Genomic DNA, 144,179 nt, shown 5'->3' with positions numbered 1-144,179 from the left:
AAACCTGTGTACCCGCGGAGCATTCTATTTACATATGTTCAAGGCCTTTGTGTCTATGATTTGAATCTCACCAAAACTTTCTGAAGTAGGCAAGGCAAGGATAATTATGACATTTTACTGATGAGAAAAACAGATAAGAGTATGGATTGTGACTTTTCCAATTTCACAAAACATCTTAAACCTTGATCTTATGACTTAAAGGCTTGAGACACACTGGAAATTAGGTAAAAAAGAAACATTCTCAAGTGGCAACTCGCTTCTAAAGAAAAAAAAAACTATTCATACTGTTTTAATGCTTTATAAACTGGATGGGAAGGAGGACACAAGAAACTTGTGCCAAAATACAGAAAGAGGTTTTTAAAAAATCATTATTGCATGCTGTGATGGATTTCATTTAGTTTAAAATTGTATAAAACAGGTTTAGTTAATGTAGTTTCAAGTAAATTTGAATTGGAGAAAATGTTGTAATAAACTAAACTTATCCAATTAAAAGATTATTCTTAAATATGAAAAAATATCTGAGTGCCATTAAAACAGGGAATATAAGGTAAACACATTAAGAAATGAAAAAAAATTGCATTTCAAAGAGGATAATTAGCTTTCATATTAGGCAACAAGATCTATAGTAATAGAATGGATTTCTTTATGAATTAAAATATAAAAATTTAATCTTTAGTTTTAAATATTGTATCTCAAAAATTAAACTCTACTCATAAAAGTATCAATATATGGTCCCATCCTTATTAAAGAGCTAGATTTATAAACGTTGTATTATATTGAACTATTTTATTATTCAATATAAGTGTCACAAAATGAAACACTTGGAATACAGGCTAAATGCATTTACATTCCAAGTACTGCATCACTGATATTAAAATTACAGGATTGAGTTAAAATTTTGTTATCAGTATTGAAATTAGTCATAGTCCATTTAATTATTTAAAAGAATTATAATATCAAGGGTAATTAGATAGGTGGGAAAACCAATTATATAGGACCCATGTAAAGTTTTAAAATAAAAAGAGCAGTTGGTATATATCCAGTACAAATGAACCTGGTTCTTAGCCAAGGCAAAAGCACCCAGGTCATTCCTGCCAAGATTTATGTAAAATAAAATCAAGCAGTACTGTAGTAATGTAAAATAGTAGATTTATGTAAAAAAAAATCATGTGGTATTATACTAATGTTGACATAAAAAAGACAGTTAATCTTTTGGAGCAAAAAAAAAATATTTAAAAGCATGTAGCATTTCACGTGGGTGCAACTTATGAAGTACAATATGAGAATAATCAGAATGAAAAGCTGATGGAAGAGGTTCTTCAAATGAATAGCCTATATTCCCATACTCTACACCCAGCAAAGCAAAAAGTCCTCTCTCTTTTTGTTTTTAGCTTAATTTTTATGTTAAATTCTATTCTTATGCAGTTTTTTAACTAAAGTATCATTGATATACAATCTTATGTTAAGTCCTTATCCCCTCTAGTGTGGTTACTATCGATCAACATAGTAAGATGTTACAGAATCATTGAATGTATTCTCCATGCTGTACTACTGTCCCCATGACCAACTTATGTTGGCAGCCGCGCTCAGAAAATAGCGCCCAATGCAGGGCAGCCGGAAGGCCCCGAACTTCCTAATGACAAATCATCCCACACCACTAAACTACATGCTAATTGCGCCTTGGCATAAGGACCAATGAGACCCACCAAATGGTTATGCTAATAAGGCATATGGAGCCGCACCAACCAGGTCAGAGCATGAGAACTATATAAGCAAGCCTCTCCTTCCCCTCTGGGTCCTGCCCAACTCATTTGTTTCACAAAGAGCTGAAGAATAAAGCTTTCTGCAGAAGAATCCTGCTGTTGTTGCATGCTGTTCTTGCCGGTGAGGACAGGGCACGCGACAAGTGGTGCCGAATCCCGGGAACCAGAACATCACCGGCACAGGGAGGACCCTTCAGACATCTGGAGAGGATTCAGAACTGCAGGCCAGAAGAAAGCCCGGAGGGGTAAGTTCCGAGAGGCCCCTGCTTTTTAGGATGATGGTTGATGGTTCTCTGTAAATAAGGAGGCACCATGGGGAATGCACCGTCATTAGTCACGGCGCTGCAGACAGCTCTCAAAGAGCGAAACTTGAAGGTCTCCAGCAAAGTCTTAGGATCTTTTGTGAAGGAGATAGACTGTGTGGCCCCCTGGTTCATTTGTTCAGGGTCCCTCTCAATCCCGAGCTGGGACAAACTGGGGAAAGATCTTGATAGAGAGGAGGAGGAGGGTAGCCTGAGGGGAGGCACCAGGCCCCTCTGGAAACTGATTAGAGCTTGTCTGCAAGATGAGAGATGTGAAAAGGTAATAAAAGAAGGTCAGAGAGCATTGACAGATATCCAAGAGAGCATGTCAGAAACGGAACGGGAAACAGAGAGCGCGCGCGGCCGAAAAAAGGCCACAAAAACGAAGGTAAAGAAACCTCAGAGTGAGGGAGAAAGCCCGCCTAGGGCAAAAGCGAAAGAGCCCCGAGAAGCGAGTGACGATCGCCTCGGAGAAAATAGTAAATACCCCTGGAAAGAGTTGAGGGACCTCCAACTCTCCAATAGGGAATCTGAGGAGGAATTAACGTCCGCAGAGGAAGGGGAAGAGAATAAAACCGCAGAGTGCAGAAGTAAGGGAACCAGCAAAGTTGAAAAGCGGACCAAGGAAAAAATGAAAGCAGGGTGTCCCCCGACGCCCGTTGCCCCACCACCTTACGTGAGTGGCGCACTCTCCTTTTGCCACCCAGATACTCTTCAGGCAATTAGACAAATGTTTCCTGTATTTGAGGATAACGGTGTACGCTCTCACCAACCCCTGAGTCATAAACAAGTTAAAGACTTAGCGGAATCCGTTCGAGCGTATGGGGTCAGTGCCAACTATACCATAGCACAAGTTGAGAGATTAACAGAGACAGCCATGACACCCGCAGACTGGCAATATGTAACTAAGGCATGCCTTTCTAGTATGGGGCAATACATAGAATGGAAGGCATTGTGGCATGATATCAGCATGACCCAGGCACGCGCAAACGCGGCCGAAGGACAGCCTGCGTGGTCATATGATATGCTGACGGGCCAAGGACAGTGGGTAGCCAACCAGACTGCCTTCCCCTTACAGGTATATGCACAAATAAACACGTGCGCCGCCAAGGCATGGAAAGCCCTCACCAACAAAGGAGAAGTATCAGGCAATTTGACAAAAATTATTCAGGGGCTGAGCGAGCCATTTTCTGACTTTGTCGCTCGTATGATGGAGGCCGCAGGCAGAATATTTGGAGATCAGGAACAAGCAATGCCCCTAGTGGAGCAATTAGTATTTGAACAATGTACCAAGGAATGCAGACAGGCGATAACACCCTGGAAACAAAAAGGGATACATGCCTGGTTGAAAGCCTGTAGAGAAATAGGAGGGCCACTCACCAATGCGGGCCTAGCCGCGGCCATATTACAGAGCCACAAACAAGCCAGGATCACTAACAGAAGTATCAAATGCTTTCAATGCGGGAAATTAGGACATATAAAGAGAGAGTGTAGGAGCCCAGCTTCAGAACAAACAACCCAAAAGACCCCTGGGTTGTGCCCTAAGTGTAAGAAAGGCAGGCATTGGGCTAATGAGTGCCGGTCTATTAAAGATATAGAAGGGAAACCCTTAGAACTGCCAAAAAATGCCCAGAGGGGCCCCCGTCACCAGGGCCCGCAAATATATGGGGCAACCAGCACGCAAGTGTCATTCGGGAACAACCAGGCCCCCCAAGGAGAGCCACTTCAGGTTCCGCGGGATTGGACATCCGTGCCACCACCAGAATAGTGTTGACTCCACAGATGGGAGTTCAGCCTATCCCTTCAGACTTTAAAGGCCCCCTACCACCAAATACCATTGGGTTACTCCTAGGGCGCTCTTCTGCTGCATTGAAAGGCCTGACAGTCCATCCCGGAGTTATAGATCAAGATTATGAAGGACAGGTAAAAATCATGTGTTCGGCTCCCAGAGGAATCTATCCTATATCCCCGGGAGACCGCATAACCCAGCTCTTAGTTTTACCTAGTCTCCACGCCAATTATCCTGCTACCAACACGGAGAGGGGAGAAAGGGGCTTTGGCTCCTCTGACTGGGATTCAGCCTTCATAGTATTAGATTTAGCAGACAGACCAAAATTAATTCTTCAAATAGAGGGAAAGAGCTTTGAGGGAATCCTAGACACTGGAGCAGATAAAAGTATTATCTCTGCAACCTGGTGGCCCTCCAAGTGGCCTGTGACCCAATCCTCACATTCATTACAAGGTTTAGGATATGAGTCAAGCCCTTCAATTAGTGCCAAACCATTGAAATGGCGAGCCCCTGAAGGACAAGAGGGTACAGTCACCCCTTATGTACTCCCTCTACCGGTCAATTTATGGGGGAGGGATGTCATGAGAGACTTAGGCCTCAAACTCATTAATGAATACTCCACCCCCGCCCAAGGCATGATGATGGACATGGGATACATCCCTGGCAAGGGGCTGGGGAAACACCAACAGGGACACATAGAGCCCATCCTGCCCAAAGTAAAGAATGACCGTCACGGCCTGGGTTTTTCATAGGGGCCATTGAAGATGCCATGCCCATACCTTGGCTCACAGAGGAGGCCGTATGGGTTCCTCAGTGGCCCCTATCCTCTGAAAAATTAGAAGCAGCTCATTGCTTAGTGCAAGAGCAGCTCCAAGTGGGACACCTAGAACCCTCTGTGTCCCCATGGAACACACCCATATTTGTAATCAGGAAAAAGTCAGGATCATGGAGGTTGCTTCATGATCTGAGAGCAGTAAATGCTCAAATGAGAATGCTTGGACCCGTACAACGGGGACTGCCACTCCTCTCTGCCTTACCCAAAGAATGGAAAGTGCTCATAATAGATATTAAAGATTGTTTCTTTTCTATACCTCTAAGCTCCAAGGACAGGGAAAGATTTGCTTTTACTTTGCCAGCTATTAACCATGAACAACCCGATGCCAGATTTCAGTGGAAGGTCCTCCCTCAAGGAATGGCAAATAGCCCCACCATATGTCAACTGTACGTTCAGCGAGCGCTAGACCCAATTCGTAAGACCTATCCCACGCTAAAGATCATCCATTACATGGATGACATCCTTCTTTGCTCCCCACAACCAGCGGAAATAGAAGAAGCATATATAGATCTCACTAGATCCCTAGAAAATTGGAGACTGAATATAGCAAGCGAGAAGGTCCAAAAATCTAGTGTTAGCAAATTCCTAGGAGCAACCATTTACACAGATGTAATTTGCCCCCAAAAGCTTGAGATAAGACATAATCAGTTGCGAAATTTGAATGACTTCCAAAAACTCCCAGGGGATATTAATTGGTTGCGCCCATACTTAAAGATACCCACCACTGAGTTGACACCACTGTTTAAAACCCTAGAAGGAGACCCACAACTAACGTCACCGCGCTCCCTTACACCTGAGGCATTACAAGCCATTCGCAAAGTAGAACAGGCTTTGATGACAGCACAATTAAATAGAGTGCAATCGAATGAACCCTTTGAGTTGTGTGTGCTTCCCACCCCGGAGCTGCCAACAGCAGTTTTATGGCAGCACGGCCCACTGATCTGGATCCATCCCCAAGCCTCTCAGGCTAGGACACTAGAGTACTATCTGGCAGCCGTGGCCAAACTTGCTTTGAGAGGAGTAAAAACCTCCATGACACATTTCGGAGAGGCTCCAGCTAAAATTATAACCCCTTACAGCGTAGAACAGATACAAGTATTATGTGCTATGAACGATGATTGGGCCATACTTGCTTACAGTTTCTCAGGAACCTTTGATAATCATTTCCCTAAACATCCCCTCATCAACTTCGCCAAAAATCATCTCCTAGTATTTCCTCGGGTCACTAGCCTAACCCCGCTGCCTCATGGAAAAACAGTTTACACGGACGGGTCTAAGACAGGCACAGGTGCCTATGTCCATGATGGCAAAGTTGTGACAAAAGGCTACACGCCTGACACCCCACAAATAGTGGAATGTCGCATAGTCTTAGAGGTCCTACAAATCTTTCCTGAACCTTTAAATATTGTGTCTGACTCCTGTTATGTAGTTAATGCAGTCAAATCTCTAGAAGTGGCCGGACTAATCAAAGCGTCCAGCCCAGTAGCCACTTTGTTCAAACAGATACAATCAGCACTACTTCATAGGCAATCTCCTTTGTATATAACTCATATCAGAGCACATTCAGGCCTTCCCGGGCCTATGACCCAAGGCAACCACCTGGCAGACCTCGCAACCAGAAATATAGCTTTTCCCCTGCTAGACCCTATCACCACAGCTTCAAAATTCCATACACAATTTCATGTCACTGCCGAAACACTGCACAAGCGGTTTAGCATAACCAGGGCCGAAGCTAGGAACATTGTCCTTAGCTGCCAACATTGCTGCAGCTTCCTTCCCACACCTCATGTTGGGATCAACCCCAGAGGTATTAGGCCTTTACAAGTTTGGCAAATGGATGTGACGCATATTTCGTCTTTTGGGAAACTGAAATATGTACATGTATCCGTGGATACTTGTTCAGGAGTCATCTTTGCCTCCCCATTGTCAGGAGAGAAAGCTTCCCATGTCATCCAGCACTGCCTTGAGGCTTGGAGCGCATGGGGGTTACCACAGGTTCTGAAAACAGACAATGGCCCAGCCTATACCTCTACAAAATTTGCTCAATTTTGTCATCACATGGGGATAAAACATATCACTGGCCTTCCCTACAACCCACAGGGTCAAGGGATTGTGGAACGCGCAAACCGCACGCTCAAATCCTATTTACTTAAACAAAAAGGGGTAATTGAAGATATACCCCCCACACCAAAAACTGCCATAGCCCTAGCACTTTTCACTATAAATTTTTTGAATCTGGATGCTCAAGGTCATACAGCAGCGGATCGCCATAATCAGTGGCCAAAAGACCCACAAGAACTAGTAAAATGGAAGGACGTGTTATCTAACCAATGGAAGGGCCCGGATCCAATCATAATCAGATCCAGGGGAGCTGTGTGTGTTTTCCCCCAGGGTGAAGAAAATCCCTTCTGGATCCCGGAGCGCCTAACGAGGAAAGTCCTAAACAAAGGAGATGACTTCGCTATGCCTCCTGACCCTGCTCCTGACACTGGAGACCCCGACTCAGGGAGTATTGAGATGGGGAATCCTGTCTGCCTTTCCTAAGCCTATGCCTGTCCGTTTCAATGCAGCCGTTTTTCCGCGCTTTTTCACTACCAATGCTAGTATGAACTTGCCCTACTTAGTTAAAGACACCCTAGTAGCTCCCCTGGGAGAAAACCGATCCTTCGTAACTAATGGGTCATTATGCTTCACCACTCAGAATCTAGCTGGCTGTATCTCCCTGAAACGGAGGAAATACGGATGGTTCAGTGACATAATTCTAGAGGCCAGTAGCCTCCCCGTTATGTCAGCTAAATTTGAAGGGCCTAATAAGGAAGGGAGCCCGCCCTATAAGAACATGACTATCCACCAGATGGTTCTCTGGATCAATGGCACATTTGTACACTCTCCCAGGAACAATTCCACCGACAGGCCTCGTCAACCCAAATATGCCTCCCATTGTGTGGGCGACTATGAGGGAGAGCTGTGGCCCTGGACTGACTGTCAGTCAACTGTAGTAACGTGGGCAACTGAGAGGCAGGAGTTTACCATCTCCCCAGATATGGAGGGACGGCCAGCCAATGAGGCTTGGTGGCCAGTAAAGGTGCTCGAAGGCGAGTTTCGTCAGCAGCTGAGCATGAACCCCTTCCATAAATGGATGCTGTGTGGAGTCAATGGCTCGTGTACTGACCTCTCCCCCTTTTCCGCCCTCCAGGGTGGGGGAATCGGTGTAAAAAATATCACCTTTTGGTGCGAGAATAACCACATGCGCGCACACTGGAACATGATCATGACCCATAACAACGAGAACTACACGTGTTCAGCAAAATCAGGTCCAGAGTCACCTAATTCCCTTTTTCCACCTTCTCCAGTATGCATATACCCCCCATTTCTGTTTATCTTATCCAATAGTAGCTTTGACTCCTGCTCCAATGAAACCTGCTTTCTGTCTCAGTGTTGGGATGCGCGTAACTTTACCAATGCTTTGGTAGTCCGCATCCCCCGTTGGGTCCCTGTTCCCGTAGACGCCCCTAACACCATGACTCTGTTTCGAGAAAGGCGCGATTTCGGTGTTACAGCCGCCATAGTGCTCCTGATCTCCGCGACCGCGGTCGCAGCCACCGCCGCTGGTATAGCTTTAGACACCTCCATCAAATCGGCTACAGAGCTCAATAACCTTGCAGCCTCAGTAGCTTCTGCCCTGGACCAACAGTCCACACTTGATGGCAAACTGAAAGGAGGAATAATGATCCTAAATCAACGCATAGATCTCGTGGAGGAACAAATAGAGGTGCTCTGGCAAATGGCCCAATTGGGATGTGAGCGGAAATATCATGCCCTCTGCATCACTAGCATTCAATATAAAAATTTTACACGGGCAGCTAATCTGTCACGAGACCTGTCCCAGTATCTTTCAGGAAACTGGTCCCAAGACTTCGATGAGACACTAGAAGAGCTGCGGCGAGAAATTATCCACATCAACTCCACCCGTCTAGATATCTCCGTAGCGGAAGGACTCTCTTCCTGGTTCCTCAGAGCTCTCTCCCACGTCAAGGAGTGGGCGGGCATGGCTGGGATGGGCGTGTTCCTGCTTGGAGGTCTCATGCTCTTACTCTGGTTGTTATGCAGACTCCGCAACCAACATAAGCAGGACAAGGTGATCCTTGCTCAAGCCCTAATGGCGATAGACGTTGGCGCCTCTCCCCAAGTGTGGCTCAATATGCTTAAGAAGGAAGCTCAGCTTTAGCTTGAGGTAGCTCTTGCACCCTGAGCCCATGTGGCACTGCACCAGGCCCAAGTACCTCAATGCTTAATCACAGCTTTCTTTAAGAAGCTCATGGTGCAAGAGGGTTGAGAAAAAGGGTCCAAACCCTTTGTACCAAGCGGTCCCAACGTCAGCCAGAGGATGCGAGGCAAAGCACTGCAAGAGGTCTTGGACCCCTCTGAGAGGCATGCCTGACTGCATAGGGGTAGATGCCCAGAACCCCTCTCCAAAAAGGGGGCATCAGGAAGTATGATGGAGGTCAGGCCTCTGTCTCCGCCTCTGCTGGCAAGTTCCGCCTTGAGCTTCTGTTAGACAAAAAAGGGGGAGATGTTGGCAGCCGCGCTCAGAAAATAGCGCCCAATGCAGGGCAGCCGGAAGGCCCCGAACTTCCTAATGACAAATCATCCCACACCACTAAACTACATGCTAATTGCGCCTTGGCATAAGGACCAATGAGACCCACCAAATGGTTATGCTAATAAGGCATATGGAGCCGCACCAACCAGGTCAGAGCATGAGAACTATATAAGCAAGCCTCTCCTTCCCCTCCGGGTCCTGCCCAACTCATTTGTTTCACAAAGAGCTGAAGAATAAAGCTTTCTGCAGAAGAATCCTGCTGTTGTTGCATGCTGTTCTTGCCGGCGAGGACAGGGCACGCGACAAACTTATATTGTGAATTATTGTGCCCCTTTATCCCCTTCACCCTCCCCTCCTGACCTGCCCCTTCTCACTGTCTGTAAGTCTACTTCTATTTTGTTGCTTCTGGTTTTTTTTTATACTCCAAAAATAAGTGAAATCATATGGTATTTGTCTTTCTCTGCCTGGCTTATTTCACTGAGCATAATACCCTCTAGATCCATTCATGTTGTTGCAAATGGCAGCATTTCTTTTCTTTTTATGGCTGCATAATATTCTATTGGGTATATGTACCACCTCTTCTTTATCCATACATCTATCGATGGAAACTTAAGTTACTTCCATATCTTGGCTATTGCGAATAGTGCAGTGGTAAACATAGGGGTGTGTATGTCTTTTTGAATCAAGGATCTTGTTTTCTTTGGGTAAATTCCTAGGAGTGGAGTTACTGGATCAAATGATATTTCTATTTTTAGTTTTTTGAGGAATCTCTGTATAGCTTTCCACAACAGTTGCACCAATGTACATTTCCAACAACAGTGTAGGTAGGTTCCCATTCCTCTGCATCCTTGCCAGCATTTGTTGTTTCTTGTCTTTTGGATATTGACCATCCTAACTGGTGTGAGGTGATACCTCATTGCGGTTTTGATTTGCATTTCCCTGATGATTAGCAATGTGGAGCAACTTTTCATGTGCCTGTTGGCCATTTGTAATTCTTTAGAGAAATGTCTATTCAGGTCCTTCACCCATTTTTTAATTGGGTTATTTGTTTTTTGGGTATTGAGGTATGTGAGTTCTTTATATATTTTGGATGTTAACCATTTATCATATAAAACATTTATGAATACATTCACCCATACTTAGGATGCCTTTTTTGTTCTGCTGATGCTGTCCTTTGCTATACAGAAGCTTTTTAGTTTGATGTAGTCCCACTTGTCCATTTTTAATTTTGTCCTCCTTGCACAAGGAGATGTGTCCAGGAAAAACTGCTCATGCAGTGATTGCAAAACGTCCTCTTTTATGTTGATATGCTCTGCATTTGAGTGAAAGTATCATACTAGAGATAAAATAATTATGCATAACAGGATGATAGACTCTCTGGTTGAAGAAGTCCTTGGATGTCATCTGATCAAACCCTTTAGTTTACTGAGGCCCAGCAAGAGCTTTCCCAAGACTTTCCCAAGACCACAAGGCAAATCTGGGACTGGAATCTCAATATTTTTCTCTCCCGGTCTAAAACTCATTCCTCTGTAATGAGGAATTTGAGACAAAAGTGCAGATCTACAAAAGCAGTCAAGACTTTTAGAAGTCACGTTAAGCATAAAGATGACAACCTCCAGAATGCCAAACACATAAATGCTCCCGTTACACTGATGGGCAATGAAGCATTGTTATTAATAAAATCTAACATTTGTAAGACCATTCCATCAATTCACCTTTATTCTCCAAAATCAAGCAAAACAAACTCTTTCCTTATTTTGATCTGGATGATCTGATGGGAAACAGGAAACATGTTCAATGAAACTCTTTCAATTTGTCAATGTAATTCTTTACCAGCTTTAGAAAAGCAATTACTTTAACCATTCTAAAAATCAGTATTTGGATCAATGTACCTGCATCCAAATACATTGTGAAGATGACTGAAACAATTAGAACAACTGCACTTTGATTCATTTTAGTGGAAATATATCATCGTGACTGAGGTTTAATCTTGTCCTATGTCCAGAAGGACCTTGATAAGCCTCTGAAATTCATATTCCCAAATTCATGAACATGTTTTCATGTTTTTACAGTCCCTGCATTTCTTTTAAATCATATTTCCATTTCTTTGGCATACCCTCAGAAACTGGCTTCCAAAATGTGCTAAAATTTTATCCTATTTTGTTGGCCATCCCTTCTGCCCTCCCTTTCCAATACATGCAGCATCCTCAAGAGTGGAAAACAACACATTCATTGAAGATACTAATGTTTGCATATAACTAGATACCCTCACAAATGAAGTGACTCACTCTGCTATGTGCATTTTAAGGTTATTTGAGAATAGTCAAAACATTCTAAAATGTGAATTCAGCAAATGTCAGGTGTTTTCCTCCACATGCAACAATAACAAAGCAGTCCAGAAATAGGTTTTGCCCAGAAGCCTTAATAATAATCCCTCAGAAGTTGCTGTTTTAGGTTGAATTATGTGCCCCCAAGCATGTGTTGAAATCTTAGCCCCCAGCACCTCAGAATGTGACCTTATTTGGAAATAGGGTCATTGCTGTTGCAAGTAGTTAAGATACGGTCATTATGGCAGGTCCTCATGCAATATGACTGGTGCCCTTATAAAAAGGGGAAATTTGGACACAGAGACAGACACGCATAGAGGGAAGATAATGTGAAGAGACAGAAGGAGAAGACTGTCATCTATGAGCCAAGAAGGAGACCTGGAACAGATTGTTCAGTCATATGCCCTCAGGAGAAACCAACCTTGCTGACACCTCAATCTTAAATTTTGAGCTTCTAGAACTGTGACACAATGCATTTCTGTTGTTCAATTGACTCTGTTTATGGAGCTTTGTTACAGCAACCCTACCAAATTAATACAGTTGCCTATTTGAAGTTTCTGACAAAAACAAATACCTTAAAAAGTCACTTAAATAGACTTTACATTGATTATTCAAAATTCATAAAATAATCTACAGAAGTGAAACCTGATAAAGCTTTCAGTGCATATTGTCAATTTCTTAGTTTATCTAAGAGAGATCCTAAAACTGACTAGGAAGTTCAAACAAAATCTCAATTTCTTAACTAATCAGGTTTTATAATTCAAAATATATTTGAGGATTCCCTAAAAGCCATACACTAGAGATAGTGGTAAACAAAAATTGGCTGTGTTCTCAGCTCTTGTGAAGGTTATAGTCAGGTGAAATATAATTTTGTTTGTGTGTGTGTGTTGATTTTGTTGATTTAAGAGGCCAAGGCATGGAAAGGAACAAGGATGGAACCAAGATATTATTTCATTTAATTTCCACTACAATTCTATGAGATATTATTATTATTTACATTTTAAAGATGAAGCTGAAGCACAGAGAAAATTAGAAACTGCGAAGTAGTGGAACTGAGATTCAAACCCAGATCTAACTGCAAATTCTGTTTGTTCCATTAATCTACTTTTCAGAAAGGAAGGAAAAAAAGAGAAAAGGGGAATGTATGCACCCCACAGTCAATAGAGTGCTCCATGTATATATTTGGGATCACACGACCCATATATGTTTACCTGAGGTAGACATGAGTACCACGTCTGGGAATTGGATTCAGCCCAAAGATACAATTAATATCTGAACACTGATTTTTTTTAACTTATTATCTAAAACCATTCTTCCTACTTAGCACCACATTTCTATCAATGGCCCATACAGATTATATCACTTACTCCATGTAGACCATATAGTAATTACTAAAGTATTGATTGTGTATCTCTTCCCCTTCAAGTGTGAATTAAAGGCACTTTCTGAGGTTGGTGTTGGAAAATTAACAGGGTATCCTCAGACACTTGATTTGTCTACACTTGGAAATTAGCTTTGTGATCCAGATATGAACCCATATTGACTAAATTCACAAACAACAATCCAGAATGCCAAAAAATTGATTGACAACAAAAATACAACTCCTGCAGTGGCTGGAATGCTCATGTTGACATGACCAAAGTGTTCTCATCCCATATGAACCTTGACCAAAGAGGAGAAGAGCTTGAGCAACAAGCAAGGAGTACTAGTGGAATGAAATTAATGTGTGAGAACTAGGCCTGAATAAGCAATGTGTCCATTTCTGGAAGTGGTATATACCTGCTTAAGGGCTTAAAGTGCCCTATTGCCCTGACACTCTCCCCTGGGTAGGGCTAGGATGAGTATTGCCAAGGCCCTTGCCATTCTCTTCCTGAATTCTTGTCTGCCTGACCGCCTTCTCATGAGCCTATTCTTTCTGTGGATATGTTATTGTATTTTGTTAGTCTTGCTTTAGCCTGGGAGCCATTCTCTTTCTTTAGCTTTTCTTTGCCTGTCTATGACAAGGCCATTAGGCCTTGATTTTATAGTTTTAACTCTTAGAGGATAAAACAATCTTCAGGGTATTAGAAGGTATCTGACTATTGCCTATACACCTTCCCCCCTTTCTTCCATATACTTTCTTACAGTATGCAAACAAACACCTTACCTCCTTATTTTTCAGACACAAATTCTCTTTTGTAGCTTTTTCTTACTTTGTTTCTGTGAAAACTCCTTGGCTATTTTTAGAATATACTATGTCACTAATTAGGAATTTTATAATCCTTTAATGCTAGGAGTATCACTGTATTTTTTCTAATGAGCATTCTTATTTATGTGAGAGAAGAAAAGAGACTTTTATATGAGCCCTGATTTCAAGTTTAGAGTAATATATGGTTAGTAAAAAAGTAAAAATAAATATTAATTATGAAGTGTTTAAATCTTTCCACTTTTTGCTCATATGTATATAAATAATACATTTTTAGAACTATATGTATATTCAAATTCAATATTGCAAGGATTTTTTGCTTTGCCTTGTGAAACAGATGGATTCCTGGAAAGTTCATCCCAAAATGTAGTGCAAAGAGCCCTAGACATAAAGTCAGAAGTCTTGAGGTTTTCACTTTCTTCCTGTGCTGGTTTGCAGTATAGCCTCTGGTAAACACTGGAACACTTAGTGCCCTGGCCCTTCCACCTATAAAATGAGTCTCATGCTAGAGCATGGGTGACAACAGGGCAAAGGTCCTTAGGTTTGGCTGGGATCAGGAGTCTGCCTGAGGGAAGGGACAGACATGCTGGGATTACCAGAAAGTTCTTACAAAGGAGATAATTCTTAGCCTGTTTAACTCAAAAGGCACTTGTGAAGAGGGTCTCATGAAACTGGATAAGAAGTACTTTGAAAAGAATTAACTGAAATGTTTTAGAAAGAAAGAGAGAATGACTGTCCTCTGACACTGGACGTGCTGTATATCAACATGCTAAACCTACTGGAAACTCTAGCCTTATCTAGAACTTGATTTTTCCTTTGAAAATCTTTCCATATTTTCTTTATATATTACTTCCTGTGAACTATCACTTCTATATAGACAGCCCTCAAATCTATCTCAGCCATAACTTTTTACCTTGGGCTGCAGAATGGCATTCCCACCTACCTGTGGATTAGCTTCACTTGGATGCTTATATACACCACACACTCAGCATCACTCAAGAAGTCATCTTCTGCATCAAACTTTCAACTACAATTTCTCCTCTTAATACCTCAAACATGTCACCACAGGGTGAGTTTAGACTTGTTTTAAAAATCCTGTGCCCAGTGATTTGTCACATTCTGCATGATCAAATACTACACCTCTTACTCTTATGTCCATCTCCTCCTTTCCTTTCCTCTTGCAGCCATCTTATTTTGGTCCCTCATTACCTATTTTCTGGATTATAGCAAGTTTTCTTTATGTTCACCCTTGTTCATTTGTCCCTATTCCTTCTTCCACAGTCTGGGAGAGTAATCTGGAACATACATCTCTGTAAGATCATGGCACTACTCTGGTTAATCCCTCCATTGGATTCCTGATGCCTACTAGATAGATGATAGTATATGATTTGGCTCCAACCAGCCTCATCTTTCACCACTTTGCTACAAATATGGTTCAGTCATACTAAAGTGCTTGTAGTTTCTCTACTCTGCCATGCTCTCTTACTTACATACATTGTTCCCGCCTCTTGTAATACTTTCCCTGCCTTTTTACTTAACCATTTTCTCTGCCTCACTGACTCCTATCTGGCCTTCAAGACAGCTAAGGTATCACCTCCTCCAGGAAGCCTTCCTTAATATCCCCCTTTTGTATTTGCATGGCTCTCTTGACATAATACTTTAATGACACGTTCTATTACAATTGTTAATTAACATCTCTGTATCCTTCACTAGACTGTAAGGTCCTGGAGGACAAGGATTTTGTCTCATTCATCTTGTACTATCAAAGTTAAGATAGTGCTTTGCATATGTAAATATGTTTGTTAAATGAAAGATTGGATATAAACTTAATCTTTAAGATTCTGATCAGTATACCACTGGGGCAGAAATTGGAACAAATGCAACCTAGAGACTGAGGTTACGTTAGGGAAAAAGGTAATTTACTAGCACCAAAGTAGCAGGCAAGACAAGGCAGAAAGAAAGACAGTGTGATCATGGTTGAGGCCCAGGTGATAGGATTAATTTACTAGGGAAGCAGCATGGAAACAAAGACCATAAACTAGAGTAAAAATCTAATCTGAGCCAGATAAAGATCGTGAGCTCCAAAACACAGAGACAGTGGAGGGAGGCTGTTGTTGGTGAATCAGTCAAGGCCCTCTGGTTTAGGTGAGGAGTCTAAACAGACCAGTTCTGGAATGGGAATGTCCAAAAGATGTATTATGCCTAGCTTCTGGGGCTCAAATATGACAAGCGTGGGTCAGACAGAAAATGTTAGTTAGTGACTTTGAGTTAGATCTAGAGATCTGGCGATGGAAATGTATGCTATGCTGCATTAACCACATCTACAGTCAGCAGAGCTGTGTAAGGATCAGACCAAAGTGCTCCTGCTTGTGAAAGCTGAACATAATGCAACTGTGCTTTTAAAAAAATCAAAATTGCCATATTAAATTGACCTTTCAAATGAATGTTCTTTTTAATGATGATTTCCTGGTTAATTAAGCCATTATATACCCAAAAGGAGTGACCTTAACATATACCTTACATTTTAGCTTTAATGTATAAATCAATGTACAACTGATTTAATTAAGGAAGCTGCAGCTAGTTCTTTCACAACATGACTCACTTTACATTTGTAAATATTTCAGCTGCCAAGAATTTTGCAGTGAGTAGTGTGACTTCTATGAATATATATATATATATATTTTGGTATCATTAATCTGCAATTACATAAGGAACATTATGTTTACTAGACTCCTGCCATCACCAAGTCCCCCCCACATACCCCATTACAGTCACTGTCCATCAGTGTAGTATGATGCTATAGAATCGCTACTTGTCTTCTCTGTGTTGTACAACCCTCCCCATGCCACCCCTTACATTATGTGTGCTAATAGTAATGCCCCCCTTTTTTTCCCCTTATCTCTCCCTTCCCACCCATCCTCCCCAGTCCCTTCCTCTTTGGTAACTGTTAGTCCATTCCTGGTTCTGTGAGTCTGCTGCTGTTTTGCTCCTTCAGTTTTTTTCTTTGTTCTTATACTTCACAGATGACTGAAATCATTTGGTACTTGTCTTTCTCCACCTGGCTTATTTCACGGAGCATAATACCCTCTAGCTCCATCCATGTTGTTGCAAATGGTAGGATTTGTTTTCTTCTTATGGCTGAATAATATTCCATTGTGTATATGTACCACCCCTTCTTTATCCATTCATCTACTGATGGACACTTAGGTTGCTTCCATTTCTTGGCTATTGTAAACAGTGCTGCGATAAACATAGGGGTGCATATGTCTTTTTCAAACTGGGCTGCTGCATTCTTAGGGAAAATTCCTAGCACTGGAATTCCTGGGTCAAATGGTATTTCTATTTTGAGCTTTTTGAGGAACCTCCATACTGCTTTCCACAATGGTTGAACTAATTTACATTCCCACCAGCAGTGTAGGAGGGTTCCCCTTTCTTCACAACCTCGCCAACATTTGCTTTTGTTTGTCTTTTGGATGGTGGCGATCCTTAATGGTGTGAGGTGATATCTCATTGCGGTTTTAATTTGCATTTCTCTGATGATTAGCGATGTGGAGCATCTTTTCATGTGTCTGTTGGCCATCTGAATTTCTTCTATGGAGAAGTGTTTGTTCAGATCCTGTGCCCATTTTTTAATTGGATTGTTTGCTTTTTCTTTGTTGAGGTGGGTGAGCTCTTTTTATATTTTGGATGTCAACCCTTTATCGGATCTGTCATTTATGAATATATTCTTCCATACTGTAGGGTGCTGACTTCTATGAATCTTAAATGATTTTTAAAGAACTGTGGACTGATTCTCTATTAAGTATAAGTCAGAACATGTTGGAAGCAGATTCTTAAGCCTGAAACTTTTTCCTTTGGCTCGCTGTTACATTTCTTCTCTAGTCATGCTTTTTAGATAATCACATTAGTATAATTAACTTTCTGTTATTTCCAAAAAGGGCTGTTTTTTTTCCTTTGGCAAAGACAACAGCTCTTCTACTCTGCGGAAATGTAGAACCAAAAAAATATGTCAATAAAGTTGCTTGAGTGATTTTCGAAAGACACATTTAATAACTGGAAACCACTAATTTAGTCTGTTGAATGCATGAAAATTTGACTCATCGGTTGTACTATTTTATTCACCATGTTTTATGCTCTCCTTAGGGTATAAATAAGCTTCTTGAAGGCAGGGGTTATGTTTGATTCATTTTGGGCATCACAATTCTTGACATATACTTGACACTCAATAAATATTAACTAAATGAATATGGCTTTACATGACAATTTTGCTGCTATAATGAAGACTGGTAATTCACTTATTTAACATTCTTCATATTCCACCTCTGCAATATTTATAACCTATTCTCCTTTCTCTAACTCTTTAAGTATTAATACCCAAGTGGAAATTTATATGACCTACGGCTAAATCCATCAAATTTGAATTAAATCCTAGTCATCATTACAGTGAATGATTTTCTGAAAATCTTTATTTTAGACAATATGTTTTTACTGAGCACAAAAATATGTAATTAGTATATAATGTAACTTCAGGTATCAATTATTTTTAGATAAAATGTTATGTTTCCTTTTTAGAACTTCTTCATTGGTGATATGGAGCTTATATCTGGAAAAAAAATGGGTCATCTGGTGAATTCATAGGCTTAAGAATGTAAGCAGCCTTGAGGAATTATACAGGACATTTCTTGGACACTCACCATGATCTCTTCAAACAGTTCAGACCAATTTGTATTAATATTATTTTGAGAAATCCCCTTGCTGAGCAAGTTCCTTTGGTAACCCAGTCTAAAGTTTACCAGAACTTCTTATTTATGTGCCATCTAAAATCTTTCTGGGAAAATGCCAACTTGTTTCCTCTTTTCTATCACAGAGAAGATAGAAAAGGAATTGACCAGGAACCTATTTTTAAAACAGCACCTTATATCATTGATGGAAGTGTTGAAATTTTCCTCAGCCTTCTTGGCTTTGGCTGATTGATCTTCACTTGTATTCCTAACCCTGTGCCTTTGCTTTTTCTGTCCCCACTATATGGAATACTTTCTTCCACCCTTCGAGTTTATTACTCACCATTTCTTCATTCATTCCAAAAGTGGTTATTGGAATTTGTAGTCACTGCTTGAAATGAAAAAAAAAAAAAAAAGGTAAGTCCCAGGTCTGCTCTTGATAAATTTGCAATCTAACATTGCAAAATTAAATGATTATATAAAACAGGGCTTAGCAAACTAAAGCCCATGAACCAAAATCACCCTGACTCCAATTATTGTAATCAAGTTTAACTGGGACAAAGCCAAACTCATTCACTTGCATATTGTCTATGGCTACTTTTGGCCTACAGTGGCAAAGGAGAGGAGTTGTGACTGAAATTGTGTGGCTTGCAGAGTCAAAAATATTTCATACCTGCTCATGGGAAAAGTTTGCTGGACCTTGATTTAAGCAGTGCATGATAAGGGCTAACTGGGTGTTCAAGATTTAGTAGGTACAAGCAGGAAGTGGTAGAGGCATGCACTACAACTGTATTTCTCAATCTGTGTGAGGAACGACCATGTTTTTTTGCCAATCCAATCCATCATGGACCAATACCTTTTAAAAATACAATGAAATAAATCACTAGGAAAATTAAACAAAGACATACAAAATACAGGCTCAATCTTTTCAGTGTTAAACCAATATAAAATTACTCTTGTCAAATTGCAATAACAGTTTCTAGTTGTTTACTCTTAGTTTTGATACTTATCTCATCATGGGCCCATAACAGATGGTTCACATATGGACACCAGTTCAAGGATCATACTTTGAGTAACACTTGTCTAGAAATGTCTAAATGAACCAACCTCTCTTTGGTTTGACATACTAGGTTAACACAAAATTTGTAAACAAACCAATGGTCAACAAGACTTACAGTCCTCTGAAATTTTCTGTCTCTTAAAGGTAACTTTTTGTAATCCTGACCTGATCTGTTCTGTTGATATAATTTAGGTGTAAGGTCTCAATTTTCTTTGATTTTCAGGAGTCTGCCGGTACATCAATAATGGACTCATTCTAGCCAAGTTAACATGACAGTAGTATTTTTTGGTGAAAAATAATTGTTGCAAGCATGTCTTCACAAACAGCACATTTTTCTCCTTATCCATAAACCTACATAAGAAGTTAAGTCATATTCTCTATATATTGATCATGGTGGTGGTCATACATCCATATGCATTTGTCAAAACTCAGAATCTATACCCTTAAAAATGGTGATTTTTATAGTATATAAGTTATTCTGGAAGAAAGCTGGCTTTAAAAAGTGAGGATTGTAGGGTGCCTTCCACTGGACTTTCTTATTCTATGAGGAGGAAATGTGGGCATCAGTGAAGTAAGAAATATGGCTGGAAGCACCTGTACTCTCTCCACGTGAAGCAGACAAAAATATCTAAGTTCAGGGCTGAAGCTTCCCTCTCCCCAGGAAGGTGCTGTTTGGCCAAAGCCAGATCTAGCTTTTGAGATTTGTTGCCACTTTTTTGCTCAAGCCTTGCTTTCCTTAGAAACATTAATTCAATTAGGATGCAGTCAAGTGTTGGAGGCCTCTGAATCATTCTGACTATCTAAGGTGGCTTTGCATGTTTTTGTTCTGATCTATTTTGTAGATTTTCCTCATCCATGACCAAGTTCTTGTGGTGGAGAAGGAGGTTGCCAAAAGATACCAGACTGCAGACTGCTGATAAGTGGTAAGAGTATTCAGAAGGCATAAGGTACTGCAGCTACAAAGATTTCATCGAAGAGATGGGATTAATATGGCTGCCCACGGTTAGGATTTATACAGACAAATATTCCAGATGGCAAACTTGATGCATACTGCTTAAACCTTCTAGCTGGACCAGAGGATCACCATTGGGATATGGTGCTTGGGATAAGGTGAGAAAAACACCTTATAGTGTGTGAGACAAGATGAGATCTATACTGTCAGCAACGAGAAGCCATTACAAGTTTATCATAATGGAAGAGTAGTCCTTGTTAGAAATCTAGCTAAAATCCCACTTGGTTAAACCTGTACTTGAAGTTCATGTTGTAAAAGACTTGATAGCATTTTATTTTCTGTGTGCGTGCTTTGGTTTTCTGACTAGACCATGAGTCTTATGGGCTGGGAATCTCTTGCTTTTGCTTGTTCCGGAGTGGGCACTTTTATGAATTATTTGGGATTACTCCTTTCAGCTATTGCGGTCTTGCAGGTTGGTCTTTTAATCAGCATCAGGCTTTTTATCTCTCTCTTGAATATATCTGGTCTGAATCTTGTGAGATTGTGATCTATGGCTGGAAAGTTACCAAACAGTTCCTAGATAATATACTCTAGTTAATACAAGTTATTGTTATGCCTTTTTTTAAAATAGAAATGCAGTGCTGACTCATGTTTATCTTGAGTTTATACAGTCAAGTCTTTGGCAGAGGATTTAGATATTTGTTGTGAAACATGTCTTTGGAAACTTACCATAAAATGCTCTCTGAATGTGGAAACTGTGTTATGAAAGGCTGGCACCCTGTGGAATAAAGTAGATTCTCTGCAAGGTTTACAACACAATTTGTAGTTGCTTCCGAACTTGTCTTGCGGAAAAGCCCTGTCACGTTTCATAATGGCTGCTCTTGGTTCCCAAGCTTGAGAAGTGATCAGAAAATCCTGTGGTAATGTATATTTTGGTGCGTCACTTTTAGGTTTGGAGAGGAGTAAATAACCTACCAAAGAGTTTCTCTCCTTTAATGAGAAAGGGGAATGGAAAGAAAGCTGTTACTGGAGTTTTCCATATCAAAAGTGCCCCACTCTGCCACTTCTCTCTCCCCAGTCCTGCATTGAGTGAGTCTCCTCTCTATGCTCACAGCACCCTGGAATTATTCTTTCAAAGCACTTACGACATTGTATTGACATTGTGGGCATATGTTGCTATTTGTTTCACACTGTGCAAGCTTTTTTGATGGCAGGACTGACTTCTTAGTCATCTCTGTATCACCAGCAGCTAGTGGAGTGTCTGACCCCTGTAGCTAGTGAATGAATATTTGTTGAACTGAACTAAGATGAATAATATTAATAATAATAATAGCTAACATTGAGAATAATTACCTTAGACCCAGCAATGCCTTAAGGACTTTACAAGTCTTAACCCATTGAGCCCTACCTAAAATCCTATTCAAATTGTACAAATCAGAAAAATAACAATGAAGTTAAGTATCAGTTATGTTCAAGATTATAAAGCTGGTGAGTGGTAGAAATCTGTGCTTTTGTGTGTATGTGTGTGCGCTTTACATCAGCATGTATATTATGTAGTGTGCTTTAACTGTATGCCCTAGTTATTGCTTCATGCCAAAACATGCTAATCTACTTCATTCTATTTATTTGTTGCAAAGTATTCAGAGGTATGGTTGGCAATATATTCTTTATCCATTTCCCTGTTGATGGGCATTTAGGTTATTTCCTTGTTTGTTTATTTATTTGCCACTACAGAGAATACTGTAAGACATATTTGAGTATGGCTATTTCTCCAGAGCTGATGAGAAGGAATTGCTGGGTCACAGGGTGTGTGCATTTTTCCTGGAAGAGACATGGCCAAATTGTTTTCCCAAATGTCTACGACAGTGACCCTAGCAGTTTCTCCACACAAAAGACAACTTGAATAAATGGAGAGATATGCCGTGTTCCTAGATGTCAAATCTCAATTTTCTACAGATGGCAGTCCTTATCAAATTAATCTGTGAGTCCTTTGCAGTTCCAATTAAAGCCCTACAGCAATTTTTTATGAAGTTTGACAGGCTGATTCTAACTTTTAAGATGTAGTGAAAGTGAGCAAGAAGAGTTAAGAAGTTTTGAAAAAACAACAAAAATAGGAGTGGTAATGTTAACACAAATAGGGAAGAGAGGGAATTGGGGGGAAGTAAAAGAGATGGGGGAAGATAAGAAAGAAAGGCTACTATATAGAACAATTCCCATGATATATTGAAAAGTAAGCTTGTAGAATATAATTTCTACCTTTCATACTATTTTTCATACTTTTACATATATTTCATACTAATCTACCTTTCATACTATATTTCATACCATTGCAGATATGTAAAATTTAAACATATATATAAACAAGGACTAGAAGGAAACCTGGCTAAATGAAAATGTTGACTTGCTTAAGTGATGGAATTGTGGGCAACTTTTGTTTTGGAATGCAGATATTGTAATGTACTTTTTCAATAATATGCATAAATATAAAGATGATACAAAACATCAAAGAAAATCTTACTTTCTTATTTTTAATATTCTTCTTCACAATGCTATGACAATTCAGATGTCATCGATGTCGCTGACTCAGATGTCATTGATTACCGTTCCACTGGGATAATGTTTTACCCTCTGGAAATTCAGAGGTATATTTTTTCTTTATTGTTCTGAAATTTTACCAAAGTGAATCTAGGGGTGGGTCTTCATTTGTACATCCTGCTTTTCAACTGATGCATCTTTTAAATCTGAGTAGCCATGTCTTTCTTTAGTTCTCAGAAATTTTCTTTTATTGTTGCTTTGTCTATTCCTTCCTATCTATTTTTTTATCTCTTCTTTTTCATTAGGCACTGATTGTAGATGAATGCTTAAACTTCTGGATGTGTATTCTGTGTCTCCTAACTTTTCTTCCTTGCTGTTCTCCTGCATTGCATTCTGAGAGACATATTAGTTTTATTGGGGGACAGCTAGTGACAAGAAGGGACCAGTCTAAGGGAGGCTTCTAAGGTACTATTAAAGTTCTGTTTCTTGATCTCAGGCTGGTTGTCTGTGTTTGTTCAATTTGTGAAAATTCTTAAACATGAGATGTCTGGTATATAAGTATTTCAGTAAAGATTTTTTTAAAAATACTAACTTCAAGGTTTTGGGCTTAAATAACTGAAAGATGAAAGATGAAATTGCCATCTGTTGAGATGAAGAAGGCTGTGGATCTAGTAGGCTTGGAGAGATCAAGCATTCAAGTTTGAACATGTTGAGTTGTCTCTTAAGATATGTAGGAAAGAGATATCAATTACTGTGTTCAATCCTCTTGATAAAAGGTTCTCTTAGTCTCTTTGGGCTGCTATGACAACACACTACAGACTGGGCATCTTAGAAACTACAGACACTTATTTCTAACTGTTCTGGAGGCTGGAAGTCTGAGATCAGAGTAGCAGCATGGTTCAGGAGAGTGCTCTCTTCCAGCTTGCAGAGTGCCAACTCCTTGCTGTGTCCTCATGCGGTGGAAGGGGCTAGGGAGTTCCATGGAGCCTCTTTCATAAGGACACTAATCCTATTCATTAGGGCTTCACCCTCATGACCTAAGCACCTCCCAAAGGCCCCACCTCTTGATATCATCATACATGGCATTAGGATTTCAACATGTGATTTGGAGGGGGAGGGGGCACAAACATTCCCAGCATAGCATTGGTCAAGTAAGATGAGGACTGAGAGTTAACTATTGAATTTAGCAATTTGGAGTTCATTAGTCACCTTGACGAGAGCAGTGTTGGCCAGGTTGACAGGAGGAGAGCTAGAAGCTGTTTAGTAGTCTAAGAGCATGGAGGAGAGGAAATGGAGACAGGAAATATAGGCAACTTTGTTGTTTGCTGTCTGGTCCAACATCATGATAGAGGTGTTACAGTGGGATCAAACTTCCTGGCTGTTTCTTCTGTAGGGCTCAAGCTATTATCATTTTGATTGCCCCGTGATCTCAGCCATCTCTCTGCTGAAAGTACTCCTGATGCTCTGCTTGCCTTTCAGGACCTCCTCCTGTGCACCCGTGGTCTGTGGCTTGCCTTCCTTCCTGTCTTCCTCCCTTCTTCCCCTCCTCCCTTCCTTCCTTCCTTCCCTTTTCTTTCTTTCTCCCTTCCTTCCTTCTTTTTCTCTTTCTTTTATTTTTTCTTTCTCTCTCCCTTCCTTCTTCTCTCTTTCTCCTGCCCTCCCTCCCCTTCCTTCCTGCTTCTTTCCCTCCCTTCTTTCCTTTCTCCCTCACTCCCTTTCCCCTTCCTTTCTTCCTTTAATTTGATCCCATCAGACTTCTGTCTTCTGGGCATTTCCTTTTCCCAATCCTTGAGAGCACCTTATCTAATTTCCCAGTGTGTCAATTCAATTTCTTTACTTTTTGAAACCTCAATTTCTTTACTACAAAATATGCCAAAGAATGGCACTTAACTCATGAATTTGTGAGGGTCAAGTGAGATTATATAAAGTGCTTTGTAAGTTGTATACCCATAAAAATGTTAATTTTATGTTAGCTCTTACTTTTAGTTTTTAAAGAATGATTGATTTCATTACTTGGATAAATGGACTCTGTTCTATTTTCTAAATGTGATTGTTTTCAGTGAGTTTAGATGGCTTGCATTTTCGTAGTGGCCTACTTGTCATCTCCAGTTGTGGTTAGCAGGACTATGGGACTTGGGACCAAGGATATTTAGGTCCATTTCTGATCCCATATTTTTTTCTGCCAAATGTCACATTGAGTGTGAAACAATACACCTCCTTATTACACTTTCATAAATGTTTGAGTCTTCTCCTACTGAACTATTAACTGCTTAAAGGCAAGGATTAAGTCTTACTCATTGTGGTATCCTCAGTGCCTTACAAAGCATTTGACACATGGTAGGCACTCATTTCATGTTTAATTTTTGAACAATTGACTGGACTTTAAAAATGATTTTTGTACTGACCGGACAGATATTATTAGTGTGATAAAAGTCTTGCTTAAAAATATTCTAACAAAGTTTCACTGGCATGTTCATACTGCCTATGGTGTGGAAATTTGTTCTAGGCAGAAAAATTGCCTTATTAGGACTAAATACAGCGCTGTTGTCTATAATCTAAATACTAATTATAACTGAAGAAGCTGAAACGGCTGTGCTTATTGATAGCTGCTATTTATTGGTGTTTTCTCTGATGTCACAGTAACCCTGAAAATCTCACATCTGTTAAGGGACAGAACTGGAATGCATATCCTGGTCTGACTCCAAAATCAGCCCTCTTAACTCAAGTTCTTTGCCTCTAATTTGCTTCAAGCCAAGTAGGTATGAGGAATATCAAGCAGTAGCCTCATACAATTTCGAGTTTCTGTTGTCTACGAAGAGTATTTACCTTATTTTTGCTCTGTTTATTCTTTTTTTTTTTTCCTGGGGGTTAGTGATAAAAATAGTGCTTGATCCTCTTATTCTGTGTCATGCTGACTTGCTTTCTTTTCTTTTATTTTGGTTATTCTCACTCACTCTGAGGCTCTGAAAGGTCTTGCCAGTTTTAATCTCCAATTTTTCCACAGGAAGAAGAGAAAGGTCTTTTTTTCCACTGGACTATATCTAATTTTAGCATTGTTTATGTAATGACTTTGAGAGTATGTTTTCAAGTTGTCAATAGTCTCTGTGTATTCCTTGTGGCCTAAGCAACTATCAAGATTAAATATTATTGCACTTTATACAGAGAAAAGGGCCTGATCTAGGAAAATTCAACAAGTATTTATTGAATGCCTACTATGTGCCAGGATAGTTATGGGCCCTGGAGAAACATAACAGTGAACAAAACAGACAGAAAAAGTCATGACAGAAAAAAAGGTACATTTATACTAAAAACTGAGTCAATGGCAATAAAAAATTCATTTCAAAATTCCTAATAGATGATGCAATTTTTCCTTCAAACAGGCTATGTACATTTATGGGTTTACTATCTGTAGTATAAGAATTTTATTTTAAGTGAATAAAACCAAAGAGTAATGTTTCTTGCCCATTTTTCTTTTTCTCTTTTGGTTGCCTCAAATCCTTTCCTAAATATACATTTTCATCTTAGTCTTTTTGTAGTAACTATTAATTTAAAACAATTTGGGGCAATGAATACTTCCATTTCAATGAGGACTTCTGCTGAAAGCTTACTCAACATTTTTCTGCAGTTATGTTCTGTTTGCCATAAAAGGGAGAATGTAGTATTTATCATGTAGTATTTATCATATGTTAGTTTAGTGAGATCTAATACCTTAAAAACTGAGGAAATTACTTTTTAATGCTTGGGCAGGAATTTTAAAAGTTTCACAGTGAGAGTGAATTAAGCTTGTTTTGTTGGGAGGGCTTTAAAATTATTTAGCAAACTAACTCTCTTCAACTTTTCTCCACGTACCCTATAATGAAGGTGAATATACAGTGCCTTTTTATTCCTGGTATATGGGTGGCATCCGCATGGTCAAAGAATGGCTCCTCAGAGCTGTATCTAATAGTTTTGGTGCATAATAGATGCTTCCCTACTCCTGCCCTATCCAATTCCAATTTTTCTTCCCTAGACAACACCAAGCTGTCACAGAACATTTGATTAGAGATTAGTTCTGACACTATTTGTTAGCTGTTTCTTGTATGCTGACCTCACATAAATTTCAAAGTTCCTGGCAACAGGGTCAATTTAATGCCTTAACATTTAAAACCCTTTTTTTTTTTTAACTTTAGCTTCCCCTTAACACATACCACATTGTTAAGCATGTAATAGGAACTCAATAAGTACTTTTGGATTCATTCATTTAGTCTTGGTATGGAGATTAGTATAAGCAGTGTGGTGCAGTAGGATGAGGATTGAACTGGCAGTCGGGAAAACTTGATTCGAGACTGAGCTCCACCATTTACCAGCTATATGACCTTAAGCTTTTCAGTTCCTCTGGCTTGCAATTTCTTCTCTAAAATGAAAGTGCCTAAACTAAATAGTTTTTTAAAAAAAAATTCCTTTTAATTCAATGATCCAGTGATCTAAGGAGTAAGAGTCCTGCATGTTTCCAATTTCCCATCCATCCCCCATAGTTACTGAATGTTCTGCCATCTCCTGCAATTTGTATTTATGGCTCTGCTTGATGATATATAACAAAATGATTTTCTTTTAAAAGATAACTCAAATTCAGAGTAGTATGTTCAGTAGAAATCAGTATATAAAAACTAAAAAAGCAGATTTTTTAATAGTCTATTGTTTTCCAGGCACAGTTACCAGTGGTTTTAAAACATATCTCTCAAAGAATAGCAAGCCTTTTTCTCTTTAATGATTTCTCTTACATATTTGCTTTATTGTTATCTGAATAGAGGATCAGTTATTATAGACCAAATTTCCTCAAGCTGGCCTTCTTTTTAACATATGTAATTCTTCTAATCACAGTTATTTGAGGGAGCAAGAGTGTGCATGCTGATAGGAAAGATAACAGAATCAGCTAATTTTAGGAATAATTAGAATAGTCATGAAAATAAGGATTGGTCTACATGCATAAGGCCTGAGAGGAAATCAGTCTGAGATAAATATGTATAACATCTTAATATGAATCAAGTTCTTGATCAAATAAGAAAAAAATCTTAGTAAGAAATTAAACATAATCTGTCTCACTTCCCTACCTCATACAGTCATTGCAAGGACTTAATGAGATAAAACTTAACACTTGATATTAGAAAAACTTAACTTGATATTAGCTGACTTTGAATAATGCCTTTGACTTCCTCACCACTGATTCTCATTCCAGGGTAAGGAGAAGGGAGCACTCTGCACTCTTCAGTGCTTCTGGGAGATCTTGTATTGCCATTGGTGAAAACTCCCAAATCTGCATTCCAAACTTGTTTTCTCCCTTAATTTCCAACTGTCTATCAAGAATCATGCATATGATAGTGAATCCTATTATCATCAAAAAAATCAACAGTCTAACAGTAGATTGATCGTCTTTCCACTATCTGAATTGCATTCCTAACTAAACTTCCTAAGTTTTCTCTCGGCCAGTTTTCCCCAATGCAAACCAGAAAAGGAAAAGATATCTTAGGCTTTGCCCAAGGTGATCTAAACCTCTGAGAGGGAGCAATATCTAGAAAGGAACCAGCTGAAGTCTGGGAAGCTGGAGAGGTGAGGCAGGAGAGCAGCTGGAGAAAGAAAGGTTTGGGAAATGAATGACTCAGACATAAGGAAAAGCACAGTGGAATTGAACTAATTACACAAATGTAGTTTATCTGTTTCACCATCCTTCTTTTATGTCTCAAGCATCTTTGGGGAGCTAGAGTCTAATTTTTAAAAGGACCAGAGGGTATAGTAAAATTTCTGTTAATGTAAATACTTCTCTCTGTTGTGAAATCTCAAAGCCTTGAAGCCATCTTAGATTCTTCACTCTCTGGAGTATTCTACCAACTGAACAGTACTCAACAAAGGCTTGCTAGATTGAATGGATAAAAACCCTGCTGATGCTTCCTCCTGACACCTCTTACACTCAATCTTTCTAGACCCCATTCCACTGGAAGCCTAGCCCAAGCGAAAAAATATCAAGTTCAACTCTTCACTTTAGTATTGGAATTCCTCCAAAGTTGGACCCTAATTTATTTGCAACTTTATTTTCCCCTAGTGCCCATCTGGGTCTTCCCACTTCCGTAAAGCAATCTCTATTCGCTGTCTCTTGTTCATGTTTATTCTTTTGTTTCTTTACTCTTCCTGCTAGTATATTTCCTTTCCCCTCCATTTGAACTTAATCCAATATCCTTTAAGACCCAGTTCAAGTCCTATCACCTCAGTGAAAACTTCTGCACACGTTTCAGTGAACATGAGTCTCATTTTCAAAACATTTCTATTGTAATTCCTGCTCTATCATGTATGTTGGCACTTGCCATTTTTCTCCTAAATGGTATACGTGGTCTTGACTTCCTAGAGAGTGTATGTTCTTTGAGGGCCAAGACTATACATTATACTTCTTTTATGTTACCGCCAATGTTTAGCAAAAGTGATGATTATTGAATGAATAATTCATGTTAAGTATAGAAATAGGAAAAAATAGGGTGATGATGAAATAATATAATCCTTAGTTTCACTTTATTATTCAAGAGATCAGCAAAATACCTAAAAGATTGAAAATACCCTCGGCATTTCAAGTTCATAATAAATAACTCAAAGTTCACAACTATGGCACACATCTATACATAAGGATGACTATATATCATCTTTACAATATGTAATTGCCTATACAAGACACAAGAGAGAATTTTCTAAATGAAAGATTTAATAGTTGAAACCAATTCAACATAAAAAAAACCTTTTTTCTTACAAACACATTTGAGAGTTTGGGTGGGGATTTATGCTTTTTTGGATTTTAGAATGACTCTATTAGGCTTCTAATAAAAAATAAGTGACCCCTGAAACAAGTCATTTTTTTGATTAAGTCACATCCAATGAACTTTTAGTGAGATAACTACTGTTTGGCTTCTTTAAAAACTTAAAATAAAATCACTGTCATTGAATGCAGATTTTGAGGGCAGTGATATAATTATCCCCACATATCCCAGGGACAATGTAAAACTTTGATAACTGAAGTCTTGGAAGAAACCATTAAGCCATTGAAGGCAACAAATGTTTTGAGGCTATTACTGGTAAGTGAGGTAAAATAGAAGAAACTTGTAATTGTTACAAATATTATTTTTCAGATAGGTAGACTTTAAGCAGAGAGAAACCTTAAATTAGAAAAATGTTATCTGAATCTCTCTGAAGTCGAGATCAGTCTATTGGTCCAAGGATTATAAAATAATAATAAAATTAGCTCATTCTGAATAAAATGCTAATCTTGAACCACTTCATGAAATTGACATGTGTGCCTTTAATAGCTCATTTTCCTTTTTCTCTTTCTAATTTTTTTCTCCTTAACATTTTATAAATGTCATAATACACATTAAGAATCATGATGCCTCCCCTGTATTTCTGAAATCATTATCTTGGATATTACTGCACAGTTTTAAACATTTGAAATACTGACATTGATTGATAAAGTTATTCATAATACATCCTTATTGAGATTTAATTACTTCGAGGTTAAATGAAGAAGCATTTTAAATGGTGTGCTCTAATACAGTTCAATTATTGAAAACAAATCAAAGAAGAAATACCTTTCAAAAAAGAGAGATGATAAAAGGACATCATTTCTGTGAAAACTTTATTTTTAAGTGGAGAATATTTATAAATTAATGGCACACAGAAAAGATGAATTCCTTGTCCTTTTTCTTTAAATATCAGCACCATCAAATATTAAGTGCCTGTAAATATCTACTCTAATTGATCTCATGCTTTTCCTTGACCTTGATACAGAGCTGGATGTTTTCCTAAAGAGCTAAATACCTGTTCAGTCCTGCTGTTTTGCTGGCAAACTGATTTCTTCCTATTGTTAAATCACTTGTTCCCCAAAACCTGTTCCCTCTGGAATTAACCTCTCTTCTCCAGAGTTCCTGTATACACCACAGCCAGTCATACTAATGCTGTCTCTGAGAGACTTGTCAGGAAAACCAGCCTGCAGCAAAGGTAGTGTTACCCCTTTCAGTGCAGCTCCAAGAATAATACAGTCATTGTAAGATGAAGCTTTAAGGTTGTGATAAAGAAGTCTTCAAATCTAAATAGCTTCTGCAGGCCAATGGTTCTGTGTTTCGCAGGTAAACGTAATCCCTGAAATCAAGCCACCTCTCAAGGTGTGCAATGATATGGTTATCAACTATTTTCGATGATTTCTTGAGCATCAGAGCTGAAAGGAATGGCAGGTTTAGATTGGTTTGAAATTCATAATATTTGTCAGTCAGTGTCTGACCCAGCTAGCTCCTATCATCTGGAATGGGACTATATAGATGGCAACCACTTGAAGGCCTTTTTTTTTCTCCCCCAGAGAAAGACTGCTATTGTAGAATTATAGCAGCATATTAAAGAAAAAAATTACATCCTTTAAAAATAAATTTCCCAGCTCCCATGGGATATTATCCTGGGAAAACTTGATTTTTTCATAAAAAATAAAAGGGCTCATGCACACCATTGCCTCAAGTTGGTTAAAGTTCTTAGGGTAGAAATTTCCTTTGGTGTAACTTACCTGTTTCTAGTTGGAATTTTCAATTTATTTTGCTTAAATGTCTCAAGTAAGATTAAATTATATAATTCTAAGAGCAATTCTACTCTAAGATGTTTCTCCAGTAATACACAGATATTTGGGTCTTGAGGACTACAATGCAAAAAATGTGGACCTAACCTAAACAACGCCTGCAACCCATTAGCAAGACAGAAAATATTGTACTTAGGAGTTAATGTCTTTTTAAAAATGGGCCTCAGGTAACTATCTGCTTTACTCTTTAATGTTGGTACTTAACCTATTTGAATGAAAATTTCTGTATTTTTAATCATAAAATGGATAATTGAGTATAAAGTATGCTAGTTTCTTTCTCAGTTAATCATGCATATGGAGAACATCACTGTTTAAGTCAAAAGAGTGTGTCCAAGTCAGTACTGACGATGTGGTGGCGGTGTCTCCTAGTTGCAGAGTACCTGAGCCATGAAGAGAAATGCCCATAAGCCTTTTCTCTTTTGTGCTTCTCTCTGTCACTGCATTTATGGTGCTCTCTTGGGGTTGCTGGATTTGGGCAAGACTCCTGCTTCAACTGTGCGCTTCTTAAGGGTGAGAATCCTATTTTTCATCTTCATAACCCCCCTCACATAGCACAGTGACTACCACAATATCAGGTGCTGAAAATAGGTCTGCCAATTGACTGAACACCTTGTGTTACAAGACTCATGAGAATAGTGACTGTTGAATTCATTTTGATATCTTGAGCACACTTCCTGGCTAAACAATGGCTTTATATTTTGTGAAAAACTGTTACATATATCCTCTCATTTCAGTCTTTCATAAACTTCGTGGACTAATAGGTTAGTTAATTATTATCCCCATTTTATAGATGAGGAAATAACAATCCAGAGTGAGGAATTAACCTCCTAACATTATCTTACTAAAACTTGTAACTATTTAGTGAGAGCCTGCGCAAGGACCCTCATCTATGAGTCAGTAAGTGCCCTTAGGGACAATTCTTGAGGAGTGTGCTTCCACTCCTAAACAGAAAAGAATGTCACTGTGATTGCATATGGGTATTGGCAAGTACTGACTCTGCAGAGACATTTAAAAGAGAATGTGTGTGTGTGTGTGTGTGTGTGTGTGTGTGTGTGTGTTTGGTGGCATTGTTTTAGCTCTTTCAAAGACTGCTTATTTATACATCTTCTAATGTTTCTGAAACCAGGGCCTTTTCTCCTTTAAGATGGCAGACTACTTCCCACAGTCATAATTTTTGGTGCAATGAATCAATAGTAGACAGTCTTAATGGTGGTGTGATCATGAACTGATACTCTGGGAGTGAAAAACTATGCCAGCAACTTTGATGAAAAATTAGTGTCAGAACATTCTTGGAAAAATATTTGAATTCATGTTAAAGTTGACTGGAACTCTGAGTATTTTCTGAAAAGCAAAGCTCTGTGCTTTTCCCTCTTACTGCTAAAGGATTCTAAAATATATTCTTCCTAAAGTAGTCCAGACTTTGCTTCATCCTCACTTGTAATGGTTTTCCCATAATACAGTAGCTTGATGTTGTCACTTTAAGTGGAAATCCACGCTAATCAAATCTTAAATTGCTGCTTCAGTGTTTGATAAACTCCAGACATTTGTGCCTGCTGTGCTTTTTTCATCGATTGAAAATCTCCTTGCAGGTCACACAATCTTATCCTTTTCAGCAATCAGAAAGCATTTGGGTCATTGCCTATGTGAGGGAGAACATGGGTGTGATGGCCTGTCAAAATTAGTGAACTTTATATCCAGAGGAACTGGTGCATAGATGGAAATATTTTGTAACCTTCTGAGCTTTTTTTTTAAATAGATTTGAAGTATGTTACATAAGGATTATTAAAGATGCCCTTTATTTCAGGATCTTCCTAAGAGCTTCCTCAAATTGAGTACAACTCATAGAGCACAAACACCAAAACCACTTCAAACAAGCAGACAGTAACACTGGTCCAGGCCATTGTTGGTTAAGTCTGAAATTGCCCTAAAGAGGGCAAGGGTGGATTTATACTTGCTCTAATTGATAAGTGATTATTGCTGGAGAGAAAAAGGTTCCTGAGACTGTGGTCAGGGAGGTGGCAGTACTACTATTGGGGGAGCATATACTGGGGACAGATAAAAAATATCCAGGCGCTTACCTTGACAGAACTAGTGAGGATCCCTTGGGTAAGTTCTAGAGTCATTGGGGGCATGGAGAAAACATTATTGAAAGGCAGATCTGCCACCCTTTTTCCTACCACATACACTACAGAGCACTGGCACCCAACAGATGGCAGAGCACCAGAATTCAGTGGCATCATTGGGTAGCAGAACCACCAGTGACATTGGTGACCCTATGGCATTAAGGATTAGCCCTTTCTCTCTCATGTTCCTGTGATTTAGTAAGCTCTTAGTTTCCTATTGGATCTGACAGGGAAGGAAGCTCTAATAATGACTGATAGTGAATGCCCTATCAGGTAGGAATGTAAGGGCTCAAAACCAAGTTGCATTTAATTTAAGAAAGAAAAAAAAAAAGATGATGTGCTACTCCTTGTACCCAAGCAATCTGGAACAAATTCATACCTATCACAAACACATAAACTAAATGGAAGAATAATACATCTAAACCTCTGGAAAGCAGGATGGGGCCAGAGGAACTTTCACTTTTTTCTTAAAATGTGTGTGTACGTGTGTGTCTCTCTGGGAAGGAAGAATAATCCTTTTCTTTTCAAGACAAAAACAGAAGTTGTTTTTGGTTGAGAAGAGTATCTGGAGATGCGTAGATTGTCTCCAAGGTCATCTGGATGAGCCCTGAGCCTGATGCATATTGCTAGGATGACTTTGAGAGCCTCCAAGCCCTACATTCAGACACAGTTTTGAAGAAGATAAAGTAGGAGTAGTACAACATTATATGATCTCTTCTGCTCATTATCCAATTCCACAAAGAATGTTTGCAAGTACAAATATTTTATACTATTTCATAAACTGAAATTATATGACCAATTAAGTACCACCTATTTATTCATTCAACATTTAATGAATATTTATTGGTAGCCTATTATGGACCAGGCACTTTTCTAGGCATTTTGGGTACACAGGACAGTAAAGAAATAATTTAATCCTGCCCCTTCTGCCCATTTTAATTGGCTACTTTTCCGTGCTTCACACTGTTGGTATGGGCATACCATTCTTTTATACTATTTATCACATTGTATTAATGTAACCAGTTTATGAAATTTGGGTTGAAAACAGCTTTTATAATAGAAAGGCAGAAATGTGAAATGATAAACAATACATTTCACTGTGTAAAAGTTAGAAACTGCACAGAAAGAAAAATGAAACATCAAGGATAATGATAAAGTAGTGGAAATCTTTGCAACATATATGACACAGGTTTTCTATCTGTAACATATAAAGAATTCTTCCAAGGACACTAAGCAACAGATCAATAACCAGTTGCAAAATCTCCAAAGGATATAACAAAAAATATACTAAAGAAGAAATACAATAGCTAATAAACACAGGCATATCTTACTGTGTTTCACTTTATGCACTTTGCAGATACTGCATTTTTTACAAACTGAAGGTTTGTGGCAACCCTGCATCAAGCAAATCCATCAGTACTGTTTATCCAATACCATTTGCTCACTTTGTGTCCCTGTGTCATATTTTGGTAATTCTGGAAATATTTCAGACTTTTTCATTATTACTATGTTTGTTATGGTAATCTGTGATCAATGATTATGGCTCGCTGGATGCTCAGATGATCATTAGCATTTTTTAGCAATGAAGTATTTTTAAATTAAGGTATGTGTTTTTTTAGACATAAGGCTATTACACACTTAATAGACTACCATTTAATGTAAAAAACTTTTATCTGCAGTGGGAAATCAAAAAATTCATTTGACTTGCTTTATTCACTTTATTGCCGTGGTCTGGAACCAAACCCACAACATCTCTCAGGTCTGCCTGTAAATGTGAACATTTAAACTCACTAGAAATCAAGGATATGTACATTTAAGCAACTAGATACCATCTCTGGCTATCAAATTTGCAAAAGACTAAAAATGTAAAATCTCCAATTCCAATTCTCTAACATAGAGTTCCTCAACCTCAGTACTAGGGATATTTTGGGCAGGATAATTGTTGTGAGAGACTGTCCTGTGCATTGTAGGATGGTTAGCGACTTTCCTGGCCTCTACTCACTCCATGCCGGTAGCATTCCTTTCCCACTGTGACAAACGAAAATGTCTTTAGGCATTGCCAAATTGCATCTGGGAGGCAAAATCTCCACAAGTAGAGAGCCACTGTTCTTAGCATATGGAGGTATTTGGCATTCTTGCCACTCATCAGGCTCTTTCTTACTTTCAGATTTTTGCATATTCTTGCTCAGTACACTTCCTTTCCTACTCTTATAATCCTTCACACTTCTGCTGAGGCTTTTCTTTTTTTTTTTTGTTATCATTAATTTACAATTACATGAGGAACATTGTGTTTACTAGACGCCCCCATCATTAAGTCCCCCCACATACCCCATTTCAGTTTCTGTCCATCAGTGTAGTAAGATGCTACAGAGTCACTATTTGTCTTCTCTGTGTTTTACAGCCCTCCCCATGCCCCCCCTCATTATACATGCTAAACATAATGCCCCCTTTCTTACCTACCCTTTTATCACTCCCTTCCCACCCATCCTCCCCAGTCCCTTTCTCTTTGGTAACTGTTAGTCCGTTCTTGGGTTCTGTGAGTCTGCTGCTGTTTTGCTCCTTCACTTTTTTTGTTGTTCTTAGACTCCACAGATGAGTGAAATCATTTGACACATCTTTCTCTGCCTGGCTTATTTCACTGAGCATAATACCCTCTAGCTCCATCCGTGTTGTTGCAAATGGTAGGATTTGTTTTCTTCTTGTGGCTGAATAATATTCCATTGTGTATATGTATCACCTCTTCTTTATCCATTAATCTACTGATGGATACTTAGGTTGCTTCCATTTCTTGGCTATTGTAAATAGTGCTGCGATAAACATAGGGGTGCATCTGTCTTTTCCAAACTGGGCTGCTGCATTCTTAGGGTAAATTCCTAGGAGTGGAATTCCGGGATCAAATGGTATTTCTATTTTGAGATTTTTGAGGAAACTCCATACTGCTTTCCACAATGGTTGAACTAATTTACATTCCCACCAGCAGTGTAGGAGGGCTCCCCTCTATCCACAACCTCGCCAACATTTGTTGTTGCCTGTCTTTTGGATGGTAGCCATTCTTACTGGTGTGAGATGATATCTCATTGTGGTTTTAATTTGCATTTCTTTGATGACTAGCAATGTGGAGCGTCTTTTCATGTATCTGTTGGCCATCTGAATTTCTTCTTTGGAGAACTGTCTGTTCAGCTCCTCTGACCATTTTTTTATTGGATTATTTGCTTTTTGTTTGTTGAGGTGCATAAGCTCAATATATATTTTGGATGTCAACCCTTTATCGGATCTGTCATTTATGAATATATTCTCCCATACTGTAGGATACCTTTTGTTCTATTGGTGGTGTCCTTTGCTGTACAGAAGCTTTTCAGCTTGATATAGTCCCACTTGTTCATTTTTGCTTTTGTTTCCCTTGCCTGGGGAGATATGTTCATGAAGTTGTTCATGTTTATGTCCAAGAGATTTTTGCCTATGGTTTTTTCTAAGAGTTTTACGGTTTCATGACTTAATTCAGGTCTTTGATCCATTTCAAATTCATTTTTGTGTATAGGGTTAGACAATGATCCAGTTTCATTCTCTTACATGTAGCTGTCCAGTTTTACAAACACCAGCTGTTGAAGAGGCTGTCATTTCCCCATTGTATGTCCATGGCTACTTTATCATATATTAATTGACCATATATGTTTGGGTTAATATCCAGACTTTCACTTCCTTGGTTAGGTTTATTCCTAGGTATTTTATTCTTTTTGATGAAATTGTGAATGGAATTTTTTTCCTGATTTCTCTTTCTGCTAGTTCATCGTTAGTATATAGGAAAGCAACAGGTTTCTCTGTATTAATTTTGTATCCTGCAATTTTGCTGAATTCAGATATTTGTTCTAGTAGTTTTGGAGTGGAGTCTCTAGGGTTTCTTATGTACAATATCATGTCATCTGCAAATAGCGATAGTTTGATTTCCTCTTTACCAATCTGGATGTCTTGTATTTTTTTTGTTTTGCCTGATTGCCATGCGTAGGAACTCCAGAACTATGTTGAATAACAGTAGGGAGAGTGGGAATCCCTGTCTTGTTCCCGATCTTAGAGGAAAGGCTTTCAGCTTCTTGCTGTTAAGTATGATGTTGGATGTGGGTTTGTCATATATGGCCTTCATTATGTTGAGGTACTTGCCCTCTATACCCATTTTGTTGACAGTTTTCATCATGAATGGATGTTGAATTTTGTTGAGTGCTTTTTCAGCATCTATGGAGATGATCATGTGGATTTGGTCCTTGTTTTTATTAATGTGGTGGATGTTAATGGATTTTCGAATATTGTACCATCCTTGCATCCCTGAGATGAATCCCACTTGATCATAGTGTATGATCCTCTTGATGTATTTTTGAATTCGGTTTGCTAATATTTTGTTGAGTATATTTGCATCTATGTTCATCAGGGATATTGGTCTGTAATTTTCTGTTTTGGTGGTGTCTTTGCCTGGTTTTGGCATTAGAGTGAGGCTGGCTTCATAGAATGAGTTTGGAAGTATTCCCTACTCTTCTATTTTTTGGAAAACTTTAAGGAGAATGGGTATTAGGTCTTCTCTAAATGTCTGATAAAATTCAGTGGTGAATCCATCTGGCCCAGGGGTTTTGTTCTTGGGTAGTTTTTTGATTACCAATTCAATTTCTTTGCTGGTAATTCGTCCATTTCTTCTAGGTTTTCCAGCTTGTTAGCATATAGATTTTCATAGTATTCTGTAATAATTTTTCATATTTCTGTGGGGTCCATTGTGATTTTACCTTTCTCATTTCTGATTCTGTTTATGTGTGTAGATTCTCTTTTTCTCTTAATAAGTCTGGCTAGGGGCTTATCTATTTTGTTTATTTCCTCAAAGAATGAGCTCTTGTTTTCATTTGTTTTTTTCTATTGTTTTACTCTTCTCAATTTTATTTATTTCTTCTCTGATCTTTATTATTTCCCTCCTTCTGCTGACTTTGGGCCTCATTTGTTCTTCTTTTTCTAATCTCAATAACTGTGACTTTAGACTGTTCATTTGGGATTTTTCTTCCTTCTTTAAATAGGCCTGGATTGCTATATGCTTTCTTCTTAGAACTGCCTTCGCTGCGTCCCACAGAAGTTATGGCTTTGTGCTGTTATCATTTGTCTCCATATATTGCTTGATCTCTCTTTTAGTTTGGTCATTGATCTATTCATTATTTAGGAGCATGTTAAGCTTCCATGTGTTTGTGAGCCTTCTTGTTTTCTTTGTACAATTTATTTCTAGTTTTATACCTTTGTTGTCTGATAAGTTGGTTGGTAGAATTTCAATATTTTTTACTTTACTGAGGTTCTTTTTGTGGCCTAGTATGTGGTCTATTCTGGAAAATGTTCTACATGCACTTGAGAAGAATGTGTATCCTGCTGCTTTTGGGTGTAGAGTTCTGTAGATGTCTGTTAGGTCCATCTGTTCTAGTGTATTGTTCAAGGTCTCTGTGTCCTTATTTTCTGTCTGGTGGATTTGTCCTTTGCAGTGAGTGGTATGTTGAAGTCTCCTAAAATGAATGCATTACATTCTATTTCCTCCTTTATTTCTGTTAGTATTTGTTTCACATATGTTGTCACTCCTGTATTGGGTGCGTATATATTTATAATGGTTATATCCTCTTTTGGACTGACTCCTTTACCATTATGTAATGTCCTTCTTTATCTCTTGTTACTTTCTTTGTTTTGAAGTGTATTTTGTCTCTAATACTAGTATTGCAACACCTGCTTTTTTCTCCCTATTGTTTGCACGAAATATCTTTTTCCAGCCCTTCACTTTTAGTCTGTGTATGCCTTTGGATTTGAGTTGAGTCTCTTGTAAGCAGCATATAGATGGGTCTTTCTTTTTTATCCATTCTATTACTCTGTGTCTTATGATTGGTGCATTCAGTCCATTTACATTTAGGGTGATTACTGAATGATATATACTTATTGCCATTGCAGGCTTTAGATTCGTGGTTACCAAAGGTCAAGGGTAGCTTCTTTACTATCTAAATGTCTAACTTAACTCACTTATTAAGCTACTATAAACAAAGGCTGATGATTCTTTACTTCTCTCCCTTCTTATTACTCCTCCTCCATTCTTTATATTTTAGGTGTTTTAATCTGTACTCTTTTGTTTTTCCTTTGACTGCTTTTCTGCATAGTTGATTTTATTTTTTGCCTTTAGTTAGTGTTTGGTTGGTCTTTTTTCTTTGGTGTGATTTTATTTTCTCTGGTGACATCTATTTAGCCTTAGGAGTACTTTCATCTAGAGCAGACCCTTTAAAATATCCTGTAGAGGTGGTTTGTGGGAGGCAAATTCCCTCAACTTTTGCTTGTCTGGGAATTGTTTAATCCCTCCTTCATATGTAAATGCTTTTTTATCCATTCTATTACTTTGTGTCTTTTGATTGGTGCATACATTCCATTTACATTTAGGGTGGTTATTGAAAGGTATGTCCTTATTGCCATTGCAGGCTTTAAGTGTGTGGTTACCAAAGGTTCAAGGTTAGCTTCTTTACTGTCTGACTGTCTAACTTAATTCGCTTATTGAGCTATTATAAACACGGTCTGATGATTCTTTATTTCTCTCCCTTCTTATTCTTCTTCTTCCATTCCTCATATTTTGGGTGTTTTGTTCTGTGCTCTTTTTAGGAGTGCTCCCATCTAGAGCAGTCCCTCTAAGATACCATGTAGAGGTATTTTGTGGGAGGCAAATTCCCTCAATTTTTGGTTATCTGGGAATTGTTTAATCCCTCCTTCATATTTAAATGATAATCGTGCTGGATACAGTATCCTTGGTTCAAGGCCCTTCTGTTTCATTGCATTAAATATATCATGCCATTCTCTTCTGGCCTGTAAGGTTTCTGTTGAGAGGTCTGATGATAGCCCGATGGGTTTTCCTTTGTAGGTGACCTTTTTTCTCTCTCTGGCTGCCTTTAATACTCTGTCTTTGATCTTTGCCATTTTAATTATTATATGTCTTAGTGTTGTCCTCCTTGGGTCCTTTGTGTTTGGAGATCTGTGGGTTTCCATGGTCTGAGAGACTATTTCCTCCCCCAGTTTGGGGAAGTTTTCAGCAATTATTTCTTCAAAGACACTTTCTTTCCCTTTCTCTCTCTCTTTTTCTTCTGATACCACTATAATGCATATATTGTTGCATTTGGATTGGTCCCACAGTTCTCTTAGTATTCTTTCATTCCTGGAGATCCTTTTATCTCTCTCTATGCCTCAGCTTCTCTGTATTCCTGTTCTCTTGTTTCTATTCCATTCACAGCCTCTTGCACCTCATCCAGTCTGCTCTTAAGTCCTTCCAGAGATTGTTTTATTTCTGTATTCTCCCTCCCAACTTGATCCTTTACTCTTGCATATTTCTCTGCAGGTCCATCAGCATGGTTATGACCTGTATTTTGAATTCTTTTTCAGAAAGATTGGTTAAATCTATCTCCCCTGGTCCTCTCTCAGGGGTTGTCTGGGTGATTCTGGACTGGACCAAGTTCTTTTGCCTTTTCATGGCAATAAAAGTATTCATAGGTAAGTAGTGCATCTTTTAGCTGGGAGAACAAAGTCCGTTCCTGCTTACTCATCACCTTGCCCTTCTCCACTGCCTGTGCTGGTTACCTGCACCCCGAGAGCAGGCTCCAGGTTAATTTCTTGAGCCATGGTGGGCGGGGCATCCCAGAGACCTGTGGGGAGAGGCAGGCATGCTGGGTGTGTTCTCCTGCTAGAGCAGCACCCCTTTGCACCCTGCCCAGCCAGCTGCTTGCCAGCAGTGTCCCTGGGTCTGGCCTGGGTGGCTGTGCGCTGGGAGGAGGCTCTCGGTGGCTGCTGTGGGCATGCCCACTCCCAGGCTTCTTGCCAGGGACCATGTGGGAAGGAAAGTGAACTGCAGCGTGTTTATCACCGTGAGGAACTTTAAAGCTACATTGCCACCCAGGGGTTTAGGATGCCTGGAGTTCCCCAGGATTCCCAGCTAGTGGGCTGAGTGTGCCAGGACGATTCCATCCAGCTGTGAAGCTCTTGTCCCTTTAAGACTTTCAAAAAACACTCGCTTTTCTTCTGTTCCGGGGGGAGCTGGCTGTGGGGACCACTCACAGATTTTACTTTCCATTTCGCTGATATCCAGCACACAGTGCAATGTGTGTCTGCGCTCCTGGTTTGGATTACTGGGGCTGGGTATTTAGCAGTCCTGCACTTCCACTCCCTCCCTGCTCTGACTCCTCTCCTCCTGCCAGGGAGCTGAGGTCGTGGGAGTGCCCGGGTCCCTCTGGGCAGTGGCTTGTATCTTACCCACTTCATGAGGTGCTGAGTTCTTGCAGGTGTAGATGTAGCCTGGCTGTTGTACTGTATAGTCTGGTCTCTCTGTTAGGCGTAGTTTTATTTGTTGTATTTTCAAAAATATATATGGCTTTGGGAGGAGATTTCCTCTGCCCTACTCATGCCATCTTCCCCCTCCTGGTTTCACTGAGGCTTTTGAGAGACCTTCCATGACCCCTCAGGATGGATTCCCATAGAACCTTGCATTTACCCTTATCTCAACACTTTTTACACTGTATTCTATTTTATCTAATTATTTGTTGGTATTTTCTAATAGAATGTAAATGGAACACAGGTCTGTGTTATAACTTTCATAAGCCTTAGTAACTTTTGCCTTTGTGGGCCTCTTTCTCCATAAAAATATTAAAATTATATTTTATGACTGCATTGGTATAAAGACTAATATAATTGAGTCAGGATTATATTCATTTTTTTCCTTCTCATTTTAAAAGAAATGAAAACATGAACTCCTGGAAACTAGTGTGGGGCCTAGGCACTATGTTTACCATGCCTGATGAATAAGTTGGCCCTGGTTTCAAAAAGACTGAATGGTGCCTGTCTTGGTGAGTGTATACTCAATGCCTAGTATTGAGTAGATGTTTAATAAATAGTTATCAAATGAATAAATGGATTAAAATTTTGCTAAACAAGAAATATTTCTAAATATTTGAGCCACAAAAGATTTCAAAGTAATTTTAACTGAGTCAAGATATACTCATTTCATTAGATATTTTCCCTAAGTTAATTTGTGCTCTTGTTTTGACATCCTTGAAAAATATTCTACGTTGTAATCATATTTACTATTAAAATATCCTTGATATGATTAAAAAAATTAAATAGATCCTTGATCATCTAGCCTTCCACTTCATCTGATATCAGATGCTTGTGGTCAAACTGAAATTATAGGCCCATGGTATATTATATATTGGATTATTTTATGTGAGTTCTGCCATAATTGTCTACTGCCTTTCTTTTATTTTGGGAAATAAGGATATATTAGGTAAATTTGCAAGTCTGGTAGGATATGTTAGAGTTAACTGACAGTTAAGAGTCAATTTTGCTTTTCTGGAATTTAATATTGTGATTTTGACAGTTTTGTGAATTGGCAGTGTTTCCAAGTTACCTAAGGGGGCTCACCAAGCACTGCCATATTGATCTGTGCAAACCAGCATACAGTCCCTGCCCTCAAGGAGTTCAAAGATTAGTGCTATTCTCAGAACAGTTTCTTTTCTGAGTTTAAGATGCATGATTACACTAGAAATCAAAATGTTACTAGGTAATTATGGAATAAGAGCAAAATAATTGGTAGTCTTGGGAGAAGAATGCATCTCAGTCATGTGTTAGCCAAACAAACTACTCCTGTTCTACTCTATAGTACATCTTTCCAGAATAGAATATGTCTGCCTGCTCTTTAGGCAGGGTTCAAAGTGTTCTTTTTGTACAACTAAGAATCATGACATCATTCTTCTTGAATTAAATGTTTTATGCTTTTGTGACATGTTGCCATTCCCTTGAGAACAGATACTATTCAGTAGTAACATTTGAGGCTGTATGATTCGTGATGACATAGCCAAAAGCTCTTTTATTTCATCAATAACATTTCTTCCTTTCTAGGATGCATGATCTTTGAGCAGGTTTCCCATTGTGTATTAAGTCCAGCCAAAGAATGCAGATTCCTGCTTGATTCTACAAAGGGTGTGGCTTAATTTGGTTTCTATGAGTCAGTTCTCACTTCAGTCAAGCCTTCCCTAATCCCTTTGTTGGTCAGAATCAATCACCTCTTCCCCCGAGCTCTCCCAACAGGGTATTTGTATCTCTGTTTAGTACTTACTTATTCTACTTTAGTTATCTGCCTTATTGTCTCATCTCTGTTACAAAAAAGGACGGACTCTTTCATTGTCTTTATGCTCCTCTAAGCACCTAGCATATGCCTTGCACATAGTAGGTCTCAAAAAAATGTATATATTTTTTTGCTGGATTGACAATGATTTCAAAGATGAAATAGAATTTATAATACCCATGATATCCTCAGACTTTAATGCATGTCTTAAGAAGGTATACATTTAACAGTATTGGTGTGGGAGGGTATTTGGTGCAACTCTTGTATGAAATCTTCCTAAATTGTTTTTTCAAACAAGATTTTCATCAGCCAGGCAGCTTTTAGTGTTTGCAACCTTACCACTACCGGCAGTAAATTTCTTTGAAAATGCCAAGTGAGGGTCATCAGGCTAATGGATTTATCCGCTATGATATTCTAGGAAATTATGCCATCCAACTTGCCAGTAGATGCTTCAAGGTCAAACACTGAAATATCTAAGTAGATTACAAGGGTGCTAGAAGATTCGTTTTTGACAGTCTTGCCTATTTGTATATCTGTATTCCCAACTCTGATCACATATTTCTGCTGTCCAGTGTTGAATTGTCCTTTCTTCACCACTTTTTCTGTTTATAGTTAGGATATGGCAGTTATTTGAATTCCCAGCTCACCGGATATTTCAGAAAATTCTACCCTGTTAGCAAGCACTGCTTTGACTCTAAGGTACAAGGAATAAAATCAGGAAGATGAAACAGTAATCCTTCATCTAGGAATGGCTTCCTATAGAACAAGTGAACTCTGATCAGTAATTAGAATATTATCACACAGGTGCACTGAATGGGCTGAGCAACCTCTCTTCTTACTGATTCATGTGTAATGATTGGCAGATATTGGACATCTTGTTACGCAATGAGAATATACAGCTCCCACCCCAGTCAGACCTTCTGAAAACATTATCTCTTTCTGGCCACTTCCTGTCTAGTTACTCACTCAAGACAGGTCTTCAATCACCTGGCCAATTATAAAACACAACACTGGCTACCTGGTTACTCTCTGGCTTCTTATTTACTTTGACAGATCTCTGAGCATTGGGTTCATTAAAGTAAAACACACCATCCTGAAAAGACATTAAGTATATAACAAAGGCCCCAACTTGAGCCCCAGCTGTGCTCAGGTATGTTTCAAAGTGTCCCAATAGACTGTATACATATCCTTTGAAGGCAGAAATCATCTGTCTTGTATTTTCTGAGCCGCACCTCTGTCGTCATTGTCATTTTGGGGTTTTCTGGTTTGATATATCTCCTGTTTGATTTTTTAATTCCATATCTCATTTTGATTTGGTTTGATACCACATGCCTTCCTTGAACATGTCAGTGGTACTAAGAGGAATCAAGGAGGAAAAGTGTTATATACGGGATGGGAGTATGGAGGGCTGCCAAGTGGGGAGACAGAAAGTCAGAAACTTTCAAGCTTATGATAAGGGCGACAAGGGAGGTGTGTTTTGGCATGAGATTTCACCCTCTTGAGCCACCAAATTCCACTGTAAGGATCCCTGGATTTTTAGGGAGGGTGCTGAACTTATTGTATGAATAATGGTGATTTACATCATTTTATAGCTGGTTAATAGACAGAAGAATGGAATGAGAGTACAGGAGAACTTTGGATATTCTAGCCATTGTTTTTTATATACAGCTGTCTTTGTTAAAAATCTTGGGTTGGATTTTAACCTGAATTTAAGAGGAAAATCAAAGAGGAGGGCAAAGAAACCTATCTTTACCTCTGTGCCAAGGGAGTATATGAGAATTTTAATTCAAGATGTAGTACTGCATTTGATTCAGGAAAAGAGTAGAAAAGACTATAATTGAGTTCCTATAACATAATAAGTTCTTTAATTCAATGTCATCTTTTAGTTACCACGAAGAGCATGCCATCCTGGTGTGCCAGTAAAGTAGAATTCTGTTATGCTTACCTTGAAGTGCCATGTGTAATGACGTCACTGGCAAGCTCTATTTTTTAAAGGCAAGCAAGAGAAAAATAGTAAAGCTCAAACCTCTACATTTCTATTGATCACAGGATGCAGATCTTTTTTCTCCCTTTGCCCATTGTCAAGAAATGAGAACGTACGTATAGCTTTAAAATGTGCAAACTTTGATTTGGTTTTCTTCTCTTCCTTTCCAAAATTCTCTGAGTCTTTTAAAAGGTAGAAAGATTAGAAAAAAGAACTTCTCTTTTGATGTCTAGACACTACTTCGTTAGAATCATAGCAAACATGTTTTGTTTTTGAAGAAGTAGTATGGAATATTGTGTCAGTGCTGTGATAAAGTATACAATGTCAATATGAAAATGTTAGAGTCTTCAGACACGAATATTTTGAATTTGTAGTAAGTTTTGGTTAAACACACTTCCTGGGTTAAGTGATAAATTATAAGAGTTATGCTTGACTCTGATCTGTAACATGTTCAACCAAGGAATAAATACACTTATAAAATTAAATGGTTTGATTCTGTAGTATTTTTCAATACATCACAGTTACGTGTATTTCTGGGCAGGCGAAAGTACGAGAGAAAAATGTAATCTGTTTGTAAGCTAAATATGAGAAATCACAAAGTTGCTACATCAATATAGTCTTTACTGTCAAAGTGGAAGGGACCTTGTGTCTCCTACTTGGTAATGTTTGTTTGCTGCTTCTTGTTTTATGTGTTGGGGGTGGTGATCCCGAAGGCTTGCCTGTGGGGACGGGAGGAAACAGAGATACTTGGGTTGGTACTCTTCAGCCATTATGTTTCATGGTGGCTTCAAGGAGGAAGTAATAACTACTATGATGACCTGCTAGTTTCTTGTCTACTCAAATCTAAGTCACTTGGAGGGGAGCCACTGCATATCAGTCACTGTTTTGTGTCTAGGAGATCCAGTGATGAGCAAGCACCTATATAATCAGGGGAAGAGAACAGAGGCATGAACTCAAACAGTTACTTAAGTCTAATCTACCATGTGCTGAAAATCAAAGGCCCACACAGAATTACAGATATAAGTTTTCCTTTCTCCATGGGCAATGGGAGTGTCAGACCATTTATAAAAATAAACTGTAAAATGTTCTCCAGCAATTGAGGGTGGTCATTAGACTTTTTTTAATAGGGAAACTATTTTTCTATGTGAATTAGTGTCAAGGTTATCTTTCATCTGGAGGATTTTGTGATTTTGCATTTATCAAGAGACTGTTACTTATTTTCAAAACTAGTGTATGTAAATTATTATTAAGTTTGTGAGTATTTAATCTTTTGAATATCATTTAAAAACTAGGAATGATAGTACACTGAGATGCTAATTAACTCATTATGAATAATTTATTTTATAGCTTGAAACTCTGCACAAAACAAAGTTGATGTTGCCTAAATTTCCAAGAAGTCTCCAGTTGAGATAGCAATACGTTTAAATCATGTGAATAGATTATATATTAAGTGAGAAATCTCATTACAAAAGTCATGCATTTAATATTTCTTCATTTATAATATTCATGCTAAAAATGCCCAGCTTGGGATCCTAAAATAATTATAATGTCCAAATAATGTTTTATAGTGAACATATGTTAATTTTTTTAGCCTTTCTGAAAAAAGGGCAACTAGATCTACTTAGACTATAGGTAGTTTTTATATTTTAGAAATTTGTAGCAATTATAATTAATCCTTTCTAAGCTGTTGGGTGAATTTAACCATCTTCTGACTGCAGATTTTAAATAATGGAGGCCATTAGACACCACAGGATTTGCCAGGATCAAATAGCATGTCGTTCATAATTTATATTAAATTCTCATGTCAAGGAAGAACCCCTTAATCCACTATTTGTCTATTTATTTATTTATTTTATTCTTTTGCATTTTGCTTAACTATTTAGCCCTTACTATGTGCCTGACAATGTTCTAAGTATTTACATCAATCCTGTGAGGCAAGCATTGTCATGAGCACCATTTTATTGAGGAGTGTGGTATAGTAAAAATAGTATGAATTTTAGCATCAAACAAACTTGGGTTAAATCCTGAATCCACGACTTACTAAAAATTTGGCCATGGACATTTAATGTGTACTTATGTCTCTGAACCTCAGTTTACTTTATACAAAGTGAAGGAAATGACTAGGTACCTCATAGGGGTATTGTGAACATGAAATAAGAGTACTGGAAAGCCCCTAGCAGTTTCTGACACATCATAACTTCTCCAATACAGTTTAATTTTATTCTCCTTCCCTTTAGTCTTGTGTTAGTCAGGACTCTTAGTTACAAGTGATGAAACCCTCATCAAACAGTCTCTCAAAAAAGGAATATGTTCATTCATTTGACTGGGAAATTGAAGGGGTTTCACCAAGGCCATTAGAATGTCTTTCTTTCTCTTGGCACTGCTTTCCACTGTTCGATTGAGTTCAGGGAGATCATCAATCTGATCCTTTCAAAATTTTAATCAATTTTTTCCAATTTGCATCTGGTTAGTTTCATGGGATGGTAACCAAAGACACACATCTCTTTGAGTCATATTCCTCAAATCTGGGCCTCAGCATTTCTGCCTTTAAGCAACAGACCAAGCTTCTCTGCCTATTGGCACAGTCCTTCATTAAATGATATCTTGGTCTTGTTCTTTCTTTGGACAAGTAATATTCAGTTAAGGTGTGATGGAGATACAGTTCATCTGCTCCTTGCCCAAGGCAGATTCCTAATGGACTCTTTAAAATGCAGGCCACTGTGCCCTTTGTCACACAGGGAACACATGCCATAAGATCCTTGGTAGGAAATGAGGGGATCGGTACCAGTCTCATTGATAGGGAAGATTTACAAGGACAGCAACCTAGCAGGTGACTCCACTCTGTCCCACCCGCCCTCCTCAACACAAACAACACTACAAGGACAGTAATTTATAAGGTGGCTCCCCCTGCACCCCCGCCTCACCCCCCTCCTCAACCCAAACAAAAAAACACTCCCTTGGTTTCCCGCTCTGCCGAGCACCTGTTCCCAAGGTTCACTCCCTAAACTCCCTCCCCCTTGCCTGCTGTGCACTTAGGAATGTTACAGATAAGGAAGCAGAAAGATATATATTGCTCCCTTTTCCTTTGATTGGGGCTCAGACTTTTTGGGAGATTACTCCCCTCTGAGCTTGCCTGTGTGAAATAAAGCCTCAACACTCCAAGACCTCCCAGTGGTGAATCCAGTCCAGGCTTTTTTTCAGTATTTTTCCTAACATCTTCTCCTGCCATACCTGCTGTTCCCCAAAGTTTGTTCACACTAAGTTTAGATTGGAGCAGAGTATACAGCACTTCCAACCTGGTAAGATTCATGATTAGCTGCCTGTCAGCCATTTTGTATTGGCCGCCATAAGCAGAAAGTATCTTTATTTACTTCCCTGTCTACTTTCAGACACACCAGCTCAGACCACAGCTTTTATCCTTCTGATAGGCACTTATTCAAGGTCAAAACAGTAGTCAACTAAATTCAATGTCCTACATTATTTATATCAAGTCCCTAAAGTTTGGATAGCCCAAGGTCTGAGGCCTAAGATAAAATAGGGGCAGTTTAATAAGCTACTGCAAAATAGAGCTTGCCGATTTCACAGCTGGAGGCAGGAGAATCTTGTGTCCCACATTCCAATTCCAATCAACCAGTTCCACTTTGGGGATCTGTTACTTTCCAATATCCCTCTTCTAGATATCAATATCAATTTTATGAGCAGTATTTGGGTTGCGAGGGACAGAAGACCAATTCAAACTTGTTTGCTTCCATCTGTTGACGCATAATGAAGATGTTCTGGAATGGCTGAATTTAAAAGATTCAAATCATAAGAACGCTGTCTCTCTCTCTCTAATCAAATGAGCAATTAAAATACAGAATGATAGAATTAGACACACGGTGCAATGCTAGAGCTGAAACGATCAGAATAGACAGCAAAATAAAATATTCCCTTCTCTTAAAAAGTGCTGGGTATAGTGGGAGACACATACATATAGAGAGATCAGTTTATATAACATTCAAAACCTTAAGGAAGAAGAGCACTGCAAGATAAATTCTAGCTGAAATAAGCAGGCAAAGAGAGGCAACAAAGGGCCAGGTAGTTTATTTGAATGCAAATTCCCGGGTGATGTTCCACAGTCTGGCTATCACAGGCTGGGGAAGTCACACTCAGTTGGGCAGGCAGCGAGTTTTTAAAGAAGGTAGGGGAAGGCAGAGCTTAGATTTACAGCAGTGCAAGGATTGGCTAGCCTAAGGCACATTTTTCAGGTTGGGAGGGGGCAGCAGCTGGGGACTTTGGCATGTCATCAGTGTCTGATGTGCTCACCCCTCCCCCCAGTGCCTTCAACCTTACATTCCAGCCTTTTGGTCATAATGGCTGACAAGGGGCATTGTGGGGGGCGGTTTGTAGCATGTAGTTACATTGCTCTGACTGCAAATATCTTGCCTTGCTTTCTCCAGAGGCTCTCACTTTATTCTGTCTAAGCTTATGGTCCTTGTCTCATTTTCTCCTCTGCAGATAGAGACTCTGGCTGCTGCTAGGGAAAAGGGGCAATGACCACTCCGGCTGCTTCATGCTGAGAAGGGGCATAGTAAAGGGTGCAGCTAGGTTTCTATCACTGGTCAGTTGAGAGGGCTTCAGAAGGTTGGCACTTCTATTCTGGAAGAACAAACTTGATGAGATTAAGAATGCATGGCTGAATAGGAGAACTAGAAATAGCAAAACTTTAATTGCAATGATAGGAGAAAACTAAAACATCTGGAAAATCATAGCTAGATATTTTGAAGAAGCTGGAATTCTGGATCTAGTTTATGTCCCAATGACTAGTATTAGGATTTAGTATGGATAAGGCTGCATTATTGAAACAATATTTTTCTCTAAAATCACCCTCATTTTTATTAGAAGTAACCAGGTTAAGAAAATAATTAACAGTTGGCTTTATTATTTGCATAAGTGCAGCAAGAAGAGCAATTGATTACATAGGCTCTTTTAAATATGCTTTGTTGGAACTTTTGGTAAGGAATTTCAGATTGAACTTTTAAAGGCTTCTTGAGGCTAGACAGCCAAGCCAGACTTGCCATCAGGCTTTGCCTGCAGTTCCTGTATATTTGGGTGAATTACTCTCTTCTTGAGGTCTCCAAGAGATTTTGAGGTTCCTGCACCTTCCAGGAAGTGACCATCCTTACTCACCTGGTAAGGCTGCTGGGAACTCTGTAAGCAGGGTACTAGGCTAGTTCTTCCAAGGGGCTTTGTTGGCTTTATAAAGTCAATCAGTTCCTTAAAGCTGTTTATATCTGAGTTTATGTACGTGTCTCTTAGGTATGACATTCCAATCAAAGCTTTGGTAGTATAACCTGTGTTTTTAATTGGTCTTCTTACAAGGAAAGTAGGTTCTTATTGACTTATGCAAATCAACATACTGCAATGAAATATAAAAATAGTCACTGAGTTTTTAAATTCTGGAGGGATCAGGTAGAGAGAAAGATAAAGTTTCAATTCTGCTTATAAAGACAGTCATTTACTAAACTGTTGTCAGCTTAAGAGAAAAAGCTTAAAATACTTTATCAGCAATATTTGAAACAAAAAGCCACAAAATCATCTTCTTTAGTTTACTTAATCTTATGTAACTAATACTTGTTCTGCTGAAATCTAGTTCTTTACTAGCTTAGGAGTAATAAAACAGTGGCTATAAATGACAAAAGACTTAAATGACAATGGTTAAAGATCTGATGAGAGCTACTATAAGACAGCTGACATAAGGAAATTCAGATATTTCTGTAATACAAAACATTCAGTGACAAAGTTTAGCATCATTCTCTTTGACAGTGCTTTATAGGTAATTAAGCAGGTAATTATATATCAGATAAATAAGCTAGATTAGCTAGATACTTTCTCCAATGAGAAAAACTTCTTCTGACATGTTCTAGGGGCTTTCTGGAAAATATCAGAGTTAACTAGAGGTAAAAGTACTTTTTTGAATTTGATTTTGGGAAGCTGTTAAAAGTTTTAAGGCACTTGCTTAAATAGGATTATAGGTTGCTATGAAGCTATATTTATCTATTTAACCAGAATGACAACAAAATACTTCAAAGGCAAATAAAGAAGGTCATACAGTTGTTAGCAAACTTTAGCTTTTAGTCTTTTTAATATTAAGATCTCATTTTCTTAAATATTCTGACAATTCATTGAGACTTTAAGCATGAGAAACTGCTTTGATAAAACAATTAGAGAACTTTTTGCAATTTTTCAATATTAAGAGCAGACTAACAGTTAAGAAAACTTTGTCTTTTTAACTGAAAACAAAATTCTAATTTTGCTGTGTACTTGATACCAAGATTAATTTGCTTTAATTTTATATAGCATGACCATATTAAATTCTTCTGCAAACTTTCTACAACTTTCTTCTTACATTTAGAGTTCTCTTTTTAAGTAAACAGCTGTACTTCAGAACAAAGTTACTTTCTTTTATCAAGACACATTCTTTGGTGTGCAGAAATGTTTTCTTTATTACTTTAAGTAGTTTTAATTAGAACTTAAAACTATTAGGTACTTTAATTTTTAGTGAACACTGAGAAGTAGGCTATTATAAACTGTTACACTAGCATTCTTTGGATTGACAAATTTATGAACATTTTGTAATTTCTGTTAACTATGAGCTTTACAACACAATCTCTCACTAAGCACAAAGTATATCTTTTTAACTTAGCAAAACTTTAAGGTTTTAGGTTACTACAAAGATTTCCAGGCTGTAGATAGGTATACACACTGTAACACACAATTACTAAGGTGTTCATTTGCTACACTTACTTAGTTCACTTATTCCTAACTATGCTAGGTTACTTACAAAACTTTTACTGGATATTAGACAAAGCCAAGCCTATAAGCATTTTATTCTTAAAAGATTTAGCAAATAACATCAACTTAAATGACCTTAGGTAAATTTAGGCAGCTGATAACCACAAGGACATGCCCGCCTCAGCCAAACCCAAATTAGCATTAATGCTTAACATTTTTTATCAGATTTTCTGGAAGTTTTAGAATGCTCAATTTTCACAAGCGCTTGTTTTTAAATCAATCTTTATTAATACCACCTGGAGGTAGGGAAATATTTTTCATCTACACACCTAGACACACAAACATACAAACTGAGACACGACGACTACAGTCAGCAACACTTCTTACACAAAAACATATACACAGACAGACAAACTGATATAAAGACTTGAGTCACTGATATCTAATTGCTTTCCCTCTCCTCAGCTTCCTGTCCGTGGCTTCTGGAGCCAGAGGGTGGGAGGAGCATGTTCCAGTGGGGGAAGAGGGTGGTGAAGGCAGAAGGAGAGGGGGAGGGGGTGGTGCAGCCACCGGAAGAGGAGTGCAGTACAACAGCATGGTTGAGAATGTAGGACTTTAAGATGGTGGCGACAAGTGTGAAGACAAAGGACTTAAAGATGGTGGTGGAGAGGGGAGAGGGGATCACGAGCTGAGGGAGGCAGACACCTGAGGTCTTCTGGCAGATCTGAAAAGGAGGAAAGACTGGGCAGAGTAAGAGGCTGACAATCTTTAACTGGAGATCGGGCTAGGAGAACCTGAGTCATTGAACACTTCACATAAAGGTCTGGGCGGGAGCACAAAGTCCAAAAAGCCTGCACATATGGGATTTCACTCTACTCCCCTCTCCAGTGGCAATCATTAATCAAGTCAGTGAGGAAGCCAAAACTGAAAGTTCCCTCAGGGGGCCAGCGAGATTGATTGTCCAAGGGATACTGAGGCCCGGCCTCAGAGCAAAGAAAGACTAGCTTCCATTTGCGAACTTCCCGGGACAAATATAGAGTAGCCAAATTAGAAATGAGACATCGCAACGGGGTCTGAGCCTCTGCTTTCGAGGGCTGGTTCCCCATGTCTGCGCCACTACCCAACTAATACCTCTGACAGGAGCGCTCAGCTTCCCAAGTGCACAAAGTCAGGGGAGATGGCCTGGGAGCCTGGGTGAGGGACTTCTCCCCCCACCACAGGGCCAGTGGCGGGCCAGATGCCCACAGACATCCTGGGGCCTGGGGTAGGGACGTCTCCCACACTGCAGGGCCAGGGGCCAGTATCCCAGATGCCTGCGGTGGATGGGCTGGATGCCCAAACCTGGACGTATATATGATTTCAGACGGACCAGGTGAAACAGAGTTAGGAAGGGAAACAGACCGCAGGAAACTGACGGACTCACCGGAAACCAGTCTATGCAATGGAGAGCAGGCTGAGGTCCCAGGTAGGGAAGGAGGGGGCGGGGCCACCGGTGGCAGGTCAGGGCCCCACACTCACGCTCCTTCCCAGGATTTCCGCACCAAATGTAAGATAAATTCTAGCTGAAATAAGCAGGCGAAGAGAGGCAACAAAGGGCCAGGTAGTTTATTTGAATGCAAATTCCCAGGTGATGTTCCATGATTTGGCTATCACAGGCCGGGGAAGTCACACTCAGCAGGGCAGGCAGCAAGTTTTTAAAGAAGGTAGGGGGAGGCAGAGCTTAGATTTACAGCAGCGCGAGGATTGGCTAACCTAAGGTACATTTTTCAGGTTGGGACGGGCAGCAGCCGGGGACTTTGGCACATCACCAGTGTCTGACGTGCTCATCCCTCCCCCCAGTGCCTTCAATCTTACAAGCATGAGAAGCAGTCTTTGAAAAGATAAAGAAGTGAGCTTACCTAGAAACATATACAGTTGAAGAAAGAAGTAGAATTATCTCTGGTTCATATATAACTCAGTATAGACACATGCCATCAGTGTATATTAATGGGCAGAAAGATACAGGTTTGTATACGTTTGAGGCAAAGTATCATTTAATGAATTCTTGAAACACTAAAATCTGGTATCTTTAATTGATTGAGTCATCCAGTAGATTAACTGTTTATGAAGGGGAGCAGATTAGGCCACCCTAAAATATGCCACAGTGGCATATCGATTATTTTAAAGTTATTTGAGAAACATCTGGTACAAGGACACACTGACCTGCCTTTGTCCTGCATGAAGGTGTCCTCCCTATACTGTTACTAAAACCAGAAACCGGTCCTTGTCACCAAACTCAAATCACAAACCAAAATGACAAGGTTCTGAGGAAAGGAAAAAGAATAGTTTATTAATTTGCCAGCAAACAAGGGAGTGGCAGTCTCTTGCCTTAAAAGAACCACTCCTCCCCCCCCATCCCCCAAGCACAAGCCCTTAGGGCTTTTAAAGGGGAAATTGTGGGAGAGAGGCTGTGGTGTTCACAGACACATGAAGTAGCAACTTGTGAGGATCTAAGCAGACATTCTTGCACTCAGTTGCTTTTTGTTTTCTCTTTTCTGTTCCTCCTCAGTACCCTGGGGACAGGGTGGCTTGGGTTCTGCAAAATCAGCTTTCTGCTTTATCTCTGACCCTGAGACTCAGAAAACAAGGAGAGCAAAGAGAAACTGCCACCTGTCAGTGGTTACAAAGTTTTGGGGGCTACTAGAGTTCATTTTCAAGTGAATGTGTGAAATTTTAAATCCTAGAGATTTAATTCAGTTTTCCTCTGTTACAATACCAGGTGGATAGAAGGCATCCATATGGCCAGTTAGGGGTTTGGTACAGGACCGAGGTGGGTGCATTTACCTACGCACATTAGAAAGTCAAACACTGCTGCATGGGGTCTTTTGCAGAGAGAAAGTTTTAGGACAGCCAAGCAAGGAGGCAGACGCTAGCTGAAACCTGTCTCCCTGCTCCACCTAAAAGCTATGCTTTAAGGATGAGAGCTTGGGAAGAGAGGTTGGGGTTAGTAAAGGTTTAGGAGGTGGGAGAGGAAGTTTGGAAAGCCCCTTGGGCATGCGCAGTTATCATCCTATGTTTCTTCATGGGTCACCTGTGCGAACGGGGTGGGGGAGGGGGGATAGGGGGGAGTGGGGGCAGATGGTTGGAATGAAACATGCGGTGGGAATTTGGGCTGTGATGTAGGCAGAGTCCTTTTGCTGAGTCTCAGGGCATCTGTATTGGTTGAATCGGTTTTGACTAGTTCTGCAATCTCTCCAAGAGCAAGGATTTCCTTATTTGTGTTCTGCAAGACAAACTCAAGGATTTTTGTTAGCAACCCTGTGGGATAGACTTCAGTTCAAGGACAGGAAGGCTGTATAAACAAACCTTGCTACTTCCTCATTAATTTAGTAAATTCTCCTAAACTTCTTTGTGTTGTCCATTCTTCCACACATGTATTGTTCCTTTGTCTAAAAGGTATAAAAGTTGCCTGCTTTGGTCACTTCTTTGGAACTCCCATACATATGAAATTAAATTTGTCTTTTTCATATTAATCTCTTTTATGTCAATTTACTTATTAGCCTGGCCAAAGAATGTAGAAAGGAAGAAGAGAAGTTCTCTTCCACTGCACCTCTGTTGTGCCAGGTGCCATGTTCTTTGAAGATTCACCATATCTTTGAAATAAACCTTTCCACATAACTTTGTGGTTTTTATAATAGTCAGGACTTTAAAAATACATCCACTAATATGAGATGCCTACTAAACTGAAAGTAAAATAAATTTGTTTTGATGATTTTTCTGCAGTCTTCCCAACTTTCATTTAAATGTATTTCTGTTAATCATAAACATGATGTCAAAACTCATTTGGAAGTGTCTTCAGAATTCTCATTAGCAACAGGAAGAAAATTTTCATTGACTTGATTGAAGGAAAAGATGAGCACTTCCATACATATTCTTGAAAGGGAAGATAAAAGCCTGTTCTCCAAATGATGAAGGCAAATTATTGAGTTTCACTAATCTTTTTTCTCTTCTCTAAAAGGGTTGCTTCACTTTTCCTCAGTTTGCTTCCCCCTATCAAATAGTAACCATGACTTATTCTGTGGTTGAGAGCTCAATAGCTAGGCCCCAACATGAGCATAAGGGGAAAGGGACATCCTATGTAATGTCTAACTGTTACTTATAGCTTGGCTTTTTGCTTGCATTTCTTTGTGGTAGACAGATAAATGATACAATCTTGAGAAAGCTTTCAGACTGTCCCAGAGGGCTGCCTTAGAAAAAGCCAAATATCAGTTGGAGTCAGGAAAAAAAACAATTTCTGTCCATGCAAAAGACAGAAAGGGTAGGAACTGTGTGTTGACCACTGTGGGGATTTTAAGAGTGTCTGGGGAAAATCTGTTTCTCTGGAGTATGATCTAAGTTTTATTTCATAGATGGTATCTATTGATGTAGTTCTTCTGTCTTTTGTAAAGAAGTGAGGCAACTTACCATTGATTTATAAATCTGAAGAAAAAAGAAGGGAAAATAAAAAATAGCTGTATGCTTTCTACCTGTCAAGTCTACATGGATTTGGTGTCAAAATGAAGATAACATTTGTCTTGGGAATCACTTTGAATAATTTAGAAATAACATTAAATGATTAACACCTCATGTGCTCTGTCAATCTTGATCCTACCTGTCTCATATGCTATAACATTGTTATACGTTTTGCCTCATCCCAAAGGATCTCAAAGTGGTTTACAATCACAGCATACTTTTAAATCAGTCCAGTTCTCCTGGTTGAACCATGTATTTGGAATGACAGAATTATAACTTCCTTGGCAGACCCATGCATAATTCACTAGGAATATCTGCAATACAAAAATAAATCAGTTTATATATAATTCTTAATAATAGAAAAATCACTCCCTTAAGTTGTATGCATGTCAAATTGAGGGAGAGTATGAAACAGCAATGCTGAGTAAGAGCACCAGACTTGTGTAAAGCTAAAGGATAAAGGTCACCATTCTGCTCCCATCAGGGGTAGTTTGTAAAGCATTGTATAAAGGGTACAGATGCGCATAGTAAATTATATAGTGAATGTATCTGGATATGTCAGTAAGTTACAATCCATTTGCCATCTGTTCCAGAACTCTAGCTAGAGTGAAACGTCTTGTTAAACATACATTAGTCACTTGCCCTTTAAGTGAGCCATGCCAAGCATACTAAGCCTATACTCTGTACCTTGTCTACTTATTTAGTGCTACTCAAACTCACACTCTCTGTATTCATTTGGGTGCTACCACTCCCTTTCCTCCTTTTCACAGACTGACAAAGCGTAAGGAAAAAATGAAAGCAGATGAAACTAGATTAAACTGAACAAAATTAGTTTGTGTGTGGGAACTTTCAAAGCCTATCTACTAAGAAAACATCACTTCTAATTTGAATTTTATAATAATTTGGAATCAGCATAATTTTTACTGAGGAAGAAGTTCAAAATTTTTTCCACTCACAACTTTAAGGTTTAACTGAAGGTTAAGGGGAATCAGAATTCAGCAGTTTATCTAACTGTGGTATCAAAAAATAAGGCACATGAAAGCAATTGCTTCTTGGTCTGAAACTGAATGCCAGTATTTGTGATGCTCTGTTATGTAGTGTGGTAGATTATGGCCAATTTTTCATAAATATTTCACATGCTATAGACTATCATTTTATCTTACTTTCTTAATGATGTGTCTGAAGGTAGAAAACATGAATTTTGAAAGATACTTAAAGATTTGCTCTTTTTCACCACACCAGGTGGCTTTTTTTCCTACTTTTCACAGTCTAGAGAAATTTTAATATCAGTTTACATATAGGTTCACACGGTCTTTTATGGAAAGGTAGGGTCTGTGTACATGGTGTTCAAAGGTGCTTAACAGTAAGCACATTATACATTACATATATGGCTTTATAGAATATAAAGTACTAAAAACAAAGACAGTTATCATACAAGAGCAAGGGAACTGCAGCTCAGATCTGTACTGCCTCTGTTGAAAGGGATGGAGTCTAGCATGTAAAATGCTAGTATTTTCCAGGGCATTCCTTGTCACATGACTGGCCAGTCCTGGAAAATGTGAAGAAATTAAAATTATCTTTGCGTAAGGTTTGTTTTGGATATTCCAATCTTCAGTCAATAACACGCTTGTAATTGCTGGTGATAATCCCCAAAATTGGAAGAGAGGAATAAAGATTGAGTCAAACTCCTTTTTTTCAATTTCTGAAGAATTACAATTGTTCAGAAAGTAATAGCATGTCCTCAGCATCCTTTAAGTAAGCTAGTTCTCTCTCTCTCTCTCTCTTTCTCTTCTTTTGTGTTGGCTCAACTTTAAAGGTAAGGGATCCTAATAGCTTATTTTGCAGTCATTTGAGGTGTTATTTCTCATCCTATATCAGCTATCTGCAGCTGCTTAATAAATTATTCCCAACCTCAGAGCCTTTGAACAATAAACATGTATTATTTCCATTTCTGTGGGTCAGGTATCTGTGTCCAGTTTGCCTTGGTGTCTCTGGCTTAATGTGTCTCATAAGACTGCCATCCAAGTGTCTGCTTGGTCGGCCATAATCTCAAGGCTCAGTTGGTAGAGGTCCACTTCCAGACTCACTCACATGGCTATTGACAGGCCTCGGGTCCTTAACATGTAGATCTCTCCATAGCACAACTCACAATGTGCCAGCTGGCTTCCTTTGGAGCAAAAGAGTGAAAGAAGGAACCCGAGGTGGAAGTCACAGTCTTTGTGCCACCTAACCTCAGAAGTGGCATCTCATTACGTCTGGCATATTTAATTATTGAAAGAAGTCAGTCAGTTATATTTTATTCCAGCATTTCTAGCTGTTTTGTGGTTGGAGAATTTTCAGGTTACTCTAGTCTGCCACATTTGTAGAAACGTAAGTTGAAAGTTAAATTTTGCAGTGTGTATCTTTTTCTAACAAGTTTATTCATGCTTTCTCCTCTTGAGGATAATAGGGACCCTACTGTGCATTAGCTGCATTTTGCTATTGTTGTATTGAGTTTTTTCCTAACTCTCAAAAGTAGTTCATATTTTTAAATTTCATTTCCATAATAAAACTTTCTTTGTTCAGCCTTGTGTTTTGCTGTCCTGATTCTATTTTCTCTTTCCCCTTCCTTCCTTCCTTCCTTCCTTCCTTCCTTCCTTCCTTCCTTCCTTCCTTCCTTCCTTCCTTCCTTCCTTCCTTCCTTCCTTCCTTTCTCCCATTCTTCCCTCCTTTGCTCTTACCCTTGAATGGTAATCAAAGTAGGAACAGCATACTCTTAATAAATTGAAAACATCGCTTTATTGTTTCCAGGTATTTATTATTGCGAAGGAAAAAAGCTGCTCGCTCTAATTTTTGTTCCTATTTTAAGGTAGTCTGTCCTTTTCACTGGTAATTTTTATTATTTTATTTTTATTTATGACATTATGCTTTCTTTATTACTATGTGTCTAGATACAGATTTTAAACTTTTCTTACGCAGTATTCAGAGTGCACTTTAGATCTAAAGATTTCTGTCCTTAGATTTTGTAAAAAGCTCAGTCGTAAACTCTACAAATATTGATTCTACACCATTCTCTTCATTGGTTTTCTTCTGGAACTTCTATTAAATACACATTGTGGTTTCTCAACCTATTCTCCATATCCTTCTTCTCTTTGTGCTTTTGTGCCTCATTCCAGGTAAATTTTTCAGTATTGTTTTCCAATTCACTAATTATCCAACCATTTTTCCTATCTTTTGAGCTTTGAGTTTTTCTTTCTAAGATTGGATAAATCATTTTCAGAATTTCTGGTTGATTCTTTGGCATATCTGCCTATTTGGTTCAGTTCTGCTTGTTTTTTTTCATTGTGTAATATATATATATTTTTATTAATATGAAATCTTCATTTATTTTTTAAATTCTAAACATACTACAAATCTTTGTCAGACTAGTCTCTAAAACTACTTGGCAAAAAAGAAAGTCTTTTGGATGGACAAACAAAGTCTGCCACATTGGCGGTTCACCACTAGACTTACAGTTTCTTTTGAACTCTATTTTCAGGCAGTTAATTTTTTTCCAGCCTCTTTTTGAGAGGCTTTAAGCAACAAGCCCTGCTCATTTCCACAGCACTTTTAAACTGTGTTACCCCAGACCATCCCTACTTTGCTTGTAATACCTAGAGGCCACAGCCCAGTGACTCCATGTCACCCTATCACTTTGCATTTCTGTTTAATTTCTGGTCCACAAATTTTTTTTTCTTTTTAGCTTAGTTGTGTTCTTATTTTTATCTTTATGTATTTTACCTAGAATTGCAATATGTTTGGAAGAGTGGAGATACATCATATAATGACCTTCTTATGTCATTTTACCTGAAATCTTTTAAAAAGTAATTTTGTAATTATACTTATTAGTTATTTTGGTATCAAAATAAACAATTATAATTATTTTGGGTGTAAAAGAAAACTTTTTGGACTTTGGGTTACTGCTGAAAAATTGTTTACTCTTGACATGTCTTAAACTAAGGTTTTCATTAAGAGATTTTTTTGAAATGTGTCGTATTTTCCAACAGTAAGCATTAGTATCTCATATTTATTTTCCTATATTACTTTTAAATAAAGTACAAAATGCTTGATGTTTTAAGAACTTACTATGGAAATTTTCAGATGGAAAAGTTAGAGATATAATGAATGCTCATGTCTCCATCATCCAGCTTCAGCTATGCTCACCATTCTGCCATGCTTTGTTCATTTATCCCCTCTCGAACTACACTTTATCCTTGTTTATGTTGGAGCATATCAAAACAAATCTTAGCTATGTCATTTCAACCATACACACTTCATTATACAGGACTTTTAAAATTATAACCACAATATTATTATTACCCCTAGGAAAGTAACAATAATTCATTAATATAATCTAATAGGTACGGGTTCACTTTTCCTTGATGATCTCAAAAATGAATTTTATAGTTTGTTTGAATCAGGATCCAGTCAAAGTCACCTATTGACGTTATTGATATGTCTCTTAAATCTATTTTAATCAACAATGGTTTCCCCTCACCCTTTTTTCCCCATGCCATTTATTCCTTGTATTAATGGGTTGACTATAGGACACAGTAATTTTATTTGCGAATTTATAAACAATTACATTTTTTTTGAGAATGGGCTTAATGTCATTCTATGTGTGGACAAGGTGTGAAAGACCGGGGATGGAACATGCTGAAAAAATATCTTTTAACCTATCATTTAATATTAAAGTAGCATATTCTGTATTAGCTATCTATTGCTGCGTATCAAATTATTCTAAAATGTCAAGGTGAAAATCACAAATATTTATTATCTTGTACGGTTTCTGAGGGGCAGGAATTTGGACGCAGCTCAGCTGGGTGGTTGCTTGGGATCTACCCAAAATGATGTGCAGGCAAGTTGCTGGCCAGGGCTGCACTTTCCCAACACTTGACTAGGGCTGTAAGATTCTCTTCCAAGATGGCTCACTCACATGGCTGTTGGCAGGAAACTTTCATTCCTTGCCACCTGGACCTCTCCATAGGGCTGTTCACAGCATGGCTTCCCAAGAGGAGTGTTTTGAGAAGGAGCCAGGGCAAAAGTCATAGTTTTTTGTTATCTGATCTTGAAAGTTACTTACCATAGTTTTTTGTTATCTGATCTTGAAAGTTACTTACCATCACTTCTGCCATATACTATTGGTCACACAAACCAACTCTGGTACAGTCTGGGAGGGGAGTGTGAATCAGAAGGCGAGGATCATTGAGGGCCACCTTGGTGGTTGGGTCCTTAGTAAGCAGGAAACCAAAAATAAATTGAATTATCATTCTATCACTGATCTTACATAATGTAATTTCTTTCCTTGTGGTAGTCTCAGGATAGGGTGCTGATATGACAATATTAGTGGAGACTTTTGTTTTCAATTCAATTCACATTTATATATGGTAGGAAGTACTTCTTGGCATATGAACATTTCTGACACAGTACTTAGCAAAATGAGGCATCTAGACAATAACTTCTAAGGCCCTTTCTGACTCTACAAATCTGTTTTTTTCTGAGGCATTCCCAGGAATGGTAATATTACACATAGGAGTCACATCATTAGGATCTCAAGGCATTTGAGGAAGGAATGATCTCAGCCAGAAAAGTGAATGAACTATTCAGAAAATATAATCATGAGTTATTTGTTAAGAGTGTTTTAGGCTATTAAACTTCTCATTAGCAAAACATTGTTAATATTCCAGGCATGTATTATTAATGTTATTTTGTCATTATGGAAGCAGGAGAAAGAGTACTTGTAGTAATACCATGGATTTCAAAAATGTCTTCAGAATAAGAATTATGCATGCATGAATGAGATGTTCATTATTTTATTGCTTCTTATTTTAACCATATTAACATGCATTCTTAGTCATATAAATTTAAGGCATGGCCTAAGGTGCAATACTGTAGATATGATAAGGGTATAATGAACATATTTTATCAAAGTATCCCCTAGCTAATTTTTTTCATAATTCAAATAATAAGACATTATTAGCACATGATGAGACCTCAAAATGCATATCATTTTTTCCTTCATTTTTAGACTCTCAGGTAAAGTGATTTACCCCAAATTGAAAGGTGAATTTGTAGCTGAACCTTAACTAGAACTGGAAACAAGACTCTGACTCTTACTCCAGAGATCTTTTTGATACATTGTACCGCTATTCAAATGACTAAAAATAAGACTTAGCCTCAGTTTCACCTAGAAGGTTTTTATTGAATTCAGTGGAGTTTATGAGACAAACTACTATAACATTAGCATGAAAACAAAAAAAAAATCAAAATTCCAATTTTATTTGAAACAAACACATTACACAAGGGTTGGTGAGCCTATTTCGTCACCTGTTGGCCCCACTGATCTACTGAAAAAAATCACCTGATGAACAAACACACAAATACTCATAAACAAACAAATTCTGTAGCTTTTGCCATGTAAGAACTTGAAGAACTATAAACAGCACAAAATTCTGTTTTAATAATCAGGAACCATAAAGCAAAACTATAGAATTTCTATAGAATTTTTATTTATTCTTTTTCTTTTTAACTCTCCTTGTCTGCAAAGAATGTAAAGCAGCCTTTTGAAGAGTACATACAATAAAATACTGAGAAAATATAAATGGGGATTTAGCTGGGCAAGCCAAAATAAAGCTAGGGGCAGAAAATTGAGATTGAGGGAACATCAGGGCATAAGAGTTTGCATGACTTCTGAAGCAGAGCAGGAATCCTCAGATTCCTGAAAATCAAAGGAAAAAAGAAACATGGTCATTTTCATGATCTTCAAGAAAGCTTTTTAAGTACCAGTTGGATTCTGAAAGAAATTCCACACAGGAGCTTTCTATTAAGAATACTCAGTGGTAGAGTGGCCAACAATTTCAATCTACAACAGAATCTGTAGTGAAACTCTTACTGTTTCTTGTGGTGTCCTTTGAAAATTACCCTGGTGCTAATGCACCTTTGATTTGGTAAAAGTAGTATAGGTCATAGATATACCATCTTGATAGTCTAGCTTAATCCAAGAGAAGAATTTAAAATATCCAGAAAAGTAACAGAACTAAATATCATTTGAATAATTCCCAAAGATGATCATAAAATTTGGTTATGAGTACTTTAATAAAAAAACAGCTAATATTATGTGAGTAATCATCATTGATGTGGTTATTAAGTGTAATGGCAATTTCAAATAATTACTCAAGGATGTATTATATAATAAAAAGGATTTAATAATCTCAGTTTAAGAGATCAGCTTATTCAATAACACATGAGGATTTTTGGGGATTGGTGGTGACAATATAAATGCATATTAAGCCTCTCTTCCTTTATAAAGGAGATCAATTGCCACATATTTTTAATGTTTATGGAGATACAGAGACTTTAAGATATAAACATAAGCATTTGTAAAATAAATCCACTGGTACACTGGAGTCATCTCTGCATTCAGTTGTATGATACTGATAACTTGAAATTAGACACAGTGGCAGTATTTACACCACTGAAATGAGCAATTGGTAAATAATAAAATCGCAGCTTCTTTTTTTGTACCATTACTGGAATACAACATGACAAAATGATCATGTAAAACTTCTGTATCACTAGATTAAAAAGAGAAAGACAGGAAGTGAACACAAAGAAAACTAGAGAAAAAAATGAGGAAACATTGAAAAGCAATGACATATTAAATCTGGACATATTAGGCATCAAATAGCATGCCAAAATTAAGATAAATTTATCATTTATCATGATAAATGTAAATGGATGAAACCCCCCTAATATTAAGACCACTGTTGTAAGAGTAGGTCAGAGAAGATTAAAAACAAAGTGAAGAACAAAGCTATAACAGGCAAATGAAAATGAGAGGAAAGAAACATTCACCAGTTCAACACGAGGCAAAAGAGGGAAAAGCAAAAAGCATAAAACTACATTGAGAAGACTGATTTTTTTAGATAAAGCAATGTTTAGGTATGAAATGAGATAACATCAAAAAATATAATGTAAAAGTTGGTAAGCTACAAGGGAAAGCTGACAAAGTCATAATCATCAGGAGATATTTTAGCATATCTTTCCTAATCTTTGACAAATTAAATAGGAAAGAAAGACTAATTTAATAGTACTGTCAATTTGACACACACGCATATATACTGCAGAAAATTCACCTGTTTTTTTCAAATGTCTACAAACACTTACCAAAATTGGTCATATTTTAATCCACAACAAGAATCTTTGTTTTCCCCAAATGGAAACTGTGTAAATCACAGTCTTTGAGAAGAATGCATAAAACCATATATTAATAGCAGAGTTATAAATAGAAAAAAAATCAAACCATTAAACCACTAGAAATCATTCTCCTAAATAGCTATTGGATCTAAGAGAAAATCAAGCTTAGCCTAAATTACTATTTAGCAAATAATGACAGTTAAAGCAATAGGATCAGAATTCATGAGGAAACTTACCAACTTTAAATGCATTTACTAGTTAAACTAGAAAGAATGAAAATGATATTCATCTCAGGAGGTTGGAAAAAAGAGCAGCCTCCTTCCCCCTCAAAAAAGGATACAAAGAAAAAGAAAACAGAAAAGTTAGATAAAAGAATTTTTAAAAATCTGTTTAATATAAAATATACCATTTTATCACTGAACAGTCACAGAGCTATTTCTTCAAGGACAATAAAATGCACAAACTTTCAACAAGGCCAAATAAGAAAAAAAGAAAGAAAGCATATACATGCAACAGTAGGAAGCAAAGAAGTGGTATAACTAGATAGAGATAAGCTTTTTAAAAAAGATATTTAAAATGCTGAAAAATCTCAATATAATGAATATTTGTGGGCAATATTCATTATTAAAATCAATTTAAGCAGAGGTAGAAAACGTGATTATAATTGAAACTTGTCAAGGAAAACACCTTGTAGAAAGCCAACTGCCAAGACAATTTCATTGTAAGTCATTTCAAACATCCAAATAACACATCATAGAGAAAGAAGCTTTCCCAAGTTCTCGTACAAAGCTAGTATTAATCTGTTGCCAAAATTTGACAATACAAAAATAGAAAACAACTGTCAAATACCAAGTGTAAGTATTGGTGCAAATATCATACATGACACAGCAAAATGAATCTGGTAGTATAGTCAAAGAATAGTATTTGAATATTAGGTAAATGTTATATCATTAATAAATAGGTCAATATTAAGAAAGTAATAATAATTCATAATGACAGGTCAAAGGAGAAGAATGTTTGAACAGATGCTTAAATGTATTTCTTCTGGGGTGGGAGGGGGGTAGATTCAAAAGACATTCCTAAGAAAATTTCTGGTAAAATAGAAATAAAAACATAATTTGTTGACATGATAAAAAAACTAACACAAATTCAAGACTAGCATTGTACTTAGTGAAGAAATACCAGAAGTATTCCCATTAAAATTCACCATTATCTCCATTATTTAATATAATATGGACATGTTTGTTGAAGAGTTCATAAAATATAAATATACAAATTCAAATATAAATGCAAAGAGAAAAATTTCACTATTTGTAGATGGTGTAATTTTCTATCTTCATACCCCTAGAGAATGAAGCACAAAACTATAAAATCAATATACTAAAATCAATATATATCTTTATTTCAACAATAATCCATGTGCTGATAAAATGAAAAAGAAAATCTCCACAATACTAACACAAAATGTACAATACAAATAATAAAGTTAACAAAACATATGTGGGACCAAATGAAGATAACTACAAAACTTTACTGAAGACATAATGAAGGCTTTATTAAATAGACGAATGTGTTATAGATGGAGAGATCCATCTATACATGTAGCACACACTCAATCAAACCCACATAAGTATTTATTATTTAGCGTCTGTGTGTATGGGGGAGAGAGATGTGATATGACCAGAGCAACTTAGAGTTCATCTGAAAGAATAAACATGGGAAGATATCCTTGCAGTGGTGTTGTTGCTGCCAAAATTGAAAGATGTCTAGAACAGACACAGAGGGCATTGCAACCCCATGGAAAATGCACGATTGTTCAATAAACAACTCTAAACAATGGGATATGCATTTGCACAAGAATAAATTTTCGATAAATTGAAGAATAAAATGTACCAAGTAATAGATTCCAGCGCATGTGAGAAGTTAATATATAATAAAGATGGTGTTTCAAATTCAGTGGGAAAATGATGAAATATTTAATACATGGTGTTCTGGGACAACTGGCTATCCATATGGAAGGAAATATAGTTAGACTTCTATCTCACATCATGTATATATATGCGTTCATATATGTATGTGTATGTGTGTGTGTGTATATATATATATATCTCCAGAAAAACAGATGGGTTAAATTCTAAGTATAAACAAAAATAAAGAGACTACATTTACAGCTTAGGAACAAAACAGACATTGACAACCTGAAGTTATTTTAAAAATGTAAACGTATTTGATTATATAAAAATGAAAATATTTGTTATGGGAAAAGATCCAATAAGTCAATAGATAAATTATAGATCTGGGAAAACTCTGGTGCTGAAGGTGACACTCAGTATCTATTATTCATAAGAACGATTACAAAAATGACAAAACAAAGAAAATGCCCTTGTGGAAAAATGACAAAGGATATGAAAAGTAAATCGCAGAATAAATTCTCCCCTCAAAATATAAATATGCTAAACTCACTGGCAGTCAGGGAAATTTTTTTCAAAAATCAAAATAATGAGTTACCATATTCCATTAGTTCAAAAATACATTTTTTCATTTCTAAAATTGGAATGTGCCTTACAACTGATGACATTCAACAGTTGCTGTAGGCTCAGTTGCAGTCATGTTACAGTTACCTCTGCTGCACATGCACACATACAGTGATTGCTCCCAGAGGCATGGCTGCACAAACCCTCAGTGTTTCACTCAACAAAATAATTGGAGAAGAGAATATGAATCCTGATTAGTTTTTGAAAACCTTGTATTGACACTTTCTGATATAATCAAGAACACTCCAGCATCAAAAACTGTACAATGGGTGTTGGTGGCTTCAAATAAAATCCTGTGACAACTATAGAACACTTAAAAAATGACTCACAACCAATGTTCTTGATGACACAGAAAGTAATACTGTATGCAAAAGCATGGGCAATGATGATTCTGCTTGAAAGTCTGCAGAATTGGACTGAATGTGAGAAAGATTTTTTTAAGGAATACTGTCACCAATTTAGTTTTTTTCTATAGCTTCTTAAAACATATGCACAAGAATAATATGTGGTAAAATTCTATGTGTGAATATCTAAAAGAACTCTTCTAATGAGAATAAAACAAAGATTCAACTGGTAGTACTTTTTCTTTCTTAGTGGTACATAACATAATAATGCATCTTACATTCAAAGTCATTTTAAGATTTAATGAAATACAGTATTATGTTTCACCTATCAGGAAAACAAGATCCTTCTCCCAAAAAGATATATATACTATAAATCCACTTCTGTAATACAAATGATGACCCCAAATTTTTGTATACAGGAACAGTTAACATTTACATAACACATACAATGTACCAGAAGTCTTCTAAGGAATTTACATGTATGAATTCAGTTAGGTAGGTATTATTAAAATGCCTATTTTACAAATAAGGAAACTGGTGTATAGAGAGGTAAAGTCACTTCTCCAAGTTCACATAGCTAGTAAATGGCAGAAATGCAATTTCAACATAGATGTTTGACTTCCCAGTGTTTATGTTCTTAACCGTTCTCTCTCTTCCTCTCTCCCTCTCCTCTCCTTTCTTCTGTTTTTACACACACCCACACACATCCTCCATACACATTTTGTTTGCCTTTACCTGTGTCTTTTATTGTGCTTGATTATATGATCATGGAGAAAACTCTGGACAGACACATGTTAAGTTATTAATGTAGGTTATGGGGTGAAAGTGATATAGGAGTAGGGCAAGCAAAATGAGAATGAGAAGCAAGAAAGAAGGAAAGTTTCACTAGAATTCCAGCTGTGCATGATACTGGTATGTTTATGCCTTATACAAACTTAAACATGTCTATATATGTATAATAAATAACAAACCAAAAGTGATCTAAGTTATTGAAAGACAGTCCATCAAATAACTACAAATGGTCAACACATACATTTGAACTTTACTAGTCATCAAAAAATCAAACCAAATGAACTATGACATATGATTTTTGCTCCTCAAATTTGCAAAGATGAAGTGACATATACAATGTTACTAGTAAAGCACGGAAAAAGGAGCCCTTATATGTTGTGAGTGAATATTTATTTGGCCCAACCTATTAGGAGGGAAATAGCAATATAATATTAAGACTTTTGAGCCAGTAATTCTACTTCTAGGAACACTCCTTAAGGTAATAATCAGGGATGATGACAAGTATTAGTGTTAAAGATGTTCAAAACAGCTTTATCTATCTATCTGTCCATCCTTTCATTATTAATATATTTACTATATTTTGGTATCAGGATGCATATTTAAGTGTTAATTAAATGGCAAAAGAGAAGAAAGAATGGTGAAGAGGAGGAGAGGGAGGAGGATACAACTTAAATGTCTAAAAATATGAATGGCTAAATAAATTGTGGTACATTTTCTCAATAGAGTATTATGTAACAATTAAAATCACATTTACAAATGATATTTTATAACAAGAAAAACTTCTTAGTACATTGTAAAGTAAAAATAATTATTTATATCTATTTTATGATTTGAAATTTGTACAACAGATTTAAGAATTCATAGAAAATTGAAAAATATTGTAATGGTTATTTTAACACAGGGGCTATTCATTATTTTTGCTTTCTATTTATACTTTGTGGCATTTCAAAATATTCTATAATTCTGTGTTAGATATTTATAGTTGTATGTATTATATTTATATTTCTATACTTTTAATAAATATATTTTAAATAATATGCTTTAAATAATTTATAATTATATATAATGTGTATATTACAATTTATAAAATTATAGTATGCATGATTTATAAATATCTATACTTTTAATAAATATCCATAATTAGGATGCAGTGTTCGTTATACTATTAGAAAAGAAAAAAATAGTAATAAACTATATAGATTACATCACTGAAAAAAAAGAAGCATTCTAGTCAAATAAAATGTGGTCCAGGAAGGGCAGTCTTCCTGTGATAAAAATGCTTTCACAGTTTAAAGCCATATTTAATAATCATAAGAGCCACTAGTTATAGCGCATTACCATGATCCTGGCATGAATCAAAGTGTTCTATGTATATTAAGTCATTTAATTCTCACAACTATCTTTCCACAGAAACTGAGGCACAGGGACTTTAAATAAGTTGCCCAAGGTCACACAGCTAGTAACAGATAGAGCTTGGATCAGAATCTGTGTTTTTTTTTCCAGAGCTTGGGCTCTTAATCCTTGTACTTATGCTCCTATCATGAATGAATAAAACAATAAACACAAAAAAGATCAGGATCAATGATGCAATCATGTAGCATAATTGGAGACAGGTCTGAGATGCAGGGGCATATTGGTTGGATGAAAACATAATTAAGTAAAATTATCTGAAATATTATCTTTGGCAATTTGGAGCACAATGTGAAGTAATGGGTAACAATCTTAGTTTTTCTCCCCATTTCAGTGGATTGCTAGTAACGATGGATAGATAATTGAGATGTGTTGTTAATGCAATAATAGACTCACCCTTCCTCCCTCCTTTTTCCCTTCCCTCCGTCCTCCTCTCATTCCCTCTCTGCCTCCCCCTTCCTTCCTCTCTCATAGAAGCAGTTCTCATGTTTTTGCCCAGACTGCCTTTTTTTCTTTAAAGGTCTTTTACAAGCCCACAGGCTCTTGCAGCTGATTCTTCATAAAAGGGCCCCTGTGCATGCTGTTGTTTCAGAAGATCTCACCAAATTTCACGTTCCCCACCTATCCACTTCATTTGTGCCTTCAAAATGGGACTTAGATCCGATGCTTTCCAAAGACCACCCAGCCATCCCCCACCCTGGCCCCAGCCAGGATCTGACCCCTAAGCTTTCCGATGCTGTCTTGTCATGGACACAGATTTGGTTCCCTTTGCTCGCATACCTGTACCAGTGGGATCACACTCCACTAAAGCTTAGGGCAGAGTATCCACCCACCTCTCACTGGTAAACACAAAAAAAGTTAGCAAACACTAAACAAGACATTCCCCAAAGCTACTTTTTTTGTTGCTTCTTTTTTTGGCTGAAAGCAAGGTGGTTGAAATGATGATCTGATTAAAAATAAATGATATAACTGTATTAGTCTGCTCAGGCCACAATAACAAAATACTACAGAATGGGTGGCTTAAATAACAGAAATTAATTTTCTCATAGTTCTGGATGCTGTAAGTCCAAGATCAAGATGTCCGCAGGTTTAATGCTTTCTCCTGACACTTCTGTCCCTGGTTTGCAGGGGGCTATATTCTTGTGTTCTTGCACAGGCTTTTCTCTGTACACCAATTATCCCTAGTGTCCTTCCTCTTATAAGGAAACCATTATGACTGGATTAGGGCCCTACCCTTCAGACCTCATTTAACCCTACCTCCCTCCCTTAAGGCCTTATCTCCAAATACAGTTGCATTGGGAGTTAGAACTTCAGCACTTGAATTTGGAGAGACAATTCAATCCACACCAATCACCATCGTTACTTTTGGAGAACTGGCCATTATAGTGCAACATAATGCTTTTTCTCAACCCCGTATGCATCTTCATACATCTGTTCCATTTTTTTCAGAACATTTTTCCATATTGAATTATTTCTGATTGGTTTTCATTTGTTGTTCCTTCTCTGTACACTTGTGAAAGGGAAAAAGTTGGAGCAAGCTAATTGTCCAAGAACAATTTTATTTTTCTGTTCATTATATTTTCTTATTTAAAAACAGTACATGTTAATTGCACATATATATACATACATGCGTACATACACGTGTGTACATGCAGACACAATATGACCTCACAGAGTGCTCATAATGTCTCCTATCCAGAAACAACGACTTTAAGCACCTGGATATATGTCCTTCAGATCTTATCAGACATTTTCTCTATCATTATATTTAAAATGGGATATTATCATGTTTGCTGTTTAGTGACCTGTTGTAATGTATTTAAGTAATAATCAACTAGTTAGACATTTAACTCAAACACTACTATTTCTATTACTACTCTTAATAATAATAACTGTAGCACTAATACCAATGTGAGTACCATTAGTAACTAACTCCTAAGGGTGGTGTGAGGGGTTAAAGAAGTAGAGGCTGCACAGATACATTCACCACAATTCCTGGCCCATAAGAAAGTGGTTAATGAATGCTAGAACAATTAAAACATTTTTTTCTCAGTCTATCCCAGGCCTACTTCCAGCATTTCCTTCATTTTTCTCACACTCCCACCGCCTTCATAATAAAATATAAAACATTTAGCATGTCTTGTGAGGAACTTTTGTATTTTGTACCTGCCAAATATCTCTTTTTTCAAGGACACTTCCCTGACTACTCTAAAACTAAAATTAAGTTGCCCTTCTATGAGCTTCTGTAGCACCCTTATTTCTCCCATAACAGTACTCACCACAGCTCATTCTTAATGCTTGCTTAATTGTCTTCTCAGCTAAAGCGCAAGCTTTGTGATTATGCAGTTTATTCATTATATCCTCAGCATCTAACACAGGCACACCTCATTTCATTGTGCTCTGCTTTATTGCACTTCCCAGATAATACATTGTTTACAAATTGAAGGTCTGTGCCAACCCCCCATCAAGCAAGTCTGCCAGTACCATTTTTCCAACAGCATTTTCTCAGTTCATGTCTCTGTATCACATTTTGGTAACTCTTGCAATATTTCTAACTTTTTCATTATTTTTATATTTGTTGTGTTGATCTGTGATCAGTGATCTTTGATGTTAGTATTGTCACTGCTTTCGGGAACCACACAGCATGCCAATATAAGGCGGCAAACTTAACTGATAAATGTTCTGTGTATTCTGACTATACTACTGACCAACCATTCCCCATCTCTCTCCCTCTGCTTGGACCTCCTGATTCCCTGGGACACAACAATATTGAAATTAGGCTAAGAACCCTACGATGACATCTAAATATTCAAGTGAAAGATAGAGTCACATGTCTTTCACTTTCCATCAAAAACTGGAAGTGATTAAGCTTAGTGAGGAAGGCATATTGAGAGCTGACATAGGCCAAAAGCTAGGCCTCTTGTGCTAAACAGTTAGTCAAGTTGTGAATGCAAACGAAAAGGTCTTGAAGGAAATGAAAAGTGCTACTCCAGTGAACACGAGTCATAAGGAAACAAAAACAGCCTTATTGCTGATACGCAGAAAGTTTGAGTGGTCCGGATAGAAAATCAAACCAGCCACAACATTCCCTTAAGCCAAGACCTAATCCTGAGCAAGGCCTTAACTTTATTTAATTCTATGAAAGCTGAGAGGAGTGAGGAAGTACAGAAGAAAAGAATGGACCCAGAAGAGGCTGGTTTATGAGGCTTAAGGAGAGAAGGCACCTCCATAATGTCAAAGTACAAAGCAAAGCAGCAAGTACTGATGAAGAAGCTGCAGCAAGTTATCCAGATCTAGTTCAGATAATTCATGAAGGTGACTACACAAAACAACAGATTTCCACTGTAGATGAAACAGCCTTCTATTGGAAGAAGATGCTATCTAGGACTCTCATAGTTAGAGAGGAGAAGTTAATGCCTGGCTTCAAAGCTTCCAAAGACAGGCTGACTCTCTTGTGAGGGGTTAATGCAGTTGGTGAATTGAAATTAAAGCCAGTGCACATTGACCATTTTGAAAATCCTAGGGCCCTTAAGAATTATGCTAAATCTGCCTGTGCTCTATCAATGGAACAAAGCCTAGATGACAACACATCTCTTTACAACACTATCTACAGAAAATTTGAAGCTCTCTGTTGAGAACCTCTGCTCAGAAAAAGATTCTTTTCAAAATTTTACTGCTCATTGACAGTGCACCCAGTCACCCAAGAGCCCTGATGGAGATGGAAAATGAGATGAATGTTGTTTTCATGCCTGCTAACACAACATCTATTCTGCAGCCCATGGATCAAGGATCCATGTCAAATTTCAAGTCTACCGCTGCCACAGATAATGACTCCTTTGATGGATCTGGGAAAAGTCCATTGAAAATTTTCTGGAAAGGATTCACCATTCTAGAGGCTATTACGAACATTTATGATTCATAGGAAGATGTCAAAATATCAACATTCATAGGAGTTTGGAAGAAGTGGATTCCAACCTTCATGGATGACTTTGAGCAGTTCAAGACTTCAGTGGAGGAAGTAACTGCAGATGTGGTGGAAGTAGCAAGAGAGCTAGAATCAGAAATGGAGCTGAATATATGAGTCAATTGCTACAATCTCATGATGTAACTTGCAAAGATGAGGAGTTGCTTCTTATGAATGAGGGAAGAGTGGTTTCTTGGGATGGAACCTGTTCCTGGTGAACATGCTGTGAAGATTGTAGGGTTGATGACAAAGGACTTAGAATATCACACAAACTTAGCTGATAAAGTAGTAGAAGGGTTTGAAAGAACTGTCTCCAATTTTGTAAGAAGTTCTACCCTAAGTAAAATGCCATGAAAACAGCCTCACATGCTATGGGAAACCTTTTGTGAAAGGAAGAGTCAGTTGATGTGGCAAACTTCATTGATGTCTTATTTCAAGAAATGGCCACAGCCCCCACAACCTTCATCAACCACCATCCTGACCAGACATCAGCCTTGCATACTGAGTCAAGACCCTCCACCAGCAAGAAGATTATGACTCTGAAAGCTGTGAGGGTTAGTATTTTATAGCAATAGTTTTCTTTCATTAAGGTATGCACACAGAGAGTTAGGGCCTTGGTCGGGATTAGGCTTTGGCTTAAGGTTTAAGACATAATGCCATTTCACACTTAATAGACTACATTATAGTTAGTCTAAACAACTTTTATGTGCACTAGGAAACAAACAATTCATTTTACTCACTTTATTGCAATATTGGCTTTTTTGCAGTGTCTGAAACCTAACCTGCAATATCTCCAAGATATGCTTGCACTCCACCTGGCATATAGCTGGCATTTTGTCTGCTGGGCTTCCAAGCATGGGCACATCTTCTTTCCCTTTATGATGGGCTGACTAACCACTCTATTGACCTCCCAGGATTGTTGAGACAGCCAGCTGAGGCAGTGCATGTGAAACAAGTAATGTATATAAAGTACTTCACAAATAAAAGCATTTGAATAATTTGTATATAACCTTGTACAAGGTTAATAAATCTTAATAGTTCAGAACATTGTAATTGGGTTTTAATGGGCAAATGTTAATGTACATTCTTCACCAATATTTAGTAGTTATATTAAGAAAAGGTAGGAGACATTTCTAGCAGTCAAGATCTTTATAGTACATTTCATTACATGATAAATTCATGAACATTTCTTATCTCCTAGAACAGTTGTATATCTTAAAAACTCATCATCATAAGCATTCTCTGGGTTTTCACAGAATTCATCTTGAATAATTAATGAATATAAAAGAGTTAGAAAGTACTATAGAATGCTAATCATTTGTTTCAATGTCAATTAGAAAAAAAGTCTCTTTGGCCTGCAAACTTGGAATATGTGTTGTACAGTTAACTTTTAATTTACAAATATGAAATGTTTCTAATGTTAAATGAATATACTGAGATAGAGATCAGTGTCATTGGTGAAAGTTACAATTTGTAGAAAAAAATAGAAACATTTTGATTTAAAAGAATGATTAACTGGGACACTTCTTGCAAATATGTTTAGTTTATAGATCAATATTTACATAATATTTACATATTTCCTTAACAATGGTATATCTTAAGCACTGATGCCTTAGGTATTAAACAAATGCAACTCTGAAATAATTTTAGGCAGAATGAATATAAATTTAATACAAACAGAATTGAAGGGACAGGTAACATTCATTCATACTTCACAGGTCTCTCAAATGCATATAAGTCTTTATTATTCTGTTTCTAAGGATTTTGCTGATTTTCATATCACTCATAATTTATTGGCTTCTGTTCAAAGTTTCTGCCACACAGCATAGGTGAAAGTCAATGTAACACTAAATGAAAATTCTTACAATACTTAGACTGCCTCTGTGTCTAAAAAAAAGGGAAATAAAGCAATTTCTAGATGGGAGGAGAAGAAAAATAATTTAACTATTTGTTTAGCCTTTAATCTGTCAGGATTTGACTCCACTTTAAGGAGATAAAAAAATATTTTTGTTAGAAGGTAAAATTCCCTTATCAAGTAGTTGAAAGACTGTTCATTTAAATTTGGAGAGTATTTTCTAGGCATTGTATGAGTTGGTAGGGGTGGAAATTTTTTCTCTTCTTCTGTTCTAGTTGCCTTGTCTGGTTAATAATTAAATTGACAGAAGATAGATTAACAGGATAAAAAATATATATTCCTGCATACACAGAAGCCTCATAAAAACATGAGACTCTCCAGCAGTCAGGCAGTTGAGGTTTATATACCATACTGAGCTAAGGAGAAGGAGATAGGGGTCTGGGGCTTCAAAGGGGAGGCAGATAATTTACAAGATGAGAAGAGCAAATGTTTGGTAAACAAATGTTTGCCACGCCAGGCAGATAAACCTTTCTGATATAAAAATTATCTCTGGTAATAGACAATTAATGTTGTCTCTACAGTCTAAACCAAAGCCAGCTGCCCTCACATCTACTCCTAAGGAAGATGGAACTTCGCTACTACAGGGTCACACAGGGCCAAGCAGAGGTGGTTGGGAAACCAGCTAAGAGTGGTTTTCCATTGGTGATTATTTTTTCAAGGCAAGGATGTAATTTAGTGGTCAATCAATTGAAATTACCCTTTGAGAAAAGAACCAGTGGTGTCAAGCAAACTAGCTGTTCAATTTCAAAATGTTACTGGGACAATCCATCAAAAGTCTTAATCCCTACCCCCAAGATGAGTCTACACCAGATGAGTTTCAAATTTAAAACAATTAAAAACGTGCAGTCCTACATTCCCTTGATCTTTTTGCACTGTAAAGTTTCTAAAGGCAAATATCATAGTTGTTAAACACAAATGCATAACTTCATACAATAAAAATATAATAGCTGTTTCCCATAAGGCACACACAAACACGAACTGTGTTGTTCAAGGGTCAATTGTGCACTTTTTACAGGTCTCTGGGAATCTCCACAAAAATTTTTTAAAGGGAAAAGCCAGTAAAACAGTTGAAGATAATCAGATGCATAGGGAGATTTTAAAAAATCAGCAGTTTTAAATTACATTAATTTGCAATTTTGATGAATATTTTGATGAAATTAGACTAATCCATTATAGAGTCCTCTTTCATAATGCACAAATTATATAATGATGTAAACATGACCACCATCTTTATATTTCTCAAAATAAGAAGTCAAAAATAAATGTTTTTTAATGAGTATCGTAGAAGCAGTTGTATGTTATATGCTTTACAGCAAAGTGCTGAAGATTAGTTACTAGCACATTGATATTTATGTGGAACAATGGTCTGCTTTAGTACAATGTCTGATGTTTCTGAAATAGACATTGATGATTGGTACATAAACAGACATTCCAGGTAATAGACATACAGAATCATTGTCTGAATTGTCTTTGTGTTCCATAATATACAGAGAATAGTAAAAGAGAAACCAATTTTTCATTTTTTAAACTCCAATGTAGCTAGACTAGAAAACAAAACCAAATAATTAATCTGACAATAATGAAGCCTTCACGCTAATCCAAAATGGTTACTATAGTAACCTTAAATTGGAGCATTATAATAAAAGTAGAATGAAAAGATAATTTCAAATGCTATACTAATCTTCTGAAATATGGAAAGAGGAGTTGCTGTTTGATATTTGAAAGAGACTAGGCTGCTGTTGAAGCTTATAAGATGACTGATTTTGTCTTGTCTCCTTTCTCTTTTATACAAATGTGGAAGCCCCTGACTGCAGGCATTAAGAAGAGAAAGGAACTGTTAGTTTTGCTTGTGTTAATCTCCTTAAGACCAATGACAGTCACTTTGTGCAATCAATTCATAGTTACCTATGGGAATGGAGGACACATTGAGGAGAAAAGTGCATTTGCAAATGACCTAAAGGGTCTAATTTTGATGTTTCTTTTTTACTTTCTCCATCACTAAGGTACAGGTGCAGATTCAGATGCAGACATAATACAAGAGATTTAACCAAAGGGAAGGAGGGGAAAATCCAGATTTTGAGATGAGTATGAAACTGCTCATTCAGTAAGCCCCATATTAGAACCACAAGGATTATATAATATTGAGGTCATTTTACAACTTCATGCTAGTGGTATAGTTATGGTTAGGAAGTGGTTGGTGCTAGCACATCTTCCTGGGTCTAGAAACTGGAGACACAAGTTACTAGTCAGAAAGGAGGTGGGCAAAGAAGCTGTGAATAAGTAACTCTAATGAAGAGAGAAACCTCAAAAAATTAGCACCTTTGGCTCCTGTAAATAGGTACAAGCCACTCTCTGCTTTATGCCCATACAATCTTCCTTCCTTTATTCCCTCTCCTGCTTCCTCTCTCTTTCTTCCTCTCTTCCTTTCTCAAATGTTTATAGAGTAATTTCTATGTGCCAGGCCTCGAGTTGGCCCTGGGAGGATATACCAGTGAATAATACTGCTGGAGTCCTGCCTTCAATGAGTTTATTGTCTGGTCTAGTGGAAGATACAGATTATGAACAATTACATGGATAATTATTGGGCTAAAATAGAAAAGTACAGGGGATGATGAAAATATATGACAGGAAGAACATGTAGGCTGAGGGGATAAGAAGGTTGTTTTGAGGAAATAAAATTTACATTGATTACTATGGAGTGAATAGGACCCAGTGGGCTGGTGGATGCAAGGAAGGTTGCAGGAGGAGGAAACATGTGCAAAGGTGTGAGGTGAACAGGAGCTTAGTGCGTTTGATGTAAAGAAAAAGCCGGTGAGGCAGGAACATATGACCAAGCTGAGATCAGAAAGGGAAGCAAGAGTCTGAGAGGCCATGGTATGGTGTTTGAACACTTGTTCATCCCATTCTGTTGCAGTTATTTGTATGCATGATCAGAGAGACTTTTTGCCCTTTTCATTTTTATATCTTTAATATCTAATACATTGCCACACAGAGTATGTGCTCAATAAATGCTTGTTGAATTAGTGAAGTAAAGGAAAAATGACTTCTTTATGATGGGAAGAACACAGTTGTTACAGAAAACAAGAGTAAGATTATGTATGACTATCATCTTTCTTATTGTGTCTGTTAAGCCACATTTGTTTCAGTGACAAGCAGCTTTTTCTACAAGCAAAGAGATTCAGAGAGACTGGTTAGTGGAACAATGAATTGTTGAATGGTACTAAGGAAAAAAAAGTTTTGCAAGGAAACAACAATTTTGTTTGGTAGTTAAAATCTACACCATAGAAAAAACCTGAAAGTCAAGGGGTCTATGCAAGCTTTTGAAACTGAAACAAGTACAACTTAATGATTCCTATTTCTGGAAGTCACATAGGATACAGAGAAAAAAAGATGTGCAGCTGTTAAGAAATTAGGACTATATGATACATAGGTATTTTAATTTCTTGAAACTTTTCTCCAAGTGAGTTATTTATTTAAACATGTTCATTAGGAATATGCATGATTAAAGTATGAAACAATTGCTGATTGATATAATTAACCATCCCAGAGTTAGGAGACAATAACCTATATACTATGCCTAACAAATTGTCTCAGCTCTAATTGCAGCTTAACTGCCCAGCATAAAGGAAACTCTAGAAATTCTAGCCTTACAAAGCTGTATGTACAAAGCAATCTCACACCCTCCTCTGAAGTCCTGTAACTGTTAATGGCTGTCACACTCATTTGATGCAGGGGTATTGTCATACGTCAAACGTTTTGTGTGTATATCATCTCTTCAACTAAATCATAAATCCTTCAAGTGCTTAGAAGGCCTTACACTTTATATTTCCAACAAGTCTTTGTGTAGGTGGTGCAAATTCAGAGTTTTACTGCAATATGCATAACACACCGATTTTATTTTAAGTAATTTTATTGCTTGTAATGCCTGACAATAATGAAAGAGTGCCTGGGCAATATGACTGTATGAACTTAATAATTGTTTAGAAATAAAAGTACTAAAAATGAAATATTGATGACTATTTTAGCTCTGGCATGAAACTTTTTGGTGTTCAAGTTTGATAGGGATGAGGTTTTGATCATCTCACAATGGAAAAGCTAAATATAAAGCACACACCTTCATACATAGTATTGTTAAAGATTTTGTATAATGTTACCAATGTTTTCATTTATAATCGTTGAAAAACTGCCAAAGTCAAATTGCACTGGAAAGGAACAACTATGAAATGCTGTTTTCATTTTAGTGTCTTCATTGAATTTTAGAGTTGCTTTTTTTTTACCTGGGTTTTCAAAGGAATCACATTTGGTACTGTATTTGGTGCTTGCTCTATGTTGTTTGACCACACTAGCATAAGGTTACCTTATTTTTCTATATAGGGTGAATTCTACTTTGTATAATTTCTGATGAATAAATTCAGCCACTTATTTGAGACAGTGTGAAAGAAACAAATGCTGTAAAGTGACACAAAAATATTTAAATTAGAATCACAATGTTCAGTTTGTATCCTCTATCATGACGTTTAGATGCTGGAGGTAAACAATGTGATCCACTAACAATTAAACATTAACACCCTCACTCCCTTTTTCTTTTGTATCATAAGTGTAAATGCTACCTGAATCTCAAAGATTTATAGGGGTAAATTTCTGCCCTTATTGTTGAATTACTAGACCATTAGATTAACAAAAGAAACACTTATCACTTGCTGATCAGATTTTTAGCATCTCTTCAGCTCTCTAAATTTCACAGGGATTTTTAGTTCCTTTATATTTAGATGACAAAGCAGATGTTGTAGCTAAGCAAGGTGTTTATGAAGCCTTGGAGTTTGCTAGTAGCTTTGCAATTATCCCTTGCACTTGCTGGGGGGAAGAAAAAAGGAAGTAGATGGCATCTGTGGTTCTTTTCAATTCTATTATTTTAATAATTTCAACAGGTATATGAAATAGTTGAGCTACTCTTAGTGGCGACTGTAATTAAATGGCAGGATTCCCACTAGGTATGAACATGTGTAGTCCCACCAAACAGAAAACACTTGGTCCATGAAAACTAGTCCTCCTGTTTAGGCATAGTGAGCATCTGTGTCTTTGTACTGTTAAATAACAAAAATTCAGCCAAGTGGAATTTAAATATCTGCTTGGCTTCATTAACCCATTCATGAATTAATGACCATGGGGTGAGGTCACCTTCCTTTGGGGGAAAGAGGTCTTATTAGGTGGATTACTTCATCTTCCTTTGGAGTATGGAAAGGGTCCATGTGACAGACTACCTTACTGGTGCTGACCAGAAAGGCCTGACTGACCAGTTAAAACTAAATTTCTAGGGGTGTTTGAAAGTGCAATCTAGTTAGGTATTAAGGCATGATTTCGTGACATAGCCTAGCTTAAGTGGCTCTAATTTGGGCCTGTAGTTTTCTTTATACTAGTACATCCCTCTTCTCTTATCTGAAATGCCCTCCAGACCCTCCCTCAGTGTGGTAAACACTTTATACTCCTTCATAGCATGAGTCAGAGGTCAATTCCACAGTAAGATCATGTTCAACTCTTCCAGAAGGATTAGGAATTATGTCCACATTTTCCATTTCTTCAGGCCTCACTGATGCCAGGGTTCTTGTTCATGAAGCCAAAGATGAGCTTCACAAACACTCAAGGTAGGAGAGCAAGGTACAGGCTTTTATTTAGAAATAAAGTGAGAGAATAGAACTCCTGGCTCACGCCAGGAGGGGACAAGACAGCCAGTAGTGGTGTGTTGTCTAGGGGGTTTTATAGGCAGTTGAGGATTTTTCAAGAACATCAAAGAAAGGCTTAGGGGTGTGGACTTGTACCACCTGCCCTGTCCTCAAGGTGGGCTGGGTCATAGTCTGATTGCTAGGGCTGACAGCGGAGTCATGGGTTATGCTGAGATACCCTTGCAGAACACTCAAACATTCCAGACCAAGTTGCTCCTGGCCTTTTGACCTTTAACCGATCTCACTAAAGATGTCTATATCTTTACCCTAGAGAATTAGTGTGATCTTGACTTTGCATAATGCTTAGCACAGAGTTTCAGTAGGGACTTCTTTGCCTATTGTTACCTTGCTCTGACTGTAAATACTCAGCCTTGCTTTTCCCGGCAGCCCTCGCCCTACTCTGACTACATCCACTGTCCCTGTCTCATCACCAGCCTGTGGGTATGACATAAGTAATACCTCAAGCAACTTGTACATGCCCCCATTTGTATGATGTGTGACTTCATCTTTCTTCAAAGGCCCTCCCCTAAGTGTTTCAGGAAGTTTGCTAAGGGTTCCTCAAACATATTCCTGACCAAGTCAGCTTCCGCTGAGTGCAGCAGCACCTCCACCAGACTACCACCCGCTCGCTAGCTATTCCTTCCACTTACTTGTCTCTAGTACTACTCTCTGTTGATAGGGGAACCCATATAATGATGCCTTTACCCCCAGTGACAAGAGTTTAGGACTTATCCATGAATCAAGTTGGGGATGACATCAGGAGACCAGCACAAATGACAGCCACCATGCTCTACTCAATATCACTGCCCCCTTAGAGAACTAAAACTGTCCTCCTTGATCCCTCTTCCCTCAAAAGGAGTGCTTCTAAGAGACTCCTCAGAACTCACACACTTTTATTAGGCTTATTTAACCAGTGTGCTAGATATGTCTATTCTTGTGTTAATCATAAACTGTCCAATTGGGACTCCCATAATTTTATTTTCAATTGACAAGCATCATCTTTAAGTTCCTGAACTATTCATATGACTGAAATTATATATAGTCTTTTGTGACTGGCTTCTTTCACTTAGCATAATGTTTTCAAGGTTCATCCATGTTATAGCATACAGCAGTACCTGATTGCTTTTTACGGTCAAATAACATTTGATTGTATGGGTATAGCACAATTGCTTTATCCATTCAACCACTGACGGACATTGGGGCTGTTGCCATTTTTTGGCTGTTGTGAATAGTACTGTAATGAATAAGTGAGTACATATATTTGTTTGAATATTCATTTTTAATCTTTTGGGTATATACGTAAGTGTGGAATTGCAGGGTCATATGGTAACTCTATGTTTAACTTTATGAGGACCCGCAAACTGTTTCCACAGCATCTTAACCATTTTACATCCCTACCAGCAATGTACAAAGATTCCAATTTCTCCATATCCTTGCTAGCACTTGTTACTTTCTGTTTTTCAATTATAGCTATCCTACTGGTTGTGAATTGGCATTTCATGTGGTCTTTATTTGAATTTCCCTAGTGACAAATTATGTTGAAGGTCATTTTACATACTTGTTGGCTATTTGTATATTTTTGGAGAAATATCTATTTTAGGTGCTTTGCCCATTTTTAACCCAGTTGCCTTTGTGTTGTTGAGTTGTAAGAGTTCTTTATATATTCTGAATGCTAGACTCTTATCAGATATATGATTTGCAAATATTTTGTTCCCATCTGTAAGCTGTCTTTTCACTTTCTTGATAATGTCCTTTGATGCAGAAAATTTTTTTATTTTTATGAAATGCAATTCATCTATTTTTTTTCTTTTCTTGCTTGTGCTTTGTAGCATATCTAATAATCCATAGCCAAATCCAAGGTCATCAAGGTTTACCCCCATGTTTTCTTCTAAGAGTTCTATTGTTGCAGATCTTATATTTAGATTGCCAATCCATTTAAAATTAATTTTTGCATATGGCATGAGGTAAGAGTATGACTTCATTCTTTTGCATGTGGATATCCAGTTATCCCAGCACAATTTGTTGAGAAAACTATTTTCCCTATTGGTCTTAACTCCCTTATTGAAAATAAATTGAGCATAGACACTTATTTTATTTCTGGACTCTTAATTTCATTTCTTTGATCCATATGCATGTCTTTATGCCAGCACCACAATGCTATGATTACTGTTGTTCAGCAGCAACTTTTGAAATCAAGAATTGTAAGTCTTCCAAATTTTGTTCTTTTTCAAGATTGTTTTGGCTATTCTAAGTCCCTTGCAACACAATATGAATTTTAAAATGTATTTATCTGTCCCAAAATTTCTCAAACCACTCCCTATGTTACCTACTGGTTTTATTATATACAACATGTAATAAAATGTGAAGTGTTATAATTAGATGTTGCAGTGAAGAGGGATTTAGAATACTATGTAAGTTGCTTTACCACTACCAATCTATAAAATAAGTTAGAATGGAACCAACATTCTTGCTGCAATATCTCCCCAAATAGAAACAGAGGGAACCTCATCTTTATTCTTGGGTCTTTTCTCTTTCTCCTTCACCTTGAAATGTGTCAGGTACCTTGTGGCCAATGTATCCACTGCCATACCTTTAGCCATGGCTTTTCCCTGTTTCTAACTCAAGTCTCTTGAGACAAGCAGCTTCTCTAGCCTGAGGCAGCAGTAATACTAAGGAGGACTTTCCAAATACACCTATGGAAATTAGTAAAATACTGCTCAGTAACATAATCATTTAAGATTCCTATTCTAGAAATTAGATCATGGGGAATACTGCCAAGCTGGTTGATCTCATGCAGTGTGAAAGTTGGTTAGCCTTGTTTCAATACTTGGACAAGTATAGCCCTCTTGGGACCAGTCAGGAAAAAGCCACAGGATTATGAGGAATGGATTATTTCTGACTCCACACAAGAAGAGATGCAACTCAAAAAGGTAAGACCTTTTTGCTTCAAGCAGAAGTGGGAGTGTGGGTGTTTTGAATACCAGGAATACCCAAGTGTATATTATATTGATTGTATCAGGAATTCTGTTAGCTGCAGATAACAGAAAACCTAATTAAGAGTGGATAAAGCAAATTAAGGATTTTTTTTTCTCACATAAGTCTAAGTGTGGTTCTCAAAGTGGTATCCATGGACCCCTAAAGGTTGCTGAGATCCTTTCAGATTTCTGCAAGGTCAAAACTACTTTAATAATAATCTTAAGATATTATTCGCCCTTTCACTGTGTTGATATGGTGCTAAAGTAACAGAAGCTAAACCTGCTGCCTTCTTAGAACAAGTCAATGGAATAGAACCGAACTGTAGTAGTCATTGTGTTCTTCATTACCATACACTTGAAGGGAAAAAAAGCCTGTTCCACTTGAAAATGCTCCTGAAGAAGCAGCAAAAACTGTGAGTTGTATCAACTTTCAACACTTGAGTATACATGTTCTTAATATTCTATAGGATGTAAAGGGAGTTTGCATAAAGTACTTCTGCTACATAGTGGAGTTTAATGGTTGTGTCCAGAAAAAGAGCTTGTGCAATTGAGTAATGAAGTAAATTGACTCTTTTTCAAGAAATATCATTTTTACATGGAAGAATGACTGAGGCAAACTATGGTTATACAGACTCAGGTATCTGGCAGATATCTTCTTGAAAATGAACAAAGACAGTCTGTCCTTTTAAGGTAAACAACTAAAAGTATTTGTTACTAATAATAACATTTGTACTTTCAAGTGAAAATTAGAGTTTTGGTAAACAAATCTGCCACTATGAGCTTGTCAGTCTCCCAACTTAGACTTTTCTGCTGAGATCAATGGTGGATTAACAAAAATGTGATTTTTTTCATATTGTATAGTGAAATGTGTCATCAATTGGAAGTCCTACATAAAACTCAGTGAACCAGTATTTTCCAAATGACAAATGAATGTATCATGTTACAAAATCATGAGTGGGTAAAAGATCCATTCAACATGAAAGATAGGCAAATAGATTTTAATATACCAGAGCATGAAGCTCATTGATACAGTTTCTGATTCCATGTTGCAGGTAACCTTCTTATAAACTATGACATTTTGAATTTCAGTGAAGTATCAAAGAGAAATATATACAGTTAGCTGGAAAAGCCATTGAAATAGTCCTTTTTCAAACTAAATACCTGTGTGAGACTATAGTTTCCTCATATAACTGAACAAAAACTGTATATCACAACAGATTGAATGCAAAAGGAGATGAGAATCTATTTAGCTGTTTTCTCTCATGACAGACAATAAAGAAATTTGCAGAAATGTAAAACACTCTTACTCTTCTCACTAATTCACTCTTCTTTTGGAAAAGATAATGTTCCTGAAAAGGTTACTTATGTTAACATACAAAACAGCTATTACACAGTGTTTAAATGAATAAATAGAATATATTTGAAATCTTTCCATTTTAATTTACAATAGGGTAAATATCAATAAATGTATTTCACATAAGTGAAATAATTTTTTAGCTGTTTACTTTGAAATAGATCTCAATTTACAGAAAAGTTGCAGAGATAAGAGTTCCTGTATACCCTTAATCCAGCTTCCTATAATATTCACATCTTACATAACCATAGCATATTTATCAAAACTAAGCAGTTAACATTCCTCAGTATTGAGTATGATTGTGAAGGGTTCTGAGACCAGTAAGTCTGAGATCTGTTGGTCTGTGGTAGGTAGTTGCTAGTATTGGTTCAGCTGCTCAACAGTGCCAGTGGAATAAAAAGATCCAGACTCTCCTTGTTTTTCTTTTTCTTTTTTTTTTTTTTGAGATATAATTGACATAACATGGTGTAAATTTAAGGTACAACATATTGATTTGATGTATTTATGTTGCAATATGATTGCCATTGTAGCATTAGCTAATGCCTTTGCTGCATAACATAAGTCTCATTTCTTCTCGTGGGAACAATTAAGACCTAGTCTCCTAGCAAGTTTAATGTTTATAATACAATTTCATGTCTATAATCCCTGTACTGTGATTACATCTCCAGCACTTATTTATCTGCAAGTTGCAGGTATGTACCCTTAAACAACATCTTTCCCATTCCCCTATCCCCCAAGCCTTTGGTAACCACCATTCAGCTGGTATTTTTTGAGCTCAGGTTTTTAGATTCCACAAGTAAGAGATACCATACAGTATTTGTCTTTCTCTGCCAAACTTTGTCTTTTCATTCCTGTCTATTGGCTTTTCATTCTCATGACTTTGATCTCACAGTTGTTAGGTGGCTGACAGAGTTCCAGGCTTCTTTTTCTAGTTTAAGACTGGAAGAAGGGAGAAAAGACAGTGTCAGCAAGCCCTCCTCTTATGCCCTATCCTCTTTAGCAGGAAATTGTGTCCTGGAAACAGCCCATCAGACTCCTTTTTATATCTTAGTTTTCAGAATTCACTCAGCTCAAGGCCTGATCCTAGGCAAATCATTTGGGGGAAAAAACAGAATTTGAAAGACTGGAGGAATTAGTTTATTTCCTGGAGCTGGGTTAGGGTGTCTATGCTGAGATTAAGGGATCTCTGCCAACTTCCCGAAAAAGTTAAGCTCTGTTATTCAAGAAGAAGAGTAGAGAGAGAATGGCTTTTAGGTGGACAGTGGTATCTTAACGGCTAGGTTGAAATTTCTGTAAGAGATTCTCGAAATTAAAGTGAGCTGGCCAGTAGAATTATGCTGATTTGATGGGTGCGGAGGAAGGAGAGGCATTATTTGGGACTATCTCTAGCCACTTTAAACACCTGACACTCAAATAACAGCAGTAGGCTGTGAATTGCTATTTACCAGGACTCTTTGCACACATCTCATAAAAATTTATAAGAATACAGGATCAAACAAGAAAGTAACTTCCAATTCCAATTTATTATCCCTGAAAATCACTCTAGGAAATTCCAAAATGTGAATCCAAATGAGTTTCATTCAGGAAACTTTCCAGGATTGAGGGTAGAAGGAGAGGTTAAAGAAGGTATTTCAGGTGAAGAACAAAGTGTTTCTCTATTAGCATAGGAGGTGGTGTGAGCACAAAAGGAGCAGTGAGTCATAAAGTTGAATGACTGAAGGCCATTCTAGGAATAATCTATGAAGAATGATGTTCTAGAGAATCATAATCAAAGAGCTCTTGGAGAATAGGATCATTACTGAATCCCACTGTTGATATGCCTATAATCATAGTAGTAAGAAATCTGGAAAGATTCCAACACTGATGTGGATTAATATGCTTTTAATCTGCACACTAAGACTATATAGAACCCCAATTATAAAGTGATTCGGACTGTTTGGTAGGAAGCCAGTGTTTTATCATCCTAAATTTCTGAAAAGAATATTGTGGTATCTGACTCCTAAGAATCATGGAGGATGTATACATAGGACAAACTCAAGAGTAATGTACTTAATTCTGAGACAGAACTTTGGTCTACGTCTTCTCCTGCTGTAGTGAACTGGGCATATGCAAGCCTGTGTTTCTTTTATCTAAACCTCAACATAAGCAGCTTCTTCTCTACCTTCTATTCCTTGAATCTTCTTACAAAGTAAAAGAACTAGTATAGGCCTCCCTTTGAGCTTAAGAATATAAAAGTGTTAAATCCAGATATGAATTTTGTGATTGTTACATATTATTTTTATTTTTTATTTTATCAAATGTACATCACAGTGGTTCAACAGTCCCCACCCCCACAACCCACTCACCTCCTGCTTGGTAACCACTAGTCACTTCCCATGTCTATGAGTCTAATGCTATTTTGTTCCTTCTGTTTTGCATTGTTTTATATTTCACAAATAAGTGAAATCATATGGTATTTGTCTTTCCACCTGGTTTATTTCACTGAGTGTAATACCCATCCATGTTGTTGCAAATGGCAGGATTTCTTTTCTTTTTATGGCTGATTAATATTCCATTGTGTATATGTACCACCTTTTTATCCATTCATCTTTCGAAGGACACTTAGGTTGCTTCCATATCTTGGCTATTATAAACAGCGTGGTGATAAACATAGGCGTGGATATGTCTTTTTGAATTAGGGATTTTGCTTTCTTTGGGTAAATTCCTAGGAGCGAATTCCTGGGTCAAATGGTATTTCTATTTTTAGTTTCTTGAGGAACCTCCATACTGCTTTCCACGAAGGTTGTACCAATTTGCAGTCCCACCAACAGTTTAGGAGGGTTCCCCTTTCTCCACACCCTCTCCAGCATTTATTATTTTTGTCTTTTGGATAGTGGCCATTTTAACTGGTGTGAGGTGATATCTCATTGTGGTTTTAATTTGCATTTCTCTGATGATTAGCAATGTGGAGCATCTTTTCATGTGCCTGTTGGCTATCTGTATTTCTTATTTGGAGATGTGTCTGCTCAAGTCCTCCACTCATTTTTTAATGAGGTTATTTATTTTTTGGGTGTTGAAGTGTATGAGTTTTTGAGTTCTTGCTAACCCTTATCAGATGAGTCATTTATGAGTATATTCTCCCATACTGTAGGATGACTTCTTGTTCTATTGATGGTGTCCTTTGCTGTACAGAGTATTTTCAGCTTGATGTAGTCCCACTTGTTCATTTTTTATTCTGTTTCCCTTGCTTGAGGGGTCGTGTTCAGGACAAAGTTGCTCATGTTTATATTCAAGAGATTTTTGCCTATGTTTTCTTCTAAAAGTTTTATGGTTTCATGACTTACATTCAGGTCTTTGATCTATTTCATGTTTACTTTTGTGTATGGAGTTAGACAATAAACCAGTTTCTTTCTCTTACATGTAGCTGTCCAGTTTTGCCAACATCAATTGTTGAAGAGGCTCTCTTTTCTCCATTGTATATTCATGGATCCTTTATAATATATTATTTGATCAAAGATGCATGGGTTTATATCTGGGCTCTCTATTCTGTTCCATTGATCTATGGGTCTGTTCTGTGCCAGTACCAAATTGTCTTGATTACTGCGGCTTTGTAGTAGAGCTTGAAGTTGGGAAGCGAGATACCCCCTGCTTTACTCTTCCTCCTAAGGATTGTTTTTGCTATTTGGGGTCTTTTGTGGTTCCATATGAATTTTAGAACTATTTATTCTAGTTTATTGAAGAATTCTGTTGGTATTTTGATAGGGGTCGCACTGAATCTGCAAATTGCTTTGGGCAGGTTGGCCATTTTGACAATATTAATTCTTCCTATCTATGAGCATGGGATGTATTTCCATTCATTTGTGTTTTCTCTGATTTCTCTCAGAAGTGTCTTGTTATTTTCAGAGTATAGGGTATTTCACCTCCTTGGTTAGGTTTACTCTTAGGTATTTTATTTTTCTAATGCAATTATAAATGGTGTTGTTTTCTTGATTTCTTTCTGCTACTTTGGTGTTAGTATATAGGAATGCAGCAGATTTCTGTGTATAAATTTTGTATCCTGCAACTTTGCTGAATTCATTTATTAGTTCTAATAGTTTTTTGGAAATTCCTTTAGGGTTTTCTATGTATAATATCATGTCAGCTTCAAATAGTGAGAGTTTAACTTCCTTACCAATTTGGATGCCATTTATCTCTTTGTGTTGTCTGATTGCCATGGCTAGGATCTCCAGTACTATGTTGAATAAAAACAGTGAAAGTGGGGATCTTTGTCTTGTTCCCAATCTTAGAGGAAAAGCTTTCAGCTTTTTGCTGTTAAGTATCATGTTGGCTATGGGTTTGTCATACATGGCTTTTATTATGCTGAGGTATGTACCTTTTACACCCATTTTGTTGAGAGTTTTTATCATGAATGGATGTTGAATTTTGTCAAATGCTTTTTCAGCATCTGTTGAGATGATCATGTGGTTTTTATCCTTTTTCTTGTTAATGTGGTATATGATATTGATTTATGAATATTGTACCATTCTTGCATCTCTGGAATAAATCCCACTTGGTCATGATGGATGATCTTTTTGATGTATTTTTGAATTTGGTTTGCTAATATTTTGTTGAGGATTTTTGTATTTATGTTCATCAGGGATATTGGTCTGTAATTTTCTTTTTTGTGTTGTCTTTGTCTGCTTTTGTTATTAGAGTGATGCTGGCCTCATAGAATGAGTTTGGAAGTATTCCCTCCTCTTCTAGTTTTTGGAATGCTTTAAGAAGGATGGGTACTAGCTCTTCTTTAGATGTTTGGTAGAATTTGGCTGTGAAGCCATCTGGATTGGGGTTTTGTTTTGGGGGAATTTTTTGATTACCAGTTTGATTTCATTGCTGATAACTGGTCTTTTCAAATTTTCTGTTTCTTCCTGGGTCAGTCTTGGAGGTTGTATTTTTCTAGGAAGTTGTCCATTTCTTCTAAGTTGTCCAATGTATTGGCATATAATTTTTCATAGTATTCTCTAAAAATTCTTTGTATTTCTGTGGCATCCATTGTAATTATTCCTTCTTCATTTCTGATTCTGTTTATTTGTGTACACTTTTCTTTTCTTGATAAGTCTGGCTAGGTTTTTATCTATTTCATTTATTTTCTCAAGAACCAGCTCTTGGTTTCATTGATTTTTTTCTATTGTTTTCATCTTCTCTCTTTTATTTATTTCTGCTCTGATTTTTAGAATATCCCTCCTTCTACTGACTTTGGGCTTCATTTGTAGTTTTTTATCTAGTTCTTTAATTATAATTTTAGACTGTTTGTTTAGGATTGTTCTTGTTTCTTCAGGTAAGCCTGTATTGCTATGTACTTTCCTCTTAGAAACTGCCTTCGCTGCCTCCCAGATTTTGGGCTGTTGTGTTTTTATTTTTTTCATTTGTCTCCATGTATTGCTTGATTTCTGTTTTAATTTGGTCACTGACCCATCGATTATTTATAAGTATGTTGTTTAGCCTCCATGTGTTTGCAAAGTGTTTTTGTTTTCTTTGTGTAATTTATTTGTTGTTTCATACCATTGTGATCTGAGAATCTGCTTGATTCAGTTTCAATCCTTTTTAATTTATTGATGTTCTTCTTTGGCCTAGTATGTGATCTATTCTGGATACCATTCGATGTACACTTGAGAAAAATGTGTATCCTGCTGCTTTTCAGTGGAGTGTTATGTAGATATTTGTTAAGTCCATTTGATTTAATGTGTTGTTCACTGCCTCTGTTTCCTTACTTATTTTCTGTCTGGTTGATCTTTTTATGTGAGTGGTGTGTTAAAGTCTCCTAAAATGAATGTGTGACAATCTATTTCTCCCTTTAATTCTGTTAGTATTTATTTTACACATTTGGGTGCTCCTATGGGTGGGTGCATATGCATATGTATTTATAATAGTTACATCCTCTTGTTGGACAGATCCCTTTATCATTATGTAATGTTCTTGTCTCTTGTTACTTTGTTTTGAAATCAATTTTGTTTGATATAAGTACTGCTAATCCTGCTTTTTTCTCCCTATTATTTGCATGGAATATCTTTTTCCATTCCTCCACTTTAAGTCTGTGCATGTTTTTGGGTCTGAAATAAGTCTCTTGTAAGCAGCATATAGATGGGTTTGTTTCCTTATCCATTCTGCCACTCCATGTCTTTTGATTGGTGCATTCAGTCCATTTACATTTAAGGTGATTATTGATAGATACATACTTATTGCTATTTTATTAATTGTTTTCTATATCTCCTCTCTGTTCCTTTCTTCCTCTCTTATTTCTTCTCTTGTTATTGATGGCTTTCTTAAGTGTTGTAATTGGATCTCTCTCTCTTTTTAAAATTTATTTAGTTTTGTGTGTGTTTATTTATTGTAGGCCTTAGTTTTTTGGTTACCAAAGGTTCCAGGATAGTTTCTTTACTACACAATAGTCTATCTTAAATTGCTGACTACTCTATTTCAAACACAATCTAAAGGTACTTTGTTTTCCTTCTTCTTCTTCCTCTTCCACATTTTTCACATTAGATGTCATAATCGGCACTTTATGTGTATCCCTTGACTGATTTTGTGTATAGTTTGATTTTGCTTCTTTTGTTTTGTTTTGATTTCACACTTGTTTGGTAGTTAGTTGGTCTACTAACTTACTGTGGGTTTATTTTCACTGGTGATAGCTATTTAGCCTTAGGGTTATTTCCATCTATAGCAATCCCTTTAACATATCATGTATGACTGGCTTAGTGGTAGTAAATTCCTTCAACTTTTGTTTATCTGGAAATTGTTTAATCCCTGCTTCAAATTTAAATAGTAATCTTGCTGGGTAGAGGATTATTGATTGGAGGTCCTTCTGTTTCAGTACATTAAATATATCATGCCAGTCCTTTCTGGCCTGAAGAATTTCCCTTTAGAAGTCTGTTGATAGCCTGATAAGATTTCCTTTTAAGTAATCTTTTTTCTCTCTCTGGCTACTTTCAGTACTCTCTCTTTATCTTTGATCTTTGCCATTTTAATTATTATATGTGCTGGTGTTGTCCTGCTGGTGTTCCTTTTGTTAGGGGATTTCTGTGTTTCCATGACCTGAATGTCTATTTCCTTCCCCAGATTGGGGAAGTTTTCAACTATTATTTCTGTAAGGAGACTTTCTGTCCCTTTGTCTTTCTCTTCTCTTTCTGCACCCCTATTATGTGAATATTGTTGTGTTTGAATTGCTCACATAGCTCTCTTATCATTCTTTCATTCCTAGAGATCCTTTGTTCTCTCTGTTCCTCAACTTCTTTGTTTTCCTGCTCTCTAATTTCTATTTCATTAACTGTCTCCTCTACATCTAATCTACTTTTAATCCCTCCACTGTAAGTTTCATTTCTGATACTGTATTTTTCAGCTCTGAGTGGCTTTTTACTAGGTTTTTCTCTTTGTTGAAGCCCTCGCTGAAATCTTGAATAATTTTCTGTAAATCCATGAGCATGTTTTTGACTTTTATTTTGAAAACTTTAGCAAAAAGATTGGTGATTTCTGTTTCATTTTGCCCTATTTCTGTGATTCTGTCTTGTAGTTTTGTTTGGATCATATTCCTCTGCTTTCTCATTTTTTCAGAGTTTCTGTGTTTCTTCCTTTGTATTAGATGTTTCTGCTGTTTCCTGGCCTATTGAGTAATAGCTTTGTGAGGAAGGTATGCTATGGTGCTCAGAAGTTCAAGATTCTTCACACTCTATTTCCTGGTTCTATTTTGTGGAGTTCCCAGCTGTAGGCATGCCATGGGCTTTCTGTCTGGCTTCTGTAGTCATCTAAGTCTGGACAGGAAGTTTGCTTGAGCTGCTTGCTGCCTTTGTGATCAGCTCAGGACTCTCTCTATTGAGTGTTCTGTGGGCAGGGCCACCCTCTGCCTGGCCTGCAGCAATAGTGGGGCTGCAGGTTAGTGGGGTGGGTGGACCAATGTGCCCCAGCTGGACACACAACACTGGGTTTGGACAACAAGATGGAGAAAGGAGCTCTTGTGGCTGGTTCCTCCAGGCACCTCTCTTGTTGGGCTGAAATGAAGTCAAGCAAGCTGGAGAGTCTATCTCTGCCTGCCAGGCAGCAAAGTGTGATGCTGCTGGGCCAAGTGGGTTGGTTTCCAGCAGCATGCAGGGAGGTGCCTCAAGGCTGTGTTGCCAGTAAGGGATGAAGCATCTGGATCTCCCAAGAGTTACTGATCTGTTGGGCTGAGGAAGGGCCTGGGAGGCATCTCCACCTTCCTTTTCTCTTGAGGGGAGAGTTCTGTCCAACCCTTGTCACTTCTAGTACCCCTCCTATTGCTGGCAAGTCTTTCAAACTCCTGCCTCTGCTTTGGGTCTCAGGACTGGTGGAGTGTGCCTACCCTCCACACTGGCTGGGATCTCAGCCTCCCAAAGTTTTCCACCTGCCCCTGTTGTCAAGCCCAGATAATCACCAGAACACAATGTAATGTGGGCTCATGCTCCCAGAGTAGATGTCCAGGACCAGGTGTGCAGCTCTCCTGGGCTCCTATCCCCTTCTTGCTCTGTTCCTCTTTCTCTTGCCTGTAGGCTGGTGTTGGGGGAGAGCTTGGATCCCATTTGATTTTGGCTTTGCAGTCTCATCATTTTCTGTGTGGTCCTCTCTTCTTCCTTGGGTGTAGGGAGTCTGGTTTCCAGTCTTCAGGTCGTTTTCAGGTCTAGTTGTATTTGCTGTATTTTCCTCTTGTATGTGTTTTTGGGAAGAGCTTTCCATCTTGCCTTCTTTTTCCACCATCTCTTTGATTGTTGCATATTGTAACAAAGGACAGTTCTGACAACTTTCTCGTTCTATATCAGAAAGCATTCACTCCTGTTCTTCCCACCCTACCCAGACGTAGAATGCATACATTTGCCTTTGGGGTGCCCATGCATTGATGGAACTGATTATTTAACCCATAGTTCCAGGCTTATCCTGAAATTGGAATACATCTATTTTCTGTAATATTATTGGGAATAATTTCTATGTATAGGTTACTCTACTTTCTTAAAAGGATAGGGTAACCTTCAGCAATAGACCACTTTCAAAGTAGTCTATTACCTTGTATGGTGCCAATCACCTGTTCTTCAATATCCCAAGGTATTTTTATCCCTGGCCCATAGGAGCTGTTGAGTCCTATTCTGGAATTCTGTGCTAGCTCCTGATTCATTTACACTGACTGATGACTACACAAATGGGGGAAACATAATCACAAAGCCTTGGTTTGTCATCTTATACAATAACTAAAACACTACCCCCTCCTTTTTTATTTTCCTCATTACCCAGTACTCTTCCCAGTACTTCCCTTGGGGCTGTCCCACAGTACTAGCCATATAAGACCACAGTAGGCCTTTGTTTGAGGGTGCTAGAAAGGACCCTCCTAGCCTTGGAATAAGAATGTTCCTAAGGCAACAGATAAGAGATAGGGTGGTATCTGCACTTTTACTATGCTTAGGGGGAAGACTGCATTTAATAGTGGAATTTTGTCTTACTTTAAAGGGGACTTTTTCATCAAATTTCTCTTAAAATCCTAAAACTGAGGATAGTAAATGTGAATTCCCTCCTCCCTGCCCCCAATTCTAAAGAAAACAACAAATAGTGGCAAGGCCACTCTAATCTACTCTAGGGCTTTCTGACAAATATTTAAACTGGTTCTGTTAGCCACACCCCCACATGCACCCCAACCAAGCTGTGTGGGAGAATGATGTTGAATTAGATAAATTTATAGGAATGAGTGGTAGTGATAAAGAGGCATTCCTTGCAGTCCTGCCATTCCCCTTAACTTGGAGAGAGAAGAAATGAAAAGGAAGCAGTATGTAGATCATCAGAATAAGCGACACAGGGGACCTTCACCTTGATGCTTTGCAGTATGGATGGTGAGGTCTCATGACTCCAGAGAAGAAATGGCTGTGGTATGTGTTGTCTAATATGTTACCATAAACAACCTCATAAATTATACTCATGCCACAAATGTGGCATAGAAGCAATAGAAAAATTACCATGACCTAAATTGGCACTGAAGAGCAACTCTCTTCTAGATTCCATGGGCCACCATGGGCCACCAGACAGGGACAGTGGCAACTAACAGTAACACCCTACGTGAACTGATAAGCAAGAACCAGATAACTCCACCTCTTCCTTTTCCCCATGCCTTGGTATTGTATAAAACTCACATGAATGAATGAATATCAGTTTCTCCATCTTTCTAAGAAGGGCTCATTATTGGGCAGAGACAGATTCTTAAAGGAGATGATACAAATTATATTCAGGGGTAATGGAAATAGGAAGAATATGGCAGGATTGTCAGGCATATTTTGAACATTTCCAGAGTTGGTAAGACTACAAAGCAAGGGATCTATTTATATTACACTGGAGTTTAAGGATTCTTCTGGGATATAATTATAGGGGAAGAATCAAGATGAACAAGTTCAATTATGAAAATAATGTTGGGAGGGCAGAATAGAAGTTGACTCTAAGTATAACATTATATCAGACTGTATTCTAGGCCAAGCCCAAAAGACTTAAGTCTGAATCCTCTAACAAAGAGGATACAGTTCAAAGAGTAAATCTCCTTAAAACATTCAAAGCCAAAAAGCAGTAACACTTGTGCCACCAGTTTTGGCAGTAATATGATGGGGTACCGTTGGTACAGTATCAGTATATTAGTTTCCTGGGCCTACAATAACAAATTACCATATACTGGTGACTCTTCCAGCTTTTAGTGGCTCCTCGAACTTCCAAGTTTGTAGTAACATAACTCAAATCTCTGCCTCCATCTTCACATGGCCTTCTCCCTGAATGCCTCTGTGTGCCACTTTCTGTCTCTTATAAAAACACTTTCATTGGATTTAGAGCCCACCCCAATCCTACTATGATCTCATCTCAATCTTTAATTTAATTACATCTTTAAATATCATATTTCAAAATAAGACCACATTCCAAGGTTCTCGGTGGACATGAATTTTAGGGGGAAATTATCCAACCCATTACAATCAGTTACCTCAGTGTATGCATCTTCAGCACTGTCACAAGGGACTCAGAATCTGTAACATTACTTTGGTCCAGCAAAGACATTAGGCATGGTGTTCTTAGTGAAAGCATTAGCATCCTGAGGCCATCTGTGGAGAGCAATAGCAGATGTCTTGAAGGTAGCTTGGGACAGGAAATGGCTGAGATCTTACAGGAGATTGTTATAAGGGCTGCAAGCTGGGTAAGTAGTTGAGAAGCTCCCATTATGATCCTGTTTAGCTGATCCCAGTGCATTCCAGCTACATTTCATCATATTAATTAAGGCAGACAAAAGTTGGATAAAGATGATAAAGTGGCTGTTGACAGAAAAATTGCAAGAGAGGACACCAAGAAAGAAGGATGGGCTTTGTAGCAATAGGAAGAGAAAAGAGAGATTAGCTTAGTGATAATATAAATAAATAGATTTTCAAGTTGACTACAGAATATCTTCAGATTTATCAATGGGATTGTTGTGTACCTAGCCTTTCTGTCATTGAGGCCATCACCACATGGAGATAAACATTAACTCCATACATTGTCCCTGGTTAACAGGAAGAGAAGAGAAAGGTAGCAAAAAACCTGACCAATCAACAAGCATAAATGATGTCAGATACGAAAGGATCTCAGTTAAAAAGCAGGGAACATTGGGAAATTTGAAGGAAAATAAGAAGGGATTTAACCAAGGGGCACTTTTACCATTCCTATGATAAAAAAGACTAAGAAAACAATATGCTTTTCATTATTACAAGGTTTTCTAGCATTACCTTAAACTGGGTGTAAATGGAGAATATATTCAGAAACATTGATGGATTTCCACTTCAGAAAAGGAGTCTATGGACAGATATCAACTTTGCTTATTTTGGTAAATTGATGGTATCTTCAGCTCCACAAGCCCAGAATTTAGCAGAAATGATCTAGTAAGAATCTGAAAATTAATGACATTGTTTTGCATGATTGAAAAAAAAAGGTTTAAACTAAAGGGTCTTTTTTCTCAAGTACTGCTTTCATTGAAATTATTGTTACACAAAACAAACCATGTGTATTTTATTGCCAGACCAAAGATATACCGATGTGGAATATTTTTATCCAAAAAAAAAATTGGGACAAGTGGTCTATCAACAGTATTTTTTCTCTGATTTATTAATGTATTGTAAACCTTCTTACAAAAAAGTAAGAATTAAACTACCTTCAGTCATACATTTAAATTCCCTTGATTGAAAATAAAATAGCATATCATTGGAGCTGTCCTAGAAATTCTGGGTGTATTTCTGTCTTATTTGTACAATTAACATTTTGGCAACTATTTCAGCTTCACATCAACTAGCTCCTAAAATCCCTCATCCCCTTGACCTTATACTCTATCTGCCCTGCAATATACAGTACTGGATAAACCCAAACATCTGTTTTATTTGCTTATGTTGTTTCGTGACAGAAAGTTAGAGAACAGAGCCAATTGGCTCCACTACAAATTCATGCCATTTAATCTCAAATGTGCCTTCAATACTACTTGGCAATTCTTCACTCATCCCTGTGATGATGCCCCCAGCAGCTGTTCAAAAATGTTTTTATTTTCCATAGAACCTCAATCCCCAAAGAAGGAAACTGTGGGAACAAAAGATAACACTTTCTAAAAAGTATAATGCAAGAAAACTTTCCTGAAATAATATTCAAAATTGCATAATAAAAGAGCACAACCATATACCTCAGGAAAATGACCCAGATTAACCAACAGAGAAATATATTCTAATAAAATTTTGTACTTTAAGGAAAAAATAAACCTTTCAGTTAAAAAGGATCAGAATCATTCATAAAGGAAAGGAAATCAGATTATAGTCAAGTCTCACTAGCAAAGCTTTATGCCATCAAAAAAAACAGTAGCATACTTACTATAGCCAAGGACAGAAAATGCAAGCCAAAGACTTTATTTCCAGCCTGAATTAAAAATTAAAAAAAAAACACAGACAAATCTATCAACATGCAAGAACTCAGGAAATAATGTTTCTGAGACAGGGGCCATGGGTTTAGACAAAGTAGGGTGAGGGCAAAACAGGATAATTACTGTCAGAACAACATAACAATGTGCAGAGAAACTCCTTCTGAAACTCTTTGGTAAACATTAAGCAAAGTCAGAGTCATACAAATTCTTTAGGATAGAAGTACCAAATTAGGAATATAGGCAATTTTCAGTGGGATTGGTTAAAATAAAAAGCATTCAGGCAGGGACCAATAATAACCAAACACCTCAGTTAAATCTAAAGATATAAATCCCTAGACAACGCCCAACCACGGACTCTCTTGCCCCCTCCTGGTGTGCGCCAGGACCTCTGTTCTATCACTTTATCTCTAAATAATAGCCTTTCCATTGCTTTCCTACCCTGAGTGCTTGCAAAGTTCTTTCTTTGACTTCGTGAACAAGAGCCCCAGTATCACTTCCATGAGGCCTTTTACATGACATTACCTTTTACATTACCTTCCTGAGCTTCTGACAACTAAAATGTCCAGAGATGTCACCAGCAGACACTAGAACAGGGGCCTTGGTCCTTGTCTTCGCTTATTAAAAGACTTGAACACCAAGACTTAGGAGTATGCAAGCAAGCAGTGCGCTTTATTAGAGACGTGAGGAAACAGAAACACCTTGATAGGCCAAGGTACGCTGCTCAAGAGAGAGGAAGCCCTGAGAAGAATAGGGTAGTTCCTAGTATGGAGAGCTAAATGTTTATTCATTAGTTACTAGGTCATCTAGCAAGAGTAGGGACGACTTCAATTAGCATATGCATGGTAGGATTACATACATACATGTATGTTGTAACATCATCTAATGTAGCATTAGCATATAAAATCTCCACCCAGAATTGGGAAATTTAGTATTATAATGAGGAAAAGACAACTATCAGACACCAAATTTTCCTTATACCCATGTCACAAGTTGTTTGAGGCTTGGTCTGTTGATTATCTGACTAAGGGGTCTCTAAACGTAGGACATGGTGGCTATAAAACTTCTTAAAACAACAGGTTCACATGAAAAACAAGACATATTTGAGCCTTATAGAGACAGTGGTCTGAGTCACAAGGCGTTTTCTCAGGACTTAGGTATGTGGGGTTGGACTGGTCTCTCCATTTTTATTTTTCTTACCCATCTCAGAGAGACATCCTCAAGCCAAGCCTGATGGCATTAACTACTTGAAAGCAGTTACCACCATAGACAAGGGCGGCAACCAAATGTTTCTGACCTCTAGATAGAGTAGCACACCACCACCTAGGAATCTAGAAGGAAAAAACAATCAACTAAAATCTGATCAAGTCTATTGAGCCAACTATCAATTTAAAGGAAATGCAAAGCAGAGCAAAATTAAGAGCGGAAAACTCTAGAGGACAAAAGATATGGTTTCTTCAACAAATCAACTGCAAGGAAAAAAGGATGGAAGAGAAACTCTAGATTAAAAGAGACTTAGAAATTATTCAGGGGAGGCATAACTAAGGTATTGTTTGACTGAACGTTTAGGTAATAAACTTACAATGAAAATGGAGAATTGATTACTAGAAAGGTCAGGATAGAGGTTGCTTTTGAGGAAATGGAAAGGATTGTGATTACGATGGTTCTCTGGGATGGCTGGCAAAATTCTAATTTTTTAACCTCATTTGTAACATAGGTGGTTTGTTATAAGGGTGTCTGCCTCATAATAATTTCTTAAGCTATACATGTGTTTTATGCAGTTTTCTGTACCTGTTGTATTTTACAATATAAAATGTTTTTAGAAAGAAATACTATATGTTGTTTCTCGTTGGTTATCTTTCATTTTTACAGCTGTGAGGCATTAACACCAGCCTGAATACCCATATTTTACAGCAGGGCGCTAGAGGGTGGGGCCAGAATGACCTAATTGCTTAGGAAATAAATGACAATTCAGGGATTATTCATTATTCTGCAGCAAAAAAAAAAAAAAAAAAAAAAAAAAAAGTCATAAAAGCACATTCTTCTGCTTTTGTCCACTACAAGTCTCATCTCTTCCATTATTTCTTTTATAAATGTGGTTTCCTCCCTAGGAATTGGAGTTGTGAATTAAAGTAACAGTAAATTTTATACTCAGATTGGGCAACCCTTGGTGAAAATCGGTATTTTTACATGAAATCTGCAATTCCCTCTCACGTTAATACAGATCAGAAAGGTGTCATTTACATTTATCACTATTCCTTCAATCTCAGATAAAATTAGGTCACAAAAATAAGTTCAATTTATGTCCACATATACTAAAATAGAAGAAAGGTGAGTAAAATCTACCAGATACACCACCTGCCCTTGGCTTCATTAGTTTATCACTAGCCAGCTCCTATTACTGGTCCAGCTTATTTTTATAATGTAAATAGTCATTTTATTTTTTAACTTTTGGTAAAGGAAGATTTCAGGCATATACAGAAGTAGATATAGTAGTATAACAGACCTCCATCTAGTCATCATGCAGCCTCAACAATTATCAACCCATGGCCAATCTTGTTTTATATGTACACATATCCAATCCTCCTCACTGGATTATTTTGAAGCAAATCTTAGACACATAATTTTCATCTTAAAAATGCTTTCATTACGATTAGCATGTATAATGTGTGTGTGGGCACGGGGAGGGCTGTGCAACACAAAGAAGACAAGTAGTGATTTTACAGCATCTGACTACGCTGATGGAGAGTGACTAATAGGGTATGTGGGGGGGACTTGGTGAAGGGGGGAGTCTAGTAAACATAATGTTCCTCATGTAATTGTAGATTAATGATACCAAAAAACAAATGCTTTCAACATTTAAGCAACAGAAAACTTTTGAAGAAAACAGCATGCACAAGGACATGTCTAAATATTGCCAGTTAACACCAGTGGCTACAGGAAAGCAAAGGTCTTTTATCTTGGTAAATGTCTAATATCTTGGTAAAGTTTAAGTTTCCAACTTTGTAATTAAACTTATACTACCAGTTATCATCCATGCTGATGGGATTCCAAAGCCACTTTTGCAACAATACTATTCAGAAAATTATTAATATCTTACTAAATTGAAGCTTGCAATGTTCTGGTTGCCCTTTAAAGTTCAATCCATATGGATAATGGAATGAGAACTGACCTGGAAGCTAGATGTGGGTTAGTCCCAGCTCTGCTAATTTATTTTACTATATCCTTAAGCAAATCAAGTAAAATTTGAGCCTGTTCTCTCAGAGGATGAACATGATAGCTCAGTTCTCTTCAAGCAATGTATCTCTAAACCAAATTGACTTTGCGTAGCACCAGCTCTTGTTGGAGTTAAATGTTCTTCACAAACAGTTAACTGTAGTTGAAAAATGCTCTAAGAATAAGGTTAAGATAAAGTAGCACTTTAAGATATTTTAAAAAATATCTTATGCATATACAGTCTGCTTTTCCAAGAATACACTATTGTGAGAGATTTTTCTAGTGTAAGTATGTAGACACAACCAGAGATTGCTCTCTAAAGAGCTGGTAGAGCAGTGACTTGCTATACCATGATATGCTCAGCTAAGAAGTATGTTAAGCCAAAATTCACTTTCAGATTAATTTCAGGGACAGATTTTCACCCTGCTCTTACTAAGGCACCTTAGGAAATAATGTTTACACTAAATATATGCTTAGCAATGTCATTTCCAGAAAATTATTGAATGCAAAAATGCTTCTTAGTAGGAAAAAAATTATCCGTATTGAAATGCTTGCGAACTGTTAGTTTGCATTATTAATGTTCCAAATCCCATCCTCTTATTACTGTGAGAAAAGTCATGGCATGACTGAGCACCCTCTTGATTTCTCTCCTTTAGTGCCTTGCAGCTGCCATCTCCAGGGAGCATACTACTTAGGACAATGAAACACAGTTCTTAATTCCCTCCAACTACTCACTAAGATCATTGTAATAAAATCGACCTGTATTTTGATGTCTTTGTCCACCTGCAGAAAGTCTTCAGTTTCCAATTCAGCTGCCAATATTTCTGTGGCTGCTTTCACCTGGAGGTGGGGTCCAGGGGTTCTGGAACTCAATGGCAATTCTCTCCAAAGGCCAGTAGTCCAGTCTTCGAGATCTCTGCCTACATACAGCAGACCTTGCCAATCATGGTTGGCTGGCCACTTCCTGCATGCATTTCTCTCCACTTCAATAATGTAACTGTGTAGAATTCCCTGCCTTCTCCTAGCTGCCCTTGTCCTTTCCATTGTGAAGTTTCTGGTTGCTTGTCTGTGATCTAGATTCCCTAGCTGTGCAGTTGTCCACTTTCCTTTCCACAAAGGCAACAGATATGCTGTCTTTTACAGTTGAACTTTCTACTCCTGACAGATTTCTTGCTTGCTAACCACTGTTTTTGGAGTTCCCTGCCCACATTAGTTTCCCACTTTCTTTCTCAGTATGATCCAGAAGAGCTGGTTCATTAGCCACTCTTCTGGAGTTTCCCACCCACGCTGAGAGAAGACACATCTGTCTGTAATAACTTGCTTCTATCATCCCTGGTATTTTCTTCACACTAAAAGACTCCCTTACACTCCTTCCTACACATTTTTCTTCACCACAATTACAGGCAGGACAAAACCCAAGTGCCAGTCATGTCCACATAGTCTTTTAAGTAAACATACAGTTTTCCCCAGTACTCCTTCATAGACACTCCCTTATAGGGATCAGACAATACAACTACCTAGTCTAGAGACAGACATCTTTGGATTTAATGCTGGGGGAGACTTCTCCCCACCTCCTTCAGAAATGTGATTACTTCTAGAGATACAGTCCATGACTAATTCGTCCAGAATTTCATATCTCTGGAAGTAATTTGGTGACAGCAGTTCGCCCCTCTTACAGAGAAGCATTTACTTGTATTAATCAGATACCATGTCTAACTTTTCAGAATCGTGTACCACTGGAATTCTTCTCGGTGGTAGCACTTTGCCCCTCCTTCAGAGAGGCATTTATTTGTATGGATCAGACCCCATGACTAATTTGTCTAGAATTCTGTATCACTGAAATTAATTTTGCTTGTGGCATATGTCTCCCTCCTACTTCAGGTAAGCCTTTACTTATGTAAGTTAGACAACACAAATAACAAACTGTGAAACCAACATCATTGGATATAATTTTGGAGGTGAATGTTTTTCTTGTCTTCCATAGAGAGGTACTCATTTATTAACCCCACAATTAATTCATTCAGAATCCAATATCACTGAAATTAATTTTGATGGTTTTGATTTTCCCTTTCTATCTTCAGGTAAGCCCAGACCACTGCCAAATTTTTCCAGGAACCAATATTATAGGAATTAATTTTAGTAGTAGCACATTTCCTTGTCATACTTCAGATGTATAATGATTTGTATGGATCAGACACCATAACTATTTTGCCAAAGATCAAATATCAGTGGAACTAATCTCTGTGTTCATATGGAGCCTAAATTTTCCCCTGGGCTTTGTTTTTTGGCAGTTTATTTGTCCAAACCTGAACTCCTAATCTCCCCATCAGGAATCTTCAGGGTTAAGTATCTAGTTCTTCCACATTCATTAATTTTAAGAACCCACCTCTTGAACTATATTTCTTCCAGAAAGTTATGTCCTTCTTCTTCACACCAATACAGAGCTGAAATCCCATGGGAGGAAACATTGTTCAGCACTCCTTCTATCCATCACATTCTGACACCATAAAGTGCTGCTTATTTAAAGCAAACTCATGATACATGACATAATAATGCTTTTTATTTCAATTGTAAAAATAATGCTGAAAAAATTTCAATGATAATACATGATAAATACTGATTTTTTTCAATTATGAAAAAGTTTATTGTGAATATTTTGAGATAATTGTAGATTCATATGCAGTTGTAAGAAATATCAGAGTGTTCTTGAAGGGCCCCCACCAGTAAGATGGCAAACTTCCGGCTTCTCTTCAGGGTCCTCGGTTCCCGCTGGCGCCACCTGAAGCCCAATCACCTCTCGCTCCCCTCCCAATCCCAGCACCTAGCCAACAGCCACCAGCCCCGTAGAAGTGACATCTCAATCAATTCATGCCCCTTCCTATATAACCCAGCACCTTTCCCTAATAAAGCAGAATTCTCCAGTGAATTGCTGCTGTGTGTCGATCCTTTCCTTTCATTGGTGCCGAAACCCGGGAGACAGGACACCCCAACTGGGCCCCGTCTTCCCCCCGAGACCAGCAGCAGCTTGCCCCCGTCCGCTTTTTCCGGCTCTGGTTCATCACACTCACCACTCCTCTCTGGCCTTTAGGTAAGTTTTCCCCCCAGAGTGGGCCACTCTTCCCCAAGCTATCGCAGTGCCATTGACTGTGATCATCCGGCAAGGCCCTGACGCTCGGGGATGAGGAGGGAACTCTCCCCGCCTCAGGCCTTCACGGCTGCGGCGGACCCTCAGACCCCTCCTCCAACAGCCATAAATCCCCGCCTCAGGCCTTCACAGCTGCGGCGGACCCTCAGGCCCCTCCTCCGACAGCCATAAATCCCAGCCTCAGGCCTTCACAGCTGCGGCAGACTCTCAGGCCCCCCACTCCAACAGCCATAAATGAGGTGACTCCTTTGCGGACGAGAACGCTCCCTTTACCCGCCCCCTCCTCCTTCTGCTCTGTCCGCGGAAATCTGTTCTGTCTGCCGAAAACTCCTAGCACTAGGTACCTCATGACTCCAGCACTCTGCCTTCTTAGGGAAGTCTGGGTGACGACCCACACTTCCTAAGAAATTCCGACTCATATACGAGTTTCCGCAGACCACCAAGGATCATCGGGGACGCCCTTTGTCTCCTTGCGGTCTGCTTCCAGTCCGAGGATCTCCGTTCATCTTCCCCTGTTTGTCTCCTTCTATGTCCTTTAGCCATGGGAGCCTCCTCATCCCTCCCTGAAAGTTCACCTCTTGAATGCCTGCTTAAGCATCTGGCTACCCTCTTCCTGACACCTGATATAAAACCAAAACTTCTCCGTAAATATTGCTCCCAAGATTGGCCGACATACCCCCTAGACAATAACAACCAATGGCCCGCAGGGAGAACTCTTGATCCTAACATTACTCGCAATCTCTTTAACTACTGCCAGCGCCTGAAAAAATGGAAGGAGATTCCCTATATCGAAGCTTTCTGCCTCCTCCTCCCCCTGCCCCCTCCCAAGTGCTCCTACCCTGCAAGCCTCCGCCCCCGCAGAAGCCTCCCATTCACTCCCTTCCCCTTCTTCTCCTACAACAGCCCTTCTCCCTTCCTCCCCCACTATCTCCTCCCCCATCTCACCTCCTCCGCCTTCCTACCCCGCAGATTAAGCCTGAGCCTTTCAGCCCCCCCTTTAACTAGGTCCCAAGGGCCTCCTCCGTCTTTGCCCTCATCACCTGTTTCTCCCCTGTTAGGGACCGCCTTTGTCTTCTCACATGTTTGTAGGGAGAATGGGAAAGCAACTTCCCCCATGTCTGAACGTAGCATGGGAAAGCACAAGCTAGAGAACAACCGGTGCAGCCTTGGAAGTTATCTGTCCACAAAAACATATCTTGTCCTCGAAGACGAGCCAAGACTCCTCACTCTGAAAATAGGGAGACCTTGAAGATGTGTAGAAACACCGCCCCTGCTTCTAGCTATGCCCTTCCCCCACTTGCCAATGTGGCAGGAATGGAGAACAAAGAACATTCTGTTTATGCATTCCATAAGCAATTAACTGGACCCCTGCTGTAGCTCAGTTAGTAGAGCATGGGACTCTTAACCTCAGAGTCATGAGTTCAAGCCCAACTAAAGCAGCAGAGGCAAGCAGCTGGGCTGCAGGCTGGCAACACGTGGGTCTGATTCTATCTTTCTTTATTTTCTTTGCCCCCCTTCCGCACTTCAGGACCTGCTTGAATAGGCGCATCTAGACCGCGTCACTCCCCGACAAACTGAGCCAGAATCCTTCAGTCCCCCTCAGACTTGGTCCTGAGAGCCTCGCAAAATTATCAACCTCCTCCTGGAGGTAGCAGGATCCAAAGGCATTTAGGAGATTTAGCCCAACTAGAGAAACGCCTAGGTTCCTTTTCCACTGATCCCATGACATACATCAGGGAGTTTCAATGGACCCTCCAGTCTTACAGCCTCATGCATCATGACATTTTCATGCTCCTGGCCAATACTCTCCTCCCTGAAGAGCGTAGACGAGTTTGGGACTTCGCCCAAACGCACCCTACTGAAACCCACAGGACTGACCCCACCTATCGCCCTGGCCCCACTGCTGTCCCCGAACAAGACCCACACTGGGATTATAACACCACCGTAGGTCTCCGCTCTCGAGATATTTTTGCCTCCTGCTTAACAGCAGGTTTGAAAAAGGCAGCTCGTAAAGTAGTCAATTTTCAAAAGCTCCAAGACATAATTCAAAAGAGAGATGAAACACCCTCCGAGGTCTTAGACAGACTCACTCAAGCCCCATTACAGTATACCAGCCTAGACCCAGAAACACCTGAAGGAAAACATGTCCTTATGACATACTTCCTAGCTCAAAGCTACCCCGACATTAAAGCTAAACTCAAAAAGTTAGAACAGGGCCCCGCTACCCCACAGACTGAGATCCTAACAGTGGCCTTTAAAGTCTTCCATAAGTGGGAGGAGGAGAAAGAACGCCGTAAACAAAAGGCTGATCAGGTCAATTTCCAAATGTTGGCTCACCTGATAAAACCACAACCTGGGCGCCCATCTACAAACAAGCCCCCTCCCCAGGAGCTTGTTTCAAGTGCGGAAAAGAGGGACATTGGTCAAGGGCGTGCCCCTCCCCCAGATCTCCTACCACCCCATGTCCCAGATGCCACAAATAGGGCCACTGGGGGTCTGATTGCCCAACCACCCAAAGGGGAGGCTGGACGAACAACCCCCATCCTAAGCCTGCCATAGTGGGGCTGGCAGAAGAAGATTGACAGGGCCCGGGGGCTTCTCGCCTGATCATTTCCATCACCAAACAGGAGCCCAGGGTTACTTTAACAGTAGACGGTCGCCCCATCTCCTTCCTCCTCGATACAGGAGCCACCTTCTCAGTCTTACGAGAATACCGGGGCTCTACCATGCCAACCATTACTCCTATAGTCGGGGTAAGAGGTAAACAGATTTTCCCATTAAACCCCCCCACCTTTTATGCACAATCCAAGACAATCCCATACCTTTCTCCCACTCCTTCCTGGTTATGCCCCAGTGTCCCATCCCTTTACTAGGACGAGACATCCTTTCTCTCCTCCACGTTTCCATAACTATATCCACTCCCACAGCCCCCAGTACTCCCTTTCTGATGGCCCTCATAGCCGACAAACCCCCTCTACCCAATGAAAGCTCTGGTTCCGCCCTCATACACCCTGTAAATCCCAAAGTTTGGACATTACAAGCCCCTCCGTGGCCCTATGTCCCCCTGCCTCTATCAAATTACGTGACCCCTCTCAGTATATCTGTCAGGCCCAATACTCCCTAACCACTTCAGCCCTCATAGGCCTCCAACCCATCATTCAAGATCTCTTAAACAAAAATTACCTCAGACCCACTCACTCCCCATTTAATACCCCCATATTGGCTGTTAAAAAAGCCAACGGATCTTTCCGCCTTGTCCAAGACCTTCGCCTCATCAACATAGCCGTTGTCCCTATCCATCCCTTAGTTCCAAATCCATACAGCCTTTTATCACAGATCCCTGCCTCAGCATCCCACTTCTCAGTCCTAGATCTCAAGGACCCATTTTTCTATCCCTCTAGACCCCTGCTCCCAAGATTTTTTCATCTTCACCTGGACGGACCCATACACAAGACATTCTGAACAACTCACTTGGACAGTTTTGCCACAAAGCTTCCGAGATAGTCCCCATATTTTTAGACAGGTCCTAGCTCAAGACCTCAAACAGTTTCATCATGATCACTCCAAGTCCACCTTATTATAATACATGGAAAATCTTCTACTCTGCAGTCTCTCATGGGAACAGTCTCAACTTGACACTGCCTCCCTACTTAAACTTCTAGCTTCCAGAAGTTACTCAGTATCCCCCGTCAAAGCTCAAATCTCTTCCCCTCCTGTCACTTACCTCAGATTCCTTCTATCTCAACAAAGAAAGTCCATTACCTTAGACAGAAAATGGCTCCTCTCTGACTTGCCCATTCCCAAAACCAAGACAGAAATCCTTTCCTTTCTAGGCCTGGCTAGATATTTTAGAGCATAAATTCCTAACTTCTCCCTGCTCCCTGTTGGCAAGACCCCTATACGACCTCAGCAAGAGCCCCCCTAAAAAAAACCATTATCCTCCTCACCCCGACACTCATTCATTAACCTCCGTCAAGCCCTTGTGGAAGCCCCAGCTCTCCATCTTCCTGATTTGTTGAAGGCCTTCTCATTATACATTCATGAGAGGTCCAGTCAAGCTCTAGGAGTCCTAAGCCAATATTATGGCCCATCCTTTGCCACAGTAGCTTATCTCTCCAAGCAATTAGACCCCACAGTTCGGGGATGGGCCCCCTGCCTATGAGCATTAGCCGCTAGACAGCTCTTGCAGAAAGAAGCTCATAAACTGACATTCAGGGCACCCCTTACCATTCTGTCCCCACATCACCTAAAAGATCTCTTAACCTACAAAAGTTTACAGACTCTCCCTCCCTCCAGACTCCTCACCTTAGTGTCCTCTTTCCTCCAAAATCCCATTCACCCCCTTTGCCATCCATACCTGAATCATGACTTTTTCCTCCTTTACTGCTCTCTCGCTTTTTTTCCTCATTCCTATTGTCTTCCCCACCACCCCAGCCTCCTTTGTATGACGATTCAAAGTCAGAGAGACTTACACACAGCATCAAACAAAAGTTACTGCCCTCATTGCCACACCAGACTGCCCTCTGAAAAGCTGCTCTGAGCCTTTATACCTCCATTTTCCTCCCTCCACCGAAGTGTTCACTAGCAGCTACCCTTATTCTCCCTACCTCTGCTTCCTCTATGACCAAAAACAAGCCTATTGCAGGTGATGGCCAGACACCTACAGGAGATGTCCCTACTAGTCTTGCGCCATTCACTACATGGGTAACTTCCAGTACCCACAGTATTACTCCTCCAACCGTTTCATGAAATATCCCAATGGCTCATTCTCCTTATCAATCCCAGATCCCTGGGACTCTCGATGGGCTGCCAGAGTCACAGCCTCAGTTTACTACGGGGGGTCCTCGACCCCCCACGGTACCCTTCATATCTCTCGAAAGTATGTTCCCTCTCATTCCCAGATCTCTCAAGTTGCATCAGATATCAGACATTCCGAAAAAGTCATTATCCAAACTCTTGACGGGCACCTCTTCATCTTCTTATCCCCGTCCCTCTTCCCATTTCTCCTACTCTTCGTTACAGCTCATTCAGGACACCACCATCTTTCTCTACCACACCCTTAACACTGCCAATTGTTTCTTGTATGCATCACTACAGTGCCCACTGCTGGCCGCAGTGCCCCTTAATATTTCCAACTACTCCTTCCATGCAGAAAGACAACCCCTCTGCCCCCTGGCAGACATACCCCTATGGGAACCAGAATACGCAGATAATCTCACCATCCACCACTGTGTAGGCCCAACTCCACCCCCCTCCAGGGCACTTCACTGCCTCTCTATCTACACCCCTACCTCCAGCTCTAAGACTTTCACACAACCGGGACACTTGTTTTAGTGTAATGGCAGTGTTTTCAACTCACTGCCTCTCAACTCCGATACACCCTGCATTCTTGTCACCCTAATCCCACAGCTTACACTTGACAGCATGGCAGAATTTCTTGAGCTCCAACGTCCCTTGCCCTCACGCACAAAAAGAGCTGCTTTCCTTCCCATCATGGTCGGTATCTCTTGGATCACCTCAGCCATTGGAGCAGGGTTTTCGGGAGAAGCCTTGGGTCACTCTCTATGGGCAGTTAGAGATCTCAATGCCAAACTTGAGGGAGCCCTGACATCCACTGCCGATTCCCTAGCCTCTCTCCAAAGACAGGTCACTTTGCTAGCTAAAGTCACCCTTCAAAACCGGCGGGCCCTAGATCTGCTTACAGCCAAGATGGGCGGCACCTGCGTCTTCCTCCAGGAAGAGTGTTGCTCTTACATCAACGAATCCGGCATTGTAGAAACTGACATTACCAAACTCATCGACCTTGCCTCCAGTCTCCACTCTGCTTCCAATTCCAACCCATTCTCATCAATACTAACAAACCCCCTCCTCACCTGGCTCTGGCCCATTGCAGGCCCCATAATAATCATTCTTCTCGCCTGTCTCTTCTTACCCTGTATAATAAAGTTCATCAAATGCCAAGTCAGAAAAATCTCTAATCAAGCTTTCAACCAGCTTTTACTCAGGAACTACCAGCTTCTGGCCACAGAAGATCCCTCACCCTCATGTGACCTCCACACACTGAGATGGACCTCTCTCTCCACTGGAAACTGTTCCTGGAAACAAATGCAGACGCCTGGCTCCTCACACCCATATCCTCTTGGCACCATTGGAATCAACAGGTCCTTATCCTATGGTTACAGGGAACCTTCATTGATTTCCAAACCTGAAGAAGTCCACACCTACCTATCCTTACTGTGGGGAGTCCTATCAACCCCTTCCTCCCAATCCTCAATCCCTCACGCCCTTCTCCACCACTGTTCAGCAGGAAGCAGCCAGAGAGAAAGCAACGTCCACAACCCCATAGAGGAGAAAGGGGGGAATGAAGGGCCCCCACCAGTAAGATGGCAAACTTCCGGCTTCTCTTCGGGGTCCTCGGTTCCCGCCGGCGCCACCTGAAGCCCAATCACCTCTCGCTCCCCTCCCAATCCCAGCACCTAGCCAACAGCCACCAGCCCCATAGAAGTGACACCTCAATCAATTCATGCCCCTTCGTATATAACCCAGCACCTTTCCCTAATAAAGTGGAATTCTCCGGTGAATTGCTGCTGTGTGTCGATCCTTTCCTTTCAGTTCTCATGTATACTTTACTCAGTTTTCCTGAAGAGTAACATATTGTAAAAGTATAGTATTATAGCACAGTCTGGATTTTGGCATGATACAATCTATTGATCTTATTCAAATTTCCCCAGTTTCACTTGTACTCATTTGTTTGTGTGTGTGTATTTATTTCTACAAAATTGTATCCCATGGATAGGTTCCTGTATCTGTTACCACAGATAAGATACAAAACATTGCCACATGGATCCCTCGTGTTTATAACCATTCCCCACACCTTGCTGAGACAGGGACCATGGGTGTAGTCAGAGTAGGGTGAGGGCCTCTGAAAAAAAGCAAGGCAGGATATATGCAGTCAGAGCAATGTAACTACATGCAAGGAAACCCCCTACTAAAACTCTGTGTTAAACATTCAGCTCCAGTCGTTCTTCAGTGAGATCAGTTGGTGTACCCCAGATGAACAAGAGTAGCACATGTTTATTTTATGCTAATCATTTATAATCATGTGTAAGATTCACTTTAACATGCTAAAAGAGTCAGGCCTATGTGCTGTCTTTCCTCCTTCAGATCTGATGAAGTGATTTTGCAAACTGGGCAAACTAATTTATCATGCAGGCCCAGCCATAACACAGTAAAAGACAAGAAGGATTCCACCTTAAAGATAAGATTGCACTTAATTACTCTTTAGCAAACAATGCCTCAGCCCCAGGCTGAGCAGGTGGCCTTGTTTCCTATGCCCCCAGACCAAGATGCTGGTATCTCGGAGAAATCAGCAGAGCAGGAGGTTGCTTGTATCAAGTTAAATGTAAATATCCTGGGACCACTTAATAAGTACACACCCCTAAGCTTTTTTTCATGTTCTCGAAAAATCCTCAACTGCCTATAAAACCCCCTAGACACTGCACCACTACGGACTCTCTTGCCCCCTCCTGGCGTGAACAGGGAGCTCTGTCCTTTCACTTTATCTCTAAATAAAAGCCTGTACCTTGCTTTCCTACCTTGAGTGTTTGTGAAGCTCATTCTTCAGCTTCATGAACAAGAACCCTGGTATTATCTTTGGGGGCTCATCCAGGATAGCTTCGGAGGCAAGTATCGGCATCCAAGCCTGCCTTTTCTTTCCCTGTCCTTATAGAAGGAAGCAGTCTATGGCACACAAAATCGGGTGCTTGTCAGCCACTTAAATGGGACTAGCCTGGCTGCCAATCTCAAAGTCTCAAGCGACAGGTTCCCCTGCGTCTCCCTCAGTGGATCCTACATCTCCCTTGGGAGCTGGGAATGTTCGCTGAGTGGAGGCCAGGATTCCCTTTCAGAGGCATCTCCTCAGATGTGAGGTACTGAGGAAAGCCATGGGCAAATGCGAGAGTCTAGGCTGAGGCTACAGTTCAGCGGCTTCTCAAAGATCCGCATGTCTGGAATCAGACCCCAACAGCCTGACTGGGTATCCGTGAGAAGTGTCTCTCTGTCTCTGTCTCTGACTTCCAGCCTGCTTCTTCAGGCTGCCCTGGCCTCAGAGTGAGGCAGGGGGCATCCCTAACTCTATCCTAACTTAATCAATCTCACGGAACCTGATGCACACCACTGCAAGTTAGGAGATCTACGCTTCGCTCTTATTCCTGACTTAATGCTGCACTCTTTATCTCATAAAATGTGTCTGGGCACCCGTTAGCCACTTAAAAGATGATTAGCGTTGGCTACCAGTCTTAAGTCTCGGGTGAAAGGTTTCCCGGTGTCTGCCGCTCCTTGATCCCCTGCCTCCAGACGGACGGGAATGTTGGGGAGTGGCTGAGCCGATTTCCTACTTTCCTATCCTAATCTGTGGACTCCGAGGGAAGACTGGACTAGTAGACAGTGGTCCTTGGATCTCAGCTCGGGCTGATCAACCTGATGGCGCTTAGTGAACCTCTGGCTAGGCTACTGCCTAGTGGGAGTCACAGATGACACCTGACCTCTTGTCTCATAGACTAGATTTCTTACAGTGGGTGACTAGTGGGATAATTCCCAGGCAGTGGCAGAAACTGGTGTTTGAGAGTATAGACCCCCCCCCCCCGATAAATGTCCATGGCAACCCCTAAATTTTATTTCTGGCCTTGGCAAAATGTTTGCAGATGACCCCCGGACCTCTTGTCTCACAGATAAGGTTTGTTACAGTGGGTGACTGGCTAAATAATTTCCAGGCAGTGGCATAAACTGGTGTTTTGAGTATAGACACTCCCCTCCATAACTGTACATGTAAATGGCCCCATTTAAATTCTAGCCATGGCTCTATTCTGTTGATCTCCTTTCCTTAAAGGCAGTCATCCTGGGGCTAGGCATTTCCTTTTCTGCAGCCCCAGGGAAGCAAAACGGGCTTGTGATTCTGACCAAGGCTCAGGAAGTAAGAGGTCACACAGTTCCTGCACTTAATTGGACAGGCAGGGAGCTCTGAGAGAATGATTAAAACTCCCAAAAGGCGTAAAGTAGGAGCACACTGGTAAGGTCCCACTAAATCCAGAGCTCCGAGGCAACTCTTGCTTAGTGGGAAGGCAAGAGGGGAATCAAGGCAAGCTGCAGGCCATGCTGGTAAAGAGTGGTTAAATCCAGTAGGCCTGGCAGAGGAGGTGATTGACCACTGTCACCCAGGCTCCAAGGCGAGGAGATGCCCTCACGGAGGAAAGGCCGATCAGGTGTCGCACACCTGTCTTTCTCTCTCTTCTGGAGGGAGCTTCCTCTTCAAGGTTAAAGCCAGACATTCCTCTGGCATGCATTCTGAAGAACTGGGAGAAATTTGATCCCCAGACCCTGAAAAAGAAGTGTCTTATCTTCTGCACACAAGCCTGGCCTCAATACAACTCTGATTAGAGAGGCTTGGCCCCTGAGAGAAGTATGCAATATAATAAGGTTATGCAGCTAAATATATTTTGCCACAAGGAAGGAAAATAGTCAAAAGTCCCATGAACTACTACAATATGGAACTAGTTTTCTAAATTTTTTTTTGGTGAAAATCTATTCTACTTATTGGGTTCATCATTATCTTCAAAAATTGGGAGGTTTTTAAACTAGACTCCCTAAGACAGAAAAAATTTATCTTTTACAATTCAGCCTGGCTTTAAATGACTAGTGCTAGAACTATACTTGTATTTCATTTCCAGCCACCAGGATACACACAGTCCCTATCAGTACAGAACCTTCATAGGCCCTGTTAGTCTAGGGTCATCTAAACCTTAAACCAGTTATATAAACTACTCACCCTTAGAGTGTATTCTTGAAAACTGAGATACTTTTAATCAAGTAAGCTAAAAGGAAAGAAGGCAACTGGATATTAGTAACTCAAATCTTTGTATCAGTTTATCTGTGTATATGTTCTCTTATGAAAAGTGTTACCAAATGTAGACATTACGTCTCAATCTGTATGTTTGTGTGTCTAAGTGTGTAAATGAAAAATATTAGAGCCTGTACAGATGGAAGGATTTTTAATTTTATAAATGTTATGTTTAGAAAGAGGAATCTTTCAGAAAGTTGCTATGTTAAGTCTTCCAGTAATTGTTTTGAAGGACAATATATACTAAAATTTAAGGGATACTGAAGAAAAAGTTGAATATAAGTCATTAATATATTCTATTAATTCTAGGGTCTTTGTCATTTTATCACATAACCCTTTGTTATTACTGAGTAACAGAAATAAGATTTACTTTACTGACTGAAAAAGCTTGATAAAATGCCACAGAATCTGAGCAGTTTATTATACAGTAAAAAGAGAAAGACAATTTCAAAAATCAGCTTCAGATGAGTAATGACCATGATAATAAAAACTCAGCAAAAATGAGTTATTCTATGGTACTGTGAATTTTTTGAACACTTACAATGGCCTAAAACTTTTTCTTACATTCAAATGAATTTTCCCTAATTTTCATATTTGAAGATTTTATACATTTTAACATGTATTCTATGACTTTATTCAATAAGTGATAAATTTATACTGAGCAGAGTTACATTCAGATAAACACAGTAAAAATAAATCTTTCCAAATAAAGGAATATTTCCCCAGTTGGAAATGTTTTTAGCATAAAATAATACAATTCAAGAAATTTGGATTATTGTTACTTTAAAGGTGATTTTTTCAGTGTATTTTCCTGGACTGGATACTGTTTTTGACAAACTAGCTCTAATGCCATTTTTTATTCAATGGGGAGGAATTTCAATATAGTTTGGTTATTAGATGAACTGAAATCTTACTGAAATGGAAAAATGAAGATCATTGACTTAAGAAAAACTGGTGTTAAACAGTATGTTAATTAGTAAAAAATGTATAAGCCCTTACAGGGGCTTAAAGAAAGTTAAGAAGCATATGCATTAGAGTTAACAAAGGGGGATCTCTGGCAGTAGCAATGTGAAGACTTAGTTTTTAAGTTTTTGCTTACTTGTATTTTCTAATTTTCTACAATGCAGACATACTACTTCTATAATAATAAATGGTATTTTTAAATTGATTTTTAATGGAAATGTATGGAACATATGCTACTTAGCTATTAGTTTTTTTTATCAGACTTTATTTTTGGGGGGACAGTTTTAGATTCATAGCAAAATTGAGGCAAAGGTACAGACATTTCCCATATACTCCCTGCCCCTTCTAATGCATAGCTTCCCCTATTACCAACAGCCCCTACCAGAGCGGTACATTGGTTTCAACTAATGAACCTACATTGATCACTCAAAGTCCATAGGGTTCACTCTTGGTGTTGTACATTCTAGGGGTTTAGATAAATGTATAATGACTTGTGCTCATCATTATAGTTTCACACTGAGTATTTTCACTTACCTAAAAATCCCATTCTCTTGTTTAACCCTCGCAAGCCCTAACCCCTAGCAACCAATGAATTTTTTACCATCTCCATAGTATTGCCTCCAGAATGCCATATAATTGGAATCATACAGTATGGAAACTTTTCAGATTGGCTTCTGTCACTTAGTAATATGCATTTAGGTTCCCCCATGTCTTTTCATGGCTTGATAGTTCATTTCTTTTTAATGCTGAAATATATTTGTGTGGATGTACCACAGTTTATTTAGCCATTCACCTACTGACATGATTTAGGTTTTTAGCAAAAAAAAAACCCCACCAATACCAATATCAAATTTAAAAAATGTTTTTATGAATTTAGCACATGTATTGATTTTCATAAATTTTCAGTTTTACTATTAACATTTGGAACAGTCCATTTTCATATGCTCATTCACAGGACAGATGTTTAGAAGTACTATTTTATTTTGACATATTTGTGTGCTGATATACATTTTGTTCTGATGGTGGATTTACTTTCTGCAGACCATAGGCTTGTTGAATATAAATAGAATATGCCAGTACAGAATATACATATACTAACCAGCTTGGAACAAATTGGGTGGGAGTGAGGTGGTGGGTTTTACCTGCTTGAACAACTTAACAACTTATCTTTGACATGAATTACCTTGAAACATTTCTGTAAGTGTAGCCACATAGATTTTCTTTAACTTGAGGCCTGTTCATCAACATTCCACATGAGAATCTCCTAATTCAATAAATATATATTAATTGAGGGCTAATTCTGGGCCGAGCACTTGGGTGCTTGGGATACAGTAATACACAAACCAGACAGAAAGACTTGCCTTTGTGGAGTTATCATTCTAGTGGAGACAGACAGTACATAGAATATTTCAGTAAATTTTATTGTATGTTCAAGGCTAAAGGCTTTAGAAAAGAGAGTAAAGTAGGGTAAGGGGATCTGAAATTTAGGGGTGTGGGTACAGTTTTTTGTTTTGTTTTGTTTTGTTTTTTTGTATCATTAATCTATAATTACATGAGGAACATTATGTTTACTAGACTCCCCCCTTCACCAAGTCCCCCCCACAAACCCCATTACAGTCACTGTCCATCAGCGTAATAAGATGCTGTAGAATCACTACTTGTCTTCTCTTTGTTGCACAGCCCTCCCTGTGCCTCCCCCCACATTATACATGCTAATCTTAATGGCCCCTTTCTTCCCCCCCATCCTTCCCTTCCCACCCATCCTCCCCAGTCCCTTTCCCTCTGGTAACTGTTAGTCCATTCTTGGGTTCTGTCAGTCTGCTGCTGTTTGGTTCCTTCAGTTTTTGCTTTGTTCTTATACTCCACATATGAGTGAAATCATTTGATACTTGTCTTTCTCCGTCTAGCTTATTTCACTGAGCATAATACCCTCTAGCTCCATCCATGTTGTTGCAAATGGTAGGATTTGTTTCCTTTTTATGGCTGAATAATATTCCATTGTGGATATGTACCACATCTTCTTTATCCATTCATCTGCTGATGGACACTTACCTTGCTTTCATTTCTTGGCTATTGTAAATAGTGCTGTGATAAACATAGGGGTGCTGTCGGGAGCCGTAGGCCATAGAAACAATGGTCTCGCCCTTTTTGCCTAGGTCTCTAATTTCTCAAGCCTGCCCTGTTTACAAAGATCAATTGACCCAGTTTGCGATTAGACCGCTGGGATAGAGATTAAGCAGCTGCCGTGATAACATCTCCTCCTTAGTAAAACATTCTGTCTTTTCTCAGTAATCCCCCACCCATGATCTTTTCCAGAAGAACATTCTTCAGTTAGGTATCCTAGCAAGCTAGATAACCCTTGCCACTTCAGCTGGGGCTGTTTCCCCCTCCCAGCTCCTATATAATCTACCTTGTAAGAATAAACTTTGAGACCTTGATCAGACTATCGACTTGGTCTCCTTCTTTGTGTCTGGTTTGTCTCTCATCCAGGTTAACTTCCCCTTGAGCCCTTGTTGAACTCCCTGCCGGCCGGGGCAGGGTGCATCTGTCTTTTTCAAACTGAGCTGCTGTATTCTTAGAGTAAATTCCTAGAAGTGGAATTCCTGGGTCAAATGGTATTTCTATTTTGAGCTTTTTGAGGAACCTTCATACTGCTTTCCACAATGGTTGAACTAATTTACATTCCCACCAACAGTGTAGGAGGGTTCCCCTTTCTCCACAACCTCGCTAACATTTGTTGTTGTTTGTCTTTTGGATGGTAGCCATACTTACTGGTGTGAAGTGATATCTCATTGTGGTTTTAATTTGCATTTCTCTGATAACTAGCGATGTGGAGCATCTTTTCATGTGTCTGTTGGCCATCTGAATTTCTTCTTTGGAGAACTGTCTGTTCAGCTCCTCTGTCCATTTTTTAATTGGATTATTTGCTTTTTGTTTGTTGAGGTGCATGAGCTCTTTATATATTTTGGATGTCAACCCTTTATTGGATTTTTCATTTATGAATATATTCTCCCATAGTGTAAGATGCCTTTTTGTTCTATTGATGGTGTCCTTTGCTGTACAGAAGCTTTTCAGCTTGATATAGTCCCACTTGTTCATTTTTGCTTTTGTTTCCCTTGCCTGGGGAGATATGTTCATGTGGGTACAGTTTTAAATAGGGTAGTGTGGGTATACCTCACTCAGTTGACATACAAGGAAAGACTTAAAGGAGGTGAGGAGTGAGCTGTACAGGTATGGGGGAAGGAAAATTTCAGGCAGAAAAGCAGTGGAACATATTCCTTTGAGTTAGAAGAGCAGTGTCACTGAAGTAGAGTGAGCATGGGAGGGATAGATATTTAGAGAATGCGGTTGGAGAGATAACCCTGTAGAACCTTGTAGACCATTTGCAAAGTCCTTTTCTGTTACTCAGAATGAGATGGGAGCCATTAAAGTGAACAGGAGAATGACATGATCTGACTTAGATTATTACTGGGATAACTCTGGCTGCTGAAAGGAGGCCAGGGCAGAAGTAAAGAGAGCAATCATTTAGTCCCTCAGGAGATTAATGGTGGTGGCAGTGGGTATAGTGAAAGGTGGTCATGTTTGGAAATATTCTGAAGGTAAAGCCAACAGCATTAATGGAGATCAGAAATACTGAAAGTAGAGCATAGTTTGGGGAACAATAAAGAGCGTTGTTATGGACATAGTTAAGTATGAGTTGTCCCTTAGACATCAAATGTAATTCTTATTTTTACCATCAGTACCAGTGATCTGTAAGCACTGACTGGGGAAGAGAAGAATTAGTAGATATAAGAATTGTAGAAAACATTTCCTCTTAGCCATGTCCTTTTCTGTGCAATCTTTTCTAATGCTTAGCACTTATTTACTCATCAATTGGGCAAACATTTATTGAGGCACTACTAGGTGTTCACTGGTGCTAGGGAAATTGGGGATCAACTGCTTATTTTTGAACCCTGGATTCACTACTTACTAGTCACTTAGCCCCACAAGGCTTTGGGTTGCCATCTGAAAAATAAGGACAACACAATAATACCTACCTACAGGGATGTTGGCAGTATTAAATGAGATAATCATGTGTAAAACATTCAGAAGAACATACGGTAAACACTCTATGTTACTCATTATTTTCATCAAGGCCTCTCTATCCTCCCAGTATATTTGTTCCCCTAGCTAATCAAGAACCTCTTCTGTAGTCACCAGTACCTGGAGAACACTGCCCCCTGATAGTCCTTAATCAGTAGGACTCATGAGGATGCTGAATCAGCATAGAGAGCAGGCCATCAGACAAGGTACCTTTTGTGTCCTACCCCAGCTATTCTTCTACATGAGCCACCCTATCTGTTCTTTTCCTTATCTCCTTGCCTCAGTTCTGCTGTTTCCTTATTTCAATCCCGTTTGAACCTCAACAAATACTGACCTGTGGCAATCTGACCAGATTCACTGCAGTTTATGCCTGGCCACCTGGTTCCAATAATGTAGAATCTAAAATTGGGTTGTGTCATTACATTTGGCCTGACTGTAAACTCAGACTTTGGCTTCTCTTTCAGGAAAATGAAAACCACATGCATTTGTTTTTCTTTTGGAATCACCTTACTTTCCATGTTCACTTTCTAGGTTTCCTTAGTTATTCTGTGAGGCTTATCTAAGAGGGCTGAGGGTGTTAAGATACAGTGCAGGTGTGGTTTGGGAAAGTGTGAGGTGCTCACAGTCTCCCAAATAGTGTCTAGGTTCTTAGTAATAAGACTAATATTGTCAATAATAATGATAACCAACAGTTATTGAGCTCTTACCATATATTGTGTTAATGTTGGGTTACATCCTTTACACTCATTTTCTAAATTGCTATAGTAAATAACCTATGAAGTGAATATCATTTTCTCCACTTTATAGGTGAGGAAACTGATACTTAAAAAGTTGCATTAGTCAGAGAGAAAGTTCCAGGGCTTACCTCAGACTTTCTTGGGCCAAAGCTGGCACTTCTAACTACCAAAATACATGACAAGACTATGGTCTTCTTAGCTCTATTCTCCCTCATAGTTGTTGAGTACACAAATGCATTACCTTACAGTTATTCTCCAACACTTGATGAATATGGGGGAACAAAAATACCCCTATATAAATGTTTAGCAACCCTTGCATTTTACTAAAATAAAGACCTTCTATTTGTATAGAACTTTGCAACCTCACAATACCTTCACACCCTGTCATTTTCGATTGTCTAATGCTTTTTCTGGTCATCAAGACCAGGCTTGTTCTCCCCTTCTTCTAGACCAATTAACCAAGCTTCAATGAAGTTTAGTGACCTACACAAGGTCTCATGACTGGTAAATTGGCGAGACAGATTATAATCAGGTTTCCTGACTATTAATCAACTTTCTAAAACTTCTAGCTGTAAATAGTGTTTGAAAATTATTTTTAGAATGTATTATTCTTAATACAAATTGTAGAGGCTCCTGGCTTACTTTCTATGAATGCACCAAATATAAAGAACAAGATATTAACAAAATATCAAAGATCATACTCTTTTCTTTTTGTTCTTGACTTGCGGGTTGTGACCTTAAAGGGTGTGTGTTAGTTTGCTAGGGCTGTGTGATATGATGAGTTATAAGAAATACACATTTGGTCATTCGTATGACCAAATGTGTATTTCCCAGGTATATTGGTCTTCATCCACAGTTTCTGAAAACACTGCAGAGTCTTAAAGGTGAAACAGGTGTTGTGTCATGTTAATGAGAGCTTTTTGGACACCCACCCCAAGTGACTATGCAATGAAGCCCTCACAAACACCCCTGAAAACTTATCGCTCTCTTTCTCATCTCTCACTGTCTGCGCTGCCTGCTCTGCTCAGTTGAATCCTACTTCTTGGTGGGAGAGAGCTTCTATGCTTGGAGAACCAGAACGCCTCCACATGCCACTGAGCCAGGCCCCAAGCTCCATGAGGATAGAAGCTCTTTTATTTGGGACCTTGCCCTGTATCTTTCTTCATCTGGCTATTAACTTGTATCCTCTATAGTATCCTTGATTAAACTGGTAAATGTAGGTTTTTCCTCAGTTCTGTGAGCCCTTCTAGCAAATTAATTGAACCTAAAGGGGAGGTTGTGGGAACTTACAGTCTATAGCCGGTAGGACAGAAGTACTGGTAACTGCCTGGGGCTTGCGACCAGCATCTGGAGTGTGGGGTGGAGGTAAGATGGAGCCCTTAATTGGAGAATTTGGTGCTGTCTGTTGGCAGATAGCATCAGAAATGAGTTGAGTTCTCCAACACCCCGTGTTGGAATTGGGTCCAGGAACCCGAATGGAGTTATACTCCTATTACTGCTGTGCATAATATTGTTATCATTATACATATATGTAGGAATAAAAGACACCATTGCATTTGGTGTTGGATGAGTGGGAATTGCATTTGGTGTCGGAGATGTGGCAGGCTGCCTTAACAATTACCACAGACTGGGTGACTTAAACAACAGATATTTACTTATAGTTCTGGAGGCTAAAAGTCCAACATCAGGGTGTCAGCAGGCTTCACTGATTTGAGGCCTCTCCCCTTAGCTTACAGATGGCTGTCTTCTTGCTGTGTCCTCACATAGCCTTTTCTTTGTGAGTTCACATCCCTGGTATCTCTTCTTTCAGTCCTATTGGATTAGGGCCCCACACTTACGACCTCATAAGCTTTAATTACTACTTTAAAGGCCTCATTTCCTTTAAACATAGTTACATTCTGAGGTATTGGAAGTTAGGACTTCAACATATGAAATTTGAAAGGACACGATTCAATCCACAAAAGGGTGTTTCCTATTAAGCAATAAGAACTGGGATTTTGGATGGAACCAATGTTCTCCTTCATCTGATGGATCTGAGAGCTATAATCAAATAAAAAAGTTTCCAACATCAGTATGAAGGCCTGTATAAAATCAGAGATATCCTATGAAGACTTCGGCTGAAACAATTTTTGAAACGAAGAATCCTAATAAACAGACAAACACAGGCTTGATCCTTTACCCATTCTTGGAAGGAAAAAGAAGAAAAAGGAATTAAGAAGCATCTAGATTATTCAGGGAGAAATAGATGTCCCAAACCTTCAAAATATTCTATATAAGTAATAGCAGACAATGTCAGAGGTATCCCAGTTAATCTCTGAAGCAAGTTAATATGTGACTATGCTTATTATTTCTACAGGGTACTTTTTTTTTTTACTGATTGCTTAGTCAAATTTACTGCCTTTAATAAACTATTATCCCAGTTCATAACTGAAGTTTATAATGGGCCAGACCAAGGTTGATTGGAACCCATATCTGACTGATGGATTACTAGAAGGGCAGGGCAGGAATATGGGATATAGGATATAAGACTAGATCCAAGGAGGTCTGCCACTAAGTCTCGAAAGACACTACAGACATGAACAGCAGTCAACTGGCTGTCAGGCAGATGTTCACTAGGGATCACTAAGCCAGCAACAGGAACTAGATGGAACCAATGTTCTGCCAGGATTCAGTGATCAGTCATAATCTTAGACTTGAAAAAATGGTATAGAAACCTAGGCAGAGATTTAGGGATCAGGCAGTAGAGCAAGATCTAAGTTATAAGAAGTAGGCCACCATTTAGAATCTGATATACAAAAAACAGGGTGAGAACCAGAGTACAGGGAAGCATGGGGACACCAGTGAGGCACCTTGACTTTTGTTGTTGTTGTTATCATTTACCTACAATTACATGAAGAACATTATGTTTACTAGGGTCCCCCCTTCACCATGTCCCCCCCACAAACCCCATTACAGTCACTGTCCATCAGCGTAGTAAGATGTTGTAGAATCACTACTTGTCTTCTCTGTGTTGCACAGCCCTCCCCATCCCCAACCCCCACATTATGAGGCACCTTGATTTTGATCAGATAAGCTACTGGCTGGCATAGGGCTCCCTGTCTTCTTCCTGCCTAGGAGTATAATTGATCTCAGAGTTTGGGATAGCTTCAAACCTATATTTGAAAGTTAAAAGGCTCAGAAAGGTTTAGGTGCAAGGAACTTGGTACATCATTCTTCCCCACAGGATAGCAAATGTCATTGCCATCTGCTTATTTTGTTTTGCACATAAATTAATCAGGTCTAGCAGCAAAATGTTCCAAAATGCTTCAATGAAAGCATTGTTCAACTCATCATTTTCTTTTACAAAAGTGTATCACTAGCCTATAATAGAGCTCATCCTAGCTATTGTACTTTCTTTAAGACATTCCTATACAATCCTGCCACTGTGACTGGTAGTCATTCCATAGTAGGGGCACTGATTTTATGCACCATCAGCATCCACATAAATATTAGCGTCTCACCAAATAGAAATTATGTACTACTCATTTTTCTCTAGAACAAATTGAAGGAGAAAAAGGAAGACAATTAAGAATCGCCTACATCACCTAAGGGGGAAAATTAAAAAAATAAAAGTTGATTTCTAAGATATATGTTATCCTGCAGCTAGATTGAAGCAACATAGCCTCCCTGGGGCTTCGTTTGTCCACCACCTGGAAGTGTCAGTTGGTACAGATTGTAGCACACTGTTTGCTTAAAGGCATTGACCACATGGAGCCTGTGACATCTGTGGTTTTTGGTCTTTAATGACTGTGTACTTGATTCTAGTTTTGAGACATGTATATATCCAGCATGTGATCTGGAAGATACTTAAAAAGTGATATTTCAAAAAAATAAATGAATCTCTGAGCTTGCATATTGTGTATCACATTTAATCAGTGTTTCACAAATAATGTATTAAAATTAATAATATAGAATGCAATTGGATTTCTTGTTCAACATTTGAATAGAAGAGTTAAGGAAATACAGAACCCGAAAGGGCATTCAAGCATCATTTTAACCAGTGTTATGGGTTGAATTGTGTCCCCCCTGCTCCCACCAAGGATATGTTGAAGTTTAATCCCTGGTAATGGTGAGTGTGACTTTCTTTGGAAACAGGGTCTGGGCGGATGTAATAAAGTTAAGATGAGGTCATAGGGCAGGCCTTAATCCTATGTGAATAGCGTCCTTATAAGAGAAAAATTTGGACAAAGGCAGACACAAGGAAAATGTGGTCATGGGAAGAGACAGAAGCAGACACTGGAATTATGCTGCCACAAGCAAAGGAAAACGTGGGGCTACCAGCAGGAGGAGGAAGCAAGGAAGGATTCACCTGCACAGGCTGCAGAGGGAGCTGACCCTGCCAACACCTTGATTCCACACTTCCAGCTTCCAGAACTGTGACAGAGTACGGTTCTGTGGTTTTAGGCCAACCAGTTAGTGGTACTGTTCTGCTTATTTTTTCCACAGCAGATTTTGGAAATATATACTATTTTGTATCTCTTGCCTGAATTGTGTTTAAACAGGGTCAATTAGATTTTAGAGCAAGCCAGACAGTTGTATGATCTTTGGCTACTGGTGAGTATTGAGGTTTCGTTTCTGGGAGTGGAGATGACACGGACACCTAAGCTACCACATAAAATTAAGTACAGGAAAACTACATAAATAACTCATGGCACCTAATGTTTCTCCAGTGAATGACTGAGTTTTTGGAGCTGCTGTTTTTCTCTTCATTTCTTGTAAAAGGAGAATCAGACTCTTCAGTTATTCTGGTTTGTTCATTATTAACCAATTCAAAATGTGGGACTAATGCTTATGAGTGGAATTAGTTGGATACTTTTCTTTTTAGCCATGTTTCAAATTCATTTTTGGCACTCTGGGTCATATCTTTCTCCCAGCAAGATTTTAAACTATTAGCTATCGTACACTCTAACACAGGTTCTGTTAAAATCTTAGTAGTAATAAATAAACATCATTATTTTATCCATGATAGATTTATTAGCAGGTTGATGTCAGTGATCAGTTTCTCATCATTCCTCTAGGAAGGTCAGTTATGGAGATGTTTATAATAGCACTGGAGATAAGTAGTTGAGGTGCTTGTATTACAAATGTTAAGAACACTTAGGTATGGTAGTAGTAGGGAACATGATAGTTCAACCCATAATTCTGTTCTACTGGCACACCAAAGAGACAGCCACATAAAAGCCTTGTCCCACAGAAATATTATCTCCTTGCCATATCCTGACTTTCAATCTTATGCTCTGGAGTAGCAGTAGTGTTTTTGTGTAGGGCACATGGGAGCTTCTTTTTTTTGCCATTTCTATCACTCTGCTTCTCCAGCCATCACTGTTCATAACACCAGGTGTTCCCACATGTCCACACAGGTGGGCAGTTCGCTCATTCAGAAATGTTAAGAAGTTAGAGCATTCAGAAAGTCAGAGCTGAGAATTTGCTGGGGAGTTTCAGAAAGGCACTATATTAGTCATAGAAATTATGTAAGTAGCACATTTATATTCAATTTTGTAGGGAATGGATTTATTCGATAAATACAACTAGGAATTAAGGTAGACAATCTGTTAATATTTTGAAGAAATAAATGAAAACCTTTATGTATTTTGGAATGCTTGCAATCTGATCCCCAGTGTTCCCAGATATAGATATTTCCTGTTCATCATTATTGATAATTGGATAACAAAGCCTATATTTTCAAACTGCAGCGGTAAAAGTATATTAGAAGATGTTATTGCAGTATTAACATTTCCACATTTTTTGTTTTTACTTAGAATGTTTCTGTAATAACTGAATCTTGTTAGAGAAGACATGAGCTTACACAATTTGTATTTAAAGAAAAGTTAAAGCCAAGTGAGTTGAGGCAGTCAGAAGCCCAGGAGTACGTATTATATTATTTAAACTCCCTGAAAGCATGAGACAAGCAGTGGAAGAGGGACAAGAAATTCAGTGCACATGGTTTGACAGTATGTGTAAATAATGGTATACATTCTATTTCTGTTGTTCTTTAAAGCCGGCTAGTAGACAGGAGCTATAAAAAAACAGCTGGCCAGGACAACTATTTTTTCAGTTCTAAAAATTTACTGAACATTTTTAATGCCAAGATCCAGAAACTCAGTGAAGAGATACAAATATTGATTATAGAAGGAACACGTCCTCATACACATACACACACAAACACCCTTTAGTCTCCAGTGTTTTTTATCTAATTTAATCGAGAATACTGTGCTATGAGTTGGCATATAATTGTTGGCAGATGGAAAAACAGGTCAGAGACATCAGCCTCCAGCAGGACTTAGTCCTAAATCCAATTTTGCCCTTAAATGAACCAACTTAAGTTTGGCCTACAGTTACAGAGTACTAGACTTGGAAAGGACCAGAAAACAATCAAACTTAGTCCTTCCTTTTTATATTTTCATTTATCCTTTGAACCAATTATTGAGTGCCTAGTATGTGCTGAGTTCATCAATAGATGTTAGGGGGTACAGTGATGAATAAAATAGTCTCTCTCTTCAAAAATCTCATAATTCACAGCAGTACCTCAAACTTCAATGTGTATCCACATCAGCTGGGAAATCCTGTTAAAATGAAGACTTAAATTCATAGTCCAGTAGGTCTTGGGGGGCCTGAGATTCTGCATTTCTGACATAGTCCATGGTGATCCTTATGCTGCTGATCCACAGACCACACTTTGAGAAACAAGGGTTTAGAGGGTGAGTATGTGAGAAACAGGTCTAAAAAGGCCAAGTACCCTTGTCTAGCCTGGATTAATACTTAGTCCATAGGCACACACCTGATCATCTGATCATCTACATTTGCCTTCTTACAGCACTAAACTATGTTTTCTACCTTTATCTTGCATCTACCTACGACTTCAGCATTTTATTAAAAATAAAAATAATAATAATAATAGGAGAAATGTGGGATCAACATATAAATCAAGTACAAAAATCAAACGAATATTCATATTTGACCTGATTGTTTATAGGTCATAATGCATGATCAAAACCGAAAGTTTCTGTGATGAATGCCCTTGTACTGTTCACCATGTAAGAATTTATTCACTATGTAAGAAGAATTCGTTCACCATGTAAAAAAAAAAAAAAAAAAAAAAAGGCCAGGTAGCCTGTCCAATATCACACAACAAACTAATGATAGAGCCCAGAGTCCTGACTTTTAACCCAGTGCCCCTTCTATTCCTTTACACTACCCTGAAGATCAGAGTTATTTATTATTTGGCTTCGGTGACAGCCACACATTTCAAGTGTTTATAATTGTTGGACCTAAATGTTGATAATTTAGTGTAAGAGTTGTACATTTGTGTTTGCATTGGAAGATGTACTGAAAAGAGTATGACTGGTAAGGTGGCCCTTCCACAGACATTCCAGAGCCCAGGGGAAAGAGACCCAAATCCAAGAAAGAAACATAGTGTGGCTAAACACAATCCATCACTGCATGTACTTATCTGCACAAAAAACATTTATTCACGGCCTACTTTATGCGTGCATGATAATCTTTACTCACTTCTATAGCAATACTACATTATACAGGGCTAAAAACACAAAGAAATGTACAGTAAGTCCTTTTGGCCAAATGACAGTACTGAACTAGATATGGAACATCAAATGTTCTGTTTGTACCCTCCCCCGAGGGAATTTGAGATTTAATTTTAAGAACCAGCCCCATTTTTTACATCATCTCCAGAGAATAATTCCTACGTATGAGCAAGAATATGATCTTGTGATATAAACTATTGATAAATGCTGGTGGTATTCGAAGTTGTGGAAAGTGAAATACAGACTGGGAGTCCTCAGAAGACTCCATAAAGTACATGAAAATTGAGGTGAAATATACTGAGACTGGGTGGTTTGGAGATTGACTGGGGAGGCACTGTGAGACTAGAGTAGGAAGACCTCATACCTAAAGGTCAGAGATAGCACTGACTATGAGATGTTTGGATGAGGTAGTAGATCAACATGGTATGGAGGAATTGGGGAGTGGAGGTCCTGATGTTAAGGAAAACTCTTACATTAATACAAGGTAAACATCCTTAAGAGATGTTCTCTATAAAAATGCAATAGAAATGTATAACACAAAGGATTTTCCTTTGCTCTGACTTCTTGGATAAATATTCTAATGTTAATGTGTTATAATCACCCTATTAAGATTATTACTCAATTTATTTAGTTAGGAGTCCAGATTTATTTAATATTAAGATACAAAAAGTGATCTGAACTATACTGGAACTTAAAATTATTTCTATGCTTTATTGACTTCAGGGAGGGTGGCATTAAGTAAGTTCTCTACCCAGTTATCTAGCTTTTTTGATAAGAAAACAATCTTTAAAATGCATAGCAGTTACTAATACTGTCTTGTAATATATTAGAAGACAGTGGCAGCTATCCTGTGCAATCACAGATTTATAAGTCCTCAGAGAATTAATGCACTGAACATTCTATACATTACTTCTACAGTATGTCTAAAGTTACTACTAAACACTTAATGATAGAGATAATCAACATAGATTTACATTTCATTGTGAAAGTTTTTAACATAAGTCTCTGTAAATTTCCATTTAACATATATTTGACCTATGAATGACTTAGAAGATTATAAGAAAGAGGAATGAGAGGCTAAATCACTCGGCCAGTGTAAATTGAGGTAAAAATAACCCATTGATAATACCTTGTGTCTTCTTAAGTTTCTGAATTTATCGTGAAGTTGACTCAAATGCTTGTCAATCTTTAAGAGTGTTAATTACTTGGAATTCTCCATGCTACCTTCTTTGACTTTACAGTTACATATACTATTTTCTTTTGCAAATGCATTTTGAGTCTTTCTGATCAAGCTCCTAATATATTAGTACATGTGGAAATTCCATTTTATCCCATCCAAAGTAGCACCTGAGAAGCTGCTTTTGGGGAATCACTGCAGTGAATACTTTTCACATTACAGACTATATCTTCTTGTTTGTGTACAGACTGCGTTCCTCATACAAGGCTCTAGACATTCCATTTCTCTGCATATTCCTCGACTTCGGAGGTTAGTTACCATCTATATTTTTTCACTCCAAGCTTACAAGATAGAAATCCCTTGGGTCCCTCCATCATTTGTTTGTTTCCTTTAACTCCTGGCAGCTCCAGCTCTGTCTCTGGCAGCTGCTGGGGAAGCCTCTCTTTTAACCTTCCCTGACAGACCCTGAGATCATTCTGGGAAGCTCTAGTAACTTGCCCTTCTAACCCCCTAGTGCTTTCTTTCCTTTGCAGATGTTTTGCTGTGCTTTTCATAACCATAAATGTATTTCAAATGAACCACTGTAGGTTACATTTGCTGCAGCCTTTCTCATGCTAAGGTTCTAAACAAGTTTTAACAGCTGTTAAGAAGGCTGGCAAAAAGCCTTGATTGCTAATTCTGTGCTAAACTGCTTTTCACAATGGGACATTCTACAATATTTGATACCATCTTTAAAGCAAATGATTTCTACCTTATATTATTGCTGCTTGTATCATACTCATTGCCAGCTTTGAAAAGATTCCATGTCTGTACTTTTCTAAATGCGGTTGATTTTATTTAAAACTGTATAGAGAAGTTAGGGGTCCTCGAGGTACTAAGGCAGTCATGATGGAGAAACAGGTAAGAGTGGTGTCAGTAGGGGCAAGTGAGTTGTTATGGAAATATAGTAAATTGTACCTTCTGGAAACATTATTTATAAAGATATGTTTGTTCTCTTGGCTGTAATTTGTAAATAGGTGGAAGGCAGGCTGCTTGGTTAAAATTTGAGCAGACAAATTCAAATGCTCTTAGTGTGTTTCTAGTGTCCTGGGGTCAGGGGAACTGCTCAGTACTCTGGCGTGAAGTAATGAAGATGTGCTCAAAATTTGACAAAGAAATGCACGCTGCAGTGAATTCACTGCCCGCCAACAGAGAGTGCATCATATGTGTGACAAAAAGGGGGATGCCACATTAATAGGAAATCAGTGAAGACAGAATTGGAACTGTAACTGCTAAAGGTTGCTTTTACAGGTCACATCTAATCTGTCAATGTTTCCAAATTATTTCTCAATTATCAAACAAAAAATTTTAACATTCTAACAGGGGAACTGAGCTGCATTTTACTGTTTCATGACTCATGATTTATCAAGTAAGTTTTATTGGAGGATTTCTTATTACAAAGATATTTAGATAATAAATAATAACACATAATAAATTCAATAATTGATTGGAAGAACACATGGAATCTCATTATATTTTTGTATTCATCAGTGTATTTGCCCTTCACTGCAGTTATATCCTTGATTTTTATGTATATTCAAACATATCCCTGACTTTTAAAAAGTCTGAAAAAACTAGAAATGGAAAAGAATTCAGTAACATGATAAATAATAACCAACACCGTATTTAACAGTGAAACATTAGAGTGTTATTTTCTAAATATATGCATTATTAGTGTACTCAGTGTATAGTATGTTAATAGGCTGAGGATAAAGGGTTTCATAGTCAGTTAAGTATGAAAAACGGTTGGTTAAAGTTTTTGTTTTCATGCAGAATTTCTCAGGACCTTCAGTGTGGCAAAAGTCACTGGTATTCACAGAGGAATAGATAATTTGGTGGCCTCACAAATGTTTTTGACCCCAGAACTCTCTAGAGCATGTCCAGAGAGCAGGACTCTGAGGAAGATGCCTTGGCAAACAGTGACACAGTGTTCAGCAGACATGAGCCAGTACATGCTAACCTCCTGTCAGCAGTTCCTCTGGTCTAACTCACCACAGACAGAGGTGTCATGCTTGTAATGTGGTTAGATTTCATTGTACATCAGAATCAACTGGGGATGTCTGTCAAACTTTAGACTTCTGGACTTCACTGTGCTTCAGCAGATTTAGTCTGAGATCTAAATGTTAAGAAGCATTGAGTGAGGTTTCTGATGTAGGTATCTATAGTTTATACTTTGAGGGACACCATTTTAGAAAGATTGGATCAATTAGTAAATAAAAAAAGATGAGTGTAATTAATTATGTAAATTTGAGCCACACTGAGCAGTACCCCTGGCCCCGGGACACTAGAAACATAGTGTTTTGTGCTAATCTCGGACTATTAATAACCAAGGCCAGGGTTTGCCCCACCCTTGTGGTTGTTACTATGACTGCAAGATGTCCTTCAGGAACAACCATCCAGAAACTAAAAAAAATGAGGCTTTATTATTTATAAGACCAGGAAATTGCACAACACAGCTGGGACTATACAGTGAGGTCACAAGTAGAGACAGAGGGCACCAGGTGGAGGTTCTGCTTTTGTTGGAGTCGTGTGTGCGTGCCTAGGATTTCAGGTTCACTCTTCAGATGAATTTAAAACCCAATAGTGGGAACTTAAAGTGAGGGAAGAGAAAGGGCAAGTGGCCCAAAAGGTCACAGTCATTAGGTCAGTTACAGTCATTGAAATCAACCAAGATCACTGAAATGAAAGAGCCTCAGTGGTAGAAGGTGGCCTAGTTCTTTGTCTAGTCCTTTGGCAGGCAGTGTGTTTATTTATGACAGCAAAGATAGCCATCTTTGAAGTGGATGCCTCTTTGCAATGGGTGCCCTGGCTTAAATCAGTCACTTGCATTAGAAAACAACAACAACAACAAAACACCTTTCAGGCTTACAATACACACTGATAGATCACGCGTTCAAACTGGGAAATTATGAAAGCATATTGACAAAAGGGCAAGAAGTATGGCTAAGGACTATGCATTCGCTTCCCATGTATTAGTCATCTTTAATACTCATATGCCAACCTCGGACTTACTGACTCGCTATTGCATTGAAATATTTGTGTAGTCTGCACTTTAAATCATGTGGTTCATAAGTGAAAACAATGAAGATGCCCCTTCTCTCGATGAACCTCGACCTGCACTTGCCCTTTTGTATTTCATGCCTCTCTCTGCTCATGCTATTCCCCTCATCTGCAAAGTCTTTTTCCAGGTTTCTTCCTCTGGTTAATGTGTTCTCTGTTGAGTATGAATATGTCGAGGTGGCTTGAAATGGGCATAATTTATGTATATAGCAGAACGGGTAATGATTGAGGCTGGGAAAGCATGTGTATATGTATTGTTAGGACAGGAATAGTGTGTTAATCTGCAACAGGTACTAAAGAGAGCCTACAATTCCAAGGCAGGTTCAGAAGGACTCAGGTGATCCAGCAAGCTACAGATGCATAGCAATTCAGGAAGGAATTGGTACTAGGAAGAGAAGCAGTACAACTGGTATTCAGTTCCCAAGATACTCTTTTTTCACCTCGTGGAATTTTTCTCATCAGTACATCTGGTTTGCTTGTTTGTTGGAAATACTTTCATTCCTTTTTGATTAATTTTCACACCTCCATGGGTCTGTCTCAGCAATAGCTCTTTTCTGTGCATTAATAATGATTCCTGGTTACTGACTGAATAAGAAAGCTCTTTCTATCAGGTAGAGAGACATACATCTTTGGATTTGAGTCAAAGCACTTATTTCTCATTATTCTGAAAATAAACGTCAACATTATGCTTCTTGGTTACTTCAATCATCACTACTTCTTTTCAGTCTCCAGCTAAAGGAAGCAACACATCTTGCCATCTCCCTCATTCACATTTGGTGCTAAAATTTTTGTCAAGATGCCAAATATCTGCCATGATAGATATATATGGGTAGATGGATTGGGTCATAATGTTTGATAATGGAGAAGAATTCTATTTAAGTGTTTTACAGATGTTAGACTTTACTCCCTTCTGCTATGAGACCTGTTTCCGGGCAAAAGAAAAGAAAGGATATTGTATTTAGTTATGATTCATGAGTGTCAGGATTTAAGTCTTTTAGAACATTGTGGGAGCGGAAAAGGTACTGGAAACAGGAAGCCAGGCTGCCATAAGCACATACATAACAAGTAATTAATTGACTACAGACATGAGAGAACTTAACAGAGAACATTAAGAGAATACTATTGTACATGAAATGTATTAATGTTAATATTGTGAACAGCTGGATGACTGGATGTTTGATAATGAAACAAGTCATTTTAATTTGATCTAAGCTTCAGCTTTTAATTGAATTTATAGGAACATGGGGAAAATTAACAGGCAGTTTCTGGCAATTCAAAAACAGTATTTTGTCTCAGAGTCTAAGCTTCTTCCTAAATTTGAGATATTTGACTCTGGATAAAAATGGACCAAAGGACAATAGTGTTCAATACTTAGGACAGCAGTGCCTCCAGTTTCAAATAAATACAGATTGTCATTGTTTGTCAGAAAGGTAACTCTTCCTTTGGGCATAATTCCATTTTACAGTGACTAACAAGTCAGCTCTAATTATCAGATACTTGGTTGAATCCGCTACGTGACTTTTTCCTCTGTGAAATGTCAGGAATATCGTGTGGAATCATTTTTCAACGACCTTCAAAGTGGAGCAGTATGCTGAGGCCAGAGATGAATCTTCTTTGTTAATAGACCCCAGAAGAACTGGGCAAGAAACTTTTTTTTATAATGGGACTTCATGTCTTTTGACTGGGGCTGCTGAAGACTTATGTGTTCAGAATTGCTGCTTCGTACAAGAAACATAAAAGACTATAAGTTTTCTTTTTCTGAAGAGGGTGCCCTGAGCAATCACATTTGTATCCCAATAACCTCAGTGTATAATCTAACCTGTCACTGTTTTGCATCCTCAGATGAAATGCTTTATCATCTTACTCCATTGCTCAGTAGAACAATGCAAAACAAAACAGACTCTTCTGTGGGAGAAGACATGAATCACCTTCTGGAGTAGAGGGGAAGGTGCCTAAAGATGAAGTATACTGTTTCTTCTCCCTGCAGAGGTGATGGATCTCCTCTGTCCATCTTTTTTTCTTATTAAAGAACAGATTTTGTTGTTTTCACCCAGTTCCCAAATCACATCAAGCTGAAAGTTTACTTTTTCAAAAACTGTTGGGTCAGATTTTCTCCAGTACAGAAAAGGCCAGTTCAACAGCTATCTACTTTAAGTTTTCAATAGTTGTCTTTATCCCAGTTAATTTCTCCTTTATTTTCATTCTGTAGCATCTTATATACAATTTGACTTCTTTTTATTTTATTTTTTCATGTGTCTGTTTTAGATCTCATTCTAAATAATGAACTTACATTGGGCAAGAATCGTCTCTTATGTCTTGCATCTTCTATAGCATCTAGAAAACTACAATGTACACTTTAGGTGCTTTAGAAATGACTAGCATAGCATCTTCATAAATGTCCTTGGGTAGTCTCTGTATTAGCAAAGTTTAATTGAAAAACTATTTAGTGTCCAGTAAAAAGTGTGGAAGTCCTTTTTGTTAATATTCCTTGGTGGAGACATTATGTAGGAGCTCTGTTACTTGTACACTTTGGTATTTATTACATAAATCATAGGTTGGAATCAGTAGATTGAAACCTGGAAATAATTCCTTTTTAAACTACTTTGAAAAAGCATCAGTGAAGGTTTCAAACCTTAAGAATATTGTACCTTTAAAGGATCACACATAAAATGTGCAAAATAATCTCCAACTTAAGAGGTTATGATCAAACTATCTCTAGATGTTTTGGATAATTAGTAATGATACCTGCTGATGTAAGGAAGGGCTAGAACAATTGATTTGGTTGATTGTTGTTGGTGATACAGAGGTAAGCAAGATATAGAAATATACAGCTGCTATGTAAGCCCAGGAATGAAAGGAAATTTGGAAGATGGAGTCAGCTTCTGATTATCTATGTATAGATAATTCACACCCCATGACATGTTTTAAATTTCATTGCTGGCTAGTTTTCCCTTTTTACCCAGTCTCTTGCCTTTTCCCTCTTATCAATTTTGTGATCTTTGGAAACTTCCACTTAGTTGGGAACTAGATTCAACAAAATATAATCAGCAAGGTAAATTTCTGGAGAAAATAACTGCATGGAATGGAAAGCAAAACACATGGCTAGAATATAGTAGACTCCAGGTTGCACATGAATGGGCCCATGTGCTCTTGTAGACCTACTTATGCACTGTGAAAGCTCTTCTCACAACGTAGGTTGCTCAACAACCTTATTTGCATCAGTCTACAGTACTCAGTTGGGTGACCTAATTGGTAATTCTTTGTGAAATACTAAATGCTGTTCACTGTTACTATAGATATTGGCCAGACAGAGTTTGGACCCCATGAAACATTACATATTTTCGATCTATTTCATCAATTGCTGAACAACATGTAGGAAAAAACGCTTTCAGAACTAATGCAGCAATACTGATAGATTGAAAATTCTGGAAAGTGTGTGTTGGTCACCAGTCTGTTCTGGGCTCTGTACAGAATACCCTCAAAGTAAAGGGAAAGACAATGTCATGGGGATTTGACTTGAAATAAGCAAGGAAAATGATACTAATACATTTACCTTTTCTAACTCCTCCCCAATCCATTCATTTTTACTAAAGTGCAGTATTATGGAATGTCCTTAAATCATGGATGTTTTCTGACAAAAAATTTGTTAAGAGCTAAACAACTTAGACTTGTGCCTTTTTAGACTGACTTTTTTCCTGCATCAGTTAACTCCTTTTGTGTATTTGTCTTGTGTCCTTATAAGCACTGTAAGGACTGAGTGTAGCTCCCTTATCCTTTGTATTCCCCATAGGCTGTGCAGTGTGTATGAATGAATAACCTGATGAATCTGCTTTCTTCTTGCACATCAGTGTCTATTTCATTCAATACAGACAATTGTCTTTTCTCAAGGAAATCAAGAGACTGGAAGCTTCCGTGGCCCAATCCTATTTCACCTTCAATATGAAAGGGTTCTTCCGATATCTTACTTCCAATACCATTTTCTCTTATTTCTTTTGCCCTGGGACTTCTTTTCTATCTTTTTTCTTATGTTTGTACTTCATCATAAAATAAAAAAATTTAGATCTCTGAAAGATATAGTCCAATTTCTTATCTTTCTAAATTTGGTTACCAATACTACATACTTTGCTGTCATAAGGGAGCAATTTCATTTTAAAATAGCATTAAACGTTTATATACATTTTCTTTTTGGCAACCTTCTTTAAACATTTTAGTAGCCTGTGACTGTGCTGAATGTGTAAGTTAATGAAGGAGTGCATCTTGACTTTGACTTGTGATCATTAGAACAAGGTTCATGGAAGGGTCTGGCTGACCTTCATACTTACAGGAATCCAAATGCTACAGTATACATTTTCCTCTTTCCTAATTTAAGTAGAAGGAAGGACTTCTTTACTACTCTATTAGTTCCATGAAGGCAGAGATTATGGCTTTCATCTCCATTCTCTAGAACAGTGCTTAAAACATAATAGATCATCAATGAATATTTTTAGAAGGAACAAATGTAAATGAAGATAATATGATCAAGTAGCCACACTGACCTATCTGCTCCTCAAACCTGCTAATTAATTTCCCACCTCAGGGCCTTTGTACTTGCTGTTTCCTCTGCTCTGGTGGCTCTAAATATCCAGAGATTAATTCCATCATTTTATGTAGATTTATGTTAACTGTTATTTCTTTATCAGTCCTGCAGTCTTTTAAAATAGTCTACCTCCATCTACCCCACCACAACTGTTCTTATTCTCCTTCACTTTTTCCTCACAGAACATATTATGATGACATTGTATTATATCATTATGTATTTGATGTTTTGTCTTCTTTCCTCCTCCTCATCTATTACCACTATGGAATATGATGGCCATAAGTCCTGGGACTGTATCACTCCAGGTTCTGAGGAAACAGAAATCTTTGCAGATGGTTCAAATAAGGAGACTTTTGAAGGATCATTTCCAGGAGTGTTGGCAAGGTTGTGGGAATAAACAAGGTATACTGAAACTATATATTGTCATGAAAGGTCAAGAGGAAGAAAGGATGTTAATAAAGCCCAGTGAGAGCAGGGTCTGGGAAGGAGGAACAGCCTGAAAGATGTAGTCTTGGGGAAACTCAACTAGTGGCACAGAGAGACATGCCCCTGGAAGTCATGAGGAGCAGGAAAAGAAATGACCAACTCTTCTCTCTTCCAGAACTCCAGTCTCCCACCAGTGTGCCTATTGTAAAAACCTGAGCAGAAGCCAGCTGGCAAGGAGCCCAGGTGAAGTAGTTCTCAGAGGTCAGAAGACTCTTGGGGAGCAAACATGCCTGAGAATGTTAGAGAATGAATTTGGTGAGTGAAACAGAATAAATAGCACAGGTATATTGTTTGGCTCTCTGATGTCTTTCATGCCCAGAACGGTACGTACTGCACTTTAGGCACTCCATAAATGTTCGTGAAATAAAATAATCAATGGGAGCAAAGGAACTGTAGTTTTGCTGCAGCATATTATCCTGGAGGATCTCCGATTTTCTTGTGGGGAAGGGTCATTGTCCAAGGCTTATGTCTGGGGAAATCACAGATAGCTATTCGCGAAGGAATGACATTCAGTGTTTTTTGTTTATCATCGCAATCCAGTAACTACTTAAGTTGTAATTTATGGGTTAGATCTTAATATTCAAAAAATCCTGGAAGAAATTTTCCAGTAAGAAATTATGGCAAGTATGTGACTTTCTCAGAGTAAAAGGCACTACAAAATAGCTGCAGAATTACTTTATTATTTCACCAGGTAAGCGAAAAGGATTTAGTGATCACTGATCAATCAGCTTTAACTTCCAGCTTGATTCATGGGGATTCATGGGGATGAGCAGCATAAATAGGGTACATAGGGATATCTATGCTCTCAAACTCTGTCACTTGTGAACCTCTACCTCTTTCATCCTGCTTTATAAGAAGACCACTCTGATACCAATGTGAAGGAGGGATTAAAAGGAGTGTTATTCACTGAAATAGGGAAATAGGAGAAGGATCACATTTTAGAGGCAAGATGATGACTTTAGTTTGGAATACTGAGTCTGAGGTACCTGCTGTTTACCCGAGAGGTAATATCTTGCTGCAGTGGGGATATATGGGTCTAGATCTGAAGTAAGAAGACTGAAATTTATTAGCATGCAGGTGGTCGTTGAAACCATGAGAGAGGATAATACCAGCTAGAGACAATTTGTAGCATGAAAAGAAACACAAGCAATAATAGTGTCTAGGGATGAAATTGAAATCGTAAGAGATTCAGAGAATCCCAACTGAAAGGTCGATCTGAAAGTGCCAGGCACACAGAGAGAATGTGGGCATGAGACAATGATTGTGACAAAGTCAGAGCAGCAGGGAAGAGTGTAGTAGTGTAGCAACAGAGCCTGGGGAGGTTCGTGGAGTCCCTCAGCCAGCAGGGTCTCTCACAGGACATCTGCAGCCAAGGTGGAGGGTGAGGAGGGAGCTGCAGGGTGCTGAGCTGACCTAGAACAGGTACTAAATGATAGAGAGAGTAGTGAGAGGATCATTGGTGGGGGTTTTGCCAAAACATTCTCACTGCAGTGGTGAGAGCAAAAGCAGAAGATAGTAGATTGAGAAGTGAGGAAATAGAAAAAAATAGAAACAACAATTCTAGACTGTTTTTTCAAGGAGTTTACCTATAGAGAGAAGGAGAGGGGCCCAGTAACTGGAGGAGGAGGCAGGCTCTAGGCAGGATTTTTGCATTGTTTACTTTTAAGAGGAGGGATTCTTGAGCATATGGGTAGCCTCTGAGGACTATATTGAAAATGAGTGAGAGAAGATGGCGGAGGGAAGAGAGAGAAAATGAATGAAAATAACAAATAGGTGAGGTCTTAAGAATTGTAGGGAATGGGGTCAAGAACATGGGTGGAAAGACTTGTCTTGAAGCTGAGAAGTGAGACCTTTTCTTCAGAGACTGCATTAAAGATGAGGGTGGTAGAGAAATCGGTTTTTGGTATTGAGATGGAAAGTTGAGGGAGTTGATATTTCATTCTCTAAAGAAAAAAGCAAGGCTGAGATAAAAGAGGTAGTGGATATAGGTCACTTTGTGAAAGTGGTAAAGCTTTGAAATAGGAGGAGCCATTTAAGCTGGAAGGGCCTTTACAAATCTCTTGTTCTGTGTTTTCAAACTTCCATTTTTCAATGAGCATGACCATTTCTCCAAAGCAACTCTTTGCAGAAGTCCAGCATATATAAATCAGTAGAGGTTCATTGGCTTAGATGGAAGAGGTGGAGAGAGGCCCTGAACCCCAAACGTTAGGCACCCTTGCTTCCTACCTACCCATCCTCCTTATCGCTCAGTGTACTTCCTGAAGCATGTCTGAGGAACCCCTAGGGTTCTTTTGAGCAGTTTCAAATCCATCAACCTTGTCATTTTGTAGAGGGAACCAATCCAGAGGAATGGATTGACTTGTCTGGAGTAGGGTCAGAACCACAATCTACGTCTCCTGATTCCTAGCCAGATTCTTTTACTATACCACACCATCCCACTGCTTATGGACCTAAAATCAATTGCCCTCCATAAAAGTCTCCAAAAACCTGAAACTTTAAGCTTTATTTTTTCCAAAAACATTCACCCTTAGATGATCTCTTTGTTTACTTCATATTTTCCTTTGTTAAAAAATAAAAGGAAATGTTTTTTCCTACCTACCTGACAACTTTTAGATTAAGTGAGAAAGTGTGACATGCTTAGAGATTCTGAGAAAGAAGTGGTGTTGCACATTCATATATTAGTTGTGAAAAATACAAAGGCTTTTCTGGGGATGTCATCAACCAGAAATGGGAATGAAAAGCTTTCGAATATTTAAAAATGCTAAATTACTACATGTAATCTTCAGTAACGTTTATTTTTTCCCTGGAATTATGTTCCTAAAATTCATCCTGTTACTGTGTATATTTGTAGTTCATCCCTTTTCCCTGCTATGTAATAATTCATTTTCTGAATATACCACTACTTACTGTAGTTTAGGGTACACGTATATGTGACAAAACTAGAGTTTTTTTTTTTAAAGCCAAGAAAAGGGTTTTTTTTTAAATTTAGCACAATAATGACCTGTTAAGGGGAGACATGGAATTAGAATGCCTAAAGGCAGCTTTATTGTTATTAATAGTACTTTATTGCAGTGGTTCTCTAAGTATTATCTCAAGGCCACCAGCATAAGCATCACCTGAGATCATGTTTTCAGGTTGTCCCCCGACATGTTTAATCAGAAATTTTGCATGTATATCCAGCAACCCATAGCGTCACAAGCTCTCCAGGGGGTTTTGATGTGCGCTGAAGTTTGGGAACCACTGCTGTAGTGCTATGCTTTATAACTCACACATAGGCTTCCGTCTCCCTCATTGCTCTTTCTCTCTCATATTACATAGTACAAAATAAAATGAAAACGTCTGACCAGTGACCAACCAGAAATAAAGAGCTGTAGAGATATTAGAGCTATTTTAGAGCTATTCTTTTTGCAGGCTATTTAGTCAGAAGGGCAAAGGGTGGAAAGAAAGGAGAGGGGAGGAATGATATTATGGAGCAATTCAGGAGGAAGGTGAAGGTGAGATAAGAGGTTCCTTTTTGTGTAGTATGTTACGATAAGAGTGTAGTTGAAAATACAGAGTACTCCTTGAAGTATATGTATGTATCTGCGTGTGTGTATTTGTCTGTGGGTGTAAATGCTTAGAAGGATACCTTGCTTAGAAAGGTTAGCATGCCCCACTGATAGAGATAATTACTCCCCCTCTCTACCTACCCCTGCTTCTGAATAATTTAGACCCAGCAGGGAATAACTTACCCTCACCACAGGACACAACTGCTTTTATTCAAATAGATCTTGCTGCCTTGTCCAGGCATGCTAAAATGAAATGCAGCTCTATCATTACTACTTTGACTCCCATTTTTTGATTTTGGAGCTCCACTTGCCTTTGCAAGCTCTCTTTTCCCTGCTGCTATCATCATATATCATCGTATTGAAAGTGAACACTCACACAAAGGAGAAAAAAGGCATAGTCTTTATTTATTTTGAAAGAAACTAGTTATTAACTGAACATTTATACTTAAATGGCTTACTGGTGTTCAGACTGCAAAAGGATAGTCCACTCTGAAAGGTACCACACAGTCTAGCAGTTAAAGATGTCATTGTTGCACACAGAGGACACAAAGAACTTTAACCTGCCAAACACCCAGGGACACTTAGAGAAGAATGTCTTGAAAGAAATTAATTGTGTAACATACACACTCTGAGGAAAAACACCTCTAGCAGACAGAAAATCGCACCAAATGCTTTTACACATTTTTGGGGGATTGTCATTTCCAACCTGTTTTGGGCCAAATGCTTTTACACATTTTTGGGGGTTGTCATTTGCAACCTGTTTTGGGCCATAGAGTTGCCAGAGCAGTAGTTTATCCTCTTTACCAAACTTCTATTAAGGGAAACAAAATTCCTTTAGAAGGTCTCTTATTATCACCTTGTTTGATATGCTTGACATGGTGATAAACTCCTAACCAGTCTACCCTCCTCCTGCATTGTCCGCACTACAGTCCATTTTTTCTGCCACTGCTAGATTGACCTTTATGAAGTACAGCTTTGATTGTGTCATTGGTCCACATATTACATCTCTGCCTTTGCTTTGGCCAATTAGAAACCCAGTGCTGACTGTGAGCCCTGCTGTTAATAATTGTTCAGGGCCTTCTTTACACATTTGTGTGCACTAACCACTCCTGGTGTCATTTAACTGTCTCATCATCATTTTAGCCTTTAGTCTCTGCGTATTTTTCTCTTGTTACATTGTACTTATTGCTGTTGGTTGGCTCAAATTCATTTTGGAATGTGGAAAGTGAAAACAAACAGATGCATAATGCAGCCGATCATTCTCCTTCTCAGAGGCTTTCACCGCCTCCCTTTGCATGCTAAATAAACCCTGAATTGCTCAGTCCAGCTGATATCCTCCCTGATTGTGGCCCCAATACACTTCTTCTGTAGGTTTATTGTCCACTCTCAGAGGATGTCCATTTATGGTCCATTAGCCTGGGTCACTTGCCTTGCTCCCAACCTGCCATATGTTTTTCTGCCCTCCTGCATTTATACTTGCTGTTACTTCTATCTGGATTATTTTCTCTCTCATCTCTGCCTGTTGAGATCCTCTCTATTAAATTCTGCAGCTCCATTGCTACTTCTTCCCTAATTCTCCCCTGATCCAGCCACCATTTATAATCTGCACCCTCCAGAGAATTTCCTTCATTACCCTTATCATATTCTACCTTGTATTATAATTATTTGCACACTTAGCTTAGCCACCAACCCCTCATGCTCTGAAAAATTAGAAGCTTCACAAGAGTAGGGACCACTCCCCATTCATCACTGTATCCTCTGTACAGCATGTAGATGAGTGTGTTGTACACAGTAGCTGCTCAACACATATTTTTTGAACAAATTTATATGAAAAAAATAAATGCAACTGTACTTTTTGTGTGAGAAATCTCATGTTTTAGCATCTGGATACATGTAGGCATATATCTATATAGATAGAGATGCATATATACATACATAGATATATAGGACCGCTCAGGACAACTCATTCCCACTGTTGGCAAACCCAGCATGAAAGGTAGGTCCTGCTGCCATAGGGTCAGTAACAGTACCTCGGAAGAATATCTTTCTTCTTTTTTTCATTTAAAGAGAACATAGCCCCTGAGGGTTGAATAATTTGGGGGAAAGGATCTAGGGAACATTGAAAATATAGTTAAACATTCACAGAAGAAAATACGGACATAGTGCTATAATAATACTCACCTCTAGGCAGAAAATCAAGCTACAACTTGTATGCTCTTCTATGCTACAGATACTGGGATGGTTAAATGTCCCAGTGAGTTGCCCAAACTATCTGAGAAGTCATCAGACACCCTGAGTCAGTCTGAAGAATTTAGTTATATGCCC

This window comes from Manis javanica, chromosome X (assembly GCF_040802235.1).
Source record: "Manis javanica isolate MJ-LG chromosome X, MJ_LKY, whole genome shotgun sequence".
NCBI classification, from domain to species: domain Eukaryota; kingdom Metazoa; phylum Chordata; class Mammalia; order Pholidota; family Manidae; genus Manis; species Manis javanica.
The sequence above is the reverse complement of the archived record's forward strand: the minus strand, read 5'-3'. Positions refer to the sequence as shown.